Source organism: Fringilla coelebs, assembly GCF_963513975.1.
Source record: "Fringilla coelebs genome assembly, chromosome: 3".
NCBI classification, from domain to species: Eukaryota; Metazoa; Chordata; class Aves; order Passeriformes; family Fringillidae; genus Fringilla; species Fringilla coelebs.
In genome coordinates this window covers 56,205,477-56,323,522 of record NC_140030.1, presented here as the reverse complement: position 1 = coordinate 56,323,522, position 118,046 = coordinate 56,205,477, and the positions used below count along the sequence as shown (strand labels likewise).

The window sequence follows — 118,046 nt, the reverse complement described above, 5'->3', positions numbered from 1 at the left end:
CAGAAATTCTGTCTGTGCTTGATACTCATTACATTGCATTTGTTCTTTTTTTTTGTTTTCTGTTAGGAGGATTCTCTACTAAAATGCATACCACCTTTGAGAATATTGTTCTTAGGAAGAGGTGGTATATTTACCATCTTGTTTGATTGTTTAGCTTATAAGGGGTGAATACCTTCTTTACTGAGTTTGTCCAGTAGTGACTGCAAGGTGGGATAGCGAGTGCATAAAAGCTTCCACTATGAGGAGCTGGTGAGAATCAAGCTGGGGCAACAGCACCAAATAACTTGGAAATTCTGCAAGTTTCACAGCATTGCATTTCCCAAACCCCTGCTGCAACCTGCGGTCTCTGCTCTTCTGTGTCTGATTTGTGTGCATGTCTTAATTTCCCACATGGAATTGTCTCTTTATTTTCAGAATCATGTGCCTGTTCAGCTGCTCTCTGGTGTTAGTGGTTGGGGCACTCTGAGGGAGAAGAGTGCTGCTGAGAGTGCCTGTGGGTGCCTTGCTTTCTTTCATTCATGATTTACTGAAATAAAACCCTGCTTGTGGTTGCTTGCTCTCAGATGAAAGAATTCTTCCTTGAATCCTATGGAAGTGGGATACTGGAGCTTTATCTCTGGATGAGACAATGGGGCCAGTTCTCAGAAGTCACAGGGATGTTCTGGAAGATATGGTGGCTGCTGCTGCCACCCCAGGGCCTGGTGGGGAGGTCAGTGCTGGAACGTTTACACACAAGCTCTTGTACCTGTTGGAGAGACCAGCCTGCAAGGCCCTAATTGCACATTAAGGATCTTGGTGCTGTTCATTTTCAAACTTGATTAGGCAGAAACAAAGTGCTGGGAGGGGTTGTATTTAGAGTGTCCATGTTGGGGGCATAAATACTGCTTTCTAAGCTGCTCTTAATGGAGCTTCTCTCTATCATTTCTCTCCCCTACATGCATACACTCTTAAATGTATGAAATGCAACTTTCAAGTTTTTAAAGGAAGCTTTGATATCTGTTAAGAACCCAATAAAACATCTGGGTGTAACATGTATGAGTCAATGTTTTTAGAACAAAGATTTTGGCTGTTCTGAATTATCCATCAATATCTGTCAGATTAGGAAGGCCAAAAAATGCAATCAAAGCACCCTTCATTTTACTCAAGGAACCTGCTAAGAATAGTTCCTTTGTAGTTATCTTAACCACACACCAGGGGTGTTTTTCTGTTCTTTCTTACTTTTTCAAAGGGCTGAAAATCACAGGGGCACACAGCTTTTTAAAGGTTTTTCTTTTCTTTTTCCCTGCACCCTTTTAAATTGTTCTGGTAATCAGCAGGATATGCAATACTAATACCAAGCTCACTTCGTACCTAGGAGCTTTCTTAAGTCACCTACCCGCACATTGTTTGTGTATTGTTAGCAAGTATGTTTGGTGTCAGAGGGGTGGGCTAGATTTTGGATATCAGTAGTTTGAAACCATGACAAAAAGGAGTAAGGGGTCTAAAGGTGGGGGGAGGGAGGGAGAGAATGACATGATCTGTTAGCAAAGTTGAACCAATACCCTCATAGTTTATCATTGGCTTAGGATGTTTCAAGCACTGTGCTGTTGAGTACCACATGTGAAAGAAACTACTTGCTTGGCTTTTGTTTAATTCTGATTGAACCTTGTTATGATTTCATGAGCACCATTGAGAGAGCAAAGTGCAGAGATTTTCTTGCTGCTGGGTATCAACAGTTGATGACTTTCTGTTTCTTAGGGTATCTGTGGTGCAAAGTGGTGCTTAAGTGGGTACCACACAGCTTTCCCTTTCAGTTTGCAATTAAGTCCAGAGCTCTCACCCAAAGCTGTTGTGGCGTGAGGACTAATTATCTCTGATGAGGTGCCCACCTGCAGAGCCATTCTAGGTGTTATTGCAATAGAAGGGCTGCAAGAATAAATATCTGAAAGCAATCAGCTTCCAGGCATCTTTGTCCTTGTAGGGGTCTCTGAGGGGGCCCCTGATGCTACAGAGGTTTCTGCAGCTCAAGAATGCAGATAACAAAGCATTTACTTAGCTTTGCGTATCCTGATACATGATATCCTTCTATGATAAAGGGAGTTGTGTTTGCATAATACTAAAGAACTCCACAAATCCAGGAATAGCCAGAAAAGTTAGCAAAATCTTCAACTTTTAGAGGCAGAGAGCAACAAATGAGGCTATAACTTGCTTCTCAACTCATTCTCAATTTTTCCTGTTGGCTGTATTGAATGCCTAGTGTGGAGCACAGCTGTAGTGATTTGGTTTGCTCCTATCCCAGGTATCACTCAGAAAGGTACTCAGGAAGGGGAATGCATCACACTTGTGGGTATGGTACAGGTACAGAGGAGGGCCACAAAATGGCTGGAGCACCTCTTTTCTGAGGTCTTAGAGAATTGAGTTTGTTGCCTGGAGAAGAGTCCAGGGAAACTTAATTGTGACTTTCCTGTACTTGAAGAAGTCCTCCAAGAGAACTGGAGGGACTTTTTACAAGGGTGTGTAGTGATAGGACAAGAGGGAATGCTTTTAAACTGAAAAGTGGGTAGGGTTAGACTAGATAAGGAAGAAATTGTTCACAGTAAGGGTGATGAAACGCTGGCATAGATTGCCCAGAATGGTGGTGGATGACCCAGGCCTGGAAGCATTTAAGACCAGACTGAACTGGGCTCTGAGTAACCTAATCTAGTTGAAGATGTCACTGCACATTTCAGGAGGGCTGGACGAGTTTACTTTTAAAGAATCCTTCCAGTCCAAACTATTCTATGATTCTGTATTTGCAAGAATATCCTAAGAAGAAATATTCAGAAGGATAAACGTCTGCTCTTTAATAGTCATATTTCTGTATATGAAAACATCACTTCTTTGCTACTGCTGATAAATATATTTTTCTAATTTAAGACAAAAATAACCTCGACTAAAATGCTTGTTAGCACAAGAAAAATAATAAATTTTGAAACTTTTTCTTTTTATTACTGTCACATTTCAAAATATGTCTTGCATATTTTAAAAATTGTAAAAGGAGAAAAGTGAAAATAAGCACAAAGAAAATTGGAAGTCTCTAGCAGCACATTTCACCCCTCCTTCCTTCTTCAAGATTCATTCTGGATTGAGTTTTAATTGTCTTTTTCCTTTATTTAATGTTTATGCAGAAAAAGTTTGGTCTTTGGCAGTACAGTTTGAAGTCTGAAGAGATAATAAGGGTGGGAAGGAGTAGGCACACTGCATAATCCAGGTAGTATAAATGATAATCTACCTTCCCACCTTTACTCATAAAAGCTGCTGGAGCTCACTGTAGCTGCCAAGTTTGATCTTAGAAGGAAGGACTCCAAGACCCACAGGGAATTCCTCAGCAACAGCTTCAGCTGCTCCCAAGTCCTGCAAGCTGGATGGACCTTTATCTAAAGGAGGTAAGCAGGGACAAGGAGAGGATCTCTTCTCCTCTAAAGGAGAACATCAGCCAGCAACATTGGGAGAGGGTAGATAAATATATTCCTTGCCATCTGCACCATGTTTGCTCCCTTCCCACCCATCCCCTCTCCCCTCTCATCTCTCATCTCTCATAGACACAGATGTTCTCAATGCAGAGGAAACTGAAATGCCAAAATCAGGTCCTTTGTATCTTGTCTTCAAGAACTTCTCTGCCACTGAAATAGGGAGATACCTCATTGTCTAATATTCTGTTCTCCAACAGCTTTTCTTCAATTAGATAAAGAATAACTATTACCTTGGAGATTAGCCACTGTGTTGTCAGGGAGAACTAGGCTGAAGAAGTTTGGGGGATCAGAAATGCATATTAAAATGTAGATTTATACTGTCTTTGGAAGATGACAAAAACAAGTTGAGGCTTTCTTATAGTATATCAGCCATAGTTTTGATGTCTTCAGCAAATCATTATTTAAAATAATAAGAGAACTTTAAATAGAGAATTAGAGCATTTGTCTCTGATTTGTATTGTCTCTGTTAGTGTACAAAGTAGTCTGTAAATTCCCAAGCAGGGACTGCAAGGCTTAAAGCTCTAGGGAAGGGGAGATATCTGCAGCAGTGAGCCACTATGATTCATCTGCGCCACAGCAGCATCCCTGGAAAGGGGCAATCGGGCACCTGAGTGGCCGCACAAAAGAACAGGACATCACTAATTTTCAATTATGTCAGGTCCAAGGAGAAGTAAACAAAGCTGGGGGAGAAGAATATATCCACAAGGAAAGTCATTTCAGCAGCTGTCCTGAAAATCAGCTCTGTCTGTTTGCAGCAGGGGGAGGCCATAGCCCACAGACTCATTTGCTAAGGCCAGGTGTACACGCTCTCCTGCCAGCTGAGGGGGAGGAGGAGAGTTTGGGGCTATTTGGGGAGTTTTGGCTCAGTTGTAAAGGAGGCAGCTCTCATGTCCTAGAAGGGGTCATAAACCATCAAAGACACTTGGACTCATTCCTGAGGCCTTACACCAGAGGTCTGCTCCCTGCTGGGGAGGAGGTGCTTGGGCATTCCTGCATACACTTGAACATATAATAATCCATTGAACTCCATGCTTCCTGGAGCCCCCTCTGGGAGCAGGGTGAAGAGGAGCAACAGAATGCCACTGGATCTATGGGGGTGGTGCCTGTCTTCCTACTTAATGTTTCTCACTCTCTCTTCCATTTCTCTCTCTCCACCTGATATTTACTGTTAAATAAAATCTGTACTATTGACTTTGGCACATGGTCTCACCTGCACTTTGGTTCAGGCAGAGGAATCTCTCTAATAAGCATAATCAGATCTTAGCATTGTGTCAATTCACCCAAACAGGAAGTATTTCTTTTTTTTTTAATAGCAACACTGCATGACTTTTCCTGATCTTGCCTTTTGTACTGGCAACTTTTCCTCTGCTCCAGCCTTTGCCTGGCAGCCTGAACAGGCAGAACCAACTCTGCTTTAAGGCTGTGCCCACCCCACTGTGGGGACTTTCTGCAAATAAGGTCAGTTAGGTTGGCTACATGATTGCTGTACAAGTCAGTAGTTCTATGCTGGGAACAAACATTTTATTCACTCACTGTCAAAGGCATTCAGTGATGAAGCAATTTGACATCAATTCAGAAACTCTCATGAACTTCTCAACCAGTTATAGCCTTGATCTTAGCACACTCTTCCCAGTAAAGAGAAAAATTCAGATTATTCTAGCAGATACTGGAGTGAGATTTTTTTATTTAATCCCTGCAGTTCTAATTTTATGATGGAGCTGCAACTGAAAAAAGGCAAATGCCCAGTGAGCCAAGAATTTCCTTGCAAGACAACTATCCTGTCATCTCCTCTCCCCATCCCCAGTCCCAAATTTACTTCTGAACATTACCAGGACCATAGAAGTTTGACCTCAAGTTTCTTTCCCCTTGGACATAAGATATCCATAAACACTCTAGTTAAACTTCAACTCCTCTGCATTTTAGGTCGAAATTATTTCTCAAAAAAAAAAAAAAAGAAAATTATGAGGTTTATGATTAATCCATTTGCAAACACAGCTCTACAAAAAAAAAAAAGGCTAAGGGATATTTTGAAAGCCATGCACATAGACTAGAAGAGTTCTGAAAACCCAGAAATATTAAAAAAAGACCACAAGACTAAATGAAAGTAAGAAAAATATTTGAGAGGAGAGGACAGGATGAGGTAGGGGAGACAGAAAAGGATCTTTCTATAGCTTGTGCTACAGAGAAGGGCAGAAACAAATGTAACACTGTAGGTCTGAGAAACTGGAGGAGACTGTGGAGGGTTGCAGTGAATAACACTATGCAACATTGTTCTGGGCAATAAATGGTGGCTGACTGTACAGATGTCTCAAATTTTGGAAATTACTCTTCTATGAATAGTCTTCTGAAGCTGACCTTCTCTACAGCCAGGAAAACCATCTTTGCTGTTGTTGTTTTATGGCTTTGGGAGGGGAAAAACAGGAGCTGTTCTGCATGTTGTGTTTCATTTGATTCCTGAGAATTCAGTAGTTTGGTGGAGTCATTTTGGCTATGACTCTAGGGAAGTGGTCAATTCTCTGAACTTTTATTGACTTGCCAGTTATTTTCTTGTTTTCTGGGAGGGCTGCATTTGGAGTAAAAATGCAAGGAGGGCTGGAGCCCTCCAGGACATGTTAGGAAGATTTGCAAAAGGATTAAGAAGACCAAAGTTGTGGCATTATAGTAATATAAAGAAATTGAGATATACAGCCATAATTCAGTTTGGCTATGCATGAGTTGTTATGAGACAAATGTTTGTCAGTATCAAAAATTTAAACACTTAACAAGTCAGATATTTTATTAAATCATATTCAAAATTTCAAGAAGGCACAAATATTTTTGCCTTGATAACATTCTTGAGGTTGCAAAGTCAGAGGGTTTTGTATTTTAATTACTTTTTGTTCATCATTACTTTTATGCCTCATCTCTTCTGCCAGGAAGGTGCTGTTGAAATATGAGGTGTTCCCTATGCAAGTTCATTCATTTGTGCTTTTCAACGTGATTCCTTTGCACCAAAATCATATCTCCAATACTCCTGTTCCATTCTGTTGGGATGTTTCTAACAAGAACTCTGCCCCAAGCTGTGTTCTCTGCTTGTATGCAACAATTCCAATCCCCAAAGGAATGCAAGGACATGACTCTTCAAGACTGATATAATTTGAAAGGTGTGTACAAAATACTACGTCTGGTATGGAAGAGGTAGTAAAATCTTATGCTAATCTGGCTTGCTACTCTTTGATGCTAAGGACACTTTTAATATTTTCATCAGGCAACTGAACTTTTTTATTTTCTTTTTCTTTTCTTTTTTTTTTTTTTTTTTTTTGAGACACAAATTTGAGCTGGCCTTCAGAAATTGTTTTGAGAGGGAGAAGGGAGGAGGTTTCTCAGCTCAGTGCTGTGTCTTTCCTCATTAGGTTCTGCCATGTAGATACACAGAGGATCTTTTGATGAGGTTCTTAACAAAATCAGACCAAAAGCATTTAAGGGAGGCAAAAAGTACAACATTATCAAAAGCTTTACCAGGAAACCATTTGTCTGATAAAATTTTCTTTATCTGGCTGATGAAGAAAAAAAGACCTATGGGGTTTGTAAATCAAAATGAGAAAGGAGAATGCAAATTGTTTTAAAAATCATTTAACCCAGTTCTAACACAAGCTCCTTTTAGGAGTTGCTTGTTTTCTTTTTTCTACTTATGCAGGGTTGCAAAATTTTCCATGGATACTCATTACAGAATACTTCCCACTGTGCTAAGTAGTGCCTAATGACTATTAGTCATTATGGTGCTAATAGTACTGATTTGCTTTAATGGGTGCCAAGGTAACTTGAGTGTTTATTCCATGAAAGGTGCTGTGGGCAAGGGGATGAAGAAGACTTAACAGGATGGCACAGGACTGGGGCTAGTCTGGGCTGCTGCATGGGAGTCATCTTGGATGAGAACAAGTATGTGACAACTGCACCTCTGAATTGTGCTGCTTCTGAGGTAGTGATGGGGAAATAACTTATTTTAAAAATCCAAAAAACCAACAAGGTAAATCAACAAACCCAGAGTGTCAGCTTGAAACTCAGGCAACAGCCTAGCAGTAGAGTCTGAAGGCTGAGCTGCTGTGGCATTCCTACTTAGGCTGTCTTCTTCAAAGAGGATCAGAACAACCTGGACAAGCTCCACACCAATCACTCTATTGATGGCTTTTTTTTCCACCAGATGTAAGAACAAGGTTTTGTGACACACAGTGCAAGATCTGCCCAAGATCTGCAGATGTTATCTGGAAAACCCTAAAGAACTTTTGTTTTAAATTTTAAGTCCAGATGGAGATTTTCTGGAAGAATGAGCAGGTGACTGTGTATAGCCCTTGAGCTGGCAGTGATGTACTTCACAGAGAAAACCCTGACAAGAGGCTGTGAGCAATAAACTAGTAATTTGCAGGGAAGTCTGGGTTTGGACTGCAACCTTACATCCTACCAGGGATAACAAGAGTATGGTGCTAAAATAACACAGATACTCCTGAAAATGCTGAGGAGTCAGAGTCTGGTCTATACTTAGCACTATGAAATTGCAGTACAGCACCCACAAACTAAAATCCATCACATGTAGACCTTCTATTTAATTGAAAACTGAGATTTTGGCTATTGCAACATCAGGCTTGTAAGAATAAAGAGAGATGAATGAAACTAAACAAAAAACTAAGTCATTATGATTTAAAGTCTGTGAAATGCCACTACTTACTGAAAATGACACACTGTGTATCTAGGCTGGAAAGAAGAGGTCAACAACAGCATTGGTATCAAATTAGACTTGTGAGGTTGTGACCACTGATGGATGTGTACTGTGACTGCCTTCTCCAGCTTCCAGAGGGTCTGGGAAAGATGCTGAATTCACTTTTTCCTTGAGAAGCTCTAAAGCACTAAAAGTCCTTGAGGAGTTTCTAAAGCAGAACCATTATGGGTCCAGATATGTGACCTCCAGAGTGTTATGTTGCCAGGAGAAAATGTTGATCTCACTATGGTGATATTTTTCTCCTGCTGATTGAAGAAAAAGGGAAAAAATAAGACAAAAAAACCCAAACTTCTTTTCCTGATAGAGTAGTGTATAAAAATATCACTTGTCTTCAAAATGCTCTATCATAAAGAAATCATGGACTGGGGAAAAACTTTCTATTTACAAGGTGCTTATAAATCAAGCAAGGACCCCAAACTGGTATCACCTGCAGAAAGTGTTGACTACAGCTTCTCCCAGAAGTCCCCACAAATAGTCCGTGGTTATTGAGTTCAGCTGGTACAGCCACATGTCCAAAGGTTGCTCATATAAATCTGAGTTTCAGGCTACAATCTCATGGGTATAGTAACAAACCTGTCATCACCAAAAATTGAAATAACATGTATTCAGGCATTGGATTCGTATTGTGTGCTCCAATGCATGTTTGGAATATTCTAACTTTGGTGAAGTGAGCCCTAATTTGAGAAAGTTTGTGACTAAGAATGTCAGGCAGCTGCAAATCTGTACTGTAGTGCTAATATGGGAGCATCAGACTACTGCTTTTCTCCTGATGTTTAGAAGAAAAATCTGCAGTAGTCTGGAGTTCAACTTTCTCAAAAACTCTAGAAATCTGTCCATCCTATCTACTGTTTTTCTGCAGGACTTGCATAGTGTCTTTGAAAGATGTCAGTGATTTGTAAAATAATATGTATTGGTAACACTGTATCCTCAACATAGCTTTCTTATTAAAAAATAAGAACACAAATGTATAAATAATTCTATTAAAGTAACTCTTAAATAACCAGACTGAGCATCAAACTGCCTTTTCAGTGCTTGGATCCTGGCAGAAGGGACACAGCACAGCAATGCTTGTCTTCTTCCCTGCTGGCAGAGCCAGTTCTACTTTGTCTCATTGTTTCACACTGGAAGTTCCTGCTCATGAGATTTTTTACCAAAGGTTAATACCAAGGGTCAGTCTCTTTCAGCATCACAGCTTTTAGGCTACTTTTTCTATCATACCTGTGGCTTCATTTTTTTTACACTTGATCTTCTCTTTCTGCATTTTTTTATTCCTTCTCAAGGAATATCCCTGGATGTTATTGATCTGATGTCAATAGGTTAATTTGTTAATTTTAGGGATTTTAATTTCATTGCTTTTTGTCATATTCCTTTCACTTTCATAATAAGAGTGCTTGTCATTCTAGGTGGTAAACTTGACAAAAACATCCATGACCATGACAAGCAACTCAACAAATTCAGGAGAAATGTCCAGACATTTTCATGATGGCCATGTTGAACATCATCTCTTGGAAATATTATTTTAGACTCACCGTTGAATCAGCAGGCAAGAATCTCATCCCTCAACCTGTGTACACTTCATAGTCACACATTTATTTATAAACTCCACATTTCAACAGAATTTTCTTTGCTTTAATAGAAGTCATCTTGTGTGTGTAAGTGCCTGAGGGCGGGGATGGGAGTGTTTCATATGCAGGAAAAAAATGTATTGCATCAGTTCAAAGTAAAAAAAAAAGCTCATCAAAATGCTTAAGAGTTTTAGACATGGGTATTTTTTTCCCACCAAAAAACGTCCTCCTTTTCAAAAGAAAGGTTGCTTCTCTTGTTTGCATTAGGAATTTACCACTGATTTCCATGAAAACAGGTTTGGGTTCAATATTTTGCTGTGTCGAAAAATTCCTGAGACATTTTCCTTAGATGGAGTAACTGGGCGAGCTAATCTTAATTTGTGGGAAAGACAGATGTTTCTGTGGTTGTCCAGAAGATGCAGAGATTTGGCAGCCTCTTACTGCTACATTTTTGGGTTTTGTGTGCATTTATAGGCTTGACTGGCTAGGCAGGCTGTTTGCAAAGGGGGTAGAGCATGGAGATGCTCTCCCTTCCTGCAGAACAACACAGGCCCCCCAAAGGCACCAAGTTCCTCCTGCTCGCCTTCTGTTTTGTGTTTGTTCTGCTAATTTTAACATTATAAACAAGAGGGGGAAACTAAACCCCAAGGTCAGTTATACTGTCTGAATCCATCTGTCCAATTAGGAAAAAAAAATAGAGATTGTTCTTTTAGATTTAGAATACTGGATGATGATTGAGCCTTGTGAAGACTGCATAGGAGGGATGCTCTTCATTTTGCAAAAATCACACAGGCTGAAAACATATATCCACCAGCTACTTTCTGAATGAGATTAAGACAGAAAACAAGGCAGTGAGAAGTAAGGGCCAGGAAGTACCTCCCTCCCCTCCAAAAGCAGCCGTGTTGGCTTCCACACATAAGGTGCAGAACATAGTCATGGGCCTAAACTGCTGCTTCCAAGATCAGCCACTTACCACAGCTTTCTAACAGGAGGAATGATGATGGATTAGAGTTAATTCTACCCAAAGGGAGAAGGAGAAAGGAGAAAAGAAAAAAAAAATTGCACTGATAGACATCATAATTGGAAGGCTAGACAGACATCTCTCAGGTTTGATATGGGAAAAAGGTGATCCTGCCTATGAGTCAGGGTTTGGCTTAGGTGGTCTTAGAAAGTTAATGGTTACCTGTGAAGTGCATTACTCAGATAAAGACTTTTAATGAGTTCTGGAAATGTGAAAAGCACTTAGCTTCCTGGTTTTACGTTAGTGAGGGTTTTCCCAGATATTGATAGGAGTTGAGGAGCAAACAGCAAAGATCATAGATCCATAGAATGGTTTGGGTTGGAGGGGACCTTAAAGATCATCTAGTTTTTACCCCCCTATAATGGGCAGGGACACCTGCCACTCGACCACGTTGCTCAAAGCCCCATCCAAGCTGGCCTTGAACACTTCCAGGGATGGGGCATCCACCACTTCTCTAAACAACCTGCTCCAGTGCTTCTCACAATAAAGAATTTTTTTCCTAGTAGGTAAGTATTATATATCTAGATCTCTATATCTAATATCTAATGCTAAAAAGCATTTAAACTATGTCCTGTGTGGCAGATGGACAGACAGCTAGAATCGTAATTAACTTAACAAAGATATATATGAAGCATAAGCAACCACTTTAAAATGGTACTTCATCCTTAAAAGTACATATGTTAAAAGCTATTCCTCCTCACAGAACATCAGCACCAGAGCAGATACGCTCAGTGAAAAGTAAAAAATGTGAAATTAGGTTGAATGCAAATGAAAGGGAATTAATTATTCCCCACACCTGAGGAGACCTGTGTAGAAATGCCAATGCTGGTATCCGCTTGTGGGATTTCCTATGAATCAGTGCCCAGGATTACACTGCACCTAAGTGTGTGTAATCCTCCTTTTGCAGAGGTGCTCGTAAAAGAGGGAAAAAGACAACAACCACAACCAAGGGAAACGAGAAGCTCTTTGCTGTAAAGCCTTCTGGCTTTTCCAACTGGTGTAATAAAACTCTTGCCCTCCAGTTTTCTCTCCCAGGAGAAGTAAGAAGTTTTTATGAACTTGAGTCAAGGTATTTGGAAATTTGGCAACGTCTGCAGAAACCAACCTGCTGATGAGGAAAAGAAAGCTAAATCAGTCTGCTTTTGCCCTGAGCACAGAGCTGGATAAATATTCTTTTTCCAACAATGATTTTATTTTTGTCTCCTCAGGCAAATAATTTAAAACATCAACAGACATGAGTCCAAACTCATCATAAGAATAGCTGAAAGCAAACTAGTCATTATTTGTACTAGTTTGAGATTAACAGAACTTTAAAAATGCAGATTGTAGGTAGCACAGCAAAGATCCAAAACTATCCTAACCTGAGCCAAAGTCAGGCTGAATCAAGAAGGAAAGGTAGAAATGGTTCACCTCTGTACTCAGTGGTCTTAAACTTTGCTTGCAGCTCTGGTGATTAATGTATATCATTTCATAAGAAGAATTTGCATCTCCCCAGTATGCCTATCTGAAAGAAAAACCAACTGTGTCTTCCTCTCTAGTACTCCCTGCAAAAGAAAAGAAAAATTCAAAACACGGGCATAAAATGCATAGAATGAGAACTAAAAAGTTCTAAAAACCTTCATACAATTACTCTGTTTACAGTGATCACTTAAATCATAGGTATTTTCCACTTCAAAATGTAAAAAAAAAAATTCAAGTATTTGGGAAATGGGGCAGGAGAAGGCCAAGATGGGAATAAAACTTAAAAAACCAATACACAACTTCTGCTACATTGCCAATCTCCCCAGTGCATCTTTAATCAGCATTAATAGAATAAGCATGGTGCTTTGTCCTTTCACCTTAGTTAAGGAGGTTAAGACAACAAACACAATTTGAAGTTTTTTTTCTTTAATATATATACTTTAAAACATGTTTAACAGCAGCCAGGTTATCATGTGTGCCTGAGGAAATGTGTGATGCTGACAGAGGCATGGGTGGAACGTGTCCACCTTGCTCTTGAAGCATTGGACTTGGATCAAGACAGAAAAGTTTTCTAACCCCTTCTACCTGTGCTGGCAGTAATGTTCCCTAGGAACCCATCCTGCTGGCTCAGCATTCCAAAGACAACATCCAGTTCAACCCAAAACCTTTCCTGCTCTAAGTTCCCTGTCCACATTGTACACAAACTGGATTGTCAGTGAAGCTGGTTTTATTCTGCATAGGCATTACCCCAATGTAAAAAGCTTCCAGCTGGATCTGCAAGATGCTTCTCTAACCCTTTTGCATTGCATTGATGTCAAAATCTGGATTCATGGAGATCAATCCAATGATAAAAATCATTACATTAAAAAGGTAAATAAAAGGTGATTAATTTACATTTCACAGGTGAGAGCAGAATTCTTGTTGCCCTCCATTAGAAAGATGATGTAGCTATTGGCTATCTACTTTTCAGAAAAAATTTATAAGACTTTGCATTATTTATTAGTATAAAATCAATGTTCAATATTCATTAATTTCCTGCATGGAAGCTAAATTGTGTAAGAGGAAAGCCAGCAGGCAACTAAATAAAAGCATGTCACATAGTACAAGGTGTACATTAGAAATAGGCTGAAGCTTAATCTTTTTATGCCTTTGAGAAATCCTGCTGCCTGCAAATGGACAGGACACACAGCTCTTGCTGGACTGCTCTCTAGCAAGAACACCTCAATGCCAGGATACACCAGCAGGGATAAACCAGGTGATCGATCACTATCCATGATCAGGCCAAATCTTCACCATTAATTGACTCATCAAGGAACAGTAGAGAAGCACACACTTGAAAAACAGCCATCCAGAGGGATCTGGGCAATTTAAATGAGCTCAAGGGAATCTCATGTGATTTAACAATTCCAGGTACAGGATGCTGTATCTGGCTCGAGGCAACGCTAGGTATCAACACAGTTTGGGGGATGAACAGACTGAGGACTGCCCTGCCAAGAAGGACTTGGGGATGCTGGTGGGTGAGAGGCTGGACATGACCCAGCAATGTGCACTTACAGCCCAGAAATCCAGTTGTATCCTGGGCTGTCTCAAAAGCAGTGTGGCCAGCAGGGTGAGGGAGGGGATTCTTTCCTTCTATCTGCTCTGGTGAGACCCCACCTGGAGAGCCGCATCCAGCTCTGAGGTCCTCAGCACAAAAAGGACATCAATCTGTTTGAGAAAGTCCACCAAGCTCATTCAAGGGAGGGAGAACCTCTCCTATGAGAAAAAAGCTGAGAGAATTGGGATTGCTCAGCCTAGAGAAGAGACATCTTAGGGATAACCTAATTTTGGCCTTCCAGTACCTCAAGGGGGCCTACAAGGAAGAAGAAGAGAGACCTCTTACAAGGATATGAAGTGGCAGGATGAGGGAGAATGGCTTCAATCTGAAAGAGTAGGTTTAGATTAAGTATTAGGAAAAAATTCTTCCCTGTTGAGGGTGGTGAGGCACTGGAAGAGCTTGCCTAGAGAAGCTATGGATGCACCATCCTTGGATGTGTTCAAGTCCAGGTTGGATGGGGCTTTGAGCAACCTGGTCTAGTGGAAGGTGCCCCTGCCCATGGTGGGGGAGTTGGAACTAGCCAATCTTTAAGACAGACCATTCTATGATTCTGCAACTTTTTAATCAGTACTTCAGTATATGAATCATGTCATGCAATGGTCTGAGGGAGCAATGGACAAGCTGATATTTAGTAAAGGTAGTAAGAGTTTATAAAAAAGAAAAACACTTGCTAAATCTCTCTGGGCTTGGTTAGGTGACTGCCTTCCTCCAGAAGAGGAGGTTCAGTTCAGAGAAGGTGGCAACCTGATGTCTCCCTGTACTCCTGCCAGCAGCATCACTTATAGGCCAAGATCAGATTTAGAATGATTTAGACTGTGTTTTCTTCATATGTTTGGTCTCCCAATGATGCAGAAAAAATCTGGTGAAGTTGCCAAAGTCTCCTAATGTGAGTTTTGGGAATTGTGCAGCCCTACCCACAAAGTGCCTCTTCTACTAAGAAAGTTTTATTACAAGAGCATTGTTCTTGGGACTATAAATAGCAGCAAGTTGAAAAAAGGTTGGTTTTGTCACAGTATTTGTAGATCAAGTGTGCATCTCTGTAAAACTGTTTGGATGATTTATTTTAATGGAAAAATATTTGCTGGAAATTGGAAAGGAATAGGACTGCTATTCCTGCATTTCTACTAGTCTGAACGTTGCCATCACGATGGGGTGAGCAGTGCTGCTGAGGGTGGTGTAACGCTGGAAGACAGGATAGCATTGCCACCAGGTTTTGGTAGAAAGTCACAAGGGTTTGGGATATACAGACTTCAGAGCTGCAGAGAAGCAGCAGACTGACCCTTGAGCTCTGCACAGACAAAATCATATAGCCCCACAGGAGATTTCAAGGATTTAAGCATTGTTTCCATTCCAACTCTTGGCCTCCAAAATGCCAATTTTCTCTGCATAGGCAAAGTAAAGCTCAGGACCAACCTGGTGTTAGCTCCAGAGACATAGAATAGGGATGCCTTGGCCACTGGCTCTGCCAACACAGGACTCCCATGTTGGGCTGGGTGGAACTGCCCACCCTCCATGGCCACTGCAGCTCACCAGAAATAGCACAGCTGTTTCCTGTGAGTGTTACCACTTCTACCAGACCCACTACAGCAAAACTCTGGCTCGTCTTGCCTGACATACTGCAGTGTGTCCAAGGCACTGGATGGTCCTGCTGCTTCGGTTTTTGGCAGAATGACTGGGGAGATCCCAGCCAACCACAAGTTTGTGTGCATTGGAGTTTTCTTTCTGTGCCTGTTTGCTGTGAGAGGAGCAGGGGGTTGGACATGCAGGGGGCAGGGTTGTACGGGGGGTGCAGCTGTTCCTCTGACAGCATCTGCAGTGCACACCTATCTCCAGCTCTGCTTCCCTCATGGCATCTGCATCCAGGCTAGCTGGGAAACCCTGTTTCTGTCCGCTGTGCTGTGTAGCACAGCATGCTGTGTAGGATAGTCCATCATCCCTCCCACAACATCCCATGTTGTGTACAGGCTCCTAAAATGTCATCAGCACCACCAAACTGAGAAGTGCTGAAGTACTTCAAAGTGAGCATTTTGCACTCTTTTGTACAAATGCTTATACAGTGCTTGCTCTGGGGAGCACTATTTGGGCTTCAGTACCACCATTGTGCTTTAAAGGCAGCGATTGTAAAGGCAGGACTAGATGTGTAATTCCATCATTCTTTTGAAGAGCGAGTTTGTCATGTCCATGTGATTGAAACTTCATCTAGGGATTTCTGTCATCTGAGAATATAATGAACGGTTTCATTAGAAAATTAAGAAAAAACCTGCATTTAAGAAACATTCTTCATTCCTTCATCATCTTGCCCTCAAAAAAGATAAATGTGCACTTTTGGAACTCTCCTAAGGATGCCTCCTTTAGCACACAATTTTACAAAGGCTGAGTGCCCCCAGTTAGGTGCCAAGGTCACACCTTTGGCCTTGACAGGACCTATCACACACCTGCAATTTCTTCTTAAATTAATCCCTATCCACTTGCAGGTGTTAACAATTTTGTAGAAGAGAATCTAAAAACAGCATCTCGCAATTTTCTGTTTTGTCAGTAATCTGAGTCTGTACCTTTGAAGTTACTGCTATAATTGCAAAAATGCTCACACTAACCTATCCCCTCTAAAGATTGCTTTCATTTCACCAGTATTTAATTATTTTTTCTCTAATTCCTTATGATGTCTTAGGTAAAAGTAATTTTTTGTGCTTATCCTTTTATAAGAATTTTCTTTTCTAAATGTTGTTTTGTAGTTTTGTTACAAATAAGAAGCTTGACTAGGCCAATATTCAAGCAGCAAATAATTTATTAATAACACGGTAAAAGTATGAGCAATACAGCACTGGGTACAGTGGGGGAAGTTTTCTCTCCAACTGCATACCAGTAGTTGGGGCTTACAGGTACTTATAGGGGTACTCACAAGCTTTCTCAGCAGTTTCTATTCCCAATTTTTACTCATCAGCAGTTTCTATTCCAAATTTTTACGTCACAATTCTATAATCTGTTGCGATTTAGTTTTTCTCAGGATGTATCCCAGAAAAGGCATATCCCAGGTGGCAGTGGTCCAGTTTCTGAAAGAAGGAAGAAGTCTCCCAGATGTGGGTCCTTTTGACTGCAAGGACTATAAATCTTATAACAGTGATGTCCAGCTTCCCTTGGTCAAAACTATTAGTCATTGGGGTGATGTTCATTTTCCTTTCTCGAGCTGCATGCTTCCTTTTTATATATTCTAAAGCTATAGTTTCAAAGATCCTTACTACAAGAAATATTCTAAAATTATACTTCAAAAGGTTATTATTGCAAAACTCTTTAAGGCTTAACTACAAGCAGAAAGTTCCTGTCAAAAAAACAACATCCTTAAAGCTTTAATTCAAATGCTCCTAAATCAACTCAAAACTTATAAAGGTTAATTGCAAACAAGAGATAGGTTCAAAGGCCTTCTTCCATGCTTTACTTTCCTCAATTATTATCAGAATTCGTCTTTATAATTGCCCCATGGTTGTTTTGCATACATATCGCAATCACAAATACACACATTGCCTGTAATGTACCTGACATGAAACACAGCTTTGTATTTCACAGTTTGATATATTCCTCACATTAAAATGGGTGGTTGTATTCTAGAAACCCTAGTGACACGTGTGAAATATTGTCATGCAAAAGCCAAAAAAAGGAAGCATTACTAATTTCCTTTATGTACTAATTTGATTGGTTTTTACTGAATTAGTATGTATTTTTGGTTGAGTACCAGGCTCTTTCTCTTTCATTTAAATGTGAAGAAAGCACATTTCAAATAGCACACCTTCTTTTTAAAACCGATTTCATACAGCTCAGAATTTTCAGGGGTCAATATGACTTCTTGTGGTCCCTAACTTTCCCGTTTTGGGTGCCACGCTATTTTTTGCTTCCGTCCAGATTTGCAGAGGGCTGGGGAACATTCCTCCAAGAGCATCTTTCTGCTCCTTTCTCTCGCCCCCGCCGCGGCGGCGGTGCTGCGAGCAGGGGAAGGCAAGGCAGCTTCTGCTGCGGGAGTATCGGGGACCGCATGGCCGGGCTGGCCGGGTGGCGGTGCCACCGGGGACGGCTGAGGGGGTGTCAAGGGACGCGAGCGCGGTTTTGAGATGTGCTTTTGTAGCCGTCTCCGTGCAAACCACTCGGGGGGTCCTCGTTTTCCACTTAAAATGCAAAAAGAACTCTCCCGACGGGGGATGCCCTGCTTAGCTCCATCCGTCCGCTGCACCGTGCGCTCGCATTGAGTGAGGAGGCGGCCGAGAGTGGGGAAGCGCTCGTTTGCCTCCGGGCTTCCTCCCGTGGAATTCTTCCAGCAGAGTTAGAGTTGCCGGGAGGCCGGGGAGGTCTCCCGTCCACCGCCTTCCCTCCGCTTCCCCGGTCAGGAGGAGGGTTTTGGGTTGCTAACGCGAACTCCGAGCACCTCGGCGAGAAGCCCCCGTGGTGAGCGCACGGCAGGTGCTCCGGGCGCGGCGGGGTCCGGCCCTGCCCCGACGGGCGGCGCTGGGGAACGGGGGCGACCGGCAGCGCCGGGCCGGGGCGGGAGCGAACAAAGCGCTGCCGAGGGCGTGCTGCCCCGACGGGGCCGGCGCGGTGCCGCCCGCAGCGGGGGCGGGGTGACCGGGGCACCCGGCCCCCCTTCCCCCCTTCCCCACACACGCACACACACACACACGCACAGACACACAGACACAGACACACAGCCCCCGCACACGCACACCGCGCCCGGACACACGCCGAGACGCACAGGCGGCCGCTGGTGAGCGGCGAGAGGATGCGGCGGCTGCGCCCCTGGGCGCTGGTGCTGGGCGCACTCCTGTGTGCCTGGGCCGGTGCCGGGGCCGGTGCCGGTCCAGCTCCGCGGAGCTACCCGCACAGCGCGGTGCTGGACGGCGCGGGCGCCTACCGCCTGCACTGGGGCCGCCGCGGCAGCGCCCTCGCCCTCCGCCTGGAGGTGCGCACCCGCGGCTACGTGGGCTTCGGGCTCTCGGCCAGCGGCGGCATGGCTTCAGCCGACATCGTGGTGGGGGGCGTGGAGAGGGGCCAGCCCTACCTGCAGGTAAGGCCCTGCTCCTTCCCCTCGACCGCCGAGCCGGGTCCTCCTTGTCCGCCCACTTTCCCCACGCTGTCCCTCTCTCGGGACCCCCTTCTTTCCCTGCCCCACGTTTCTTCTGCAGCCTTCTTGTCCTGCATCCTTGTACTTCTTTACTTCTTTCTTCCACCCTTTGGGTAATCCGTCTTCTTCTGCCTTCCTTTCCCCTGGAGGAGATGGTTCTTTTCGATCTTCTCCTTGCCAGCCTTCCCTCTAAACCTCTGCACGGATTTCGTTAGAGGTGTCAGGTTTCTTTGCTCTTTATCCAGAAGATGTAACAGCCATATTTCTCTCTCCTTTGGGCACTCTCTCCTGCCTGCCTGCCCACTTAGCCTAGACCCGCGGAGGAGAGGGATGGGAGGGCACAGTCTCTCCCAGGGAGGTGCGGCACCTTTCCCTTCACCTTGCGAACAGCTGGTGGAGCTTGGCCGTTCTGATGCCGCCTGAGCTTGCTCTTTCTAATCCCACCGGCATGAGGGCAACATCCCACCAGCTTCCAAGCCTGCTGACATCCCCTTCTGATGGCGCACAGCCGGTGCTGCTCCTGTTCTTGGTGTTCCTCCTCTCCTCACCTGGAAGTGTTTTGACCCAGATGTTGGAAAGGACTTGCAGACTAACCATTGGGAGGACTCCCGGTACATGCCCTTGGTCTGGCAAAGCAATCTCAGAGATGCCCAACTCTATTGGCATAATTTTCTTGGTATGTTTCTGTAGCAGTCTAGATGTTGTCAGGGCTGCGTCTGGGAGCAGGAGTGTGGAACAGAGGCTTTGCTGGTGCTTACAGCAAGTCATCCCCTCCAAGAGGCACTGGTGGCTGGTGAAGTAGGAGCCATGAGAGAGGAGGGGACCCACACCTTTGGTCCCCTCTCATCAACCTGAGGTCCAGCCGGCAGGAGTTGCTCTGGGGTTGGGGGAGCAGGGACAGCTTGTCCCACGGATGACTGAAAGGGCAGTCAGGCCTGGAATGACATGTTGTCACCCCCAGGTGCTTGAATAAGTCAGAGCTTATTTGCAGTTTAAGAGCAGAGTGGTTGTTAAGAGTATGGTCTAGGAGAAGTCATCTGTCTTTCCTTCATTATGCTAGAGCTAGTTGATCTTTGAAGGTCCTGCTTAAATTATTAGAGGTTTTCCCATAAGAATATGGATTTTCTATTAACAATTCACCATAAGAAAACAAAATGCATAATATGATATCCCTGCTGTTTGTCAAGGTTTTATAAAATCAAAGCTTTTCCAGAAGAATTGAGCTTTTAGTACAAATATTTTCCTTTAAAAATGTCTTTTACTTTTTCTTTCCTCCGTTCACTTGCTGTATGAAGTTCAGGCAAATATTTGTCTTCCTTAAGCACAGACCAGTGATTTTCAGAATATTGCTTTCTCCATATTTCAAAATGAAGATTTTTTTTTCTTGAAGCATAAATAAAAGACTAATAATAGTAAAAAAACCCACTCTAGGCTGCTCATTGAGCAGTGAGCTCTTCACTGAGAAAGAAAGGCTTTCTGAAAGGCTTTGCAATTCAGAAGACACACCTATTAACCATTAAAAGAAACCCCAGCTTTTTTCCTGGTTAGTTCATAGATCCTGTTAGGGTAAAGCAAGTATTTTAGAGAGGCATCCAAACCTAGTGTAAAGACATCCAGTGGTGGAGGATCCATCACTTCCCCCGCTAGCTTGTGGCAATAACGAGTCTCTGTTGTTCCTGATCAGAACAGGATTAGTTTGTCTTGGTTTAGCTTTCAGCTATGGATATTCTCCACTATATTAAAAACTCTACTCCCCCTGCATACCGCCTTCATGAAGTTATTTATATGCTGCAATCGAGACAATCAAGTCACTGCTCCATTTTCTTTTTTGTTAAATAAATAGATTGAGCTCTTTAGCATCACAGGACATTTCCCCCAGCACTCACAGCTGGCTCTTTTCAGCACCCTTCACAGGTTTTCAATATCTTTAAAAACGGCCCCATGCTAACTCCATTCTTCCACAGGTTTTATCCACCAACTTTCTGTTACAAATAGAAAAGGACTGTAGCAAATGCTTCCCCCCCGCCCCCCCCTTATAAACCTACTGATATTTTTCCTGAAACACTAATTTAGCACATAAATTGTTATGCTAAGAGCTATGAGTTATTTTGTTGCACATTTGAGCAGGTAAGAAGAAATACTTTTGTTATGCTTGCTTGCCACTTGTGGCTTGCTCCATCCCCATTCCTTCTTCAGTTCTAGGGAGCATGGTTTCTTTCTAAACTTGAACTGAGGTTTTTTTAAAGTTGCTTGGTTAAAATTTTTCCATACTTGCACCAACAAGGAACAGCCAGAAACAAAGATGATAAACAAAATTTGTCCAGAGGCTTTTTCTGGTCAGGCAGCCTGGATTGCTAGAAAATGAACAAATTGTTCTAGGATGTTGTTTCAATAATATCCAATTCTTCACTTTACTGGACAAACAAATACAGTTAATATTTTAAAAATACATTCTGTGTTAAGTGTATACCATCATAATTTAGATTATTACTTCTGAGAAAGATTTTTTCATAGATAGCACCCTTGAAAGTATGTGGTTTTATGCCTAGCTGAACTCCATGAAATATGTACACCCCATAATGAATGAACTTACTTTTCTTTTTGGTTTTAGAAATATGTTTTTATTCCATGACCATCCGTTGGAAAATGTGCATCGTGGTCTAAACTCTTAGAGGGGTCATTTTTTGGTTTCTTTGAAAGTTTTGAGATGCTTGTTAGTGGCCTGACATTCAGATGTTCTGAAACACCTTTATAGCCTTTCAAGTGGGCATTGAAATTGCTAGTCCCTTGGGTCAGTTTTGCCTTTCCCCCCCTCCCCAAATTCTCTCACCTTCTTTAAAAATAGAAAGTGTTCTCAGAGGTAAGAGTTCTCTTCTGGGAATAAACTTGTAAATATAGTTATACTACAGCTGCCAGCTAGGGCAAAAGCACATAATCCTGTCTGTGGAAGATCCATGTATTGGGATAGAGGAAAACTGCCAGGTAGTTTTCAGAGAAAAGAGAAACAATGTTTCCTCTGGCATTTATTCCTCATCCTCTCAGAGCAAGTAAATGCTATTCCCACCATCAGCAGACAGTGTTTGCCTTGAAAAAACTCAAAGTCCTGGATATCCTGGGTCGGATTTTACTTTCTTAGTTTTCAGTGTATCCTGAACTTGGGTGAAATGAGCTGTTTGTTTTGGTTTGCTTTTCCGCGTTGGAGCTGTATTTAATCTAAAAGGGTGTCTGACAAAAGGAAAGGCTAAAACAATTTGGAAGCCTGTGGCTCAGTTTTGTATAAATATATCAAGATGGAAAGTGTTACAATGTCATGAACGAAGAAGAAAGAGTTTTTTGAAGAGCATTGGAATGATCAGGGAATTATACATTTCCAGTCCTAACATTTAAGAAGTTTGATACTTGAAATGGGAACCTTGACATATTTTGGGAGGACACAGAATGGATATATGTATACATACATGCATGACTTAGTGCTTTGTCATGAGGGAGGCACCTCCACCAAGCAGAAGGAGAAAAAGATCAGTGAACAGACTGTTCTCACACATTACTGAGAGCCTGTGGTGTCAGAGCAGCAGATTGTGTGGTGTTTGGCTGAGCATGTTTGAGAACAAGAAGATGCCAATGGGGGTCGGTATTGGAAAGCTAGGAGCTGTCTTTGTCTCTATAGGGAGGAGTTGCACTTAGGAGAGTTCATTCTTAGCAAAATGTTACCTTGAAATATTTCCATGGTCATTTGCAGCATGTGTTACTCTTCATCTCTTCATACAAGATCTTGGGGCAGCCTTAGATTTTGCATCTAGTTTTCTTCATTCTTTTATTTTTTTTTTCTTTTCTCCCTTTTTTTTTTCTTTTTTTTTTTTTTTCCCTAATGCATCTCTTTTGTGCTTATGAATTGACACAGCATGCATTTTCTTGCTAGACCCATGCCTTTTCCTTGGTCTCCACCCCTGTCTGGAATTGTGCATCCCCACCCACAGCACGTAGCTTCTGAGAGCCCCATTTTGGGGAGAGTAATCCTCCTTGATGAATGCCTATTTTGTGCAAGTTATACAAGAGGGTTGCATTGTTAGAATCTTCTGTTGAACTTGCACAAAAATAGTCCCTACTCAGGGTGAATAGGGACTGTATGTCACTAAAAAGTACTTTATTATTCATTAGAGCCTTGCTTGTTAACTGTCACCCAGACTAAAGAATATCTGTTATCAAATGTATCCCATAGAGTTAGCTTAATTGCTCACAGGGAAGTACTTGGAAGAGATTTTAAAGGACAGAAAACAGTGAGCATTTTCAGTACTTAACCATATGCCGCTTTTAAGTGCACTCATGCCAACAGCAACAAAAGAAGTGTTTAGAAAACAACTTGAAAGGCACCAAGAGAGAGATGCGAAGCGAGTGCCACACTGACATATCTCAATCGGTGTTTTGTTGGAGGTATTTCATGCCTTTGGGCATTGGGGCAGAATCTCCAGATGACTAATGTCTCCCTCTTGGCTTCAGTGTGGGGCATAAAGAGACACTCCAGTGTACATCTCCACTGGCTGGGTGCTTTGTAGTTCTCTTTGAGATGTACAATAGTTAGGACAAGGAAGCAACAGTTGGTGAACAAAAGATGAGAAGAATTCTGAAGCTTGTAATTTGCAGGCCTTCAGGGGACTGTTTTCAAGTGTTTGGTTGGGATTGTTTTTCTTTTTTTCTTTTTTTCTTTTTTTCTTTTTTTCTTTTTTTCTTTTTTTCTTTTTTTCTTTTTTTCTTTTTTTCTTTTTTTCTTTTTTTCTTTTTTTCTTTTTTTTTTTTCCTTTGTCATATTTTTTGTTCTCCTCTGGATTTTGGAAACACCAAGAAAATTAAATTTTCTCACATCTCCCCAAAAATATGGAATTTTAGCCACTGTGAGTGATGTAAAAACTTAAAATAATGGGGGGATGATTTAATTCTCAATATAAGCAAGTACCACAGAAGAAGGAAAGGGAAGAAGGGAGATTTTCTAAGGCAGATCCAGAAATTTTGGGAACAAGTATCCCTAATTGTTGTGCTTCAAAATCCCCTAAGTGTTTTTAATCTTCCTCATAATTGAAGTAATTAAAATAATTAAACCCAGAAAAGTTGTACTGGATAAATGTGGCTCCTATGTAAGGAATGTTCCTTGTGATAAAAGTGCAGTTCTAAGATTGTATCGTGCAGTATCTCCTCATTACTGATTTTCTTTCCCTTAAAACACTTTGCTACATGTTTTGTCTAGTCTCTTTCTGTTAGGACAGCCTTTAATCTAGCTTTGTATTTTCTGATATAACTGGAATATAAACTCTTAAATTAACATTTATTCTTGATGTAAAGACTTGTATAAGACCTTGGGACTCCACCACAATGTCAAATTATCCATGTCAATATGCAATGTCATTGTCATGGGGTGACTTTATGATGTTGAATTGTATCCCCATTTGTCTGTTCAGCCCAGAAATAAGTTTTGCACCTTTCAAACTAGATCTGAGAGTGAAGGGGAGGAGAAGTGGTGGATTGTCTGAGGTGATTGTATTCAAAAACATAGAGATGAGAGCTTCAGCATTCCTGCTCAAAGTCTGTGTTGCCTGCAGCGTGAACAGCAGGAGAGAGCTCTGCTTTTGGTTAGATTTTTTTGAGCTAGCTGAGGCAGAGAAGTTCCCTGGACTGTCACTTTTCTTTTTCTTGGAACTGATTTGCCCTGCTCTGGTCTGAAAATCCAGAAGAATACTAGGAGCTCACACCTGTGGCACCAGGGCGTGGGACGTGGCATTTTCCAGCACAGGAGGGATGGATGGATGGATAAGGGACTGAGTGAGCTGAGCTACAGTCCACAACAAGGACTTTCTGAATTTGCCATCTCTTCAGAACAGCAAGAGGTTTTATTGTTTGATATTGTTCATTTTTTATGCTTGTGAATACTTTGTTTCCTAATTAAACAGGTTTTTTCCACTTTTCTCCCGGGAAATCTTTTCCTGAACCAGGAAAAGGGGAAGGGGCAGCTTGAATCTCCTTTCTAGAGGAATCCTTTGGAAGTTTCCTCCCAAATTTGCCCTAAACCAGGACAGTCATATTTCAACCTCTAGCCCCTAGTGCCTCTTATACCTTCTTGTGCTAAGTAAGACAGGTCTCCACACTTGAGTGTTTTCATTTGTGTGCAGAGAAAGTGATTTGTTTTACTTCTCAGGAACTTCACAAAAACAAAGGGATGCCACTGCCAGCTGTAGGCCACCCTGGGCACCATTTAACTGGATATAAGAAATAAACAGAAGGGTATTCAAGTGAATATACACTTCTATAAGAAGTATAAGAAATGTAAGAAAATATTCTTCTATTCTCTTTTATCAGACATATACAGAAGTGTATTCAAGTCTGAATGAGAAAAGGCTATTTTAAATAAATAATTGTGTTTCATGTATAAAAAAACACAGGCCCTCTTTTGTGTAGAAAATTTATGAACATGTACACACATATACAGGCATTATCTGTTTCTGTAAATACACAAATGGAAATGTGTGTCTTTGTGTATATGTTTATGTCTGCATTTAAAGTAGAGACACACACACACAATTATTTGTTAGAGATAAAAATTTTCTGTCCTTGTCAGAGTTAGTAGTGCGCCTGAAGTAAATAATCCACACTCAAGTGTATGTAAGCCAGTTTAAGTGGAGCTATACCAGGAACTGTGTACAGCTTCTCAAAACTGCACGTGTGAGCGAGATCCACAGTTATTAGCAAGGACTGAATCACTTCTGCTAATCTGCTTTGTAGGTAAAAAAGCAAAGCCAAAAAACCCAAGCCCAACGCCCCCAAAAACGCACCCACCCAAACAACAAGAAGCAAAGAAAAAAACTCCTGAACAAAAAAACCAATGCATCATGCCCCACCCCCCCCTCAAACTAATAAATTAATTATAAACAGACTGCCCATGGGGCAGTGGCTGTGCACTTACTGATCCCACTTACTTTGGGAGCTTACTGCAACTACTTGATTGCTGTTGCTGTACCCTTTTGTATGGTTATTTTTTCACTTGCAGCCAATCTCAAGATTGGTTCAGTCAACTGGAATGCTCTCAAGGTGTTCTTATACAGAACAGCGAAGCTTTCAGCTCCTGCCTCATGTTTGGCTGCTGTGAGTGGGCTCTGCTTTTCCCCAGCACAAGAGTGTAGTAAGATCTTTCCCTGAAACTCAAGCTGAAATTTATTTGAGGTTGCAAAACAGTTTGGTTTGCTTATTTGTAAACTCATGCTCTGTTTGGTTCTTGCCAACTGCAGTGTAAAACCAGCTTCTTTTAGGTGGTAACATCTAGCATGTACTGGAACCTTGAGCAGCAGGATTCCATTTAAATTGAATGCAACAATAAAAAAAAGAGAAACGTTAACCACAGTTATTTTTTTGGAAACCCAGAAAGGCATAACTTGGTGCTTATTTCAAACAAATGTTTGGTTCCATTCTTTTCCTTACCGTAGCAGTTTATCCAGCCTATTTATACTGAGATAAATCCTCTCCTACGCCAACTTTCATCTTGTTACAGCTTCAGGATCCTTTTTGCCAAGCTTCTCTTTGGTCCTGGTCATTGGCATCAGCTTGGTAATTTGAGGATTGCCCTAGGTGACTTTATGATGCTTGTATCCTCAATCATCTGTTCTGTTTATGCTCGATATTAAGTTTTGAACCTTTAAAAGTAGGTCTGAGAGTGAAGTGGGGAGAAGGCGCAGGGGTGGAATGTTTGAGGCAGCTGTATTCAAAAGCACAGAGATAAGAGCTTCAGCATTCCTGCTCACTCTGGTGTCTGCAGCATGGAGAGAGCAGGAGAGAGCTCTCCTTTGCTTTTTAGATAGTTTTTAGCTAGCTGAGGCAGAGAAGTTCCCCAGACTGTTTTCTGGAACAGATCAGCTTGCTTTGCACCAAAAAATCCATAAAAACACCAGGAGCTCACACCTGTGGCCCACTGGGGCCCAGGACATGGCATTTTCCAGCACAGGAGGGATGGATAAGAAACTGAGCGAGCTGAGCTACGCCCCACAAAAAGGACTTCCTGAATTTGCCATCTCTTCAGAACAGCGAGAGGTTTTATTGTTTGATATTATTCAATTTTTTTGTTCTTGTGAATACTTTGCTTGTTAAATAAACAGGTTTTTTCCACTTTTCTCCCAGGAAACCTTTTTCTGAACCAGCTGGGGGAGGGGCAGCTTGAATCTGCTTTCTAGAGGAACCCCTTTGGAAGTTTCCTCCCAAATTTGCCCTAAACCAGGACAGGGATGTTTCAAATTCCATGGATTGGCTACAGAACATCAGTGAGGACAAGTGGAAACACAGTTTTTTCCCTGTCATTTCCCATTCCTGTCTTCTCCCTTTTTCCACTTTTGAGTGTTAGACTGGTGCTGGAACAGCAGTGATGGCCCAGCTGGAGAAAGGCAGCCAACATAAATTGGGGTGGCTGAGTTTCTCACAAGCTGAGCTCATGAGGCAATTGCTGGATGGGGCCACAATCTGAGAATTATTTTATGCTCCTTGAGGTTGAAAGGTGATATATATAATTTAGGACGGGAAATTGATATCATAAACAAAACAATCTTGTACATTGTAAAGATCTGGGGGGAGAGTCCCATAAACACCTGTTTCAGTGTGTGATGACAGCTGGTGGGGCTTTTGGGGTCAGGCTTCCCTCTGCAGCTGTGCTTGCATTCTCGAAGGAGAAACCAGTGTCTTTTCACATCCTTAAGAAATTACTCTCCCTGACTGTGGAACAGAAATCAGAAACCATATATATCACAAAATATTTTTTTAAGAAGGAGAGGGGCTAATGGTATCTGAAAAACAGTATAACATGATCTGCCTCACATCTGGAAAAGAGCATAAAATATCTTGTAATGCCACGAAGATTTTTCATTGTCCATATGTTGTTTCAACTTTTAGGTAATGTGAGGAAGGAGATACTTAATTATTTGATGGATTGCACAACTTAATCCAGAGTTCAATATGCCATTTAATGCAATATTATCAAAGGAAGTACAACAAATTTAAATGTTTCACATGTAAACAATTTACATACCCAAATCCTGAAACAGACATCTTTGTTATCATGTAGCATGACCAATAACACTTCTGAAGCTTTTTTAAACACTTAGTCTTTAAAGAACCAAAGATATTCATACTAGAAAAATATAGTCACTTCATCCTTCTCTTTTACTAATTCTTATACTTCTGTATAAGCTGATGTGTAGTTTGAAAACTTTATCTTCATTAAACATATATATTTTTTGCGTATATAAGAAACTGATGAATCTGGATGCAAGTACAGAATCAGTAAATAAAACCATATTGTATGTTTTTCTACACACATGTGAGTGCTTTAGAAATTCAGTTTTCAGGACTTGACAATTATTGTAGATCTGTTGGGACTTCATGAAATTCAGGGGACTTGTATCAGTATAATCTACCCTACAAAAGACACAGGTTTTCTAGCTAACTGTCTGGGGTAGCAAAACCAGATCTGTGTAGAAAAAGATTATACCATGTTAGAGCCTTTTCCTGCTTGTTGGGAAGGATAAACTGTTCCAGTACGAAGCCCATTTTAGAACTATCTGTGATAGATATCAAAGCACTGTAATGCTGTGGATTAAAATATCCCACTCCTTGCTTTACAGAATTAACTAAGTGAAACTTGTGAATTTGGATGAGTTCTGTGTTACAGTAGTGTAGAAACCTCAGAGAGTTTCAAATTAAATTTATATTCCCTTAGTTTAGCTGAAGCCCAAATGCCCAGCTTACCCTCTCTGGGCTCTGATAGATCCATCCTCGGTACTGCCACATTTCAAAGGCCTTCAGAGCTATACAGCTTTCTTCTTTGACTAGACAAAAGAGCGGAGTGTAGGCAGTCCAAATGTGATGGTTTTGATTGCATTTGCACCAGGACTTTTGGCAGCAGTACTTTATTTTTATTTTTCTACTCTGAAATGAAACATAGACTATATATAACAGTACACACATATATCTACATAGATATATGTACCATTTTTTTACTTTTCCAGATTGCAGATTTTTCCAAATTGTAGCTGAAAAAGATGTGGCATCTCAGATTGCCACTGTGTTGTCATTTTTGAAAACCTTTTGTTCATTCTGTTTTGTACACAAACACATCTTAAAGTCTTTTAAGCTGTGATGAGTAAATTGAGCAAAGTCTACATAGTTTGACTTAAAATCTTCTGTGTGAACAGAGAGAGATTCATATTGTTCCTGGACAATGTGGCATTATTTTGTTTTAAAACTGGAAAACAAACCATTTTCATGTGAGAGGTTGAGCAATCAAATTCTGAGTTGTTCAGGCTTTTTGTTTTTTGGTTTTTTTTAATTGTCGTTCTTTGTTTTGTTTTGGGGGATTTTGTTGGTGGATTTTTTTGTGTGACATAATTTGATTTTATTTTTATGATGAACATCTGGATAATTTTCAACATGGGAAGTAAAAATAGCATTAGCTACATGGAGTCACCAAATAATTTCAGGTGAAATCACTGAAATCAGCAAGGTTCTGTTCATTTTTGACAGCAAGGGTGGGCAGCTAGTGCTTGAGCAGGCAGCAGTGAGTTCTCATCCCATGGGGAGCAGCCTGGTCCTCTCTGGGGGGCTGGGATTTGGGGCCACCTTCCCCAAAGCATTTACCAGCAGCCACGAACTGGGCCCCTCTTGGTGAGCCAGAACTGTGACCTGTCTAGGACTGTCATCCAGCTGGGTGGGATAATTACACTGATGGCCACGTTATCAAGGCATATCTGAGCTTGTACCTTAATTAGATAACTTCTCTGCATTATTGTTGCATTCTTGCCTCTGGCTCATGGAAATCAGGACTATATCACAAGGGTTTTTTTTCTGGTTAGAGCTGTGTCCTCTAGACTTGTGATGAAATGAAATTGTCAAGTTCACCACAAAACATTTGGGTGTGCACACCTTTTCTTCACATTTCTCAGCTTCCCTTCCTACAGGTTTCAGGCAGAGGCTTTGAGTCTGTTCACATGAGCAAAAGCTGCTCTTGAATTTGTAGTCCTCAATATTTCAAAGTGTGGGGGCATTCACTAAGAATGTCTTCCTCCAATTTAAGGTAACATTTAAACAAATACATCACACTTCAATAAAAACAGATGTTCACAGGGTTACAATTCTTGTCCAGGCAAACACTTACTAAAAGATGGAAGCAGAGATTCCACAGAAGAGTGTTTTCAGAGCAGAGATTGTATTATTTATGGGCAATACACTGCCTCTTTCCAAGTTCTGATACATGCTAAAAGTAGAGGGTTTTGATCCCATAAAGTATCTGTCTTCAAAGAACCATCACAAAACAAGTCTTATTATTTCTGTCTGGAAAACAGCAAATCCAAGTTATTTCTCTAAACAAATGCAACTCATCAGTTCACTTTCTTTCAGGTCCCAGGCTGGTATTTTGCTCTCTTTTAGTGATTATTTTTCCATTTGCCTATTCTCTCATGTATGTACTTAATCATTTGTATTTGTAAGAAGTGGTGACAGGAAAAGAAGAACTCTCTGGTGTCTTGCCCACACACAGATTTCTAGGGTGGAATTAAGTTTAAGATTACAGCTCCTAAATGACCCTTTAGTGAAATAATGAAGTTTCAGTTATTTTTTTACTGCTATCAAAATACTTGGACATAACCTTTTACTGTTTTTCAGATTGGTTACCTCAACCTTAATGAAAGGGGAAAGTTAGAAATCTCCAAAAGTGAACAGAGGTCCAAGCAGAGACAGAAATAAATGCCTGTTGGGACCAGAGAGTGCTGCATTATTTTGCAAAGACACCACACAATTAATGGTGTTTGCCAGTAGCCTGTTTGGCATGAGAAATACATTGCTTAGTTAAAAGATCCTTCCCCTACCCCAAACGAGGCAGAAACAGCCTAAAACTCCAAGGAGGGTGACCAGAGGAGGTGCATCTGAGGCAGTGGCCAGCCCTTCCTAGGTGGCCAGGGTGGGAGGAGAGGGAGGGATGGGTCCCAGCTGCACGGGGCTGCAGGAATCCGGGGTGAGGAGGTTAATGACCTGACATTGCTGCCGTGCTGCTCCTTTGTGCCGGGCCTCTGCAGAACCCTGGATGGGGAGCATCTTTCTTACAAACAGCTCCCTTGCCTCTTCCAAAACCTCAACCTAATCCCAGCAGCTTTTGTATGAAATGAGCACTTTTCGTGCTAGTTAAGCCGTAGGGTTTCTGGTTCCAGTCAATGTTCATTCAAGAGGTTTGTTTTTTTGTGGGAAAGAAAAAAGCATAGGAAAAGTTGTGGAAAAAAGGAGTGACGCTATTGTTGATGCAAATATTAAGTGAATTTCATTCTCTCTGTAATTTCTCCTGGAGTTCATGATATCCCAGTTATGATAAATAAAGCTTCCTGGTTGCTGGGTTCAGCCTTTATGTCTGCAGCTGCATACAGGCAGCATGTTGCTAAAATTACTTAAAGCATTCTTTAAGCTGTTTATCAAGGAGGGTTGCTTTCTTGGAGATTTTGTATAACAAATAGTTCAGCGCCACCTCAAATTTGTTGTTTAATTCAAAACTGACACTGCAGAATTTTACATGTTTTGAAAAAGGCTTCAGTACTGGACATCGAGTTTCATGTTTAATATTACATTTTAATAATGGGCCACCTTTCTTTTATAATAGGATTATTTTACAGATGAAAATAGAGTACTAAAAAAGGACCCTCAACAGGATTACCATCTGGAATATGCCATGGAAAACAGTACACATACAATACTGGCTTTTAGCAGAGAGCTGCACACTTGTGACACAAATGACAAGAGCATAACGGTAAGAGTCTCTGACTATATGTGGAGAGATGAAGTAATTAACACAGGATAAATGTGTGTGTGGTTATTAAGCTGGTAATTAAAATGTCTTTTTTAGTAAAAGGACAGAATTAGAGAAATTCAATTTCCAAAATATCTGTTTGCTCAAGTAAATTACTTGTGCTAGTTTTTTTAAACTATTATATTTAAATTTTAGTTTTCTTTGGTTTTTGTACTTTATTACATTATGTTCTGTAATTTCTAATGAATGTACACAGGATTGAAAGAGATACTTATGAGCCATCAAGTCCTATATGCCTTGTTATAACCATTCAAGAGAGGCCAAATTGAGAAATACTTTTAACATTCTGCACTAACTTGTAATTAATCTTAAAAACATATTTTTTAAAAAATTTGGAGAATATATATTTAAAGGGTCTGTTTGCTTTATTTCTTTATTCAAAATTAAAAGTGAAAAAATGATATGGTAAAACTTTCCATGGTAAAATAATTTTCATGGTAAATTCTTCTGTTGCCCTAGGGATTGCTGTGCTATTTCCTAAACATAATCTTAAATTACATGAATCTTATGACCTTGGTATTGGAAATGACAGAAAGGTTAGAGAGATTTGCAGGGCTTTCTATGTTTACTACTTCTTTTGGAAGCATTACTAGAGGAATAAAGCACTATATTCATTATCTGTGTTTTTACAATATATGCAATTATAGCAACATGAGAGGCTGAAAATGCAGGAAGCAAACCCCACCTGTATAAACCACCAGTTTCCCAGGCAGTCAGTGGATCTCTGGTTTGCACACCTGCTCTGAATTCTCAGTGTAATTTAGCATTTTGAGACACTTCAGGATTTATTATAGCACTTTGTCTCAAGGGTCATTATTGTAATCTGAGAATGGTTTATAGAGAACTGATCTGTGAAGTGGCTGTAGATTGATTTTTAAGATGTAAATCTGTTCTGTAATTGAATGTTAATTTTCCATAATATCTAAGGACAACAATTCACTGAAGGTATTCACATCTTCACAGACTTGAGCCTGGAAAATGTCTGTCGGGGAAACATTCTGGTTCCTGATCAAATACGTAACCTCTCTAGAGAAATGTTTGTCATGCATTTAGCTGGTTACTTCTTTATGAGTCTTTTCTGCCATTTGAAGATATGATTTCAGTTCACAGCATTAGGGAAGGAGTCTTTCAGAGAACAATTTATTTTTCTGTGTAATTCCAATTAACCCACTAAGTATAAAACATTATTTATTTCGAAGGCCAGATTGTGTAGGTAGACGACTGCTCCTCTGGGATACATTGTCTTTGCTTAAATACACCAGCGTCACAGCTATTGTAGGAATTATAGGAACTGTGTAAGGCAGATGTTGCTCCTATCCCTTGTGGACATTCTGCTTTGTTTCTTCAGGAGAGCACAGTGCGGGTAATATGGGCCTACCACCACAAAGATATGGGAGAAGCAGGGCAAAATTACCATGGATCAAATCGTGGTACAAAGAGTCTGCGTTTGCTGAACCCTGAGAGAGAGGAAGTCTCTTCTGCCTCTTTGCCATACTTTGACTTGACAAACAAAGACGTAAGTTACTCCCACATGCTGTAGGAACCTACATGCTGTAGGTTTCTGTGGAGACGGGAATAAGGTGGCAGCCAAAGCCTTGACTCACACAACGAGTTGTGTGACTTTTATGTATAGATTAGACATAAGGAAGAAATTTTTCACTATGAGGTCGATGAGGCATTGGAACACGCTGCCCAGAGAAGCTGTGGATCCCTGGAAATTTTCAAGGGATGGGGCTTTGAGCAACCTGGTCTAGTGCAAGGTGTCCCTGCCTAAAGCAAGGGGATTGGAGCTGGATCTGGACCTCTGAGGTCCTTTCCAACCCAAACCATTCTGTGATTCTATGATAATACTGTGTTTGTGCCCTTTTTATTAAGACAGGTGCCTGTACCAGACAAGGACACAACATACTGGTGCCAAATGTTTAAGATTCCTGTACAACATGAAAAGCATCACGTGACAAAGGTGAGTGATTCAGACTCAGAAAATTTAGAGGAATTTAGATAATGATTGCACTTCAAATCAGTTCTTGCACTTTTAAAGTTTTTTTCACTGCTTACTGGAGGGAAAACAAGACCTCTTTCTGTATTCACAAATATGGATCAAGTGTTTGTGTATGTGAGCCCAGAACCCGGCTCACGTGTGCCCTGCCAACTGCCCTGAACAGTGACAGAGCCTCTTTGTTGCAGTTCTTTTCTTCTTCATGAGGTTGAAAATTATTTCTGTCTGTAAATATTTCTGGCAAGGACTAAGTAAAATTGTCTAAAAGCACGTTACATCAAGTTTTTACTTTTATATAGGAATTTAATTAATTTCTTTTAATAGATAGTAATTTTCAATTAAAAAATAATTAAATGGTGATGTTTCAGGTTCTTATTTGATTCCAGTCACCTTTCTTGTGATGACCAATGTGGAGCCAGGATACATCATAAGAGCACACACCAGTATTTTCAGCAGTTTGAAACCTAAATATTACTTCAAAAAGAGATGAACTTTGTCGTTTATTTAAAAAATAATGAAAATGTGTGAATAAACATTCACAACAGGCTCAGCAGGATCTTAGGTGACTTGAAAACCCACGTGCATAAACATGTTTTCCTATAACACATTTTGTAACTTTTCTTTCTGTTTTAAATTGAAGGCTTTAGAGTGCTGAGGGAAAGATGATTCTCACATTTCTCCCCAAAAGCAATATACTGATGACCTTAAGAAATAACAAATTCTTATTTTTCTAATATGCTGAAGATAATACAGTGAGATAGTTCTGGCCCTCATTTTACCTTTCTTTGAACCCACAAATGCATGGTGTAGATTTCTGTTTCTTCTGTTTTGTTACTATTGTCAGTGATATTTCTTCAATGCATTCAGTAAGACTGAAATTTTTAAATAATTCAGAGAACTTTAACATGTGATCTCAATGTCTGTATGATAAATACCTATAATTACTCTGAAATATTTCATGTTTCTACACTTTATCAGAATGAACAATTGCAAGGCCCAAATTTCTGCCTTCAGGTTCTTCAATCACATTTGAAATTTGTGACAGCTACTTTCACTGTATGAAATGGAGAATTTGCTTGTGTTATAATATGTATGTCAAGATCCCTAGTTTTCTGCTTTGAAGTGAGAGACCTTCAAAATGGTAGTATCAGAATCAATCTTCCCGTGTTAAATTTGTTGGAAGTTGTAGGTATTTGCTGCTCTGCTAGAAAAGTTCCCCAGAAGTATTCATTATTTATAATTTCTAATTTTATTTTCTAAATGCTTTACATGACTAAACATACAGTTTCTCAGTCTTTAAAAAATAGCGTTTGGTAGAAGCTAAAACAAGATTTTAGCTCAGAAATACTGGTTGATTTTTCAGGATAATTTTATATTCTTTATTTTTACAATCATGGATAAAGTTTTAGAAATCATGTTTTCAAATCAGTATATTTTTTATAAAATTAAAAATTAGAGTAGAGCCCTCAGTGATTTTCCATCTTCTCAAAAGCAAAAAAATTTCATTTAGTTGCTTAAAAATTTTTAGGGAGAGAAAAATCAATACAGAAATAGAGTAGATTTAAGTAGGAATACTTAGCCTTTCTTTTCAGGGCACAACTTTTATTTTCCTATAAGTGACACTTTTAGATGCCACATAGAGGGTTGTTGTGGAATTGTATCTATGTGCTCTTGCAAACTGATTAAACATTTCCTAAAGCCTACTGATGCACAAAGGATGGGGCTTATGGCTACTGGGGAAGATATTAGCTGTGCAAACAGAGCTTGAGTTTCACAAAGGGGAGGGCGGATGAGCTCTCTGCCCTGATCAAACTGTCCGGGTTAGTTAAATACTTACATAGATGTTGATTCTGGATTCCCTCTGTAGCACAGTTTTCGCACAAACCTACACATCTCATTTTTACAGACAGAAAAAAAGAGGTGTTGACACGGTGCAAATTTGTCTGTGGCATAATTTGGTCAACTTCAGCAGTGTACATGTGATCTGGCTGTGGCCATTTCTGTGCTCCTGTATGGTTCTGTGGAGTGCTGAGCTGCTCCGTTTGGCACTTGCTGGACAATGTGTGCCACCAACAGTGTGCACTTAGCTGCACTGGTGTGTAAATCTGATGGGGATCTGGGGTCTCAGGTAGGTGCATCAGCCACAACTGGAATTTTTTTCCTATGCTCCACTGTTCTCTGTCATTTCTTCCTTCTTGAAAATTGTGCTGGAGCACTTTATAGCAAAGTACTACTTAAAGATCAGTTTTATCCTGAAAGCATGATGTTTCAATGACAGAAACTGAAAAAAAATTAGACCTGTCATTAAAGGTAGAGGTCAAGACTTTTAATTGTCTCTGGTTAACAAATACCAGATTCTGAATTTAAAAGGATTTTTTAATGTCTATTAAAGATACATTATTTAAAAAAATATTATCTTTAAACCAGAATATTTTTAAGGTATTTACAAATATGTTTTGCGGATACAATCTAATGGTGCCAAAGCTGGGTACCTGATAACACATGGGTCTTAGGGTTCACCTGCAGTAGTGTTTTAGTTTCTTCTGTTTGCACAAGATGAAGAATAACTAGTGCAAGAGATCTCAGTATTAATCAAAGATAAATTATGCAAGACCTTAGGTCTTTTCTTTCTCTTTAGATAATATTCATGTTACTTTCCAGGAATCACAGGTAATGGGAAACAGCATATTTTCATTGACCAAGTTGCTCTACATGATATGTAAACTGTGCTACAGATAAGATTGTAATCTTCTGTTCATCTCAGAGGTAGAATAAGGACATGGACACGTAATTTCTCCTTACGCTGCATTTACCAATGGAGAACAGATCTTCACTGCAGTAAGGGGACCCAGGCAGGTTTAGAACTTCTCTGTTAAATCTTCTTTTGTTTCACATTTCTTGCAACATTCTTCTCAGGGAAGAGATGGTGTCTTCCTACATGTCCCTACAGTGCCTTCTGTTTCTAATGCCTCCAGGAACTTCTGGAGCTCCTAATAACATGCCTGCTAAGAAATGAAATAGAATAAGACAGCTTCTCAATATCTGGACAAAATAGTGACAATAATGATTCAGGAAACAACCAAAACCTGGCACTGAGCTGGTTCTGTGGCTCTAATGGTTTACATCACTCCTCAGCTTTAAACTGCCTACCTGGCTGAATTGTGGCCCCTTAAAAATTTATTAAACTTCTATAGGGTTTCCCCCCAGAGCATTTTCTATTAACAGAACCAATTATAAGGGTAATAGGTAAATTTTGAAAATAATATAGGCAGAACAGATGAAAGGTAATAGCAGGCATTCAAATCAGATGTTTGCAGGATGGCCCTGCAGTGGTTCCAAAGTGGTGGACTTTGGCTGCTCTTCACATGGAGAGCACATGGCTGCCTGTCTGCAAACTCCTCCTGCAGCTACGTGTGCATTGACCTGTTCTGCTGCTCCGAGCTTCAGGCACTGCTGTGTGCCTCAGGCTCACTACCCAAGGGAGTTTCACTTTTCTCACACACAGAATTTAGCTAGGAGCTTTCTCAGAAGTAGGTTTCTTAGAAAATTACATTCCACTATTAGCCTAGACTTTCTGGCAATGGGTTTAAGACTATGTCTTGCTGGGATTATTTGCAGTTCTCTGTAAGTGTTGTTATTCTGACTGGTCTTGAATGTGCCCTTTAATCACATTCCTAAAGAAAATTCTCTGGTTTCACCAACTGCACCTCAGGAAGAAACTCCACTCCCACAGGACCTCTTAGAAGGAGGGAGAGCGGGATCCACTGGTAGAGCAGACATCCAGGCAGGTCCACACACCTACCTTTGCATGAAAATGTCTGTCTCCCTGCTAAAGCCATGCTGAGGGCAGGTTCCTGGGTGGGAAGAGCCCACACAGGCAGAGACACCACTGCACCAGGCTGGGAGCAGGGCTGACAGAGACAGAGGTGATCATCCCAGGGAGCGCATCCTGAAAACGGGTCTCTGCAGTATCCTCCCCCTTGTAAATTACCTGGTTTGTCTCTCTCTTTTTGCTCATTCAGTTGAAAAAAAAAAAAGTTATTCAGTGACAGTCGACTGGATCTTTTGAAGTCTTGTCATTTTTGTACTGTTGAGATGTCCAATTTTCATGATTGTCACTGTGTGTGGATATGTGTGTGTTGACACACATCTCTCTGTTTTAACATGTTTTAAGACTATTTGCTGATAGATTTTTTGGCCTATTTGCTGGATTTATTTTTTCCTTGCTATGAGCAGGCATCATGAAGGTGTTTATCAGCAGCAAGAAAGTGAAAATTTGTTTCACATTCATGAGAAATACTTCCCAGTGTTTCAATAAACACAGATCTTGCTTTATATTCAAAGCTTGTTCTTAACTGCTTTTTCTACTTGTGGTTCTACAGATACAGCTCTTTTTTATTACTATCTTTAGTTTAGATTTCAATACTCCATGTCTTCTGTCACTTCAATTTAACTGTATTGCTTATTCAAATAACTGTATCTGCTAAGGATTCAGGACTCTGTCTTCACATTTACATCAGGTCTTCCATGTGCTTGATTGTTCTTTCTGCTGCAATTAAAAGACCTTAGGGTACAATGTTTCTTCTACTGTCTAGATTTTCTGTGAATCCTCTAAACCTGTGGTCTCCCTCTCCACCTGATAAAGTGTTTAATGCTGTGTGTAAACTGTAAATTTAGAGTATTTACTGGTGAAAGACTGGTATGGATATCCTACATGCCAGACGTGCCGTAATCTATTTGTGTGAAGCTTTTCAGCATAGCATGCCTGTGCTAGTTCCAACGCTGTAAATTTCCCTGCTATGTTTTCTTAATTTCTTTTAAAAACACTGTGTTTTCCTCAGAAAAAGTAGTTCCTCAGTCTTCATTAGTAATAATCCCCTAGTCAAAAACATGTCAAATACTGTATTTTACTCCAAGAGTAGGAAAAACATTTTATGTAAAATAAACCCTAAAATTGGGTATTATGGTAAGTTAGTTGTATCTGCATGTCTTTTCTCTAAGAATAACTCATTTTTCCTTAGTTCTAAACTTTATAGGTTGTTTCGAAACTAGTATAGTCAGAGAAATACGAGCAGAAATGCTGTGATGTGGCTGTGCCCAAGAGCATAAAATATTTCTGATTCTGGAAGAGAACTTTTTAAATGGGACATATAGTATTAGAGAGCATTTGGCATTGGAAAGGAGGATAGTAGTTGCATTTTGTAAGCTCTTAGAAGTTTTGGTCCTTGTATAAAGCAGTCCTTCCACATGCATTATTTGAACCTGCTTATGAGAGTGGTGTGAGCAGGTTTAGCTCTGCTGAAATGGGGAAGAAGCCCCACAGTGGGGATTAAGCTGTGTGGTCAAAATCCAGTATCTCTTCAGTACAACTTATGAATACTCAGGCAACTTATTAAAGACAGTAAATTTTTAGCCATCTAACCTGACTTATCTATGGGCTGAGCCAGCTGCTTAATTGACCTTACTGTGGCAAAACTCGCTGTTGGTATCATCCTAGAGGAGTTGTGAGAAATGTATGAGCTCAGTCATCCTGTGTATGGCTCAATCTCTCTCTCCACTGATGGATGAGAGAACCCAGACCACCAGCCTGTGTTAGATAAGTAATGCCCAGATGAATGAATCAGGGGAGATATATTTCTGCCAAAAAGGTCAGGGGAGAGAAGAGACTGATAAAAGCAAAAATTGCGAAATATTACTTTTTTTTTTTAAATTTGCTGGTGGGAAAAATGATCTTCTCTCAACCACAGCTCTGTGTAATTTTTTTGGCACTAAGCCTATGATGTGACTAGTGAAACAAGCTAATCATAAAAGCAGGAAAAAATGTAATTATTTAGCATTAGCTGAGAAGTGTTACATTAGGCACATTTTTATATCCGCACTAAAGTTTTCCATTGCTGATGTCCTTAGAAGAAGGAGCCTCTTTTCAATTAAAGAAAGGCCTGTATTAGAACACACCAGCAGCTGCCAGTTAATCTTCATGTTCTGCTTTGAGACAAACTGATAAGGAAGTAAAAACCTCCAAAAAACTTGTTGCCACGGGTAACTGTGCTTTTTGACAGTGGAATGCTTTAGTAATACCAAAGACCCCAGTGTGAAAATACAAAGGGACTCCAGTTTAAGAGACTGATTGATTGGAAGCCAGAAGGGCAGCTTGTAGCCTGCAGTACCTAAATGAGGGCACTGATTTTTAACTTGAGTGATAGCAGACAGTAACTGCTTGTTACTCTCTGGCCTGAACTTTTACATTTTGCTAAATGTGATAACTCTAGCAAATTGCATCATGCAGCCTGACAAAAACAAATGTTCTATATTTTCCCATGTATTCCTGTACAAAGCAATTTCAGCCCAAGTAAATTAGATTGGCAACCAAACAATCATCTTACGCTGCAGAGCTTGTAAGCTATCTGCCCTTTGATCTTCAGGGCTGGCTCTTTGGTGCAAGCCTGAATTGGCCCATTAGGCTTTCCAGTGCTAAGATTCATGTAACTGAACAGGCCAAAAATTAAAATTTCCCAAGCACTGTCTGAGGAAATAACAGAAATGCATTATTCTCTCATATTCTGCTAAATTATTTCATATGCAAAATTGTTTAAGGTATTATTCCATTATGTGACCACAGATTAAATTATATATGACCACAGATTTTGCTGTCCTACCAAACTTTCTATTTCTTACATATTTTTATTTTGCAGTAGTCTTCTTTCATTTCACTTGTGTATCTTAACTTAAAGAATTATTAAATTATGCAGTTATTGCTGCATTATTTATTCCATACTTGACATGTGAAAATAACCTACTTCTGTCATCAGCAAAGTTGAATGTCTAGTTCATTTAATCCATTTTCTTCGATTTTTGCTTTCTAAATAAAAACAACATCATCCATTATGGCAACGTATTGACCATGCCAGCAGATGGTAGGAAAATATGTGTGCTGTGTGATTTTTTTGGTTAAACAAAAGTCAGATGACAGCAGCCTTTTTTTAAAATGTGACCAAAAGTAAGCATGGAAAAGGGGGAAGTACAATTTTTGTGAAGATCTCTGAGTTTTACCTCCCAATTTTGAGAGAATTTGTGGGGTGATCAGGAGACCATTGTGATTTGTTAACCCCATTTTGTCTTTATTTTTTTGCCTGATCCTTAGCTTTATATATGATTTTAAAGTAAACCTATGACTAGGCGATGCACTGAAGAGATAAGAAAATTGTCTGCAGCCAAACATCCAGCACTTCTTATCATAGCAGGCAACAAAAACTTCAGAGCACCATTTGTCCTTAGATGAGCATCTTTTGTGGGCATACCAGAACAGCAGGCTCATTGGTAGTAAAATCTCTCTTGATGGGGCTTGTATGGATGGATCACAAAACAAACCTAGCTTGGTTCTGCTAGCATCTTGGCATTGTTTCTGAAGATCAACCTTCTAATTCAGACAAATCACATTGTAGCAGCATCTTAAACAAATTTTCAATAAGGCAAATTAAATTGCTCCAGTGGTATTTCAATGGGACAGAACTATCTATTCCCATCTAATTGAAGTATTTCTCTTCAGTACCAATCTTCTAATCTGCAACCCCAGCTGGTAGTTTCAGAAAATGATAATATATGACTCTCTCCCTCTTTGCTTTTACTTGCAGTGCACAGTAGTCACAGCTATGAACAAAGCATAGATGCATAAACTCCACATTAGTAACAGGGGAAAAATAGACAGACAATGGTCAGAAAAGGACTCTCCACCATGTCCACACATAGCAAACTGTATTGGGTTTGCATGGCTATGTTTTGGTGGCAGGAGGGCTACAGGGGTGGCTTCTGTGAGAAGCCACCAGAAGCTTGCCCCATGTGCAGCAAAGCCAATTCCTGGTGGCTCCAGGATGGATGCTCCACTTGCCAAAGCTGAGCCCATCAGAAATGGTGGGAATGCCTCTGTTATAACAGATCTAAGAAGAAGAAGAAAAAGAAGAATTATTGTGCAGATGTAATTGTGGCTAGTGAATAGCAGAGAGAGAAGAGGAGCAACTATTCAGACCCCAAGGTCACAGAAGAAAGAGGCGTACTGGAGCTGAGATTCTGCTGCAGCCCCTGGTGCAGACCATGGTGAGGCAGCTGTGCCCCTGCAGCCCATGGAGGATGACAGGGATGCAGAGATCCACCTGCAGCCTGTGGAGGAGCCCGTGCTGGAGCAGGTGGATGCCTGAGAGGAGACTGTGACCCCGTGGGAAATGTGCTGGAGCAGGCTCCAGGCAGAGGGCTGCAGGGCTATGGAGAAAGGAGCCCACACTGGAACAGGTTTCCTGGTAGGATTTGTCACCCTGTGGAGGACCTGTGTTGGAGCAGGCTGTGCCTGCAGGACTGCATCCTGTGGAAGAGTGACCCACTTGGAGCACTTTGTGGAGAACTGTTGCCCATGGGATGGACTCACATTGGAGAAGCTCATGGAGGTCACCCATGACAGGGACCCCCCACTGGAGCAGGAGGAAGACTCCTCTCCCTGAGAAGTGGGAGAAACAAGGTGTGATGAACTGACCATAACCACCTTTCCCCTTCTTCCTGCACTGCTGTGACCTTTCCATTACTGTGACTGAAACTGCTGGGTCTGAAACTGTGTCTGTCTGTTTTATGAAGTGCCAATCACAGTTTTGGTTTCTAGAGAATTGCTATGGTATAATATTAATGCAGACTTTAAAAGAACCATGTAATCTGAAAATAGCCCTTATTGTGTGACTTCCTGCATGTGTTGATGGGTGATGAAGTCCTGCAAAAGGGTGTACCATGATCTGACACTGGGTGAAAAAATTTGGAAATAGTATTAATGTGATTGTTACTTAACTGTTTATTTGTAAACCCTCTTATGTTTGTATATTAACCCTGCAGATATAAATTTTTAGAGGGTTATGAGCAATAGTTCCCGAGTGTTGCTCTGGAGGCTGTCATGTCAAAATCAGGAGCCCTGTGCTTACTTTATCCCCTGCTTTCTGTTCAAACTGAAGGCGCCAGGGTGTGCAGGTTGGTGCCTCCTCTGGGAGCTCAGTGTCCAAACACCTAAGGTTTTTCTCACATATGGTCCTTTTTGGTAGCCCCTCACAGAAGTCAGCGTGTCATTTTCAGAAAACGTGTTTCCTGGTAGTGTACTTCTGCGTGTGCAAAACAAGAAAGGGATGTGCTGTCAATTCTCATGTGTTCTGTCTTCAGGCAGAGCTGCGCGCTCACTCGCAAGCAGGAGGAGGAAAGGTGTAATGTTATTTTAGCTGCATGATCGAATGATTGTTTTGCAGTTCTACAATAGAATCAAAACTTCTGCCGTTTTGCCCTCAAAGAAATAGGCATTGCTGTGCAAGAATGGTGATGCCATGAGCAAATGGGAGCACCTTCGCTGACTTTATTATTTATACTGTTCAAATTGTACGTTCCTCTTGAATAACTAAAAACTCTTTATTGGCTGCCCACTTTGGCCTTAGACCTGATCCATATTTGGTTACATATTACTTTATTATGATACTGTTTTCGTAAGGAAGTAATGATGCTCATGATTAATTGCCAATTAATTCTGGTTGAAGTGTGTCATCTGTGTTGAGAGAATATGGTGATTCTGAAGACCACAACCACTGCCAGTGACTCTGCTGCTTAGGAGTACATTGAGTGTACTGCCAGGATGCTTAACCAAAAGAAACATGTTTTTACTTGACCTGAGCTTTTTATGAGATTTCTCCTCAGGGTTATACTTCTTAACTATTAGTAAATGCATTATCTTAAATCTTCAGGCGTATGTCAGGCAGAAACAATGTTTTATTGGTATTTCTTTGAGCTAAACTTCTTTTGGATTTAGTCTAAATTGCTGTCTTTAAAGTCTGAAACTCTTATGAGTGGAGTGGCAGAGTTCCCGGTAATTAATTAGGAATAAAAATTTAAGAATGGGCATGATAACAGAGAGAACAAGAAACCATCTCTAACTCTCATTTTTAAATGTTTGGGCTTATTGTTTATTATGTTTTTTGATTCCTCTTTCTTTATTAAAATATGTAAGTTGTTCTGCAGAAATTCTGGATATACAGTGTAATTATTAGTAGGACTATATGGGGATGGAAAGATTTATGTAAATTTAGATATCTATCCTTCTCTCCAAGCTAAAAGCACAGCAACCCTTAAATTTTACCTGACAGTTCATGTTTTTTTCCAATAAAAATTCTAAAGCTTAAAACAGAGGTATGGTAATTACTTTTTAATGCTGTATAGAAATAAAACCTAAATAAGAGCCTTCATTGAACAACACAGTCACAGAGTAAACAAATCCTTTTTTTACACCAAGAACAGGAAATATCTGTGCTTTGAATAAGATTTTCTGTTCATGTGGTAAAGATCTTTCCTCCTCAGTTATGTTAGAATTTTTATTCTACGTTTAAAAGAGTACCCAAAACCAGGTAAGCCCAAATGCCAACAAGACAGTTTCAATCAATTAATCAATCAATCAATCAATCAATCAATCAGATAACATTGTTATTTCAAATTAAAATTATTATTTGAATCTTACTTTGGGGGAGGAAAAAGCCCTCCACACATGTTAAATACAAATCACACAAATTTCAATGCCTTAGAATGCATAGAAGTTTCAGTCTGGAAAAGTTCCATCCTCCAAGGAAACCTTACCTAATCACATTATGAGATTAGGGCTGGTTTCTGGTTCCTGGGCCTTTTTCTTGTCTACATCTCTGTTTTTATTCAAATACAAAAATCAAGAGCTGTCACTAAATGCTCAGGTTAGATTTGTCTCCAGCTTGAAGGTATGAAAAATGTGTATGAGAATAATTTGGTTTCACATTTTTACCTTTGAAAGGCAATTCAAGTTAAACAGTAATGCTCCCAGTTGTACCTCAGGAGTAATTATCCCTGATGACCATGAGGGAACAAGAAGCAGTAGCTTTGCTCTATTTCCTGCAATTAACTCACCAAAATATACACCTTTCTAAGTGGCACAGTATAAACTCAGAAGCCCTTGGAATATAGAATGATTTAAAGGGATTAGTTAGAGGTGATGACTGAATTTAGGATCTGGATTGTACAGTGAGGAAAACAGAATGAGCACTGTATATAAGCTGTGTATATTCAAATGATCTCAGGAAAGATTCAGCAGCTAGTCCACGCTAGACTGCAGCCAGCTGAGCACTGGAAGTGTCTCTTTCAGCTCTAACTATTCTGTGGCATTAATTTAATGCTTTCTGACAGGTGGGGTAGGGTAGAGGCATGGGGAGGGTGGTCCCTGCCTGACCCCAGAATGCCTTAACTCTGGGCTGAAAGACTGCAGCAGATTTGTGTCCCAGATGTGACTCTGGTGTAGGCAGGGTCTCCTGGTAATAGTGAGGGAGCTGTTTGGTTGTTGGTGCTAAAATCCTGCTCCGCCCTGCAGCCGTGGACTTCAGCATCTACCCCAGCCTAGAGCCATGTTTCCAGCTCTTGTTTTAGCTCAGCACACCTCTGGGTTTTGTGCAAGAAACAGTGTTAGGCAACAAATGTCTGGTGGTTTTCTTTCAGAATATTTATAGGAAATTTCTTTCAGAATAATTATAGGCTTTATTTATAAAGCCATATTACTGAGAGTATTTTTCCAGAATACATAGATTTATTTTTCTGAAAAAGACCTAACTTTATAAAGCCAAATATTTTAAGAATTTGCTTTTCTGAAGAAAAATCTAAAACCCTAAAGGTGATGTTTTAGATAAATATTTGTTCATTTCACAATGACACTTTAAAAAACTCAGAAAAAATCTTGAAGAATTCTAATGAGAAGAAATCATGTCACCCTTTGATAAAGTTTTCTAAGTCAGATAATTTTTTCATATATATGCTTGGTACACATTTTCAAAAGAAGTACAAAGACCAAAGTAATCAGTAAGCATGTAATAGTTCTTCCTGATGAGGCATACAGGAAGCAGAGACCCTAAAACTTGGTCTTTTGTGAAAATTTTCAAGTGAAGTCAGCCAGTATTCAGTTTCACAGCCATCACTTTTTGCACTGAGTTAATCAGAGACATGGCAAGTTCATAGAAATGAATTAACCAACCACAGACTAGAAACTCTCCTAGATGTAGTAGTGGTAGCATAAAAATCAAATTTTTACTCTCCATTTTGAGACTAAAGAATTGCATTTTCTTTCCTGTGTCACCACTGTCTACCTACATGAGGTGTTGTGTAAGGCCTTATTCAGAATAATTTACTTGGCAATATATCATACCATCGTGTCTTTAAAGTGCAAGAATAATTTGGAATTGCCTGTTTGAGCCAGGAAAAAAAAATCGTTATTTTCTTTGACATTTTAGTGCAGAAACATTGCTGCAAGCAGATCAGAAACCTGTTGCTATTTCTAGATATTAAAATAAAGTCAGGGTTTTTTTTCCTGACATTTGGTGGGCCATATTTTCTAAATAGGGACACTTTGGTGAGACTATGGATATATTTTAATAGCTTTTATCATTTGCACAAGCAGGCATAAAGAACAAATCATGTTTATTACTATCAAAGAAATCAGAGCAAAAAAAAGAGGTAGAAAAACAGGAATAAGCAAAAAAAGACTTCCAGGTTTCTGGAGATGTTTTTAACTTGTAGGAAATTTAACTTCTTGGACCACTTGAACTGTTTGCATTTTCCTCCTGTTTAATACATCACACATTAGTATCTTGACCCTGCTTATCATCAGCTTGACATGCAAACCACTGTTATGTTAAAATTTCGGTTTCTTCTATAAGGAAAAAAAACCCTAAACATATGACAATGTTCAGATTGTGCATTAGATAAAGTGGTAATAGGAAACAGAGAAGAGAGGAAGAAAAATTGAGGATGAGCAGATATAAACATTTTCTTTCTTCATGTGATGTCAGCCTGTTGACTAAAACAGTTCTGTTGAAATGAGAGGTGAACAGCACACATATCATCTGGCTTAACATTATAATAACTAGATTTTTTTTTTATTTTGTATTTTTTGAATGTCAGCATTTTTGCAAGTCCCTAAGAGATTCAGTACCATGAAGGGAGCTCTCTAGAACCTCTCAGCCTGCCTGATAAGTACAAACCAATCACCATGACTGTAACCCATACTTTTGGTTGCAGAAGGCAGTACCTTCACTTACATTTGAATGTGATATATTTTAAATACCTCCTTTCTTGGGAGCCCTGATTTGAAGTGCTGGGGGTTTATAGTACATCTATTATTTTTTACCTCTCGTAGTGGCAGTGTGGTTCATGTATGTCAGTTGCTCAGTTTGAAAGACTTTTTGGCCAAACTTTCAAGAAGGGTGAGAGAAAGAAGCAGAAAGCAAATGATCATGAATAATAAATCATGGTCTTCTTCCTGCAGGTTTCATGAAAAACAGGAGAGGTTGTGCCTTTTTGCATGCACTTATGGTTTTGCAATCCCAAACACTTCGGGCATTTTGATGTAGAGTGGATGTAGGGCTTTTGTTCTCCATGCCTCTGGCAGTTAGGAAATGTCAAGCAGAAAATGCACTTTGCCTGCAGGGGAAGAAGTCACTGAGGTGCCCGGTGGTGCAGTATCTCTGCAGGCTTATTCACAGCACAGCAAAGAGATGAACCTTGACAGCTGGGTCTTCCTTGCATGTCAGCAACAGTGAAAATTCCAGAGATGATCCTCAAAGAATGAGGTAAAATGGGGAAGATAGGTAGTTATATGCATGTTCCATTTTAGTCTCCTTTCAGTTTCTTTCCTCCTTGGCTAACAAGAGGCTGGTAGGAAGTGACAAGGACAGAGGAAGGAAATACATTTCAAAGTCACAGGTTTCTTCATAAGTAATGAAAATGAAAGGTGGATTCCCATTTTCACTACATGCTATCTAAATTACTCAATTATTGCTTATCTTATTGCTTGGCTCCAAGTGTTGTTTTAGAGTCCCCTTGTAGTAAGAGAGCAAACAAGGCTGTGTATAAATAAGAACCCAAATAAAAATTAGCTGTTGACTTAAATTTGCAGAGTTTAATGAATATTATGTACCATGCCTGTTTTTATCCCTTTTTTTGTGTGCGTTTCACTCCTGAAGTGTCCCTAGTGTGACACTTCAAATTATTTTATTTCCATAAGTATCCTAAAAGTTGCACAAATTAACAAAACGGTCCTGGTGACTCTTCAGGGCTGGTCCCGTATCATTGTGACTGGACACCAGTAAAAGTAGAGCTCTGAAAATTTTGTTATCATTCATTGAGGCTACGAGTACTCTGGTAAACAGGCCACCCTGATCTAGATACTTAATTATAGATACCAATTTTAGCAATTAATTTTACACCTAGGACTGATTATGTGCGCTTCTGAATGCATTAATGATTTCCTGAATTTGGCCCCTTACTTGAGAGACTTAGTTGTTGTTCATCATTACTTGTAAGGCTGGCCAGAAAACAAGATTTTGTTTATTTGAGGAAAAAAAAAAAAGAGATTTGAGAATTTCCTTTTGGCTTGGAAAAACTTATCTGTACAGAGGTACTTTGTGGAAAGTCAGAGAGGAACTATGAGGCAGCCTAAATAACCAATCTATTCTATAAGCTAAAATGACCAATAGCTGAGTAAGTAGGGCAGCACTCAGCTGGGATGTAGAATGACATATTGAAACCCTTGCTCCAGTTAAGCATTACAATGGAGTATGAGATTGTATTTTTAAATTTTCTTTTCTCCTGAAGTTATCCTAGTATGTAAAAACAGTTAGTTATTCTTCAGATCAGAGAAGTGTCTAAGAGCTCTGGTCCTCTTCCTTCTCTTGTTTCATTAGCAGTAATGCTGTGAGCCTTAAGGAGCTAGCCATTAAAAGAGTTCCATGCATTTTGGAACAATGCAGCATTAATGAGATTTTCCTAAGATTTTTTGAAATAGAATTTTGACCTCTCTAATATTTTCTTTCTTTTTTATTTATATGCTATTTAAAAGGGAAAAAAGAAATTTCTCTTTAACCAGGTTGAAATAAAAATGTGTGAAAAGCATAACTTCACTGCTGCTCTTCATTGTTCGTTTCTGCATCTGAAGAATGTAAGTTTTCTTACAAGATGCATTGGAAAGATGCGTAAGGATTTGTTCTAGTTTTTGGGTTTTTTTCTTCACTAAAGAAAGCTGAATAAAACTGCTTTTTGAAATGCTGTAATTGTTTAGGTAACTGACACTAAAACCAATGACAGGATGTGAGTTTCTAATTTTGGTGATGTCCCATTGTTTTGAGGGGAAGCTGGTTTTGAAGTAGTGATTGTAAGCACAGCAGGTGTTGGGATCCTGTAGCAGCAGGCAGAACTATCACATGTTGGGACAAAAGTTCCCTTTTTTTCTTGGTAGATAGAGGGATAATATTCCCACCACCATCTTCCTGACAAACATGTACAGTATGCAGAGCTTCAAAAATCTGGAGGCACAGTCTGTTATTTAATGTATAAGCTGCCATGTTATGACTGTGTTTGGGCTCTGCAGTACTTGGATAAATATGCAGGTATGTGATGGAGAGAGGGAAGAAGCAACATCAAGCTGGAATGGATTTCTGAATCATTGTCATTCAGTCTGATATATTGGGGAATACATTCTTATTTCATGGAAAAACTGACTCATCTTCTTCAGAAATACCTTTTTTTTCCACAGTGCAGCAATTCACAATGGTGCTAATGCTAACTGAAACAGTGATTCCTGAGAACAGTACAAATGATCCCCCATGGAGTATTTCAGTCTTCCCTCCAGAATAAAACTTTGGTGTGTCTGAATCAATTGGCATCCTTCCACTGATTTCTAAGTGCAGTGAAGTGGGTTGTGCTCTTCTTAGGTGGATATGCAGGTACTCAGCTGCATCTGACCTCTCCAAGAGCCCAGCTTCAATGTACTTTGCAGATTCATGTCAGCAAGGGTGGCCTTGATGCACACAGGCTCTGGGTGCTTCCTCTTGTCCTTCCTCTTTTGTAATTGATCTAGTGGTTTGAACAAAATGCAGAGAGAGAAATTGTGTTGACAATATTTTAATAATGTAATAAACTGCTCCTGCTTGCCCCGTTCCTGTCCTCCAATAGCACATGGATGTGCCGGCAAAATGAAATGGATGCAAATTTAGGATGCATTTATATTCTTTTCCTATTTAAAGTAACCTTCTCTTTCCTAATGCTGAAATGCAATACTGCATGGCACCCTGCATCTTAAGAGTTGCATTGTCAAAGCTTTACCTGTGAAAATATTAATCTTCATCTTATTGAACTTGAAGGTAGATATGATAGAATGGGATGAAATCTTTGAAAGGAAGAGCAAGGGAAAAACTCCTTTCATTTTAATACTGTCCTCCACTGTAGAGTATGATCATTCTGAAATGCAAAATAATTATTTTCAGAAGTATTCATATTTGCCCCAGGGACATCATCTCTGACAGAGATGATTTAACATCACCAATCCAAACAGGGAGTGAACACTTACATGGAAATTAAATAATTTTAGCCTACACAGAAATTCTGTAGTGTAATTATACTGGGGGCACAGGAGCACCACTGAGAGCCCTCCAGCTCATCACTGCCATAAACAGGCTGGAGCACCCAACCTTTCAAGAATAACTTCATATTAATAAAGTTTTTACAACTGAGTGGATTAAAAAAACCCCAAAATCTAATTTCTTGTAGATGTCAAAAAAATTTCAAAGTCCATTTTGAGCTGCTGAGGAATGTGGGGTATACCTCTAGGCCCACCCTAGATATACAGAATTTATGGGCAGCTGTAATTTGAAATAGTACAAAAGAGGCAGAAGCAGGAATGAAAACCTCTGAGTAGTTCAGACACCAAGCTGGTTCAGCAGAACACATTTTCAGCTCATTTGTATCCCCCCTTCTGCTGGAATGTGGCTAAACAAGATTGGGCAGGGAGAGAGAAAAGTGACAGTGCACGACTAGGATGGGAGAAGAGAGAACAAGTAAGATTGTAACAGAGGTTTTGTTCAGATACTGAATGCTTTTCCTGACCCTCATAGATGCACTTGGGCAGAATGAAAATTTTGGAAACTTCACTCCTTGAGTTTGCAGAGTACTGGGGTTACATCTCAAGCTAGGTACAATGTAAAATTGAGTCTCCTCTTTTAAAATGAAAGTACCGTAGAATTTTTAGTCCTGTCTTCATACCTGCATTGAAATAGTCACACTGGGATATGTTTTTTTTTTTTTCATTTAATTTTGCCATTGACAGGTCAAACCATTGATCCAGAAAGGCCACGAGAACCTGGTGCACCACATCCTCCTGTACCAGTGCAGCAGCAATTTGAATGACAGTGTCCTGGACTATGGACATGAGTGTTACCACCCCAACATGCCAGACTCCTTTCTTACCTGTGAGACGGTCATTTTTGCTTGGGCCATTGGAGGAGAGGTAGGATGAATGTCTGTCAAGCATGGTTCATCAGTGGGGCTTTTTGAGGGTGTGTATAATCATGAAATTTGTCCCTAGTATATTAGTGATTACTCAATCTGTCTGTTTTTAAGGGTACAGGATCAGGGTCCCTAAATGCTCAGCAGTGAGTCCTCAACCTCCTCTTGGTCTTTCAAGTATGTAGGGCTGTGGTCATCCTGAGTGACAACCCAAAAGTAATGAAAATACTCGAGAGGGAGTTGATGCCTTAGGGGAGAAAGATAGTTTTGGAGCATGGAAATCTCTTGCTATATCAGCTTGTCTCATCTGGCAGGGAAATACAGTGCCTCCAGCAATGACCAATATCTGCTACCTGTGGATAATGACAGAAAGAAAAGCAGTTCTTTAGGTGGATTCATAAAAGACACAGAGGCACAACTCTCCAAATGAAGTTATACATGAATTTAATTAATTTGTTGCCTCACCAGGACCTGGTTTGACTTTTGCCCCTATCAGGCATATCATTCTGAAGTTTCTTAACTGTCCAAAGAAACATCATTTCAGTGTAGGAAAGATCCTGTGTCACTGGAGAGCCAGCATAAGAACCACTTTACAAATGGCAGTGGGGCATATCTACTGAAAATACAGGCTGTGATGCCATGCTCACCCCAGGCTGTGTTTGCAAGTTATTTCATGTTAATTTAGGCTGCATTAAAGGTAATGCTTTCAGCTGACATAGCACAGCATGACTACAAAATAATCCCAGCTCTTTACACCCTTGATTCACTGTGTGCCCCCTCAGATGATGGTTTGGGCACTGAGAGGGACTGAGGTGATGATACTTTCTGGAACCTCATTTGTCAGCCTGCAGTCCAAAGCCATCTGAAAATGCTGCAGTGTGAGGAAGTAAGAGTTGTTACATGGGCACATCAAAAGAAGTTTAATCCACTAGGAGCATTATCCCTGGTGTATGCTTTGTGCATTTTTGCCATCAGCTATGCTCTGACCTAGTATTTGTACTTTTAACTGTCTTAATCTAAGTGAAATTAAAAACTCACATAAATAAGTTATCATTTGACAAGCCCTATGGAGGTTTTTGCAAGGATGATCCTGTTGTTAAAGATCTGTAGAGAGGAATCTGACAGATCTAGGCTACGTTCTGGTTTGCCCAACTACCAATTTCACTAACTTTAGCTTACCCTTATGTAGAATGAAGGTGATAATAATTTTTACTGTATACTACAATTAATTCATTAATGTCCATCGAGCATCAGAAAGTTGGAATCTCAAATTGCACATTTCAGAAAGTTAGAATGTCAAATTGCATATTAAAATATTAGCTCTAAACTATGAAATGGTGCAGATGAATTCTAGTTAAAGTGAATTTGGTAAATGAGTTCACTTAGCAGATACTGGTATTTTGGTTTGAATCGGTAATGAGGTTTTGAAGTAAATCTCCCAGTTATCCCCACTTACAGAGCTTTGTTTATCATCATGAGTGGTTTGAGAACTTGCACAGGCCTCTCTGGGATGAAGTTGAAATAAATGTGCAGGGGTGAGCCCAGCACCTTGGGCAATAAATGGAATGTGACCAGAGCTTGTCCAGTGGGTCCAGCACAAGCTGTTTCACCATGCAGAGCTACTTCTTTATTGGCTTGCTAGTGGAAACATAGCCATAAAGATCACCTTTATTGTTCAAATAATTTTGCTTAGAATGCAGTTGCTTTTGCACAAAAAGCAAGTTAATTACATGCAACCTCAGTATTCCCTGGAAATTACTGCTTTTAGAAGCTGAGAATATTTAAAATGTTTATCACTTCTTCATAAGGGTTTTATTGTCAGACTAAGTGCTTGATGATGCAATGTTTGTAAGTTTAAAATGGAATTTTCCTTTTCTGCTCAAACAATAAATACAGAATAAATAATCATAAGATCACAGGATAATGCAGGTTAGAAAGGACCTCAGGAAGTCTCTAATCCAGCCTCCTACTCAAAGCAGGGTCAGAGGTGAAATTAGACTAGTTTCCCCAGAGCCTTGTCCTCTGGGAAGCATTAGATCTACTATTTTATATTGACATAGTTATTAAGTTTATTGAGTACATAATAGGTATATTTTATCACAATGCCATGTTCAGAAAGCTGTAAAAGAAGTGATATTTTCAAATTTTATCATTAATATGATGACATCATTGCAAGAGGAAGTCAATGTAGTTACAAAGAGAAATTAACTCTTAACTATGGCAAAAGATACCTTAACTCTGTATTGATTTCTGTGTGTATTGGTTTCCAGGGCTTCACCTACCCTCCTCATGTTGGCTTATCCATCGGCACAGCAGCCGACCCTCTGTTTGTCCTTATGGAGGTGCATTATGACAATCCATCAGAGGCAGAAGGTTGGTAGCCCCACAGGCTTTAAAGCAGGCCAGACTGGAAAATGTACAGCACACGAGTGCTCATCCCTGCATGACAAACAGAGCAAATAAAAAGCTGAGGGTTATTTTTTTCTGATCAATAGTTCCTGGTTCACAGTGTTTTTCCCACTGCCATTGAATTTTTTTTTTTTTTGGCTGTATTTTTTAAGATATACATCTACCTGAACAGTGGGCAGTTTCTGAAGTAGCAGTATAGACTCAGGTGTCTAGACCATTCACTGGGTAAAATCAGTTTATCTTAAAAGATAAGCTTTTAATTTACAATAATGTTTTAAAATTGTTCTTCCTGAATTTAATTTGTATTTAGAAGAAGTAAAAGGAAGAACCAAGGATCCCAGGAAAATCAGGGGAACTTTGAAGATGCCTCTGGGAAAGATACTTTTTTGTTCTGAAACAGAAGTTTATTAACCTACTGTACCCGAAAATATTCTGGTGGTTGCTACATATGCACTGAGTAAAATCCAATGCAGCATAGTATACTGGCCTTTGTTTACACCCCCATGTGTTAAAATAAAATTTGCTATGTGGGCTATGGCACTCTGCCTTACTGTCATTTCCCATCTTCATCTTTTAATTTTTTTTTTTAATTTAATGATAGACTGTGCTTTCAGCATGTGGGATACAATAAACTTCATTTGCATCCTTGATATTGTATGCTTTTTCATCAAATGTTGCATGAAAGCCCAAGAAATCACATGCTGGAAAACTGTGTCCCTTTGGTTTGTCACTTTGATATGGTTGTGTTCCTAAATCCATCATTTTAATTGACTGTGCTGTATGATAGCATTGGTTTAGCTGAAGTGGAGCATACAAAAAACTGGAAAACTGGAAATATTTTGGTTCCTTTTAAGCAATAGGAACAATTGTGCCTTGCTGGGACAGTCCCAAAAGACCTGGGAAAATTCAGACAGCATAGGCAGAGCAGGGTATTTGTAATCCAGGTCGTGCTTCTCCTCCTCCCTGGCAAAATACACAGTCTAGGATTGTGCCAGGAGTGCAAGAGAGCAGACCTGAGTGCTCCATCTGCTTCAGGTGGGGACAAATGAGTTCTCCTGACACAACAGCAAACCTGCCACTGGGTCACCTTCATTTGTGTGTTTTGGCACCTGCATTTTCCCAGTTTGGTGAAAGGCTGCACTGTTTGCCTCACATTGTGACCTGGGGTAATGTTTTGCTAAGTGACTCAGATTGGTAGTGGCTTTTGGCTCCCGGTTAGGAGGAGTTGAAACTTTTTTTAGTTTAACATGGATGGGTTTCACTGTTTCTGGTTTCCTTAACATTCCCTTCTCGTTTGAAAGGTGGCCTCTTTTGAGATTGTTTATCAGAAACTCTGACATACCAGAGTTTTGCCATACAGAAGAGTGTCTGACATTTGGACATTAACAATGTCCAACAATTTCTGAAGCAGATACACCAAAAGGAAAAAAGTCAAGTTGATGAGTTTGTACAAATTTCTCCAGGAAGGGAGTAGGTAGGGGTTCCCAAATGCTAAAGTTGGGATGTTGTGGGACACAATGTATCACCTTAAATATGATTTGTATGTTGCAGAAGGTCTCATGGCTGATTACCATTCTTAATTGGCTATGCACAGTTAATATCCTTTGCTCCTTAATATTTATATGCACTACTCCATTGTAGGCATTTTAGTGACCGTGTAACAGTCCCTGCTCTGTACCTCTGCCATTTACCTATCTTAAAATAGACTGCTGATATCATATTGATGTAAAATTTGGCTTCAGGCACTGCTATTTCTGCTTTGTTTTTCAGAAGATTAATATAGGTCACTAGGAAGCATCTTACATTCTCTGAGATATTTGATATGTTTTTTGCATTGCTCATTTTCAAAGTTGAAATTATTTCAGTTACTATTCAAAAAATACAAAGAGATTAATAGATGAACTAAGAGAATGTAGTTCCTGTGCAAACACAAATTAATAATTTTTGTGTATATCTTTACAAATAAAAATGACTAAAAGAAGACAAGTATTGTAAGCATTTAGATGATAAAGGCAACATAAATTATTAATAGATGCACAAACAAACACATATGACTAAACATATGTGGGTGAACAAAATAGATTTGAATGATTTTGACTCTTAAAAAACACAGTCTCCAAACAGCAGGCTTTGGTTCTTTAAACCAATTTTTGAAATCAAGAAAAGTCCTTGAGTCAGAGCAACATTAAAGTACTCCGTAATTCTCTTGTCTACTTCACTCAAGGTGGGGGTATTGTCTGCAAGTCTGGGATTTAGTAAGGCAATTTTCATGTTTAATTTATGCTCTCTTAATTGGAGAGATTGTGAAAGGGATATATTTTTTCCATCTCAGGTAGTCTGTAATGTAACAGGCAATCCAAAGCTAAGGGAAAATATAATTAATGGTAGGACCCAAGATGAAGAAATAGATGAAATTGTCAACTAGAAGAGAACATGTGGCTTGAAAATTTTAAAGAGGAAAAACCACTTCCTGCATATGGTTTCACACATTTCCATAATGAGATTGATTCCTTGATTTTCATGTAAAATCTTATGGCACAGCATGAAAAACATGAAGCAATATGGTTTGGGGTTTTTTCTCCTTTAAAAACCGGATTTTTAGCCATGGCTAACTGTGTTCTTTTGTTGCAGGCTTGATAGATAACTCTGGTTTGAGGCTATTTTATACTCCAGTTTTAAGGAAATATGATGCTGGGGTTATTGAAGCCGGTCTTTGGGTCAGCCTCTTCCACAATATCCCACCAGGCATGCCTGAATTTGTGTCAGAGGGTCACTGCACACTGGAATGTCTGGAAGAGGTATGTCCCTTGCCTGAATCCACTGTTTATTTATTCATGGAAATAATTGGAAGTCACTTGAACTTCTTGGAAAGATTGAGAGTTTCAGATAAAGACGTGAGCAAAGGCATCTGGTGGTACATGTTGCCCTCCAAAATGCTGTCTTTTTGAACTGGGTACTTTGCATGCTCACTACTCAGGCTGCTTTATTTATTTGAGTAATAATGATGACACAGGGCTTGCAGTGTTTTTATTTTGTGTTCAATATGTAAGCATACACTGCTTTCCATGGCAAAGCTATTAATAACTTGGAATAGCTAGCCCAGAAAAAAAAGTTTAGACTAATTCAGACCTGGGCATGTGCAAAAGGCTTCTAATGATGAAATGAAAACCTGAAAGGTATTCTTACACCAGCCACAGAAACTGAAGACCTAAACAGGTTTTGCATTTATTAAGTTCTTGGTTTCATTAAGATAACTTAAATATCTCTGCAGGCAATGGAAACATTGTCTAAAACCTGTGGCAACTGTATAATGGGAGATTCTCATATACTTTGTCATCTATAGGGAAAAGTTGAATTAATAACATGGTTTACAAGGAAGGCTAAATTAGATACAAAATTTAGATCTGTTCTTGTTGGTGTTAAATATTGTGTATCGTCCTGGCATTTTCAGCCTTAAAACTCTTGAGTAATCCATTGTCAGGAGGCTTCTGGCCTTAGGCTATTCTTGAAAGTTATTGTGATGACAGATTATTTTTACCTTGAGCTCTGAACAAGAATTAAAGCTGAGCATACTCAACATAAAATTTAGATCAGTAGATGTCAGCTAGAATGGGAGTGATGCCAGATTTGTGTCAATTTGGAAAAGTTAATTTGCAAATGTTTTGGCCTGGGAAAAAACTTTTAGATGTAAACTTATGGTATTTCCCTACCAGTTTGCTTAAAGATGGAAAGTAGAGGATGTTACAACTACAGCCTCTCAATTTAAAGCGTGTCTCTTGGCATCATTCATAACTGCATAGAAATTCACTTTCACAATAAACATCCACATTCATTAGTATTAGCCATTAACACCAAAATAATGTGCAGGGTTTAGTATGATTCCATTGAAAGTCTTAAAACTATTGAGAATTTTTTGCAGTCCAGTTGATTCTCATTTTAAAAAATGTGTGCATTGGGAATAAAACCATGGTTTTTTTATAAAAAATAATCACGGAAAAACCCCTAGCCTTTTTTGTACATAAACCCTGAATTTCACTTAAAGTTTTGATTTTGCTCCAGACTGCATTTTTCAGTAAACTGAGTGAATTCAAAATGCTTTAATGAACGTATTTTCACTCTGTTAGTAGATGGCATTACATTACATTACATTACATTACATTACATTACTTTGCATTTGGGAAGGCTGATGGTGTTGGTTTCTCTTGGCCAGGCTCTGGGTGCTGAGAGACCTGCTGGGATTCAAGTGTTTGCAGTACTTCTCCATGCTCACCTTGCTGGCAGAGCTATCAGGATGCGCCACTTCCACAACGGCGAGGAGCAGAAGCTGCTTGCTTATGATGACGAGTTTGACTTCAACTTCCAGGAGTTTCAGTACCTGAATGAAGAAAGAACCATCTTGCCAGTACGGCACTCTTAATTCTTTTCCTGAAAGTGTTTAAGAGATCATGTGCCTATCATTTTCTCACTTTAAGGATTAAATTTGTCAAAGAATTTTTTAGCCTAGCATCATAGAATTCTTGGATGTTCTGTTAATTTTTCCACTTACTGAAGAGTCACTAATGCATTCAGTGTCTCAGGAGTGTCCACGTGAGTCACGACAGAACTGGCTTGGTTCACCAAATCAAGCAATTCCTTGTGTACATTTGATATCCATAATAACCTGAAGTTACCATCACAAATGTTTGAACAAAGCAGATCTGAAAATCCCTTGTGTGCCTGGCTGTATGATCTTCATGCATAGAGAAAGACAAAAAATGGAAACGCCAGCTTTACAGAGCTGTGGGACCAAGTATCATATCTTCAGTATTTGCACAGAGCAAGTATCCAGCCTTACAAACATGTTTAACAATCAGCCAAATCTTCTGTTTGTTTCACGCTTTTTCTTGTTGGGAGTAAAACTCCATGCTCATGTGCCACCTGATGTTTCAGTCCTAAACAAAACCCTTTGAAAGAAAAAATCATACAACTCTGTCTACTGTATTCCTGAAAATAATGCAACAGAACTTGTAGAAATATTCCAACTACAATTATATTATAAAGCAGTAGCTATGCATAGGTGTTGCATGAAAAGAGTCTGTATTTTTATTGGGTCACTCATTTAAAAATTATTCACTTTTCTTTTGTTCCACCCAGTATCTATTTTTAAGTTTTGGCATGATGACAGAAATTTTAGTGCAGCAAAGACTGGATGCTTCAGATCTGGCCAGGAGAGCAGCTTGTTCTGGTGCATGTGAGCACAATGTTTTTTAATAGCCAGTTGCAAAATGTCAAAAAATTGAATTCATTTACGGTTGGAATCACTAAGGGAAACGGATCTGAAAAGAGCATGGAAATGACTGAACTTCAAGTATGGCCAGGAGCCCCATGGTTTAAAATTCAGGAGCTTCTCCTCAAGCCCCTTTCTCTCTTATGTCTCTTCTCCCACACTGTGAGACTTTGATATTTGTACTTTAAAGACAAGAAGCTAAAATGCTAACTTTATAGTTTAATTTCTACAGCAAAACCTGGATGTTCAAGTGCAGAATTTACTCTTTGAAGTCAAATTGCTCATAGTCTAGGGGCTTCAAAGACAAAGTTACCTCCTTCAGGAATGATGGTTGAAGGGTTTAGGAAGAGGGATGGCAGAAGATGACCGGTTTGCAGAGAAAGCCTGTAATATTTTTAGGAAAATTAATGCAATTATAGCAGAAGGCCTCTTAAAATTCAAGAACATAAGGGAATAGACAACAGAAAAACTATAAAGAGTATTTGATACTAACAACAACTTGACAAAAAAAGCCAGCTCAAGTAGGAGATGGAATTCTTTCTCTGAAGAGAACCATTTTTTATGCCTTTCATTTTCGTCTTATGCAAAGCTACCAGTGCAGCTTTACATACATCATCTGGTGTAATTCAGAGAACAGTTTAATCAATTAACTAATGGTATGATTTTTCATGTAAGTTCTTGTTATTCTCTCTTTCTATATGCTCTCCCAAGAGTGTAACCATTTTTCAGTTTGTGGAGTCCATGGTATTTTTTTTCTTCACATAGTAGCACTCTCTTCTCCATTTGGAAGCAGCAGATCTAGTCTCACAGAAGGAAAAATTTTAGTGAATGTTATCTAGTCTGTAAGATACGAGAGCCAGAGACCTCATTGACAGGAACAGAGTATTCCCACCGGAAGCAGTGGCACTGTGCCAGCTCAAGCTACTTCAGAAACCTCTGTCTCCATTTGGCTGACATGAAGCTGATGCACCTTCTTCCAGCACTCTGGAGTACAGATTGTGCTAGCCTTGATCTGGAAAAACAGCCTGTAGGAAAGGAGAAATTCTCAGACTTTGAAGGGGGATCTGGTTTTTTTTGGGAAGTATAGTGGTTGATAAGGCAAGCTGATGATAGAAAAAAAATCCACTTGATTATAGCGGTGATTTTCAGATTTGTACTTGATTGGGTACAGGGAGTGAAACTATTACTGAATTGTAGATCAGTTTGTCAAGACACCAAAAAGTTAATTGTATGTGCTTGAGAAGGTAAGTATTCAGCCTTTCCCATACATATCTGTCAATATAGTGAAGTCTTTGCCTGCCACTCCTCTACTCCCAGGCTTGGCAGAGATATAGTTGTTTTTGTGATGTGGAAAGCCTTCTTTTCCTCATTTGCCAAATATTTCTATTGAAGTTGGCAGTGTAAATTAGCCTGGGTAAAGTAGCACTGGATGAGTTTTGCAGCAGGAATAATTTGTTTACATTGTCTACTATATAATTTTCCAGAAAATTGGATGGTAACTGGGTACCTTCATTGCTATTTTAAAAGAAATCCAGACAACACTCTTAATTAGACTCTGTTTAAATCCATGGGGGATCCCTGAGGATCTGGATAATATGAATGCTAAGTGCCAAAGCCTTAACATATGGCAATTACCTAAACCTTCACTTTCAAAAAGTCGTGTCCACTGCTCTGATATTTATTACTTAAGTGCTTGCTGTCATCTGTGGTTACCTGAAGCTGGTGTTGGTAAAGTTCAGAACTGTGAACTTCCTAAATTTTGTATTTCAGGGGGATAATTTAGTCACAGAATGCCACTACAGTACTGTGGACCGAATTCGCATGACATGGGTAAGCAATATTTTGGTGGATAAAAATAAGTAGACAGATATTGTTGGGGACTAAAGCCTTTTTCACAGAACACTGTTTTAAAAAAGTGAATTTACTTGCTAATGCCTGTGTGCACCTAACTACTTATTGTCTTTCCTTTCATAGATTCTTAGGTTTTAAAGTCATCTGAGCTATTGTGATCTTAGTCTGATCTTCTGCTTAAGGCATTTCATATGACTAGTTTGTGAAAATAAGCATATCAGCTCATAAAAAAATCCTTAGAAGTCAAATTTTTCTGGTATAAGGAGTGCTTTCTTCACAACATGTATTAACATGCAAATTCTGTGTACTCTAATGAATTATTTTTATTAACTTGTTACACATTTTTCCCTGGAGTTGTAATTGCCAATTCTTTTGTACTGATTTTTAGATAAGCTGTGATCAGGAGGTTTTTTCAACTATTTAGTTGAGTGCCTAACACAGAATCCAGGTAGAATGAAGGTCCTTTGGGTTGGGAAGAGGTCTTGAGAAACCACTCCTCCCTACTGAAGGTGTCCAGCTCTGGTTTGGCACAGTCTCCCAGAAGCAGCTTGATAGGGTTACAGAGGCACTGGCCACTGCAGTGCAGTCACAGGGTTTTGGAGCAGAAGTAAATTTGGTTACTTGGACATGGGCTGGACTGTGCCAGTTGTCTAGGAGCACATAGAGTGATGCCAAACCCAGTGTGCCTGTGGGAGGGATATAGCTGCTTTGCCAGTGTCTGATGCTGCTTCCTGGGGAGTGGCTGGATCCAGACCTCTGGGAAGTGAGACCTGAGGGCTGTCTGTTTTGCAGGGAAAAACTATTCCTGGCATGAGGAGAGCAAAAGGATACTTCTTCCTAGATAATGGATTGCATGTAGGCACATGCAGTAGTTATTTAATGAAAAGCAAAAGAGCAAGAATGAAGGATTTTGAGTCTTTGTCCTGTTTTACTCTGTGGTGACCCCACTAACTCTTGGCTCATGTGCTTCCTCCATTCCTATTCCTATGGTTCCATGACACTTGTGGAACTGTTCCTGCCCAGGATTTAGGAAGATGCTGTTTATAATCTTGTCCATGTTTACCAAGATTAATTTTAAGTTGGTTGTTTGCCCCATGGTTCTCAATAGAAGACTGTTTAAGAATCTGTTTCTTCTGTTAGCTAAAAATATTATTCTAATAACTGATTTTATAATGCATGCTCATTTTTTCTTGAGTCTACATTATCTGTTAATATAAATAATTATTTTCCTTCCTGCTTTTTATTGGCATATGTACTTACAACCTCAGTTCATAGAGATTCACGTTCCATCCCAGCCCCTGTTTTACTAGGCAAAGCTCACTAAATTTCTAATTAAACAGATTAATTGTCCTACAAGATTTTTTTTCTTTATCTGTTCCACTTTTCTGAAACGTGGTAAATCTAAGTACCTCAGGGGCATCTGAAAGACAACCTGAACTTCTCAGATAGTACACTTCAATATATGAGCCTTTTTTTATTCACAGGTGTTCTTTCTGATGTGTTTTAACTTAGAAGCTATTGCGTGGGCTTCCAGAGTATTTTGTAATCAATTATGTAATAACCTCTTGCTACTTGATAACCTCATGTACAAGATAAACTTGTCAAATTGGGCCTCCTGATGCACCTTTCATTAGCATATAAATGCTATTTAGTGGTTTAGTCTGTGGGCTACCCTGATTAAAGAAATATTCCATTTTCAGGGTGGTCTGAGCACCAGGAATGAAATGTGCCTGTCCTACCTGCTCTATTACCCAAGAATCAACCTCACCCGGTGTGCGAGTATTCCTGATATAATGGAACAGCTCCAGTTCATTGGTGTCAAGGAAATCTATCGACCAGTCAGGTATGTAAAATCTTTATAAATATGTGCAGCACCTCTGTTTCTGTCTGTGGGATTTTTGGATCGTTTTTATACAACTTTTCTTTCTTTCTGGTAGAAAGAAAAGAAACATAGTCACTTGGGCCACTTCTTTTGGTCAATATGCTGTGCTGCCATTTTTCCTGCCATATTATTTTGCATCTTTTTTACTTCTGATAGAAAAGCAGTTTCTTCTTTTAAGGAAATAATAATGTTCACATTGTTTTGGGTTTGATTTTTCACCACACACATTTGTAAAGAGGCTATATATCAATGTTTTAAATCTATCAATTTATTAAAACATGTCAATGTTTCATATATAGGAACTAATGTGAAGAGGAGTTTGTTAGCATGGTTATTGAGTTTCCCTGGGTAGATTTGTTGACAGGAATTCTGAGGACAAAAATGTGTTCCTTATAGTGCTTAAAATTAAAGCATCTCAACAGGAGATTTTAAACAGTGAGAACAGTCAAAAGTGGAATGTTCCCCAATGAATGAAACGCAGGAAAATAATCAAACAATAAAGAGTTGAATGCACTTTTTGTGGTGAAAGGTGAATTACATTTGTATTGTTAGTTGCACTAAACTAAGGGAATAGTAAGATTTTAAAATCAAATGGATAGACTAATAGTGTGTTATCACAAATTTTAAAACTTGTCTTTGCTTACACAGTTTATCTTAACAAGCCATATAAACCTATCATTGCAAAATAATTTGACATACAGACTTAGTGGTCTTAGTTCTGAAATTTATATTCAAGAAGAGTTTGAAGGAAGTCACAGTGCAATCAATGTCTACATAATTTTCCACACTATTTCCATTTACAACCTCTTTTAATACAGGGAGAACAGAGTTTCTAAATTAGTCCTATCTAAAAGAGTCTTTCTGAGCTTAGAAAGAAATTATTCTAACAAATGTATGCTCTCTTGAGTGTTCATTCATGATAACTGTACTTAAGGAAAAAATGCACATTTGGCCTGGGGAAATAAAGATGTTCTAAATAGAGTAAGTATGCAGACTGTCTGCCACAAATGGAATAGTAATTAGGAGAGGAGATTATTAATGCCTCTAGTATTTATGACCTAATCCACAATTCTTGTTTCATTAAACTCTGTCAGCCTAAGGATATGTGACCTGATCCTCATCTCTCTTGTGTCAGTCTAACACTAGAATTGCTTTACTGACTCTTCCAAAGTCTCTCTTGACTTACAAATGCAAACTGGGAGTAGGATCAAGGCATTGTGGCTCACTTTAAAACATTTTTCCTCTGTCTGGTGGCACAGACAATAGTTTAAATCATGAGGAGCAGAGATAAAAGTGATTGGGCCATAATAGTGGCCCGAGTACCAAAATAGTTGGTTAAAATCACAGTCTCTATGCCTAGATGTTGTAGAGCAGAACTCTGGCATAGGCAATTTCCCCAAAGCAAGTGGGAGACAGTCTACTACAAGATTTAAAGTATTTTGAAAAGATAACTCATGCTCCAATCACAGTATTAATTAGGTTACTTGATAAAGACTTAGATACTTCTGTTCAACCTCTAGCTGCACTGATTTTGTGTTTGTAAATGTTTGATTCCTCCACCATGTTTTTTCCGTTCATCTCAGTAGAGTCAAACAAGAAGGCAGAAACAATTGAAAAGGTTGTGGGTTTTGGTTTTTTTTTTTTTTTTTAAATTTTCCTATGCTACTTTTTTAGTTTTCTTTACTAAATGAAATCTCATTCCTTCCCTTTCCACGTGGCTGGTGGGAAATGAAATTGTCCCCATTTCTTCATGGAAAGGGTTCCCACACTTGGCCAGATAGATCTTTCAGAGCAGTGCAGCAGGTCTCTAAACCACTCCTGGCCAAAAGTGCCCTTGCAGCCAGCTTGTAGGAATATGGCAAAGGGAATGTCCACAACACTGGTTATTATCTGCTGCCCACCAGTGAATAACAGAGCAAGTCCTGTGCTAGGCTCAGTTCTGACCTGAGCTTAGCAAAACTGTCTGGAAGTAGCTTTCTAATGGCAAAGGTTCCTTGGCAACCTGGCCTGCCAAACTTAGGAGAGGGTGTGACTTTCCTTTGTTTTTGTTTTCTTCAGAAGTTACAGCAACAGATCTGCTTTGTATTGCTTGTGCATTGAGTTTGTGGATCAGAGAAGAGCAATACAACTCTTGAACTTCTTAATTTCTAAAAGCATCTGGCAGCAAGTACTAACCTGCTGACAGCCTTTCATAAGTCTGTCAAAATCAATGAAACTGCATCAGTTTTCAGTAGAAGAGAACTTAGTTGAAAAGATAACTTCATGAGCTAGGCATAATATACATGGTTACAGCGTGTTTATTTTTCTGAATAAGTTCCCAAAAGGTTTCCTCATTCATTTCAGCTTGATAGTTTTTATCTATTTTTTTAAATTAATTGTTTGTTTTTCTTTAGAACTTGGCCTTTCATTATCAAGAGTCCTAAGCAATATAAAAACCTGTCTTTTATGGATGCAATGAACAAATTCAAATGGTCCAGATCAGAGGGTCTCTCCTATAATCAACTTGTGCTTAAACTACCTGTGAACGTGAGATGTTCAAAAACAGATAATGCGGAATGGTCGGTAAGTCTGTGTGCTGAAAAGGAGGCAACAATGCCACAAAACTAATTTGATTTACTGTGTTTCAATGCATGTGAATAAATATCAGATTATATATCTTCAGGATGTTTACACAGCTATATTTCATTTACATACAATAACAAATGATGAGAATCTTTTACCAGTGCTTTCATCTAACTTGAGTTCTAGAAGTATTTTAAAAGGAACGTAGAAAAGTGGGAGTTTTAATCAGCACTTGGGATCAGTAATGGGAAGATGGAGTCTTTCAATGAGGCTGGGCCTGATCAGAGAGCAACCATGTATGTCCAGGTGAAGTGACCATGCCAGGAAGCTGTTCTACCTTGGCTGCCTCCCTGGTCAGGGACTTATGTTAGGGTCTTGCAACTGATGATTTGAAATCCCTAAATCAGGTTTCGAGCAACCATGTATGTCCAGGTGAAGTGACCATGCCAGGAAGCTGTTCTACCTTGGCTGCCTCCCTGGTCAGGGACTTATGTTAGGGTCTTGCAACTGATGATTTGAAATCCCTAAATCAGGTTTCCTCTCTGAGACACCTTCTAGGGGAAGCTTATTGACTGCATAATGAACCCTCAAGAATCTAGACAAGCTAAAGTTGTATGAATACTCTTACAATGGTCCTAGAACTCTTTCTTTTTTAATGGTTCTATAATTTTCTATAGTGTTGGGCCAGAAAAATAAAATTGGGTAGTCTGTTCCCTTTGTGCAACTTAGTAAGATTTTATCTTCCATGGTTTTACTTTCCCTATTGTCTTGATGAAAAAAACCTCTAAGATAAAAAATAATTTTCCCCAATAAATTATTATTTATTCTAAATATCTATTGGTATTTTACCAGAACACTGCTGAGAAAAGTTGTCATCTTTAATATTGATGTATGTTTAAAAAGAATGGCTAGTGCATGTCATATCATCCCTAAAAGGGATGCTTTAAAATATGTATTCCTCTTTGAACTCCTTTGCAGACTCAAAATTCAAGGCTTTTACTTTTTTGAGATTTTCTGTCCAGAATGAGAGGCAGTCCCATTCTACCAGCTTATTTCCTATTGTGATTTTAGTCCAGTGTAGCAGAGCTGCTGTGAGATACTACTGATGAAGTAATTCCTAGGAAAGGACTTCTGCCTCATCCTCCTCACCCTAGAAGATAGCCCATGCTTCCTCACATGTGTCACACAGTCCTTTCCGGTGGCGAAGAAATTGCCCCTCCTACAGCAGCATTCATAGGTTTTTCCGACATAGGTCAGACTGTTCTGCCCATTGGATGTCAAAGGAATACTCTGTGCTATAAGTAATCAAAGAGGTTCTGGTTTTTTTTCTAGTATTATTTGTCCCATTGTAGACCTCCTGTGGAAAGTAGTTGTAGACAGAAAAAAACAGTTGTAGACAGTACTGTGACTTTTCACCAGTTTTGGTTAAACTTCTTGACCTTTACAGCTGCTGGCTAGTAGCAATTGCATAGCCACCCTTTCACTGATTATTTGTCAGAGAATGAGTTAAAATGATGAAAAGCACAGAAATTTTATCAAGAGGGGATAGGCTGAGGGTTTTTTTAATGGTATGCTTTCTGGAAAATGCTGTTGCTCTTTATCATACAGGATGAAGGAACAATACTTACAACTTAAAGGATGTAATCAAAGAATGAGCTCACTGGAACTGGGAGTTCTTACCTCTTCCTTAATCATAATTTCCTTTTTCAAATGACATGGGCATATTCTTCAAAGCTGAGATTAGGACTCTTTCCTTTCCCTTCCCTTATTAGTGATATTACACTTAAGTGACCATCCTCATCAAAATCAGGGACAGATTTAACCTGAATGGCCAAACAATCCCTGAGCTGCTACAAGACTGAAAAACTTGAAGCAGAGGAACTGAGTTGAAAATATCTTCATCCTTCTATAGAGTTGGTCCCTATTTCAGTTTTAGTTTTGTTGTGTTTACTAAGATTAAGTCAATATTCATTTGGGGTTTCTTTCTACAGTACAGAATAATAGCAGCATAGATGAAATCCCTAAAGCAAGCATATGCTGTACAGGTGGGCATTCAAACTTTCAAAAATGTACCCAGGAGCTTACTTTCTGCAGAACTTATTTTCTTTAACATGGAGGGAGTAAATTTAGGAAAAGCAAGCTGAGCCGTGTACACAAATGTCTCCAATTTCATGTCAAAACTATAGCAAACACATAGTTACATCAAATCCCATAAAATTGCACTAAGTTCTATGCGAAGAGTGAAAATTCTCAGTATATAGTGATAGGACACTGCTGTATGTGACCTTGCTTGAGCAAGAACATGGGACCCAGTGACCTCCAGAGATCCCTTCCAACCACAACCATTCTGTGGTTCCATGGAACAAAAATTGTGTACACAGTTTTAGCTGTTTTGTACATGCCAGTGTCAGCCTTGTGCTCAGAAATGAACACGTTCAAATATCATCCTATATCCGTATAGCAGAGTGACACTGCCAGCTTTTGTTCTTATTAGACAGAGGATGAAAACAGCAACCAAATATGCCAAACAACCCCACAAAGCAAAATAAGGTTACTCAAATCAACCAACCACAGTCTAACCTTTCTTTACTGGAGAGGATGCCAGTGTGTACTGCTGCTCTCAAGCTGAGAATGTTGGATGTGCACACTGGCTGATCATTTGGCACGCAGTATATTCATATTTTTACTGAGCTTGATGTTTCCACAATGAGAGTCACAGCCCAAGTACAAAACTATCAATAGACTATCAGGCAAGCTGCCAATTATCTTGAGAGCAAAAAGTGTTTTCTAATCTTATGTGACAAAACTCTGATAATTTTTTTCTATTTTAATTTCAGATCCAAGGCATGACAGCTTTACCTCCTGAAATAGAGCGACCATACAAGACAGAGCCAGTAATATGTAGTTCATCTTCCTGTTTAAGTTGCAGTTTGTTCCTTATGCTGTTGTGTATTGTATACATCACAGCCAGTACCATAGGAAACACTGGGCCCTTTGTATAATAATTTTTATTCATGTGTGTTCTGTATGCCATGCAAGTTCTGATGTGTTTGCACTGTTGCTATTGTAGATTTATTTTTTTACTTATTAATGAACTAAATTTGCTGGATCAAAACAAAATGTGTACATCTTCTGGAAACTGTGGGGTTTTTGGTTTTCAATGTGAAATATGTATGAAATACAGTAGGTACACTGACACATTGCATATTGAAATATTTTCCTCTACCATTCTCTTGTACTTTGTCCTGCCTCTTTCACGTGATGCTTTCAAAGTCATCTATGTACATGGGTAAAATTAATAAACTAAAAGCAACTTAGTTAACCACAATCAGCCTGGTCTGTGTTGTATTATTTTGCCTTGGTTGTTGATATCTGCAGGTAATGAAATTACTGCTATATGGACAGGCCTTGCAAATATAAATTTTGGCATGTTTGGCTGACATGTGCCATAAAGCTATGGGAAGGATTCATTCAGTCTGGACATTTCTGGGAGCAACACACTGCAAAACCATCTCAGCCTCTGAGACATGGGAGCTATGGGTGCTAAAGGGATGAAAAACACAGGCAGAACCTCAAATCTCCTTATAGTGAATCCTGTACAAATCCTTTGTCTTGGTTGGCATTTCTTTTTCCCGATCCCAGGTAGTTCAGGGTATTCCTTGTGTCTTAAGATATTGGCACAGTGAATAAATCTTTAGTGAGAAATAGGCACTCCTTTTCTAGATTTGATCTGGACAGCAGGAGCAATGAAGATTTATCTCACATTTAGGCTCTGCCATGCACAGGGAACTGAGCCTGCCAGGAGCTATTGTTAGCACATGCTGAGCATTGCAATAGGCCAAACTGCTAAATAAGAGGTTGTTTTTCTGTCTCATATGTACCAACTTTTATTTATATTCAGAAATTGGCAACTTTTCAACTCAGATGGTGTTGGGTTGGGAAAATTCCTGAAAGAGACAAAATTTATTGCTCCCCGGTGAAATTATGCCCCACAGTAGAAAAGGCCTGAACATTAAAAAAAATCCCATTCATTTTTGTAGCCCCACTGCAGTTACAGTAAGTTATATTTTTTTTCAGTATTGTATAAACATTTTTGGTGTGTGGCTGTAAAAATAAGTCTGGATGCTGAGAGTGCTTACCTGATTGCTGCAACACCTGCTCTGCAACTAACCTCTGTAGGCTTTGCTATGTAAATTTTATGACATTGAGCACTTCTGTGCAGTGTGGTGAGTGCAGAGCAGATCAAGAACCTGAGCTGAGATAAAATGGTTTCCTGCCCATTTTTGTTCAACAACTATTAACGGCAGATATCAGGTCTCCATGTAGCTCCACTACTTAAGCAAGGCAGGATGTTTTATGCAAATATCACATGAGAACGAAGATGAGGAGAGGATCTGGCAGCTGCCTTCTCCAAATTTGAGAAGTAAAATAGAAAGCATCAAAGAGCTGAAGGGCTCCTCTGCATGTAGCCAAAATTACAATACATGTGATAGCTGAAAGGAGAGAGGCACTGAAGCAGCTTGATGTCTCAAGTAGAGATGAAAGATTTAATCAAGGATAGATTCATTTTCTAGGAGCCATAACAATCTCATTAGAGAACTTATCCATAAAGGGAGTTTAAAAGGAGCCATGAAGGTAAAAGTTCAAAGGGCCAGTTTTATCCTCCTGATGCGGCATTTGCACATGCCTAGGAAAAATTCCTACATGGGGATATTCTTTATAATTGTTGGGCATCGCTTTGCTCAAATAACACCTGGACTGTGATATATTCTGTCATTCTTCCCATTAGTCATGGATGACGAAAGGAAATAGTATATGACAAATACCACATGCACCCAAGGAAAAAGCAGAGGAGGCAGGCATGTTGCGGCAGTTTTGCACTCTCCTTGGGGTCCCTTTCGCAGCTGCAATGTGCCAGGAGCTGGAAGATTTTAGTTTCCGAGACGCTAAACTGAGGCGTAACTCAAACACTAAACCTAACCCAAACCCTAGACAGGAAAAGCAGGACAGGGCTAAGCCTTCTCCCAAGGAAAAAGAAGAGGAGGCAGGCAAGTTGTGGCAGTTTTGCTCTTCCCTTGGGATGCCTTTCGCAGCTGCAAGTGTGCCTGGAGCTGGGGGCTTTGTGGTTTTTGAGATGCTAACCCTAGGCGAAACCCTAACCCTAACTCTAGGCAGGAAAATCAGTCCTAGCCTAGGGCTGCACCCACGGAAAAAGCCATGGAGGCAGGCATGTTCTGGCAGTTTTGCGCTCCATTCTTTAGGGTGCCATTCGCATCTGCAATATTCCTGGAGTTGGAGGCTTTGTGGTTCCTGAGACGCTAACCCTAGGTGTAACCTAAACCCGAACCCTAGGGAGGAAAATCAGTCTTAGGCTAGAGCTGCTCCCAAGAAAAAAGCAGTAGAGGCAGGCATGTGCTGCCAGATTTACGGTCCCCTATGGATGTCTTTCGCAGCTGCAGTGTGCCTGGAGCTGGGGGCTTTGTGGTTTCCGAGAGGCTAACAAAAGGCGTAACCCTAACCCTAACCCTAACCAGAACCCGAACCCAAACCCTGGGCAGGAAAATCATACTTGCCTAAATGCTGCTCGAAAAAAAAACCCAAGGAGGAAGGCAAGTAGTGGCAGTTATGCGCACTCCTTGGGGTGCCTTTCGCAGCTGCAGTGTGCCTGGAGCTGGGGGCTTTGTGGTTTCCGAGACGCTAACCCTAGGCGTAACCCTAACCCTAACCCTGGGCAGGAAAATCAGTCCTGGCCTAGGGCTGCTGCCAAGAAAAAAGCTGTGGAGGCAGACATGTTGTGGCAATTTTGCGCTCTCCTTGGGGTGCCTTTCGCAGCTGCAGTGTGCCTGGAGCTGTGGAATTTGTGGTTTCTGAGACTCAAACCCTAGGCGTAACCCTAACCCTAACCCTAACCCGAACCCTAGCCCTAGGCAGGAAAATCAGTCCTGGCCTAGGGCTGCTGCCAAGAAAAAAGCTGTGGAGGCAGACATGTTGTGGCAATTTTGCGCTCTCCTTGGGGTGCGTTTTGCAGCTGCAGTGTGGCTGGAGCTGGGGGCTTTGTGGTTTCTGAGACGCTAACCCTAGGCGTAACCCTAACCCTAACCCTAGGCAGGAAAATCAGTCCTAGCCTAGGGCTGCTGCCAAGAAAAAAGCTGTGGAGGCAGACATGTTGTGGCAATTTTGCGCTCTCCTTGGGGTGCCTTTCGCAGCTGCAGTGTGCCTGGAGCTGGGGGCTTTGTGGTTTCCGAGACGCTAACCCTAGGCGTAACCCTAACCCTAACCCTAGGCAGGAAAATCAGTCCTGGCCTAGGGCTGCTGCCAAGAAAAAAGCTGTGGAGGCAGACATGTTGTGGCAATTTTGCGCTCTCCTTGGGGTGCCTTTCGCAGCTGCAGTGTGCCTGGAGCTGGGGCCTTTGTGGTTTCCGAGACGCTAACCCTAGGCGTAACCCTAACCCTAACCTTAACCCTAACCCTAGGCAGGAAAATCAGTCCTGGCCTAGGGCTGCTGCCAAGAAAAAAGCTGTGGAGGCAGACATGTTGTGGCAATTTTGCGCTCTCCTTGGGGTGCCTTTCGCAGCTGCAGTGTGGCTGGAGCTGGGGGCTTTGTGGTTTCCGAGACGCTAACCCTAGGCGTAACCCTAACCCTAACCCTAGGCAGGAAAATCAGTCCTGGCCTAGGGCTGCTGCCAAGAAAAAAGCTGTGGAGGCAGACATGTTGTGGCAATTTTGCGCTCTCCTTGGGGTGCCTTTCGCAGCTGCAGTGTGCCTGGAGCTGGGGGCTTTGTGGTTTCCGAGACGCTAACCCTAGGCGTAACCCTAACCCTAACCCTAGGCAGGAAAATCAGTCCTGGCCTAGGGCTGCTGCCAAGAAAAAAGCTGTGGAGGCAGACATGTTGTGGCAATTTTGCGCTCTCCTTGGGGTGCCTTTCGCAGCTGCAGTGTGCCTGGAGCTGGGGGCTTTGTGGTTTCCGAGACGCTAACCCTAGGCGTAACCCTAACCCTAACCCTAGGCAGGAAAATCAGTCCTGGCCTAGGGCTGCTGCCAAGAAAAAAGCTGTGGAGGCAGACATGTTGTGGCAATTTTGCGCTCTCCTTGGGGTGACTTTCGCAGCTGCAGTGTGGCTGGAGCTGGGGGCTTTGTGGTTTCCGAGACGCTAACCCTAGGCGTAACCCTAACCCTAACCCTAGGCAGGAAAATCAGTCCTGGCCTAGGGCTGCTGCCAAGAAAAAAGCTGTGGAGGCAGACATGTTGTGGCAATTTTGCGCTCTCCTTGGGGTGCCTTTCGCAGCTGCAGTGTGGCTGGAGCTGGGGGCTTTGTGGTTTCCGAGACGCTAACCCTAGGCGTAACCCTAACCCTAACCCTAGGCAGGAAAATCAGTCCTGGCCTAGGGCTGCTGCCAAGAAAAAAGCTGTGGAGGCAGACATGTTGTGGCAATTTTGCGCTCTCCTTGGGGTGCCTTTCGCAGCTGCAGTGTGGCTGGAGCTGGGGGCTTTGTGGTTACCGAGACGCTAACCCTAGGCGTAACCCTAACCCTAACCCTAACCCTAACCCTAACCCTAACCCTAGGCAGGTAAATCAGTCCTGGCCTAGGGCTGCTGCCAAGAAAAAAGCTGTGGAGGCAGACATGTTGTGGCAATTTTGTGCTCTCCTTGGGGTGCCTTTCGCAGCTGCAGTGTGCCTGGAGCTGTGGAATTTGTGGTTTCCGAGACGCTAACCCTAGGCGTAACCCTAGGCGTAACCCTAACCCTAACCCTAGGCAGGAAAATCAGTCCTGGCCTAGGGCTGCTGCCAAGAAAAAAGCTGTGGAGGCAGACATGTTGTGGCAATTTTGCACTCTCCTTGGGGTGCCTTTCGCAGCTGCAGTGTGCCTGGAGCTGGGGCTTTGTGGTTTCCGAGACGCTAACCCTAGGCGTAACCCTAACCCTAACCCTAGGCAGGAAAATCAGTCCTCGGCTAGGGCTGCTGCCAAGAAAAAAGCTGTGGAGGCAGACATGTTGTGGCAATTTTGCGCTCTCCTTGGGGTGCGTTTTGCAGCTGCAGTGTGCCTGGAGCTGGGGGCTTTGTGGTTTCCGAGACGCTAACCCTAGGCGTAACCCTAGGCGTAACCCTAACCCTAACCCTAGGCAGGAAAATCAGTCCTGGCCTAGGGCTGCTGCCAAGAAAAAAGCTGTGGAGGCAGACATGTTGTGGCAATTTTGCGCTCTCCTTGGGGTGCCTTTCGCAGCTGCAGTGTGCCTGGAGCTGGGGGCTTTGTGGTTTCCGAGACGCTAACCCTAGGCGTAACCCTAACCCTAACCCTAGGCAGGAAAATCAGTCCTGGCCTAGGGCTGCTGCCAAGAAAAAAGCTGTGGAGGCAGACATGTTGTGGCAATTTTGCGCTCTCCTTGGGGTGCCTTTCGCAGCTGCAGTGTGGCTGGAGCTGGGGGCTTTGTGGTTTCCGAGACGCTAACCCTAGGCGTAACCCTAACCCTAACCCTAGGCAGGAAAATCAGTCCTGGCCTAGGGCTGCTGCCAAGAAAAAAGCTGTGGAGGCAGACATGTTGTGGTAATTTTGCGCTCTCCTTGGGGTGCCTTTCGCAGCTGCAGTGTGGCTGGAGCTGGGGGCTTTGTGGTTTCCGAGACGCTAACCCTAGGCGTAACCCTAACCCTAACCCTAGGCAGGAAAATCAGTCCTGGCCTAGGGCTGCTGCCAAGAAAAAAGCTGTGGAGGCAGACATGTTGTGGCAATTTTGCGCTCTCCTTGGGGTGCCTTTCGCAGCTGCAGTGTGCCTGGAGCTGGGGGCTTTGTGGTTTCCGAGACGCTAACCCTAGGCGTAACCCTAACCCTAACCCTAGGCAGGAAAATCAGTCCTGGGCTAGGGCTGCTGCCAAGAAAAAAGCTGTGGAGGCAGACATGTTGTGGCAATTTTGCGCTCTCCTTGGGGTGCCTTTCGCAGCTGCAGTGTGGCTGGAGCTGGGGGCTTTGTGGTTTCCGAGACGCTAACCCTAGGCGTAACCCTAACCCTAACCCTAGGCAGGAAAATCAGTCCTGGCCTAGGGCTGCTGCCAAGAAAAAAGCTGTGGAGGCAGACATGTTGTGGCAATTTTGCGCTCTCCTTGGGGTGCCTTTCGCAGCTGCAGTGTGGCTGGAGCTGGGGGCTTTGTGGTTTCCGAGACGCTAACCCTAGGCGTAACCCTAACCCTAACCCTAACCCTAACCCTAACCCTAGGCAGGTAAATCAGTCCTGGCCTAGGGCTGCTGCCAAGAAAAAAGCTGTGGAGGCAGACATGTTGTGGCAATTTTGTGCTCTCCTTGGGGTGCCTTTCGCAGCTGCAGTGTGCCTGGAGCTGTGGAATTTGTGGTTTCCGAGACGCTAACCCTAGGCGTAACCCTAGGCGTAACCCTAACCCTAACCCTAGTCAGGAAAATCAGTCCTGGCCTAGGGCTGCTGCCAAGAAAAAAGCTGTGGAGGCAGACATGTTGTGGCAATTTTGCGCTCTCCTTGGGGTGCCTTTCGCAGCTGCAGTGTGCCTGGAGCTGGGGGCTTTGTGGTTTCCGAAACGCTAACCCTAGGCGTAACCGTAGCCCTAACCCTAGGCAGGAAAATCAGTCCTGGCCTAGGGCTGCTGCCAAGAAAAAAGCTGTGGAGGCAGACATGTTGTGCCAATTTTGCGCTCTCCTTGGGGTGCCTTTCGCAGCTGCAGTGTGCCTGGAGCTGGGGGCTTTGTGGTTTCCGAGACGCTAACCCGAGGCGTAACCCTAACCCTAACCCTAGGCAGGAAAATCAGTCCTGGCCTAGGGCTGCTGCCAAGAAAAAAGCTGTGGAGGCAGACATGTTGTGGCAATTTTGCGCTCTCCTTGGGGTGCGTTTTGCAGCTGCAGTGTGCCTGGAGCTGGGGGCTTTGTGGTTTCCGAGACGCTAACCCTAGGCGTAACCCTAGGCGTAACCCTAACCCTAACCCTAGGCAGGAAAATCAGTCCTGGCCTAGGGCTGCTGCCAAGAAAAAAGCTGTGGAGGCAGACATGTTGTGGCAATTTTGCGCTCTCCTTGGGGTGCCTTTCACAGCTGCAGTGTGCCTGGAGCTGGGGGCTTTGTGGTTTCCGAGACGCTAACCCTAGGCGTAACCCTAACCCTAACCCTAGGCAGGAAAATCAGTCCTGGCCTAGGGCTGCTGCCAAGAAAAAAGCTGTGGAGGCAGACATGTTGTGGCAATTTTGCGCTCTCCTTGGGGTGCCTTTCGCAGCTGCAGTGTGGCTGGAGCTGGGGGCTTTGTGGTTTCCGAGACGCTAACCCTAGGCGTAACCCTAACCCTAACCCTAGGCAGGAAAATCAGTCCTGGCCTAGGGCTGCTGCCAAGAAAAAAGCTGTGGAGGCAGACATGTTGTGGCAATTTTGCGCTCTCCTTGGGGTGCCTTTCGCAGCTGCAGTGTGGCTGGAGCTGGGGGCTTTGTGGTTTCCGAGACGCTAACCCTAGGCGTAACCCTAACCCTAACCCTAGGCAGGAAAATCAGTCCTGGCCTAGGGCTGCTGCCAAGAAAAAAGCTGTGGAGGCAGACATGTTGTGGCAATTTTGCGCTCTCCTTGGGGTGCCTTTCGCAGCTGCAGTGTGGCTGGAGCTGGGGGCTTTGTGGTTTCCGAGACGCTAACCCTAGGCGTAACCCTAACCCTAACCCTAGGCAGGAAAATCAGTCCTGGCCTAGGGCTGCTGCCAAGAAAAAAGCTGTGGAGGCAGACATGTTGTGGCAATTTTGCGCTCTCCTTGGGGTGCCTTTCGCAGCTGCAGTGTGGCTGGAGCTGGGGGCTTTGTGGTTTCCGAGACGCTAACCCTAGGTGTAACCCTAACCCTAACCCTAGGCAGGAAAATCAGTCCTGGCCTAGGGCTGCTGCCAAGAAAAAAGCTGTGGAGGCAGACATGTTGTGGCAATTTTGCGCTCTCCTTGGGGTGCCTTTCGCAGCTGCAGTGTGGCTGGAGCTGGGGGCTTTGTGGTTACCGAGACGCTAACCCTAGGCGTAACCCTAACCCTAACCCTAACCCTAACCCTAACCCTAACCCTAGGCAGGTAAATCAGTCCTGGCCTAGGGCTGCTGCCAAGAAAAAAGCTGTGGAGGCAGACATGTTGTGGCAATTTTGTGCTCTCCTTGGGGTGCCTTTCGCAGCTGCAGTGTGCCTGGAGCTGTGGAATTTGTGGTTTCCGAGACGCTAACCCTAGGCGTAACCCTAGGCGTAACCCTAACCCTAACCCTAGGCAGGAAAATCAGTCCTGGCCTAGGGCTGCTGCCAAGAAAAAAGCTGTGGAGGCAGACATGTTGTGGCAATTTTGCACTCTCCTTGGGGTGCCTTTCGCAGCTGCAGTGTGCCTGGAGCTGGGGCTTTGTGGTTTCCGAGACGCTAACCCTAGGCGTAACCCTAACCCTAACCCTAGGCAGGAAAATCAGTCCTGGCCTAGGGCTGCTGCCAAGAAAAAAGCTGTGGAGGCAGACATGTTGTGGCAATTTTGCGCTCTCCTTGGGGTGCCTTTCGCAGCTGCAGTGTGCCTGGAGCTGGGGGCTTTGTGGTTTCCGAGACGCTAACCCGAGGCGTAACCCTAACCCTAACCCTAGGCAGGAAAATCAGTCCTCGGCTAGGGCTGCTGCCAAGAAAAAAGCTGTGGAGGCAGACATGTTGTGGCAATTTTGCGCTCTCCTTGGGGTGCGTTTTGCAGCTGCAGTGTGCCTGGAGCTGGGGGCTTTGTGGTTTCCGAGACGCTAACCCTAGGCGTAACCCTAGGCGTAACCCTAACCCTAACCCTAGGCAGGAAAATCAGTCCTGGCCTAGGGCTGCTGCCAAGAAAAAAGCTGTGGAGGCAGACATGTTGTGGCAATTTTGCGCTCTCCTTGGGGTGCCTTTCGCAGCTGCAGTGTGCCTGGAGCTGGGGGCTTTGTGGTTTCCGAGACGCTAACCCTAGGCGTAACCCTAACCCTAACCCTAGGCAGGAAAATCAGTCCTGGCCTAGGGCTGCTGCCAAGAAAAAAGCTGTGGAGGCAGACATGTTGTGGCAATTTTGCGCTCTCCTTGGGGTGCCTTTCGCAGCTGCAGTGTGGCTGGAGCTGGGGGCTTTGTGGTTTCCGAGACGCTAACCCTAGGCGTAACCCTAACCCTAACCCTAGGCAGGAAAATCAGTCCTGGCCTAGGGCTGCTGCCAAGAAAATATCTGTGGAGGCAGACATGTTGTGGTAATTTTGCGCTCTCCTTGGGGTGCCTTTCGCAGCTGCAGTGTGGCTGGAGCTGGGGGCTTTGTGGTTTCCGAGACGCTAACCCTAGGCGTAACCCTAACCCTAACCCTAGGCAGGAAAATCAGTCCTGGCCTAGGGCTGCTGCCAAGAAAAAAGCTGTGGAGGCAGACATGTTGTGGCAATTTTGCGCTCTCCTTGGGGTGCCTTTCGCAGCTGCAGTGTGCCTGGAGCTGGGGGCTTTGTGGTTTCCGAGACGCTAACCCTAGGCGTAACCCTAACCCTAACCCTAGGCAGGAAAATCAGTCCTGGGCTAGGGCTGCTGCCAAGAAAAAAGCTGTGGAGGCAGACATGTTGTGGCAATTTTGCGCTCTCCTTGGGGTGCCTTTCGCAGCTGCAGTGTGGCTGGAGCTGGGGGCTTTGTGGTTTCCGAGACGCTAACCCTAGGCGTAACCCTAACCCTAACCCTAGGCAGGAAAATCAGTCCTGGCCTAGGGCTGCTGCCAAGAAAAAAGCTGTGGAGGCAGACATGTTGTGGCAATTTTGCGCTCTCCTTGGGGTGCCTTTCGCAGCTGCAGTGTGGCTGGAGCTGGGGGCTTTGTGGTTTCCGAGACGCTAACCCTAGGCGTAACCCTAACCCTAACCCTAACCCTAACCCTAACCCTAGGCAGGTAAATCAGTCCTGGCCTAGGGCTGCTGCCAAGAAAAAAGCTGTGGAGGCAGACATGTTGTGGCAATTTTGTGCTCTCCTTGGGGTGCCTTTCGCAGCTGCAGTGTGCCTGGAGCTGTGGAATTTGTGGTTTCCGAGACGCTAACCCTAGGCGTAACCCTAGGCGTAACCCTAACCCTAACCCTAGTCAGGAAAATCAGTCCTGGCCTAGGGCTGCTGCCAAGAAAAAAGCTGTGGAGGCAGACATGTTGTGGCAATTTTGCGCTCTCCTTGGGGTGCCTTTCGCAGCTGCAGTGTGCCTGGAGCTGGGGGCTTTGTGGTTTCCGAGACGCTAACCCTAGGCGTAACCGTAGCCCTAACCCTAGGCAGGAAAATCAGTCCTGGCCTAGGGCTGCTGCCAAGAAAAAAGCTGTGGAGGCAGACATGTTGTGCCAATTTTGCGCTCTCCTTGGGGTGCCTTTCGCAGCTGCAGTGTGCCTGGAGCTGGGGGCTTTGTGGTTTCCGAGACGCTAACCCGAGGCGTAACCCTAACCCTAACCCTAGGCAGGAAAATCAGTCCTGGCCTAGGGCTGCTGCCAAGAAAAAAGCTGTGGAGGCAGACATGTTGTGGCAATTTTGCGCTCTCCTTGGGGTGCGTTTTGCAGCTGCAGTGTGCCTGGAGCTGGGGGCTTTGTGGTTTCCGAGACGCTAACCCTAGGCGTAACCCTAGGCGTAACCCTAACCCTAACCCTAGGCAGGAAAATCAGTCCTGGCCTAGGGCTGCTGCCAAGAAAAAAGCTGTGGAGGCAGACATGTTGTGGCAATTTTGCGCTCTCCTTGGGGTGCCTTTCACAGCTGCAGTGTGCCTGGAGCTGGGGGCTTTGTGGTTTCCGAGACGCTAACCCTAGGCGTAACCCTAACCCTAACCCTAGGCAGGAAAATCAGTCCTGGCCTAGGGCTGCTGCCAAGAAAAAAGCTGTGGAGGCAGACATGTTGTGGCAATTTTGCGCTCTCCTTGGGGTGCCTTTCGCAGCTGCAGTGTGGCTGGAGCTGGGGGCTTTGTGGTTTCCGAGACGCTAACCCTAGGCGTAACCCTAACCCTAACCCTAGGCAGGAAAATCAGTCCTGGCCTAGGGCTGCTGCCAAGAAAAAAGCTGTGGAGGCAGACATGTTGTGGCAATTTTGCGCTCTCCTTGGGGTGCCTTTCGCAGCTGCAGTGTGGCTGGAGCTGGGGGCTTTGTGGTTTCCGAGACGCTAACCCTAGGCGTAACCCTAACCCTAACCCTAGGCAGGAAAATCAGTCCTGGCCTAGGGCTGCTGCAAAGAAAAAAGCTGTGGAGGCAGACATGTTGTGGCAATTTTGCGCTCTCCTTGGGGTGCCTTTCGCAGCTGCAGTGTGCCTGGAGCTGGGGGCTTTGTGGTTTCCGAGACGCTAACCCTAGGTGTAACCCTAACCCTAACCCTAGGCAGGAAAATCAGTCCTGGCCTAGGGCTGCTGCCAAGAAAAAAGCTGTGGAGGCAGACATGTTGTGGCAATTTTGCGCTCTCCTTGGGGTGCCTTTCGCAGCTGCAGTGTGGCTGGAGCTGGGGGCTTTGTGGTTTCCGAGACGCTAACCCTAGGCGTAAACCTAACCCTAACCCTAACCCTAACCCTAACCCTAGGCAGGTAAATCAGTCCTGGCCTAGGGCTGCTGCCAAGAAAAAAGCTGTGGAGGCAGACATGTTGTGGCAATTTTGTGCTCTCCTTGGGGTGCCTTTCGCAGCTGCAGTGTGCCTAAAGCTGTGGAATTTGTGGTTTCCGAGACGCTAACCCTAGGCGTAACCCTAGGCGTAACCCTAACCCTAACCCTAGGCAGGAAAATCAGTCCTGGCCTAGGGCTGCTGCCAAGAAAAAAGCTGTGGAGGCAGACATGTTGTGGCAATTTTGCACTCTCCTTGGGGTGCCTTTCGCAGCTGCAGTGTGGCTGGAGCTGGGGGCTTTGTGGTTTCCGAGACGCTAACCCTAGGCGGAACCGTAGCCCTAACCCTAGGCAGGAAAATCAGTCCTGGCCTAGGGCTGCTGCCAAGAAAAAAGCTGTGGAGGCAGACATGTTGTGGCAATTTTGCGCTCTCCTTGGGGTGCCTTTCGCAGCTGCAGTGTGCCTGGAGCTGGGGGCTTTGTGGTTTCCGAGACGCTAACCCGAGGCGTAACCCTAACCCTAACCCTAGGCAGGAAAATCAGTCCTGGCCTAGGGCTGCTGCCAAGAAAAAAGCTGTGGAGGCAGACATGTTGTGGCAATTTTGCGCTCTCCTTGGGGTGCGTTTTGCAGCTGCAGTGTGCCTGGAGCTGGGGGCTTTGTGGTTTCCGAGACGCTAACCCTAGGCGTAACCCTAGGCGTAACCCTAACCCTAACCCTAGGCAGGAAAATCAGTCCTGGCCTAGGGCTGCTGCCAAGAAAAAAGCTGTGGAGGCAGACATGTTGTGGCAATTTTGCGCTCTCCTTGGGGTGCCTTTCGCAGCTGCAGTGTGCCTGGAGCTGGGGGCTTTGTGGTTTCCGAGACGCTAACCCTAGGCGTAACCCTAACCCTAGGCAGGAAAATCAGTCCTGGCCTAGGGCTGCTGCCAAGAAAAAAGCTGTGGAGGCAGACATGTTGTGGCAATTTTGCGCTCTCCTTGGGGTGCCTTTCGCAGCTGCAGTGTGGCTGGAGCTGGGGGCTTTGTGGTTTCCGAGACGCTAACCCTAGGCGTAACCCTAATCCTAACCCTAGGCAGGAAAATCAGTCCTGGCCTAGGGCTGCTGCCAAGAAAAAAGCTGTGGAGGCAGACATGTTGTGGCAATTTTGCGCTCTCCTTGGGGTGCCTTTCGCAGCTGCAGTGTGGCTGGAGCTGGGGGCTTTGTGGTTTCCGAGACGCTAACCCTAGGCGTAACCCTAGGCGTAACCCTAACCCTAACCCTAGGCAGGAAAATCAGTCCTGGCCTAGGGCTGCTGCCAAGAAAAAAGCTGTGGAGGCAGACATGTTGTGGCAATTTTGCGCTCTCCTTGGGGTGCCTTTCGCAGCTGCAGTGTGGCTGGAGCTGGGGGCTTTGTGGTTTCCGAGACGCTAACCCTAGGCGTAACCCTAACCCTAACCCTGGGCAGGAAAATCAGTCCTGGCCTAGGGCTGCTGCCAAGAAAAAAGCTGTGGAGGCAGACATGTTGTGGCAATTTTGCGCTCTCCTTGGGGTGCCTTTCGCAGCTGCAGTGTGCCTGGAGCTGGGGGCTTTGTGGTTTCCGAGACGCTAACCCTAGGCGTAACCCTAACCCTAACCCTAGGCAGGAAAATCAGTCCTGGCCTAGGGCTGCTGCCAAGAAAAAAGCTGTGGAGGCAGACATGTTGTGGCAATTTTGCGCTCTCCTTGGGGTGCCTTTCGCAGCTGCAGTGTGGCTGGAGCTGGGGGCTTTGTGGTTACCGAGACGCTAACCCTAGGCGTAACCCTAACCCTAACCCTAACCCTAACCCTAACCCTAACCCTAGGCAGGTAAATCAGTCCTGGCCTAGGGCTGCTGCCAAGAAAAAAGCTGTGGAGGCAGACATGTTGTGGCAATTTTGTGCTCTCCTTGGGGTGCCTTTCGCAGCTGCAGTGTGCCTGGAGCTGTGGAATTTGTGGTTTCCGAGACGCTAACCCTAGGCGTAACCCTAGGCGTAACCCTAACCCTAACCCTAGGCAGGAAAATCAGTCCTGGCCTAGGGCTGCTGCCAAGAAAAAAGCTGTGGAGGCAGACATGTTGTGGCAATTTTGCACTCTCCTTGGGGTGCCTTTCGCAGCTGCAGTGTGGCTGGAGCTGGGGGCTTTGTGGTTTCCGAGACGCTAACCCTAGGCGTAACCCTAACCCTAACCCTAGGCAGGAAAATCAGTCCTGGCCTAGGGCTGCTGCCAAGAAAAAAGCTGTGGAGGCAGACATGTTGTGGCAATTTTGCGCTCTCCTTGGGGTGCCTTTCGCAGCTGCAGTGTGGCTGGAGCTGGGGGCTTTGTGGTTTCCGAGACGCTAACCCGAGGCGTAACCCTAACCCTAACCCTAGGCAGGAAAATCAGTCCTGGCCTAGGGCTGCTGCCAAGAAAAAAGCTGTGGAGGCAGACATGTTGTGGCAATTTTGCGCTCTCCTTGGGGTGCGTTTTGCAGCTGCAGTGTGCCTGGAGCTGGGGGCTTTGTGGTTTCCGAGACGCTAACCCTAGGCGTAACCCTAGGCGTAACCCTAACCCTAACCCTAGGCAGGAAAATCAGTCCTGGCCTAGGGCTGCTGCCAAGAAAAAAGCTGTGGAGGCAGATATGTTGTGGCAATTTTGCGCTCTCCTTGGGGTGCCTTTCGCAGCTGCAGTGTGCCTGGAGCTGGGGGCTTTGTGGTTTCCGAGACGCTAACCCTAGGCGTAACCCTAACCCTAACCCTAGGCAGGAAAATCAGTCCTGGCCTAGGGCTGCTGCCAAGAAAAAAGCTGTGGAGGCAGACATGTTGTGGCAATTTTGCGCTCTCCTTGGGGTGCCTTTCGCAGCTGCAGTGTGGCTGGAGCTGGGGGCTTTGTGGTTTCCGAGACGCTAACCCTAGGCGTAACCCTAACCCTAACCCTAGGCAGGAAAATCAGTCCTGGCCTAGGGCTGCTGCCAAGAAAATATCTGTGGAGGCAGACATGTTGTGGTAATTTTGCGCTCTCCTTGGGGTGCCTTTCGCAGCTGCAGTGTGGCTGGAGCTGGGGGCTTTGTGGTTTCCGAGACGCTAACCCTAGGCGTAACCCTAACCCTAACCCTAGGCAGGAAAATCAGTCCTGGCCTAGGGCTGCTGCCAAGAAAAAAGCTGTGGAGGCAGACATGTTGTGGCAATTTTGCGCTCTCCTTGGGGTGCCTTTCGCAGCTGCAGTGTGCCTGGAGCTGGGGGCTTTGTGGTTTCCGAGACGCTAACCCTAGGCGTAACCCTAACCCTAACCCTAGGCAGGAAAATCAGTCCTGGGCTAGGGCTGCTGCCAAGAAAAAAGCTGTGGAGGCAGACATGTTGTGGCAATTTTGCGCTCTCCTTGGGGTGCCTTTCGCAGCTGCAGTGTGGCTGGAGCTGGGGGCTTTGTGGTTTCCGAGACGCTAACCCTAGGCGTAACCCTAACCCTAACCCTAACCCTAACCCTAACCCTAGGCAGGTAAATCAGTCCTGGCCTAGGGCTGCTGCCAAGAAAAAAGCTGTGGAGGCAGACATGTTGTGGCAATTTTGTGCTCTCCTTGGGGTGCCTTTCGCAGCTGCAGTGTGCCTGGAGCTGTGGAATTTGTGGTTTCCGAGACGCTAACCCTAGGCGTAACCCTAGGCGTAACCCTAACCCTAACCCTAGGCAGGAAAATCAGTCCTGGCCTAGGGCTGCTGCCAAGAAAAAAGCTGTGGAGGCAGACATGTTGTGGCAATTTTGCGCTCTCCTTGGGGTGCCTTTCGCAGCTGCAGTGTGCCTGGAGCTGGGGGCTTTGTGGTTTCCGAGACGCTAACCCTAGGCGTAACCGTAGCCCTAACCCTAGGAAGGAAAATCAGTCCTGGCCTAGGGCTGCTGCCAAGAAAATAGCTGTGGAGGCAGACATGTTGTGGCAATTTTGCGCTCTCCTTGGGGTGCCTTTCGCAGCTGCAGTGTGCCTGGAGCTGGGGGCTTTGTGGTTTCCGAGACGCTAACCCGAGGCGTAACCCTAACCCTAACCCTAGGCAGGAAAATCAGTCCTGGCCTAGGGCTGCTGCCAAGAAAAAAGCTGTGGAGGCAGACATGTTGTGGTAATTTTGCGCTCTCCTTGGGGTGCGTTTTGCAGCTGCAGTGTGCCTGGAGCTGGGGGCTTTGTGGTTTCCGAGACGCTAACCCTAGGCGTAACCCTAGGCGTAACCCTAACCCTAACCCTAGGCAGGAAAATCAGTCCTGGCCTAGGGCTGCTGCCAAGAAAAAAGCTGTGGAGGCAGACATGTTGTGGCAATTTTGCGCTCTCCTTGGGGTGCCTTTCACAGCTGCAGTGTGCCTGGAGCTGGGGGCTTTGTGGTTTCCGAGACGCTAACCCTAGGCGTAACCCTAACCCTAACCCTAGGCAGGAAAATCAGTCCTGGCCTAGGGCTGCTGCCAAGAAAAAAGCTGTGGAGGCAGACATGTTGTGGCAATTTTGCGCTCTCCTTGGGGTGCCTTTCGCAGCTGCAGTGTGGCTGGAGCTGGGGGCTTTGTGGTTTCCGAGACGCTAACCCTAGGTGTAACCCTAACCCTAACCCTAGGCAGGAAAATCAGTCCTGGCCTAGGGCTGCTGCCAAGAAAAAAGCTGTGGAGGCAGACATGTTGTGGCAATTTTGCGCTCTCCTTGGGGTGCCTTTCGCAGCTGCAGTGTGGCTGGAGCTGGGGGCTTTGTGGTTTCCGAGACGCTAACCCTAGGCGTAACCCTAACCCTAACCCTAACCCTAACCCTAACCCTAACCCTAGGCAGGTAAATCAGTCCTGGCCTAGGGCTGCTGCCAAGAAAAAAGCTGTGGAGGCAGACATGTTGTGGCAATTTTGTGCTCTCCTTGGGGTGCCTTTCGCAGCTGCAGTGTGCCTGGAGCTGTGGAATTTGTGGTTTCCGAGACGCTAACCCTAGGCGTAACCCTAGGCGTAACCCTAACCCTAACCCTAGGCAGGAAAATCAGTCCTGGCCTAGGGCTGCTGCCAAGAAAAAAGCTGTGGAGGCAGACATGTTGTGGCAATTTTGCACTCTCCTTGGGGTGCCTTTCGCAGCTGCAGTGTGGCTGGAGCTGGGGGCTTTGTGGTTTCCGAGACGCTAACCCTAGGCGGAACCGTAGCCCTAACCCTAGGCAGGAAAATCAGTCCTGGCCTAGGGCTGCTGCCAAGAAAAAAGCTGTGGAGGCAGACATGTTGTGGCAATTTTGCGCTCTCCTTGGGGTGCCTTTCGCAGCTGCAGTGTGCCTGGAGCTGGGGGCTTTGTGGTTTCCGAGACGCTAACCCGAGGCGTAACCCTAACCCTAACCCTAGGCAGGAAAATCAGTCCTGGCCTAGGGCTGCTGCCAAGAAAAAAGCTGTGGAGGCAGACATGTTGTGGCAATTTTGCGCTCTCCTTGGGGTGCGTTTTGCAGCTGCAGTGTGCCTGGAGCTGGGGGCTTTGTGGTTTCCGAGACGCTAACCCTAGGCGTAACCCTAGGCGTAACCCTAACCCTAACCCTAGGCAGGAAAATCAGTCCTGGCCTAGGGCTGCTGCCAAGAAAAAAGCTGTGGAGGCAGACATGTTGTGGCAATTTTGCGCTCTCCTTGGGGTGCCTTTCGCAGCTGCAGTGTGGCTGGAGCTGGGGGCTTTGTGGTTTCCGAGACGCTAACCCTAGGCGTAACCCTAACCCTAGGCAGGAAAATCAGTCCTGGCCTAGGGCTGCTGCCAAGAAAAAAGCTGTGGAGGCAGACATGTTGTGGCAATTTTGCGCTCTCCTTGGGGTGCCTTTCGCAGCTGCAGTGTGGCTGGAGCTGGGGGCTTTGTGGTTTCCGAGACGCTAACCCTAGGCGTAACCCTAATCCTAACCCTAGGCAGGAAAATCAGTCCTGGCCTAGGGCTGCTGCCAAGAAAAAAGCTGTGGAGGCAGACATGTTGTGGCAATTTTGCGCTCTCCTTGGGGTGCCTTTCGCAGCTGCAGTGTGCCTGGAGCTGGGGGCTTTGTGGTTTCCGAGACGCTAACCCTAGGCGTAACCCTAGGCGTAACCCTAACCCTAACCCTAGGCAGGAAAATCAGTCCTGGCCTAGGGCTGCTGCCAAGAAAAAAGCTGTGGAGGCAGACATGTTGTGGCAATTTTGCGCTCTCCTTGGGGTGCCTTTCGCAGCTGCAGTGTGGCTGGAGCTGGGGCCTTTGTGGTTTCCGAGACGCTAACCCTAGGTGTAACCCTAACCCTAACCCTAGGCAGGAAAATCAGTCCTGGCCTAGGGCTGCTGCCAAGAAAAAAGCTGTGGAGGCAGACATGTTGTGGCAATTTTGCGCTCTCCTTGGGGTGCCTTTCGCAGCTGCAGTGTGCCTGGAGCTGGGGGCTTTGTGGTTTCCGAGACGCTAACCCTAGGCGTAACCCTAACCCTAACCCTAGGCAGGAAAATCAGTCCTGGCCTAGGGCTGCTGCCAAGAAAAAAGCTGTGGAGGCAGACATGTTGTGGCAATTTTGCGCTCTCCTTGGGGTGCCTTTCGCAGCTGCAGTGTGGCTGGAGCTGGGGGCTTTGTGGTTTCCGAGACGCTAACCCTAGGCGTAACCCTAACCCTAACCCTAGGCAGGAAAATCAGTCCTGGCCTAGGGCTGCTGCCAAGAAAAAAGCTGTGGAGGCAGACATGTTGTGGCAATTTTGCGCTCTCCTTGGGGTGCCTTTCGCAGCTGCAGTGTGGCTGGAGCTGGGGCCTTTGTGGTTTCCGAGACGCTAACCCTAGGCGTAACCCTAACCCTAACCCTAGGCAGGAAAATCAGTCCTGGCCTAGGGCTGCTGCCAAGACAAAAGCTGTGGAGGCAGACATGTTGTGGCAATTTTGCGCTCTCCTTGGGGTGCCTTTCGCAGCTGCAGTGTGCCTGGAGCTGGGGGCTTTGTGGTTTCCGAGACGCTAACCCTAGGCGTAACCCTAACCCTAACCCTAGGCAGGAAAATCAGTCCTGGCCTAGGGCTGCTGCCAAGAAAAAAGCTGTGGAGGCAGACATGTTGTGGCAATTTTGCGCTCTCCTTGGGGTGCCTTTCGCAGCTGCAGTGTGGCTGGAGCTGGGGGCTTTGTGGTTTCCGAGACGCTAACCCTAGGCGTAACCCTAACCCTAACGCTAGGCAGGAAAATCAGTCCTGGCCTAGTGCTGCTGCCAAGAAAAAAGCTGTGGAGGCAGACATGTTGTGGCAATTTTGCGCACTCCTTGGGGTGCCTTTCGCAGCTGCAGTGTGGCTGGAGCTGGGGGCTTTGTGGTTTCCGAGACGCTAACCCTAGGCGTAACCCTAACCCTAACCCTAGGCAGGAAAATCAGTCCTGGCCTAGGGCTGCTGCCAAGAAAAAAGCTGTGGAGGCAGACATGTTGTGGCAATTTTGCGCTCTCCTTGGGGTGCCTTTCGCAGCTGCAGTGTGCCTGGAGCTGGGGCCTTTGTGGTTTCCGAGACGCTAACCCTAGGCGTAACCCTAACCCTAACCCTAGGCAGGAAAATCAGTCCTGGCCTAGGGCTGCTGCCAAGATAAAAGCTGTGGAGGCAGACATGTTGTGGCAATTTTGCGCTCTCCTTGGGGTGCCTTTCGCAGCTGCAGTGTGCCTGGAGATGGGGGCTTTGTGGTTTCCAAGACGCTAACCCTAGGCGTAACCCTAACCCTAACCCTAGGCAGGAAAATCAGTCCTGGCCTAGGGCTGCTGCCAAGAAAAAAGCTGTGGAGGCAGACATGTTGTGGTAATTTTGCGCTCTCCTTGGGGTGCCTTTCGCAGCTGCAGTGTGCCTGGAGCTGGGGGCTTTGTGGTTTCCGAGACGCTAACCCTAGGCGTAACCCTAACCCTAACCCTAGGCAGGAAAATCAGTCCTGGCCTAGGGCTGCTGCCAAGAAAAAAGCTGTGGAGGCAGACATGTTGTGGCAATTTTGCGCTCTCCTTGGGGTGCCTTTCGCAGCTGCAGTGTGCCTGGAGCTAGGGGCTTTGTGGTTTCCGAGACGCTAACCCTAGGTGTAACCCTAACCCTAACCCTAACCCTAACCCTAACCCTAGGCAGGTAAATCAGTCCTGGCCTAGGGCTGCTGCCAAGAAAAAAGCTGTGGAGGCAGACATGTTGTGGCAATTTTGCGCTCTCCTTGGGGTGCCTTTCGCAGCTGCAGTGTGCCTGGAGCTGGGGGCTTTGTGGTTTCCGAGACGCTAACCCTAGGCGTAACCCTAACCCTAACCCTAGGCAGGAAAATCAGTCCTGGCCTAGGGCTGCTGCAAAGAAAAAAGCTGTGGAGGCAGACATGTTGTGGCAATTTTGCGCTCTCCTTGGGGTGCCTTTCGCAGCTGCAGTGTGCCTGGAGCTGGGGGCTTTGTGGTTTCCGAGACGCTAACCCTAAGCGTAACCCTAACCCTAACCCTAACCCTAACCCTAGGCAGGTAAATCAGTCCTGGCCTAGGGCTGTTGCCATGAAAAAAGCTGTGGAGGCAGACATGTTGTGGCAATTTTGCGCTCTCCTTGGGGTGCCTTTCGCAGCTGCAGTGTGGCTGGAGCTGGGGGCTTTGTGGTTTCCGAGACGCTAACCCTAGGCGTAACCCTAGGCGTAACCCTAACCCTAACCCTAGGCAGGAAAATCAGTCCTGGCCTAGGGCTGCTGCCAAGAAAAAAGCTGTGGAGGCAGACATGTTGTGGCAATTTTGCGCTCTCCTTGGGGTGCCTTTCGCAGCTGCAGTGTGGCTGGAGCTGGGGGCTTTGTGGTTTCCGAGACGCTAACCCGAGGCGTAACCCTAACCCTAACCCTAGGCAGGAAAATCAGTCCTGGCCTAGGGCTGCTGCCAAGACAAAAGCTGTGGAGGCAGACATGTTGTGGCAATTTTGCGCTCTCCTTGGGGTGCCTTTCGCAGCTGCAGTGTGCCTGGAGCTGGGGGCTTTGTGGTTTCTGAGACGCTAACCCTAGGCGTAACCCTAACCCTAACCCTAGGCAGGAAAATCAGTCCTGGCCTAGGGCTGCTGCCAAGAAAAAAGCTGTGGAGGCAGACATGTTGTGGCAATTTTACGCTCTCCTTGGGGTGCCTTTCGCAGCTGCAGTGTGGCTGGAGCTGGGGACTTTGTGGTTTCCGAGACGCTAACCCTAGGTGTAACCCTAACCCTAACCCTAACCCTAACCCTAACCCTAGGCAGGTAAATCAGTCCTGGGCTAGGGCTGCTGCCAAGAAAAAAGCTGTGGAGGCAGACATGTTGTGGCAATTTTGCGCTCTCCTTGGGGTGCCTTTCGCAGCTGCAGTGTGCCTGGAGCTGGGGGCTTTGTGGTTTCCGAGACGCTAACCCTAGGCGTAACCCTAGGCGTAACCCTAACCCTAACCCTAGGCAGGAAAATCAGTCCTGGCCTAGGGCTGCTGCTAAGAAAAAAGCTGTGGAGGCAGACATGTTGTGGCAATTTTGCGCTCTCCTTGGGGTGCCTTTCGCAGCTGCAGTGTGCCTGGAGCTGGGGGCTTTGTGGTTTCCGAGACGCTAACCCTAGGCGTAACCGTAGCCCTAACCCTAGGAAGGAAAATCAGTCCTGGCCTAGGGCTGCTGCCAAGAAAAAAGCTGTGGAGGCAGACATGTTGTGGCAATTTTGCGCTCTCCTTGGGGTGCCTTTCGCAGCTGCAGTGTGCCTGGAGCTGGGGGCTTTGTGGTTTCCGAGACGCTAACCCGAGGCGTAACCCTAACCCTAACCCTAGGCAGGAAAATCAGTCCTGGCCTAGGGCTGCTGCCAAGAAAAAAGCTGTGGAGGCAGACATGTTGTGGCAATTTTGCGCTCTCCTTGGGGTGCGTTTTGCAGCTGCAGTGTGCCTGGAGCTGGGGGCTTTGTGGTTTCCGAGACGCTAACCCTAGGCGTAACCCTAGGCGTAACCCTAACCCTAACCCTAGGCAGGAAAATCAGTCCTGGCCTAGGGCTGCTGCCAAGAAAAAAGCTGTGGAGGCAGACATGTTGTGGCAATTTTGCGCTCTCCTTGGGGTGCCTTTCACAGCTGCAGTGTGCCTGGAGCTGGGGGCTTTGTGGTTTCCGAGACGCTAACCCTAGGCGTAACCCTAACCCTAACCCTAGGCAGGAAAATCAGTCCTGGCCTAGGGCTGCTGCCAAGAAAAAAGCTGTGGAGGCAGACATGTTGTGGCAATTTTGCGCTCTCCTTGGGGTGCCTTTCGCAGCTGCAGTGTGGCTGGAGCTGGGGGCTTTGTGGTTTCCGAGACGCTAACCCTAGGTGTAACCCTAACCCTAACCCTAGGCAGGAAAATCAGTCCTGGCCTAGGGCTGCTGCCAAGAAAAAAGCTGTGGAGGCAGACATGTTGTGGCAATTTTGCGCTCTCCTTGGGGTGCCTTTCGCAGCTGCAGTGTGGCTGGAGCTGGGGGCTTTGTGGTTTCCGAGACGCTAACCCTAGGCGTAACCCTAACCCTAACCCTAACCCTAACCCTAGGCAGGTAAATCAGTCCTGGCCTAGGGCTGCTGCCAAGAAAAAAGCTGTGGAGGCAGACATGTTGTGGCAATTTTGCGCTCTCCTTGGGGTGCCTTTCGCAGCTGCAGTGTGCCTGGAGCTGGGGGCTTTGTGGTTTCCGAGACGCTAACCCTAGGCGTAACCCTAACCCTAACACTAGGCAGGAAAATCAGTCCTGGCCTAGGGCTGCTGCCAAGAAAAAAGCTGTGGAGGCAGACATGTTGTGGCAATTTTGCGCTCTCCTTGGGGTGCCTTTCACAGCTGCAGTGTGCCTGGAGCTGGGGGCTTTGTGGTTTCCAAGACGCTAACCCTAGGCGTAACCCTAACCCTAACCCTAGGCAGGAAAATCAGTCCTGGCCTAGGGCTGCTGCCAAGAAAAAAGCTGTGGAGGCAGACATGTTGTGGCAATTTTGCGCTCTCCTTGGGGTGCCTTTCGCAGCTGCAGTGTGGCTGGAGCTGGGGGCTTTGTGGTTTCCGAGACGCTAACCCTAGGCGTAACCCTAACCCTAACCCTAGGCAGGAAAATCAGTCCTGGCCTAGGGCTGCTGCAAAGAAAAAAGCTGTGGAGGCAGACATGTTGTGGCAATTTTGCGCTCTCCTTGGGGTGCCTTTCGCAGCTGCAGTGTGCCTGGAGCTGGGGGCTTTGTGGTTTCCGAGACGCTAACCCTAGGCGTAACCCTAACCCTAACCCTAGGCAGGAAAATCAGTCCTGCCCTAGGGCTGCTGCCAAGAAAAAAGCTGTGGAGGCAGACATGTTGTGGCAATTTTGCACTCTCCTTGGGGTGCCTTTCGCAGCTGCAGTGTGCCTGGAGCTGGGGGCTTTGTGGTTTCCGAGACGCTAACCCTAGGTGTAACCCTAACCCTAACCCTAGGCAGGAAAATCAGTCCTGGCCTAGGGCTGCTGCCAAGAAAAAAGCTGTGGAGGCAGACATGTTGTGGCAATTTTGCGCTCTCCTTGGGGTGCCTTTCGCAGCTGCAGTGTGCCTGGAGCTGGGGGCTTTGTGGTTTCCGAGACGCTAACCCGAGGCGTAACCCTAACCCTAACCCTAGGCAGGAAAATCAGTCCTGGCCTAGGGCTGCTGCCAAGAAAAAAGCTGTGGAGGCAGACATGTTGTGGCAATTTTGCGCTCTCCTTGGGGTGCGTTTTGCAGCTGCAGTGTGGCTGGAGCTGGGGGCTTTGTGGTTTCCGAGACGCTAACCCTAGGCGTAACCCTAGGCGTAACCCTAACCCTAACCCTAGGCAGGAAAATCAGTCCTGGCCTAGGGCTGCTGCCAAGAAAAAAGCTGTGGAGGCAGACATGTTGTGGCAATTTTGCGCTCTCCTTGGGGTGCCTTTCGCAGCTGCAGTGTGCCTGGAGCTGGGGGCTTTGTGGTTTCCGAGACGCTAACCCTAGGCGTAACCCTAACCCTAACCCTAGGCAGGAAAATCAGTCCTGGCCTAGGGCTGCTGCCAAGAAAAAAGCTGTGGAGGCAGACATGTTGTGGCAATTTTGCGCTCTCCTTGGGGTGCCTTTCGCAGCTGCAGTGTGCCTGGAGCTGGGGGCTTTGTGGTTTCCGAGACGCTAACCCTAGGCGTAACCCTAACCCTAACCCTAACCCTAACCCTAACCCTAGGCAGGTAAATCAGTCCTGGCCTAGGGCTGCTGCCAAGAAAAAAGCTGTGGAGGCAGACATGTTGTGGCAATTTTGTGCTCTCCTTGGGGTGCCTTTCGCAGCTGCAGTGTGCCTGGAGCTGTGGAATTTGTGGTTTCCGAGACGCTAACCCTAGGCGTAACCCTAGGCGTAACCCTAACCCTAACCCTAGGCAGGAAAATCAGTCCTGGCCTAGGGCTGCTGCCAAGAAAAAAGCTGTGGAGGCAGACATGTTGTGGCAATTTTGCACTCTCCTTGGGGTGCCTTTCGCAGCTGCAGTGTGCCTGGAGCTGGGGGCTTTGTGGTTTCCGAGACGCTAACCCTAGGCGTAACCGTAGCCCTAACCCTAGGCAGGAAAATCAGTCCTGGCCTAGGGCTGCTGCCAAGAAAAAAGCTGTGGAGGCAGACATGTTGTGGCAATTTTGCGCTCTCCTTGGGGTGCCTTTCGCAGCTGCAGTGTGCCTGGAGCTGGGGGCTTTGTGGTTTCCGAGACGCTAACCCGAGGCGTAACCCTAACCCTAACCCTAGGCAGGAAAATCAGTCCTGGCCTAGGGCTGCTGCCAAGAAAAAAGCTGTGGAGGCAGACATGTTGTGGCAATTTTGCGCTCTCCTTGGGGTGCGTTTTGCAGCTGCAGTGTGCCTGGAGCTGGGGGCTTTGTGGTTTCCGAGACGCTAACCCTAGGCGTAACCCTAGGCGTAACCCTAACCCTAACCCTAGGCAGGAAAATCAGTCCTGGCCTAGGGCTGCTGCCAAGAAAAAAGCTGTGGAGGCAGACATGTTGTGGCAATTTTGCGCTCTCCTTGGGGTGCCTTTCGCAGCTGCAGTGTGCCTGGAGCTGGGGGCTTTGTGGTTTCCGAGACGCTAACCCTAGGCGTAACCCTAACCCTAACCCTAGGCAGGAAAATCAGTCCTGGCCTAGGGCTGCTGCCAAGAAAAAAGCTGTGGAGGCAGACATGTTGTGGCAATTTTGCGCTCTCCTTGGGGTGCCTTTCGCAGCTGCAGTGTGGCTGGAGCTGGGGGCTTTGTGGTTTCCGAGACGCTAACCCTAGGCGTAACCCTAATCCTAACCCTAGGCAGGAAAATCAGTCCTGGCCTAGGGCTGCTGCCAAGAAAAAAGCTGTGGAGGCAGACATGTTGTGGCAATTTTGCGCTCTCCTTGGGGTGCCTTTCGCAGCTGCAGTGTGGCTGGAGCTGGGGGCTTTGTGGTTTCCGAGACGCTAACCCTAGGCGTAACCCTAACCCTAACCCTAGGCAGGAAAATCAGTCCTGGCCTAGGGCTGCTGCCAAGAAAATAGCTGTGGAGGCAGACATGTTGTGGTAATTTTACGCTCTCCTTGGGGTGCCTTTCGCAGCTGCAGTGTGGCTGGAGCTGGGGGCTTTGTGGTTTCCGAGACGCTAACCCTAGGCGTAACCCTAACCCTAACCCTAGGCAGGAAAATCAGTCCTGGCCTAGGGCTGCTGCCAAGAAAAAAGCTGTGGAGGCAGACATGTTGTGGCAATTTTGCGCTCTCCTTGGGGTGCCTTTCGCAGCTGCAGTGTGGCTGGAGCTGGGGGCTTTGTGGTTTCCGAGACGCTAACCCTAGGCGTAACCCTAACCCTAACCCTAGGCAGGAAAATCAGTCCTGGGCTAGGGCTGCTGCCAAGAAAAAAGCTGTGGAGGCAGACATGTTGTGGCAATTTTGCGCTCTCCTTGGGGTGCCTTTCGCAGCTGCAGTGTGCCTGGAGCTGGGGGCTTTGTGGTTTCCGAGACGCTAACCCTAGGCGTAACCCTAACACTAACCCTAACCCTAACCCTAGGCAGGTAAATCAGTCCTGGCCTAGGGCTGCTGCCGTGAAAAAAGCTGTGGAGGCAGACATGTTGTGGCAATTTTGCGCTCTCCTTGGGGTGCGTTTTGCAGCTGCAGTGTGCCTGGAGCTGGGGGCTTTGTGGTTTCCGAGACGCTAACCCTAGGCGTAACCCTAGGCGTAACCCTAACCCTAACCCTAGGCAGGAAAATCAGTCCTGGCCTAGGGCTGCTGCCAAGAAAAAAGCTGTGGAGGCAGACATGTTGTGGCAATTTTGCGCTCTCCTTGGGGTGCCTTTCGCAGCTGCAGTGTGGCTGGAGCTGGGGCCTTTGTGGTTTCCGAGACGCTAACCCTAGGTGTAACCCTAACCCTAACCCTAGGCAGGAAAATCAGTCCTGGCCTAGGGCTGCTGCCAAGACAAAAGCTGTGGAGGCAGACATGTTGTGGCAATTTTGCGCTCTCCTTGGGGTGCCTTTCGCAGCTGCAGTGTGGCTGGAGCTGGGGGCTTTGTGGTTTCCGAGACGCTAACCCTAGGCGTAACCCTAACCCTAACCCTAGGCAGGAAAATCAGTCCTGGCCTAGGGCTGCTGCCAAGAAAAAAGCTGTGGAGGCAGACATGTTGTGGCAATTTTGCGCTCTCCTTGGGGTGCCTTTCGCAGCTGCAGTGTGGCTGGAGCTGGGGGCTTTGTGGTTTCCGAGACGCTAACCCTAGGTGTAACCCTAACCCTAACACTAGGCAGGAAAATCAGTCCTGGCCTAGTGCTGCTGCCAAGACAAAAGCTGTGGAGGCAGACATGTTGTGGCAATTTTGCGCTCTCCTTGGGGTGCCTTTCGCAGCTGCAGTGTGCCTGGAGCTAGGGGCTTTGTGGTTTCCGAGACGCTAACCCTAGGTGTAACCCTAACCCTAACCCTAACCCTAACCCTAACCCTTGGCAGGTAAATCAGTCCTGGCCTAGGGCTGCTGCCAAGAAAAAAGCTGTGGAGGCAGACATGTTGTGGCAATTTTGCGCTCTCCTTGGGGTGCCTTTCGCAGCTGCAGTGTGCCTGGAGCTGGGGGCTTTGTGGTTTCCGAGACGCTAACCCTAGGCGTAACCTTAGGTGTAACCCTAACCCTAACCCTAGGCAGGAAAATCAGTCCTGGCCTAGGGCTGCTGCCAAGAAAAAAGCTGTGGAGGCAGACATGTTGTGGCAATTTTGCGCTCTCCTTGGGGTGCCTTTCGCAGCTGCAGTGTGCCTGGAGCTGGGGGCTTTGTGGTTTCCGAGACGCTAACCCTAGGCGTAACCCTAACCCTAACCCTAGGCAGGAAAATCAGTCCTGGCCTAGGGCTGCTGCCAAGAAAAAAGCTGTGGAGGCAGACATGTTGTGGCAATTTTGCGCTCTCCTTGGGGTGCCTTTCGCAGCTGCAGTGTGGCTGGAGCTGGGGGCTTTGTGGTTTCCGAGACGCTAACCCTAGGCGTAACCCTAACCCTAACCCTAACCCTAACCCTAGGCAGGAAAATCAGTCCTGGCCTAGGGCTGTTGCCATGAAAAAAGCTGTGGAGGCAGACATGTTGTGGCAATTTTGCGCTCTCCTTGGGGTGCCTTTCGCTGCTGCAGTGTGGCTGGAGCTGGGGGCTTTGTGGTTTCCGAGACGCTAACCCTAGGCGGAACCCTAGGCGTAACCCTAACCCTAACCCTAGGCAGGAAAATCAGTCCTGGCCTAGGGCTGCTGCCAAGAAAAAAGCTGTGGAGGCAGACATGTTGTGGCAATTTTGCGCTCTCCTTGGGGTGCCTTTCGCAGCTGCAGTGTGCCTGGAGCTGGGGGCTTTGTGGTTTCCGAGACGCTAACCCGAGGCGTAACCCTAACCCTAACCCTAGGCAGGAAAATCAGTCCTGGCCTAGGGCTGCTGCCAAGAAAAAAGCTGTGGAGGCAGACATGTTGTGGCAATTTTGCGCTCTCCTTGGGGTGCCTTTCGCAGCTGCAGTGTGCCTGGAGCTGGGGGCTTTGTGGTTTCCGAGACGCTAACCCGAGGCGTAACCCTAACCCTAACCCTAGGCAGGAAAATCAGTCCTGGCCTAGGGCTGCTGCCAAGAAAATAGCTGTGGAGGCAGACATGTTGTGGCAATTTTGCGCTCTCCTTGGGGTGCCTTTCGCAGCTGCAGTGTGGCTGGAGCTGGGGGCTTTGTGGTTTCCGAGACGCTAACCCTAGGCGTAACCCTAACCCTAACCCTAGGCAGGAAAATCAGTCCTGGCCTAGGGCTGCTGCCAAGAAAAAAGCTGTGGAGGCAGACATGTTGTGGCAATTTTGCGCTCTCCTTGGGGTGCCTTTCGCAGCTGCAGTGTGCCTGGAGCTGGGGGCTTTGTGGTTTCCGAGACGCTAACCCTAGGCGTAACCCTAACCCTAACCCTAGGCAGGAAAATCAGTCCTGGCCTAGGGCTGCTGCCAAGATAAAAGCTGTGGAGGCAGACATGTTGTGGCAATTTTGCGCTCTCCTTGAGGTGCCTTTCGCAGCTGCAGTGTGCCTGGAGCTGGGGCCTTTGTGGTTTCCGAGACGCTAACCCTAGGTGTAACCCTAACCCTAACCCTAACCCTAACCCTAACCCTAACCCTAGGCAGGAAAATCAGTCCTGGCCTAGGGCTGCTGCCAAGAAAAAAGCTGTGGAGGCAGACATGTTGTGGCAATTTTGCGCTCTCCTTGGGGTGCCTTTCGCAGCTGCAGTGTGCCTGGAGCTGGGGGCTTTGTGGTTTCCGAGACGCTAACCCTAGGCGTAACCCTAGGCGTAACCCTAACCCTAACCCTAGGCAGGAAAATCAGTCCTGGCCTAGGGCTGCTGCTAAGAAAAAAGCTGTGGAGGCAGACATGTTGTGGCAATTTTGCGCTCTCCTTGGGGTGCCTTTCGCAGCTGCAGTGTGGCTGGAGCTGGGGGCTTTGTGGTTTCCGAGACGCTAACCCTAGGCGTAACCCTAACCCTAACCCTGGGCAGGAAAATCAGTCCTGGCCTAGGGCTGCTGCCAAGAAAAAAGCTGTGGAGGCAGACATGTTGTGGCAATTTTGCGCTCTCCTTGGGGTGCCTTTCGCAGCTGCAGCGTGGCTGGAGCTGGGGGCTATGTGGTTTCCGAGACGCTAACCCTAGGCGTAACCCTAACCCTAACCCTAGGCAGGAAAATCAGTCCTGGCCTAGGGCTGCTGCCAAGAAAAAAGCTGTGGAGGCAGACATGTTGTAGTAATTTTGCGCTCTCCCTGGGGTGCCTTTCGCAGCTGCAGTGTGGCTGGAGCTGGGGGCTTTGTGGTTTCCGAGACGCTAACCCTAGGCGTAACCCTAACCCTAACCCTAACCCTAGGCAGGTAAATCAGTCCTGGCCTAGGGCTGCTGCCAAGAAAAAAGCTGTGGAGGCAGACATGTTGTGGCAATTTTGCGCTCTCCTTGGGGTGCCTTTCGCAGCTGCAGTGTGCCTGGAGCTGGGGGCTTTGTGGTTTCCGAGACGCTAACCCTAGGCGTAACTCTAGGCGTAACCCTAACCCTAACCCTGGGCAGGAAAATCAGTCCTGGGCTAGGGCTGCTGCCAAGAAAAAAGCTGTGGAGGCAGACATGTTGTGGCAATTTTGCGCTCTCCTTGGGGTGCCTTTCGCAGCTGCAGTGTGGCTGGAGCTGGGGCCTTTGTGGTTTCCGAGACGCTAACCCTAGGCGTAACCCTAACCCTAACCCTAGGCAGGAAAATCAGTCCTGGCCTAGGGCTGCTGCCAAGATAAAAGCTGTGGAGGCAGACATGTTGTGGCAATTTTGCGCTCTCCTTGGGGTGCCTTTCGCAGCTGCAGTGTGCCTGGAGCTGGGGGCTTTGTGGTTTCCGAGACGCTAACCCTAGGCGTAACCCTAACCCTAACCCTAGGCAGGAAAATCAGTCCTGGCCTAGGGCTGCTGCCAAGAAAAAAGCTGTGGAGGCAGACATGTTGTGGCAATTTTGCGCTCTCCTTGGGGTGCCTTTCGCAGCTGCAGTGTGCCTGGAGCTGGGGACTTTGTGGTTTCCGAGACGCTAACCCTAGGCGTAACCCTAACCCTAACCCTAACCCTAACCCTAACCCTAGGCAGGTAAATCAGTCCTGGCCTAGGGCTGCTGCCAAGAAAAAAGCTGTGGAGGCAGACATGTTGTGGCAATTTTGCGCTCTCCTTGGGGTGCCTTTCGCAGCTGCAGTGTGCCTGGAGCTGGGGGCTTTGTGGTTTCCGAGACGCTAACCCTAGGCGTAACCCTAGGCGTAACCCTAACCCTAACCCTAGGCAGGAAAATCAGTCCTGGCCTAGGGCTGCTGCCAAGAAAAAAGCTGTGGAGGCAGACATGTCGTGGCAATTTTGCGCTCTCCTTGGGGTGCCTTTCGCAGCTGCAGTGTGGCTGGAGCTGGGGCCTTTGTGGTTTCCGAGACGCTAACCCTAGGTGTAACCCTAACCCTAACCCTAGGCAGGAAAATCAGTCCTGGCCTAGGGCTGCTGCCAAGACAAAAGCTGTGGAGGCAGACATGTTGTGGCAATTTTGCGCTCTCCTTGGGGTGCCTTTCGCAGCTGCAGTGTGGCTGGAGCTGGGGGCTTTGTGGTTTCCGAGACGCTAACCCTAGGCGTAACCCTAACCCTAACCCTAGGCAGGAAAATCAGTCCTGGCCTAGGGCTGCTGCCAAGAAAAAAGCTGTGGAGGCAGACATGTTGTGGCAATTTTGCGCTCTCCTTGGGGTGCCTTTCGCAGCTGCAGTGTGGCTGGAGCTGGGGGCTTTGTGGTTTCCGAGACGCTAACCCTAGGTGTAACCCTAACCCTAACACTAGGCAGGAAAATCAGTCCTGGCCTAGTGCTGCTGCCAAGACAAAAGCTGTGGAGGCAGACATGTTGTGGCAATTTTGCGCTCTCCTTGGGGTGCCTTTCGCAGCTGCAGTGTGCCTGGAGCTAGGGGCTTTGTGGTTTCCGAGACGCTAACCCTAGGTGTAACCCTAACCCTAACCCTAACCCTAACCCTAACCCTTGGCAGGTAAATCAGTCCTGGCCTAGGGCTGCTGCCAAGAAAAAAGCTGTGGAGGCAGACATGTTGTGGCAATTTTGCGCTCTCCTTGGGGTGCCTTTCGCAGCTGCAGTGTGCCTGGAGCTGGGGGCTTTGTGGTTTCCGAGACGCTAACCCTAGGCGTAACCTTAGGTGTAACCCTAACCCTAACCCTAGGCAGGAAAATCAGTCCTGGCCTAGGGCTGCTGCCAAGAAAAAAGCTGTGGAGGCAGACATGTTGTGGCAATTTTGCGCTCTCCTTGGGGTGCCTTTCGCAGCTGCAGTGTGCCTGGAGCTGGGGGCTTTGTGGTTTCCGAGACGCTAACCCTAGGCGTAACCCTAACCCTAACCCTAGGCAGGAAAATCAGTCCTGGCCTAGGGCTGCTGCCAAGAAAAAAGCTGTGGAGGCAGACATGTTGTGGCAATTTTGCGCTCTCCTTGGGGTGCCTTTCGCAGCTGCAGTGTGGCTGGAGCTGGGGGCTTTGTGGTTTCCGAGACGCTAACCCTAGGCGTAACCCTAACCCTAACCCTAACCCTAACCCTAGGCAGGAAAATCAGTCCTGGCCTAGGGCTGTTGCCATGAAAAAAGCTGTGGAGGCAGACATGTTGTGGCAATTTTGCGCTCTCCTTGGGGTGCCTTTCGCTGCTGCAGTGTGGCTGGAGCTGGGGGCTTTGTGGTTTCCGAGACGCTAACCCTAGGCGGAACCCTAGGCGTAACCCTAACCCTAACCCTAGGCAGGAAAATCAGTCCTGGCCTAGGGCTGCTGCCAAGAAAAAAGCTGTGGAGGCAGACATGTTGTGGCAATTTTGCGCTCTCCTTGGGGTGCCTTTCGCAGCTGCAGTGTGCCTGGAGCTGGGGGCTTTGTGGTTTCCGAGACGCTAACCCGAGGCGTAACCCTAACCCTAACCCTAGGCAGGAAAATCAGTCCTGGCCTAGGGCTGCTGCCAAGAAAAAAGCTGTGGAGGCAGACATGTTGTGGCAATTTTGCGCTCTCCTTGGGGTGCCTTTCGCAGCTGCAGTGTGCCTGGAGCTGGGGGCTTTGTGGTTTCCGAGACGCTAACCCGAGGCGTAACCCTAACCCTAACCCTAGGCAGGAAAATCAGTCCTGGCCTAGGGCTGCTGCCAAGAAAATAGCTGTGGAGGCAGACATGTTGTGGCAATTTTGCGCTCTCCTTGGGGTGCCTTTCGCAGCTGCAGTGTGGCTGGAGCTGGGGGCTTTGTGGTTTCCGAGACGCTAACCCTAGGCGTAACCCTAACCCTAACCCTAGGCAGGAAAATCAGTCCTGGCCTAGGGCTGCTGCCAAGAAAAAAGCTGTGGAGGCAGACATGTTGTGGCAATTTTGCGCTCTCCTTGGGGTGCCTTTCGCAGCTGCAGTGTGCCTGGAGCTGGGGGCTTTGTGGTTTCCGAGACGCTAACCCTAGGCGTAACCCTAACCCTAACCCTAGGCAGGAAAATCAGTCCTGGCCTAGGGCTGCTGCCAAGATAAAAGCTGTGGAGGCAGACATGTTGTGGCAATTTTGCGCTCTCCTTGAGGTGCCTTTCGCAGCTGCAGTGTGCCTGGAGCTGGGGCCTTTGTGGTTTCCGAGACGCTAACCCTAGGTGTAACCCTAACCCTAACCCTAACCCTAACCCTAACCCTAGGCAGGAAAATCAGTCCTGGCCTAGGGCTGCTGCCAAGAAAAAAGCTGTGGAGGCAGACATGTTGTGGCAATTTTGCGCTCTCCTTGGGGTGCCTTTCGCAGCTGCAGTGTGCCTGGAGCTGGGGGCTTTGTGGTTTCCGAGACGCTAACCCTAGGCGTAACCCTAGGCGTAACCCTAACCCTAACCCTAGGCAGGAAAATCAGTCCTGGCCTAGGGCTGCTGCTAAGAAAAAAGCTGTGGAGGCAGACATGTTGTGGCAATTTTGCGCTCTCCTTGGGGTGCCTTTCGCAGCTGCAGTGTGGCTGGAGCTGGGGGCTTTGTGGTTTCCGAGACGCTAACCCTAGGCGTAACCCTAACCCTAACCCTGGGCAGGAAAATCAGTCCTGGCCTAGGGCTGCTGCCAAGAAAAAAGCTGTGGAGGCAGACATGTTGTGGCAATTTTGCGCTCTCCTTGGGGTGCCTTTCGCAGCTGCAGCGTGGCTGGAGCTGGGGGCTATGTGGTTTCCGAGACGCTAACCCTAGGCGTAACCCTAACCCTAACCCTAGGCAGGAAAATCAGTCCTGGCCTAGGGCTGCTGCCAAGAAAAAAGCTGTGGAGGCAGACATGTTGTAGTAATTTTGCGCTCTCCCTGGGGTGCCTTTCGCAGCTGCAGTGTGGCTGGAGCTGGGGGCTTTGTGGTTTCCGAGACGCTAACCCTAGGCGTAACCCTAACCCTAACCCTAACCCTAGGCAGGTAAATCAGTCCTGGCCTAGGGCTGCTGCCAAGAAAAAAGCTGTGGAGGCAGACATGTTGTGGCAATTTTGCGCTCTCCTTGGGGTGCCTTTCGCAGCTGCAGTGTGCCTGGAGCTGGGGGCTTTGTGGTTTCCGAGACGCTAACCCTAGGCGTAACTCTAGGCGTAACCCTAACCCTAACCCTGGGCAGGAAAATCAGTCCTGGGCTAGGGCTGCTGCCAAGAAAAAAGCTGTGGAGGCAGACATGTTGTGGCAATTTTGCGCTCTCCTTGGGGTGCCTTTCGCAGCTGCAGTGTGGCTGGAGCTGGGGCCTTTGTGGTTTCCGAGACGCTAACCCTAGGCGTAACCCTAACCCTAACCCTAGGCAGGAAAATCAGTCCTGGCCTAGGGCTGCTGCCAAGATAAAAGCTGTGGAGGCAGACATGTTGTGGCAATTTTGCGCTCTCCTTGGGGTGCCTTTCGCAGCTGCAGTGTGCCTGGAGCTGGGGGCTTTGTGGTTTCCGAGACGCTAACCCTAGGCGTAACCCTAACCCTAACCCTAGGCAGGAAAATCAGTCCTGGCCTAGGGCTGCTGCCAAGAAAAAAGCTGTGGAGGCAGACATGTTGTGGCAATTTTGCGCTCTCCTTGGGGTGCCTTTCGCAGCTGCAGTGTGGCTGGAGCTGGGGACTTTGTGGTTTCCGAGACGCTAACCCTAGGCGTAACCCTAACCCTAACCCTAGGCAGGAAAATCAGTCCTGGCCTAGGGCTGCTGCTAAGAAAAAAGCTGTGGAGGCAGACATGTTGTGGCAATTTTGCGCTCTCCTTGGGGTGCCTTTCGCAGCTGCAGTGTGGCTGGAGCTGGGGGCTTTGTGGTTTCCGAGACGCTAACCCTAGGCGTAACCCTAACCCTAACCCTGGGCAGGAAAATCAGTCCTGGCCTAGGGCTGCTGCCAAGAAAAAAGCTGTGGAGGCAGACATGTTGTGGCAATTTTGCGCTCTCCTTGGGGTGCCTTTCGCAGCTGCAGTGTGCCTGGAGCTGGGGGCTTTGTGGTTTCCGAGACGCTAACCCTAGGCGTAACCCTAACCCTAACCCTAGGCAGGAAAATCAGTCCTGGCCTAGGGCTGCTGCCAAGAAAAAAGCTGTGGAGGCAGACATGTTGTAGTAATTTTGCGCTCTCCTTGGGGTGCCTTTCGCAGCTGCAGTGTGGCTGGAGCTGGGGGCTTTGTGGTTTCCGAGACGCTAACCCTAGGCGTAACCCTAACCCTAACCCTAACCCTAACCCTAGGCAGGTAAATCAGTCCTGGCCTAGGGCTGCTGCCAAGAAAAAAGCTGTGGAGGCAGACATGTTGTGGCAATTTTGCGCTCTCCTTGGGGTGCCTTTCGCAGCTGCAGTGTGCCTGGAGCTGGGGGCTTTGTGGTTTCCGAGACGCTAACCCTAGGCGTAACCTTAGGTGTAACCCTAACCCTAACCCTAGGCAGGAAAATCAGTCCTGGCCTAGGGCTGCTGTCAAGAAAAAAGCTGTGGAGGCAGACATGTTGTGGCAATTTTGCGCTCTCCTTGGGGTGCCTTTCGAAGCTGCAGTGTGCCTGGAGCTGGGGCCTTTGTGGTTTCCGAGACGCTAACCCTAGGTGTAACCCTAGGCGTAACCCTAACCCTAACCCTAGGCAGGAAAATCAGTCCTGGCCTAGGGCTGCTGCCAAGAAAAAAGCTGTGGAGGCAGACATGTTGTGGCAATTTTGCGCTCTCCTTGGGGTGCCTTTCGCAGCTGCAGTGTGCCTGGAGCTGGGGGCTTTGTGGTTTCCGAGACGCTAACCCTAGGCGTAACCCTAACCGTAACCCTAGGCAGGAAAATCAGTCCTGGCCTAGGGCTGCTGCCAAGAAAAAAGCTGTGGAGGCAGACATGTTGTGGCAATTTTGCGCTCTCCTTGGGGTGCCTTTCGCAGCTGCAGTGTGCCTGGAGCTGGGGGCTTTGTGGTTTCCGAGACGCTAACCCTAGGCGTAACCCTAACCCTAACCCTAGGCAGGAAAATCAGTCCTGGCCTAGGGCTGCTGCCAAGAAAAAAGCTGTGGAGGCAGACATGTTGTGGCAATTTTGCGCTCTCCTTGGGGTGCCTTTCGCAGCTGCAGTGTGGCTGGAGCTGGGGGCTTTGTGGTTTCCGAGACGCTAACCCTAGGCGTAACCCTAACCCTAACACTAGGCAGGAAAATCAGTCCTGGCCTAGTGCTGCTGCCAAGAAAAAAGCTGTGGAGGCAGACATGTTGTGGCAATTTTGCGCACTCCTTGGGGTGCCTTTCGCAGCTGCAGTGTGCCTGGAGCTGGGGGCTTTGTGGTTTCCGAGACGCTAACCCTAGGCGTAACCCTAACCCTAACCCTAGGCAGGAAAATCAGTCCTGGCCTAGGGCTGCTGCCAAGAAAAAAGCTGTGGAGGCAGACATGTTGTGGCAATTTTGCGCTCTCCTTGGGGTGCCTTTCGCAGCTGCAGTGTGCCTGGAGCTGGGGGCTTTGTGGTTTCCGAGACGCTAACCCTAGGCGTAACCTTAGGTGTAACCCTAACCCTAACCCTAGGCAGGAAAATCAGTCCTGGCCTAGGGCTGCTGCCAAGAAAAAAGCTGTGGAGGCAGACATGTTGTGGCAATTTTGCGCTCTCCTTGGGGTGCCTTTCGCAGCTGCAGTGTGGCTGGAGCTGGGGCCTTTGTGGTTTCCGAGACGCTAACCCTAGGCGTAACCCTAGGCGTAACCCTAACCCTAACCCTAGGCAGGAAAATCAGTCCTGGCCTAGGGCTGCTGCCAAGAAAAAAGCTGTGGAGGCAGACATGTTGTGGCAATTTTGCGCTCTCCTTGGGGTGCCTTTCGCAGCTGCAGTGTGCCTGGAGCTGGGGGCTTTGTGGTTTCCGAGACGCTAACCCTAGGCGTAACCCTAACCCTAACCCTAGTCAGGAAAATCAGTCCAGGCCTAGGGCTGCTGCCAAGAAAAAAGCTGTGGAGGCAGACATGTTGTGGCAATTTTGCGCTCTCCTTGGGGTGCCTTTCGCAGCTGCAGTGTGGCTGGAGCTGGGGCCTTTGTGGTTTCCGAGACGCTAACCCTAGGTGTAACCCTAACCCTAACCCTAGGCAGGAAAATCAGTCCTGGCCTAGGGCTGCTGCCAAGAAAAAAGCTGTGGAGGCAGACATGTTGTGGCAATTTTGCGCTCTCCTTGGGGTGCCTTTCGCAGCTGCAGTGTGCCTGGAGCTGGGGGCTTTGTGGTTTCCGAGACGCTAACCCTAGGCGTAACCCTAACCCTAACACTAGGCAGGAAAATCAGTCCTGGCCTAGTGCTGCTGCCAAGAAAAAAGCTGTGGAGGCAGACATGTTGTGGCAATTTTGCGCACTCCTTGGGGTGCCTTTCGCAGCTGCAGTGTGCCTGGAGCTGGGGGCTTTGTGGTTTCCGAGACGCTAACCCTAGGCGTAACCCTAACCCTAACCCTAGGCAGGAAAATCAGTCCTGGCCTAGGGCTGCTGCCAAGAAAAAAGCTGTGGAGGCAGACATGTTGTGGCAATTTTGCGCTCTCCTTGGGGTGCCTTTCGCAGCTGCAGTGTGCCTGGAGCTGGGGGCTTTGTGGTTTCCGAGACGCTAACCCGAGGCGTAACCCTAACCCTAACCCTAGGCAGGAAAATCAGTCCTGGCCTAGGGCTGCTGCCAAGAAAAAAGCTGTGGAGGCAGACATGTTGTGGCAATTTTGCGCTCTCCTTGGGGTGCCTTTCGCAGCTGCAGTGTGCCTGGAGCTGGGGGCTTTGTGGTTTCCGAGACGCTAACCCTAGGCGTAACCCTAACCCTAACCCTAGGCAGGAAAATCAGTCCTGGCCTAGGGCTGCTGCCAAGAAAATAGCTGTGGAGGCAGACATGTTGTGGCAATTTTGCGCTCTCCTTGGGGTGCCTTTCGCAGCTGCAGTGTGGCTGGAGCTGGGGGCTTTGTGGTTTCCGAGACGCTAACCCTAGGCGTAACCCTAACCCTAACCCTAGGCAGGAAAATCAGTCCTGGCCTAGGGCTGCTGCCAAGAAAAAAGCTGTGGAGGCAGACATGTTGTGGCAATTTTGCGCTCTCCTTGGGGTGCCTTTCGCAGCTGCAGTGTGCCTGGAGCTGGGGGCTTTGTGGTTTCCGAGACGCTAACCCTAGGCGTAACCCTAACCCTAACCCTAGGCAGGAAAATCAGTCCTGGCCTAGGGCTGCTGCCAAGATAAAAGCTGTGGAGGCAGACATGTTGTGGCAATTTTGCGCTCTCCTTGAGGTGCCTTTCGCAGCTGCAGTGTGCCTGGAGCTGGGGCCTTTGTGGTTTCCGAGACGCTAACCCTAGGTGTAACCCTAACCCTAACCCTAACCCTAACCCTAACCCTAGGCAGGTAAATCAGTCCTGGGCTAGGGCTGCTGCCAAGAAAAAAGCTGTGGAGGCAGACATGTTGTGGCAATTTTGCGCTCTCCTTGGGGTGCCTTTCGCAGCTGCAGTGTGCCTGGAGCTGGTGGCTTTGTGGTTTCCGAGACGCTAACCTTAGGCGTAACCCTAGGCGTAACCCTAACCCTAACCCTAGGCAGGAAAATCAGTCCTGGCCTAGGGCTGCTGCTAAGAAAAAAGCTGTGGAGGCAGACATGTTGTGGCAATTTTGCGCTCTCCTTGGGGTGCCTTTCGCAGCTGCAGTGTGGCTGGAGCTGGGGGCTTTGTGGTTTCCGAGACGCTAACCCTAGGCGTAACCCTAACCCTAACCCTGGGCAGGAAAATCAGTCCTGGCCTAGGGCTGCTGCCAAGAAAAAAGCTGTGGAGGCAGACATGTTGTGGCAATTTTGCGCTCTCCTTGGGGTGCCTTTCGCAGCTGCAGTGTGCCTGGAGCTGGGGGCTTTGTGGTTTCCGAGACGCTAACCCTAGGCGTAACCCTAACCCTAACCCTAGGCAGGAAAATCAGTCCTGGCCTAGGGCTGCTGCCAAGAAAAAAGCTGTGGAGGCAGACATGTTGTAGTAATTTTGCGCTCTCCTTGGGGTGCCTTTCGCAGCTGCAGTGTGGCTGGAGCTGGGGGCTTTGTGGTTTCCGAGACGCTAACCCTAGGCGTAACCCTAACCCTAACCCTAACCCTAGGCAGGTAAATCAGTCCTGGCCTAGGGCTGCTGCCAAGAAAAAAGCTGTGGAGGCAGACATGTTGTGGCAATTTTGCGCTCTCCTTGGGGTGCCTTTCGCAGCTGCAGTGTGCCTGGAGCTGGGGGCTTTGTGGTTTCCGAGACGCTAACCCTAGGCGTAACTCTAGGCGTAACCCTAACCCTAACCCTAGGCAGGAAAATCAGTCCTGGGCTAGGGCTGCTGCCAAGAAAAAAGCTGTGGAGGCAGACATGTTGTGGCAATTTTGCGCTCTCCTTGGGGTGCCTTTCGCAGCTGCAGTGTGGCTGGAGCTGGGGCCTTTGTGGTTTCCGAGACGCTAACCCTAGGCGTAACCCTAACCCTAACCCTAGGCAGGAAAATCAGTCCTGGCCTAGGGCTGCTGCCAAGAAAAAAGCTGTGGAGGCAGACATGTTGTGGCAATTTTGCGCTCTCCTTGGGGTGCCTTTCGCAGCTGCAGTGTGCCTGGAGCTGGGGGCTTTGTGGTTTCCGAGACGCTAACCCTAGGCGTAACCCTAACCCTAACCCTAGGCAGGAAAATCAGTCCTGGCCTAGGGCTGCTGCCAAGAAAAAAGCTGTGGAGGCAGACATGTTGTGGCAATTTTGCGCTCTCCTTGGGGTGCCTTTCGCAGCTGCAGTGTGGCTGGAGCTGGGGCCTTTGTGGTTTCCGAGACGCTAACCCTAGGCGTAACCCTAACCCTAACCCTAGGCAGGAAAATCAGTCCTGGCCTAGGGCTGCTGCTAAGAAAAAAGCTGTGGAGGCAGACATGTTGTGGCAATTTTGCGCTCTCCTTGGGGTGCCTTTCGCAGCTGCAGTGTGGCTGGAGCTGGGGGCTTTGTGGTTTCCGAGACGCTAACCCTAGGCGTAACCCTAACCCTAACCCTGGGCAGGAAAATCAGTCCTGGCCTAGGGCTGCTGCCAAGAAAAAAGCTGTGGAGGCAGACATGTTGTGGCAATTTTGCGCTCTCCTTGGGGTGCCTTTCGCAGCTGCAGTGTGCCTGGAGCTGGGGGCTTTGTGGTTTCCGAGACGCTAACCCTAGGCGTAACCCTAACCCTAACCCTAGGCAGGAAAATCAGTCCTGGCCTAGGGCTGCTGCCAAGAAAAAAGCTGTGGAGGCAGACATGTTGTAGTAATTTTGCGCTCTCCTTGGGGTGCCTTTCGCAGCTGCAGTGTGGCTGGAGCTGGGGGCTTTGTGGTTTCCGAGACGCTAACCCTAGGCGTAACCCTAACCCTAACCCTAACCCTAACCCTAGGCAGGTAAATCAGTCCTGGCCTAGGGCTGCTGCCAAGAAAAAAGCTGTGGAGGCAGACATGTTGTGGCAATTTTGTGCTCTCCTTGGGGTGCCTTTCGCAGCTGCAGTGTGCCTGGAGCTGGGGGCTTTGTGGTTTCCGAGACGCTAACCCTAGGCGTAACCTTAGGTGTAACCCTAACCCTAACCCTAGGCAGGAAAATCAGTCCTGGCCTAGGGCTGCTGCCAAGAAAAAAGCTGTGGAGGCAGATATGTTGTGGCAATTTTGCGCTCTCCTTGGGGTGCCTTTCGCAGCTGCAGTGTGGCTGGAGCTGGGGGCTTTGTGGTTTCCGAGACGCTAACCCTAGGCGTAACCCTAGGCGTAACCCTAACCCTAACCCTAGGCAGGAAAATCAGTCCTGGCCTAGGGCTGCTGCCAAGAAAAAAGCTGTGGAGGCAGACATGTTGTGGCAATTTTGCGCTCTCCTTGGGGTGCCTTTCGCAGCTGCAGTGTGCCTGGAGCTGGGGGCTTTGTGGTTTCCGAGACGCTAACCCTAGGCGTAACCCTAACCCTAACCCTAGGCAGGAAAATCAGTCCTGGCCTAGGGCTGCTGCCAAGAAAAAAGCTGTGGAGGCAGACATGTTGTGGCAATTTTGCGCTCTCCTTGGGGTGCCTTTCGCAGCTGCAGTGTGGCTGGAGCTGGGGGCTTTGTGGTTTCCGAGACGCTAACCCTAGGCGTAACCCTAACCCTAACCCTAGGCAGGAAAATCAGTCCTGGCCTAGGGCTGCTGCCAAGAAAAAAGCTGTGGAGGCAGACATGTTGTGGCAATTTTGCGCTCTCCTTGGGGTGCCTTTCGCAGCTGCAGTGTGGCTGGAGCTGGGGGCTTTGTGGTTTCCGAGACGCTAACCCTAGGCGTAACCCTAACCCTAACACTAGGCAGGAAAATCAGTCCTGGCCTAGTGCTGCTGCCAAGAAAAAAGCTGTGGAGGCAGACATGTTGTGGCAATTTTGCGCACTCCTTGGGGTGCCTTTCGCAGCTGCAGTGTGCCTGGAGCTGGGGGCTTTGTGGTTTCCGAGACGCTAACCCTAGGCGTAACCCTAACCCTAACCCTAGGCAGGAAAATCAGTCCTGGCCTAGGGCTGCTGCCAAGAAAAAAGCTGTGGAGGCAGACATGTTGTGGCAATTTTGCGCTCTCCTTGGGGTGCCTTTCGCAGCTGCAGTGTGCCTGGAGCTGGGGGCTTTGTGGTTTCCGAGACGCTAACCCTAGGCGTAACCCTAGGCGTAACCCTAACCCTAACCCTAGGCAGGAAAATCAGTCCTGGCCTAGGGCTGCTGCCAAGAAAAAAGCTGTGGAGGCAGACATGTTGTGGCAATTTTGCGCTCTCCTTGGGGTGCCTTTCGCAGCTGCAGTGTGCCTGGAGCTGGGGGCTTTGTGGTTTCCGAGACGCTAACCCTAGGCGTAACCCTAGGCGTAACCCTAACCCTAACCCTAGGCAGGAAAATCAGTCCTGGCCTAGGGCTGCTGCTAAGAAAAAAGCTGTGGAGGCAGACATGTTGTGGCAATTTTGCGCTCTCCTTGGGGTGCCTTTCGCAGCTGCAGTGTGCCTGGAGCTGGGGGCTTTGTGGTTTCCGAGACGCTAACCCTAGGCGTAACCCTAACCCTAACCCTGGGCAGGAAAATCAGTCCTGGCCTAGGGCTGCTGCCAAGAAAAAAGCTGTGGAGGCAGACATGTTGTGGCAATTTTGCGCTCTCCTTGGGGTGCCTTTCGCAGCTGCAGTGTGCCTGGAGCTGGGGGCTTTGTGGTTTCCGAGACGCTAACCCTAGGCGTAACCCTAGGCGTAACCCTAACCCTAACCCTAGGCAGGAAAATCAGTCCTGGCCTAGGGCTGCTGCCAAGAAAAAAGCTGTGGAGGCAGACATGTTGTGGCAATTTTGCGCTCTCCTTGGGGTGCCTTTCGCAGCTGCAGTGTGCCTGGAGCTGGGGGCTTTGTGGTTTCCGAGACGCTAACCCTAGGCGTAACCCTAACCCTAACCCTAGGCAGGAAAATCAGTCCTGGCCTAGGGCTGCTGCCAAGAAAAAAGCTGTGGAGGCAGACATGTTGTGGCAATTTTGCGCTCTCCTTGGGGTGCCTTTCGCAGCTGCAGTGTGCCTGGAGCTGGGGGCTTTGTGGTTTCCGAGACGCTAACCCTAGGCGTAACCCTAACCCTAACCCTAGGCAGGAAAATCAGTCCTGGCCTAGGGCTGCTGCCAAGAAAAAAGCTGTGGAGGCAGACATGTTGTGGCAATTTTGCGCTCTCCTTGGGGTGCCTTTCGCAGCTGCAGTGTGCCTGGAGCTGGGGGCTTTGTGGTTTCCGAGACGCTAACCCTAGGCGTAACCCTAACCCTAACCCTAGGCAGGATAATCAGTCCTGGCCTAGGGCTGCTGCCAAGACAAAAGCTGTGGAGGCAGACATGTTGTGGCAATTTTGCGCTCTCCTTGGGGTGCCTTTCGCAGCTGCAGTGTGCCTGGAGCTGGGGGCTTTGTGGTTTCCGAGACGCTAACCCTAGGCGTAACCCTAACCCTAACCCTGGGCAGGAAAATCAGTCCTGGCCTAGGGCTGCTGCCAAGAAAAAAGCTGTGGAGGCAGACATGTTGTGGCAATTTTGCGCTCTCCTTGGGGTGCCTTTCGCAGCTGCAGTGTGCCTGGAGCTGGGGGCTTTGTGGTTTCCGAGACGCTAACCCTAGGCGTAACCTTAGGTGTAACCCTAACCCTAACCCTAGGCAGGAAAATCAGTCCTGGCCTAGGGCTGCTGCCAAGAAAAAAGCTGTGGAGGCAGACATGTTGTGGCAATTTTGCGCTCTCCTTGGGGTGCCTTTCGCAGCTGCTGTGTGCCTGGAGCTGGGGGCTTTGTGGTTTCCGAGACGCTAACCCTAGGCGTAACCCTAACCCTAACCCTAGGCAGGAAAATCAGTCCTGGCCTAGGGCTGCTGCAAAGAAAAAAGCTGTGGAGGCAGACATGTTGTGGCAATTTTGCGCTCTCCTTGGGGTGCCTTTCGCAGCTGCAGTGTGCCTGGAGCTGGGGGCTTTGTGGTTTCCGAGACGCTAACCCTAGGCGTAACCCTAACCCTAACCCTAGGCAGGAAAATCAGTCCTGGCCTAGGGCTGCTGCAAAGAAAAAAGCTGTGGAGGCAGACATGTTGTGGCAATTTTGCGCTCTCCTTGGGGTGCCTTTCGCAGCTGCAGTGTGCCTGGAGCTGGGGCCTTTGTGGTTTCCGAGACGCTAACCCTAGGTGTAACCCTAACCCTAACCCTAACCCTAACCCTAACCCTAGGCAGGTAAATCAGTCCTGGGCTAGGGCTGCTGCCAAGAAAAAAGCTGTGGAGGCAGACATGTTGTGGCAATTTTGCGCTCTCCTTGTGGTGCCTTTCGCAGCTGCAGTGTGCCTGGAGCTGGGGGCTTTGTGGTTTCCGAGACGCTAACCCTAGGCGTAACCCTAGGCGTAACCCTAACCCTAACCCTAGGCAGGAAAATCAGTCCTGGCCTAGGGCTGCTGCTAAGAAAAAAGCTGTGGAGGCAGACATGTTGTGGCAATTTTGCGCTCTCCTTGGGGTGCCTTTCGCAGCTGCAGTGTGCCTGGAGCTGGGGGCTTTGTGGTTTCCGAGACGCTAACCCTAGGCGTAACCCTAACCCTAACCCTGGGCAGGAAAATCAGTCCTGGCCTAGGGCTGCTGCCAAGAAAAAAGCTGTGGAGGCAGACATGTTGTGGCAATTTTGCGCTCTCCTTGGGGTGCCTTTCGCAGCTGCAGTGTGCCTGGAGCTGGGGGCTTTGTGGTTTCCGAGACGCTAACCCTAGGCGTAACCCTAACCCTAACCCTAGGCAGGAAAATCAGTCCTGGCCTAGGGCTGCTGCCAAGAAAAAAGCTGTGGAGGCAGACATGTTGTAGTAATTTTGCGCTCTCCTTGGGGTGCCTTTCGCAGCTGCAGTGTGGCTGGAGCTGGGGGCTTTGTGGTTTCCGAGACGCTAACCCTAGGCGTAACCCTAGGCGTAACCCTAACCCTAACCCTAGGCAGGTAAATCAGTCCTGGCCTAGGGCTGCTGCCAAGAAAAAAGCTGTGGAGGCAGACATGTTGTGGCAATTTTGCGCTCTCCTTGGGGTGCCTTTCGAAGCTGCAGTGTGGCTGGAGCTGGGGGCTTTGTGGTTTCCGAGACGCTAACCCTAGGCGTAACCCTAGGCGTAACCCTAACCCTAACCCTAGGCAGGAAAATCAGTCCTGGGCTAGGGCTGCTGCCAAGAAAAAAGCTGTGGAGGCAGACATGTTGTGGCAATTTTGCGCTCTCCTTGGGGTGCCTTTCGCAGCTGCAGTGTGGCTGGAGCTGGGGCCTTTGTGGTTTCCGACACGCTAACCCTAGGCGTAACCCTAACCCTAACCCTAGGCAGGAAAATCAGTCCTGGCCTAGGGCTGCTGCCAAGAAAAAAGCTGTGGAGGCAGACATGTTGTGGCAATTTTGCGCTCTCCTTGGGGTGCCTTTCGCAGCTGCAGTGTGGCTGGAGCTGGGGGCTTTGTGGTTTCCGAGACGCTAACCCTAGGCGTAACCCTAACCCTAACCCTAGGCAGGAAAATCAGTCCTGGCCTAGGGCTGCTGCCAAGAAAAAAGCTGTGGAGGCAGACATGTTGTGGCAATTTTGCGCTCTCCTTGGGGTGCCTTTCGCAGCTGCAGTGTGGCTGGAGCTGGGGCCTTTGTGGTTTCCGAGACGCTAACCCTAGGCGTAACCCTAACCCTAACCCTAGGCAGGAAAATCAGTCCTGGCCTAGGGCTGCTGCTAAGAAAAAAGCTGTGGAGGCAGACATGTTGTGGCAATTTTGCGCTCTCCTTGGGGTGCCTTTCGCAGCTGCAGTGTGGCTGGAGCTGGGGGCTTTGTGGTTTCCGAGACGCTAACCCTAGGCGTAACCCTAACCCTAACCCTGGGCAGGAAAATCAGTCCTGGCCTAGGGCTGCTGCCAAGAAAAAAGCTGTGGAGGCAGACATGTTGTGGCAATTTTGCGCTCTCCTTGGGGTGCCTTTCGCAGCTGCAGTGTGCCTGGAGCTGGGGGCTTTGTGGTTTCCGAGACGCTAACCCTAGGCGTAACCCTAACCCTAACCCTAGGCAGGAAAATCAGTCCTGGCCTAGGGCTGCTGCCAAGAAAAAAGCTGTGGAGGCAGACATGTTGTAGTAATTTTGCGCTCTCCTTGGGGTGCCTTTCGCAGCTGCAGTGTGGCTGGAGCTGGGGGCTTTGTGGTTTCCGAGACGCTAACCCTAGGCGTAACCCTAACCCTAACCCTAACCCTAACCCTAGGCAGGTAAATCAGTCCTGGCCTAGGGCTGCTGCCAAGAAAAAAGCTGTGGAGGCAGACATGTTGTGGCAATTTTGTGCTCTCCTTGGGGTGCCTTTCGCAGCTGCAGTGTGCCTGGAGCTGGGGGCTTTGTGGTTTCCGAGACGCTAACCCTAGGCGTAACCTTAGGTGTAACCCTAACCCTAACCCTAGGCAGGAAAATCAGTCCTGGCCTAGGGCTGCTGCCAAGAAAAAAGCTGTGGAGGCAGACATGTTGTGGCAATTTTGCGCTCTCCTTGGGGTGCCTTTCGCAGCTGCTGTGTGCCTGGAGCTGGGGGCTTTGTGGTTTCCGAGACGCTAACCCTAGGCGTAACCCTAACCCTAACCCTAGGCAGGAAAATCAGTCCTGGCCTAGGGCTGCTGCAAAGAAAAAAGCTGTGGAGGCAGACATGTTGTGGCAATTTTGCGCTCTCCTTGGGGTGCCTTTCGCAGCTGCAGTGTGCCTGGAGCTGGGGGCTTTGTGGTTTCCGAGACGCTAACCCTAGGCGTAACCCTAACCCTAACCCTAGGCAGGAAAATCAGTCCTGGCCTAGGGCTGCTGCAAAGAAAAAAGCTGTGGAGGCAGACATGTTGTGGCAATTTTGCGCTCTCCTTGGGGTGCCTTTCGCAGCTGCAGTGTGCCTGGAGCTGGGGCCTTTGTGGTTTCCGAGACGCTAACCCTAGGTGTAACCCTAACCCTAACCCTAACCCTAACCCTAACCCTAGGCAGGTAAATCAGTCCTGGGCTAGGGCTGCTGCCAAGAAAAAAGCTGTGGAGGCAGACATGTTGTGGCAATTTTGCGCTCTCCTTGTGGTGCCTTTCGCAGCTGCAGTGTGCCTGGAGCTGGGGGCTTTGTGGTTTCCGAGACGCTAACCCTAGGCGTAACCCTAGGCGTAACCCTAACCCTAACCCTAGGCAGGAAAATCAGTCCTGGCCTAGGGCTGCTGCTAAGAAAAAAGCTGTGGAGGCAGACATGTTGTGGCAATTTTGCGCTCTCCTTGGGGTGCCTTTCGCAGCTGCAGTGTGCCTGGAGCTGGGGGCTTTGTGGTTTCCGAGACGCTAACCCTAGGCGTAACCCTAACCCTAACCCTGGGCAGGAAAATCAGTCCTGGCCTAGGGCTGCTGCCAAGAAAAAAGCTGTGGAGGCAGACATGTTGTGGCAATTTTGCGCTCTCCTTGGGGTGCCTTTCGCAGCTGCAGTGTGCCTGGAGCTGGGGGCTTTGTGGTTTCCGAGACGCTAACCCTAGGCGTAACCCTAACCCTAACCCTAGGCAGGAAAATCAGTCCTGGCCTAGGGCTGCTGCCAAGAAAAAAGCTGTGGAGGCAGACATGTTGTAGTAATTTTGCGCTCTCCTTGGGGTGCCTTTCGCAGCTGCAGTGTGGCTGGAGCTGGGGGCTTTGTGGTTTCCGAGACGCTAACCCTAGGCGTAACCCTAGGCGTAACCCTAACCCTAACCCTAGGCAGGTAAATCAGTCCTGGCCTAGGGCTGCTGCCAAGAAAAAAGCTGTGGAGGCAGACATGTTGTGGCAATTTTGCGCTCTCCTTGGGGTGCCTTTCGAAGCTGCAGTGTGGCTGGAGCTGGGGGCTTTGTGGTTTCCGAGACGCTAACCCTAGGCGTAACCCTAGGCGTAACCCTAACCCTAACCCTAGGCAGGAAAATCAGTCCTGGGCTAGGGCTGCTGCCAAGAAAAAAGCTGTGGAGGCAGACATGTTGTGGCAATTTTGCGCTCTCCTTGGGGTGCCTTTCGCAGCTGCAGTGTGGCTGGAGCTGGGGCCTTTGTGGTTTCCGACACGCTAACCCTAGGCGTAACCCTAACCCTAACCCTAGGCAGGAAAATCAGTCCTGGCCTAGGGCTGCTGCCAAGAAAAAAGCTGTGGAGGCAGACATGTTGTGGCAATTTTGCGCTCTCCTTGGGGTGCCTTTCGCAGCTGCAGTGTGGCTGGAGCTGGGGGCTTTGTGGTTTCCGAGACGCTAACCCTAGGCGTAACCCTAACCCTAACCCTAGGCAGGAAAATCAGTCCTGGCCTAGGGCTGCTGCCAAGAAAAAAGCTGTGGAGGCAGACATGTTGTGGCAATTTTGCGCTCTCCTTGGGGTGCCTTTCGCAGCTGCAGTGTGGCTGGAGCTGGGGCCTTTGTGGTTTCCGAGACGCTAACCCTAGGCGTAACCCTAACCCTAACCCTAGGCAGGAAAATCAGTCCTGGCCTAGGGCTGCTGCTAAGAAAAAAGCTGTGGAGGCAGACATGTTGTGGCAATTTTGCGCTCTCCTTGGGGTGCCTTTCGCAGCTGCAGTGTGGCTGGAGCTGGGGGCTTTGTGGTTTCCGAGACGCTAACCCTAGGCGTAACCCTAACCCTAACCCTGGGCAGGAAAATCAGTCCTGGCCTAGGGCTGCTGCCAAGAAAAAAGCTGTGGAGGCAGACATGTTGTGGCAATTTTGCGCTCTCCTTGGGGTGCCTTTCGCAGCTGCAGTGTGCCTGGAGCTGGGGGCTTTGTGGTTTCCGAGACGCTAACCCTAGGCGTAACCCTAACCCTAACCCTAGGCAGGAAAATCAGTCCTGGCCTAGGGCTGCTGCCAAGAAAAAAGCTGTGGAGGCAGACATGTTGTAGTAATTTTGCGCTCTCCTTGGGGTGCCTTTCGCAGCTGCAGTGTGGCTGGAGCTGGGGGCTTTGTGGTTTCCGAGACGCTAACCCTAGGCGTAACCCTAACCCTAACCCTAACCCTAACCCTAGGCAGGTAAATCAGTCCTGGCCTAGGGCTGCTGCCAAGAAAAAAGCTGTGGAGGCAGACATGTTGTGGCAATTTTGTGCTCTCCTTGGGGTGCCTTTCGCAGCTGCAGTGTGCCTGGAGCTGGGGGCTTTGTGGTTTCCGAGACGCTAACCCTAGGCGTAACCTTAGGTGTAACCCTAACCCTAACCCTAGGCAGGAAAATCAGTCCTGGCCTAGGGCTGCTGCCAAGAAAAAAGCTGTGGAGGCAGACATGTTGTGGCAATTTTGCGCTCTCCTTGGGGTGCCTTTCGCAGCTGCAGTGTGGCTGGAGCTGGGGGCTTTGTGGTTTCCGAGACGCTAACCCTAGGCGTAACCCTAGGCGTAACCCTAACCCTAACCCTAGGCAGGAAAATCAGTCCTGGCCTAGGGCTGCTGCCAAGAAAAAAGCTGTGGAGGCAGACATGTTGTGGCAATTTTGCGCTCTCCTTGGGGTGCCTTTCGCAGCTGCAGTGTGGCTGGAGCTGGGGGCTTTGTGGTTTCCGAGACGCAAACCCTAGGCGTAACCCTAACCCTAACACTAGGCAGGAAAATCAGTCCTGGCCTAGTGCTGCTGCCAAGAAAAAAGCTGTGGAGGCAGACATGTTGTGGCAATTTTGCGCACTCCTTGGGGTGCCTTTCGCAGCTGCAGTGTGCCTGGAGCTGGGGGCTTTGTGGTTTCCGAGACGCTAACCCTAGGCGTAACCCTAACCCTAACCCTAGGCAGGAAAATCAGTCCTGGCCTAGGGCTGCTGCCAAGAAAAAAGCTGTGGAGGCAGACATGTTGTGGCAATTTTGCGCTCTCCTTGGGGTGCCTTTCGCAGCTGCAGTGTGCCTGGAGCTGGGGGCTTTGTGGTTTCCGAGACGCTAACCCTAGGCGTAACCCTAGGCGTAACCCTAACCCTAACCCTAGGCAGGAAAATCAGTCCTGGCCTAGGGCTGCTGCCAAGAAAAAAGCTGTGGAGGCAGACATGTTGTGGCAATTTTGCGCTCTCCTTGGGGTGCCTTTCGCAGCTGCAGTGTGCCTGGAGCTGGGGGCTTTGTGGTTTCCGAGACGCTAACCCTAGGCGTAACCCTAACCCTAACCCTAGGCAGGAAAATCAGTCCTGGCCTAGGGCTGCTGCCAAGAAAAAAGCTGTGGAGGCAGACATGTTGTGGCAATTTTGCGCTCTCCTTGGGGTGCCTTTCGCAGCTGCAGTGTGCCTGGAGCTGGGGGCTTTGTGGTTTCCGAGACGCTAACCCTAGGCGTAACCCTAACCCTAACCCTAGGCAGGAAAATCAGTCCTGGCCTAGGGCTGCTGCCAAGAAAAAAGCTGTGGAGGCAGACATGTTGTGGCAATTTTGCGCTCTCCTTGGGGTGCCTTTCGCAGCTGCAGTGTGGCTGGAGCTGGGGGCTTTGTGGTTTCCGAGACGCTAACCCTAGGCGTAACCCTAACCCTAACCCTAGGCAGGAAAATCAGTCCTGGCCTAGGGCTGCTGCCAAGACAAAAGCTGTGGAGGCAGACATGTTGTGGCAATTTTGCGCTCTCCTTGGGGTGCCTTTCGCAGCTGCAGTGTGCCTGGAGCTGGGGGCTTTGTGGTTTCCGAGACGCTAACCCTAGGCGTAACCCTAACCCTAACCCTGGGCAGGAAAATCAGTCCTGGCCTAGGGCTGCTGCCAAGAAAAAAGCTGTGGAGGCAGACATGTTGTGGCAATTTTGCGCTCTCCTTGGGGTGCATTTCACAGCTGCAGTGTGCCTGGAGCTGGGGGCTTTGTGGTTTCCGAGACGCTAACCCTAGGCGTAACCTTAGGTGTAACCCTAACCCTAACCCTAGGCAGGAAAATCAGTCCTGGCCTAGGGCTGCTGCCAAGAAAAAAGCTGTGGAGGCAGACATGTTGTGGCAATTTTGCGCTCTCCTTGGGGTGCCTTTCGCAGCTGCTGTGTGCCTGGAGCTGGGGGCTTTGTGGTTTCCGAGACGCTAACCCTAGGCGTAACCCTAACCCTAACCCTAGGCAGGAAAATCAGTCCTGGCCTAGGGCTGCTGCAAAGAAAAAAGCTGTGGAGGCAGACATGTTGTGGCAATTTTGCGCTCTCCTTGGGGTGCCTTTCGCAGCTGCAGTGTGCCTGGAGCTGGGGGCTTTGTGGTTTCCGAGACGCTAACCCTAGGCGTAACCCTAACCCTAACCCTAGGCAGGAAAATCAGTCCTGGCCTAGGGCTGCTGCCAAGATAAAAGCTGTGGAGGCAGACATGTTGTGGCAATTTTGCGCTCTCCTTGAGGTGCCTTTCGCAGCTGCAGTGTGCCTGGAGCTGGGGCCTTTGTGGTTTCCGAGACGCTAACCCTAGGTGTAACCCTAACCCTAACCCTAACCCTAACCCTAACCCTAGGCAGGTAAATCAGTCCTGGGCTAGGGCTGCTGCCAAGAAAAAAGCTGTGGAGGCAGACATGTTGTGGCAATTTTGCGCTCTCCTTGGGGTGCCTTTCGCAGCTGCAGTGTGGCTGGAGCTGGGGGCTTTGTGGTTTCCGAGACGCTAACCCTAGGCGTAACCCTAACCCTAACCCTAGGCAGGAAAATCAGTCCTGGCCTAGGGCTGCTGCCAAGACAAAAGCTGTGGAGGCAGACATGTTGTGGCAATTTTGCGCTCTCCTTGGGGTGCCTTTCGCAGCTGCAGTGTGCCTGGAGCTGGGGGCTTTGTGGTTTCCGAGACGCTAACCCTAGGCGTAACCCTAACCC

At 46.1% G+C, this 118,046-nt stretch overlaps 1 protein-coding gene across 1 annotated transcript; it reads left to right on the top strand.

The window, feature by feature from the left end:
- The first annotated feature begins 18,546 nt into the window (after window positions 1–18,546).
- MOXD1 (monooxygenase DBH like 1) lies at window positions 18,547–68,500 on the top strand. The gene is made up of 12 exons (XM_084202740.1): window positions 18,547–18,935; window positions 31,657–31,803; window positions 33,212–33,379; window positions 33,743–33,826; window positions 51,036–51,215; window positions 53,485–53,587; window positions 56,255–56,421; window positions 57,834–58,025; window positions 60,660–60,719; window positions 62,441–62,583; window positions 65,016–65,184; window positions 68,022–68,500. Exons 1-12 carry the CDS (start codon window positions 18,651–18,653, stop codon window positions 68,184–68,186), a joined length of 1,863 nt encoding a protein of 620 aa, XP_084058866.1. The 5' UTR covers window positions 18,547–18,650; the 3' UTR covers window positions 68,187–68,500.
- The last annotated feature ends 49,546 nt before the right edge of the window (window positions 68,501–118,046 follow it).

Coding starts and splice junctions, on each gene's coding strand:
- MOXD1 (XM_084202740.1), top strand. CDS start 18,651: ATGCGGCGGCTGCGCCCCTGGGCGCTGGTGCTGGGCGCACTCCTGTGT. Junction 53,588..56,254: donor CAATCCATCAGAGGCAGAAG/GTTGGTAGCCCC, acceptor CTTTTGTTGCAG/GCTTGATAGATAACTCTGGT. Junction 62,584..65,015: donor GAAATCTATCGACCAGTCAG/GTATGTAAAATC, acceptor GTTTTTCTTTAG/AACTTGGCCTTTCATTATCA.